Source organism: Macaca thibetana, chromosome 20 (assembly GCF_024542745.1).
Source record: "Macaca thibetana thibetana isolate TM-01 chromosome 20, ASM2454274v1, whole genome shotgun sequence".
Taxonomy (NCBI): Eukaryota; Metazoa; Chordata; class Mammalia; order Primates; family Cercopithecidae; genus Macaca; species Macaca thibetana.
Genome location: NC_065597.1, coordinates 6,991,793 through 7,135,971, shown reverse-complemented (window position 1 = coordinate 7,135,971; position 144,179 = coordinate 6,991,793). Strand labels below are relative to the sequence as shown.

Genomic DNA, 144,179 nt, shown 5'->3' with positions numbered 1-144,179 from the left:
ATCATGGGAACTCTGTTCTTTCTGCTCAGTTTAGCAGTGAACCTAAACATTTCCTAAAAATAAAATTATTGGGGGAAAATAAAGACTGCCATTGTTGATTCCCAATTTCATATCCGGCAATATAAAGAAGCTCTTTCTACATATCATTTAATCTTCATATTTCTAAATATATCTATATATTATTGTTTTCATGTAAAAGATGAGATAACTGAGGAGTCATCTATCCATTTATTTACTCATAGTTTTATTCTTTCATTTTTTCCTATATGAATTGAACACCTACATTGTGAGTAGTAGCGGTAGCCATTGTAGACACAGCAAGAAAAAAAGAGAAAACGCTGACAAACTCACAAAACTAACAATTTTAAAAGATAAAATGGCATTAAATGAGAAATTCTTCATTGCATTATTTTGTTACAATTATAAAAATTTCGAGGAAAAAGATACGGATCTCATCAGATCGCAACCGGTGGGTGGGATCATGGATAAGTTGGCCCTTTCGTGATCAGGTAACTTTTGTCCTGAGATCTGAAAGATAAGCAAACTTTTTTCAGGTTTAGATGACAGAGTATGTGACATTCCATGCAAAAGAGTAATCCTTGCTGAAAACTGAAATGTTTCCTCCAGTACAGTGCATATTCTCTCAAAACTGGATATACCACCCCTAATTATCTACTTGATTTCCCCTAGCTTGAAATAAAACTCACTGTGTAAATGGGACTTTTCTTCACTCTATCATGCGCTTTCATTGTCGTTTCTAGATTGAAAGCACATGAGCATAATTATTTGGAAATTTAGGGGATTTTGTAAAAAGAATGAAATAACTGTTTTTCAAGGTTGTAGAGATGATTAAACATCATTATGTGTCTGCAAACCTTTATTTCATTATCTAACACATAATAGGTATCTGATATATATCAGTGGTCATTTCTTTGTCGTTCATTATGGTTTAGATAATATAACTGCAAAATAAATGCAAGAAAAAAGATATCTGTGTTTCATCAGCTGGAAAGGTTTATTCTCCATTCTCTGATTGGCTTTTGTTTGAGAAGACATTTGGGGTGAGGACAGTAAAGAATGGCAAGCATACCATTACAAAGGTAGAGGAATATTTCAGAAACTTTACCTTAGTAAGGACTGAGTCACAACTACATGATAAAAAATATCAAGTGGAGTTCTAATCAGTCTTCTTTAGGCATGTCAAAGAGTTTTCATGGCTGGACTTTAATTTCTCTAGCATCCAAGATAGACATCCTTCAAAGAGCAAGGAACTCAACACTGCACCAGTGTTAAGGGCACTGCAAAAGACTACTCAGTTTTAAATTTTTTGTTTTTTAGAGATGCAGTCTTGCTATGTTGCCAGGTTGATCTCAAACTCCTATGCTCCAGCAATCTTTCCGCTTTGGCTTCCCAAAGTTCTGAGATGACAGGTGTGAGCCACCACACCTGGTCCCAGAATACTCTTTCACAGCTGTCCCTGGGAGATACTGTCAGTCCCCTACAGGTGACATAGTGGGTTGTTATTCTGTCTTCAAAACTAGCTTAGTCTTTGAATGAGGACATTGAGGAGGTGACCATATAACCACCCTGGGCAGTGAGTCAGTGGCCATGATGACATTTACGTCAAAAGAAAGAGCAGGAGCAGGTGGTAAATACTCTGTGAATTCTGTGAAATTGATTCTGTGAAAATGAACACCAAGACAACCAAAAGTAAACCTCTGCAGAGTCAGTCTATGATGGTTCTGCAGGGGAGACGTACACTCAGTAGTAAATAAAAGGTTTTGTTTTCTGAGGTTTCCTAAGAACAGACAGATTACATTATGTACATGACAGACAAGAAAATGCATACATTATTCTTCAGGATATAAGGAAACAGTATTAAAAACATAAAAGGATGCATGAGGAGATAAATACATTTTAAAACGCTATGTTCAATAAAATTAACTTTTTTTTTTCTAAACTAGTCCTCAGGATTTTTCAGATATGTTAATCTCTTGATGATGATAGCTGTTTTTCAAAGATGGTCTGAAAACAGTAACATCACTGCAATATATTTGATTAGAAAATAGATTAGCCTTAGATTTTTTGTGTAAATGTTGTCCCATGGAATACAGTTTATCAAATGCACATATAAAACATTCTTATTAAATAATCTCAACCTTACCATTTTTTAATTAAAAGAAAATGTAACTATGAAGCAATCAGAGATAGATAAATGGTATCTAGATGATACTTAGACAGATAAAAATTAAAAGAGGCCAAAAAACAAGCCTTGGCAGATAGACTTACAACAGGTAAATGATTAGGAAGATGCATTGGTACTTGAGAAATTTAGAGATTGACATCATTCATGCTGAGACTGCAAGACCGTTCTTTTATGCTTCTCTGAGCTAAAGGTGAGGCTGGAAGTTTTGAACATGGATAGATTTGCAAGGAGATCTGCCAAGCCAGACATCTTCTAAGTAAAAAAACAGAAAATAATTCACCATTGATCTGTGGCTATAAGGATAATTTCCTTCCAATATCTGTGTTTTTGCTTTCTTATCTGTAAACTGAAAAGACAAAGTCCCTTTTCTTATAGGGCAATTGTGACAAGAATATGATGTTTGAAACTACTGAATGCAGATCTTTGCACATAGTAGTACTCAATTTATATTAGTCGTTGTAGCAATCTGTTTAGTTTGTCAATTCCTCAACTACTCCCCTGGCATGAAACCTATGAGCAAGTCACGGCCCAGAAGGTATGATATTTGATATAAAGAGCTTGGATTTTGACTCAAAATCAAAGCTTCTATTTTTAGCTTTTAATGGCAAAATATCTTTGAGCAGAGTACTTATTTGATTATCAATATCCATGCAATGTTAACTGTTGTCCTGATGACTCCCAGGGTTGCTGTGTTGATGTGAGTTGTTTGAATCCTCCGTGAGTAGTACAGTCATGTTTTTCCAGAGATTAATATAAGCATGATCAATGTCATATCATCATGCATGCAAAAATGCTTTGATAAATGCCAAGTACCCCTTGGGCATAGGGATTATTGTCAATAGAAGTAATTCGGCAAGCGGAAATTAAGCTATGCAAATGATTACAAAACTTTTTGAGATCTGTCTGTAGGAAATAAGTAATATTTAAGACATGTTGACGTATGTATTTAATTTTAGGCTGAGATAAACCCATCAACAATTTTATTCAAGCACTGATATTTTGAAGCAAGAGGAAATTTATAGAAAGTGTAGAAATGTGAGCATTTCTCACTGTCTGGGGCTACTAGTACACTATAGGATGTTAGGCTTCCTTTCTGTGCTTGATTTAGAAATATATACTTGGCTCAATAGTCTATGGAATTGTATCTTTATTTAGTTACTTGGTTCACTGAGACATGCCATTAAACTACACTTGTCTGAGTCCATCAGTAAATGGGGAACACCATTTGGCTAAGAATCCTAAACTGTCCCTAGTTAAGCAATAAATAAACTCTCTCCACTCCAGTTTCTTCCTTTTTCCTTTGCCTCACACCCCCAGGATACACCTACACTCTCCGCTGAGTGTTCTCCCCCAGGCCCAACTTCAGCATAGTGAGAAATATTCCCAGCCATTCCTTCTTTACCACCTTAGAAGACAAATATAGGAGTTCTTTCCATCTGAATCACTTTTTTGTTGATCACTAAGGGGAGCCCATCAGGGAAGATACAAGTCAAAAGAAACGTAGGGCATGTACAAAGTTGAGAATTTTGTTGCAGTCCTGCTCCCAGGTGTCCGGTCCCTCACTGCTCCCTAGTAGGATAAATAAAACCCAAATACGCCTTTTGCTACACGAAAGCTCAGTAGTGTGCCTGACTGTTCTTTTCAGTAAAGGATTTTTGGTACTGGTTCCCCAAAATTACTGTGAATTACAATCACAGGGGGAGCTTGTAGAAAGTACAAATTGGTTCAATTAAAAGCATTAAGTGTTTCTGTGCTTTTCCTCCAGTGTCACATGAAAAAAAGTTTATTAGCATTAAGTATTGTCCCCATCCCTTCAAGAAGTGTATTAGTATTAACCTCCTACTGAGATCATCAAATAGGTTCTTAAAATCTGAGATATACAAATAATGTGAAAAGGCTCGGCTAATTTTGTAATTTGCAAAGAACATTCATAGAATATTACTGTATATCTCTTCAGGATGAGTATTTAAATGAAGAATAAAGCTTTTTAAATTTTCTTCCTTTTGTTACTACAGTCGCATTCCACTCTGACCTCATCTAAAGGAAAAGAAAAAAAAAACTATTTGGTAAGATGAGAAACATAGAAATAAGCAGAAATAGAAGTTTTGCTTTGTCTTTAGGAGCTGATAGGGGTAGCAGTGACAAACAGATCAGATAAGTAGAAAGAGCCCCATTGTGACCAGAAACTAAAGGGAAGATGATTCCTGGATCTCCACGCAAGATATATTAACTAATGAATGTTAGATAACTAGATAGAAACATTAAATATTTTATACCATTCCTTACATGTGAGTCTTTCTGGTAGTAGACCCTCTCTATATCACGCCCTAATTACTGTGGGTCTAAGTCAGAAATTACGTGAAAATAAGAATGCTTTTAATAAAACAGGTAACATTCTGGGGGATAAAAAAGTCAATGAGGCTGGGAACGGTGGCTAACGCCTGTAATCCCAACACTTTGGGAGGCCGAGTGGTTGGATCACAAAGTCAGGAAATCAAGCCCATCCTGGCCAACGTGGGGAACCTCGTCTCTACTAAAATACACACAAAAAATTAGCTGGGCATGGTGGCACATACATGTAGTCCCAGCTACTCAGGAGGCTGAGGCAGGGGAATCACTTGAACCAGGAGACAGGTTTCAGTGAGCCAAGATCGCACCACTGCACTCCAGCCTGGTGACAGAGCAAGATTCCATCTCAAAAAAAACCCAAACAAAACAACAACAACAAAAAAAAACAGTCAAAATGCAGCGGCCTTTGGCGATTGATTGGTGAAGAGTAAAAAAGCAAGAGAAGAAAATTTAGCATCCTACAAAACAAAATACAGCCATAAAATTGGAGGAACTACTACTTTTCCTCCCACCAGCAAAAATCCACTAATGTATCTAGGCTTTGCAATACAGACAGAAGAGGGTAATATTTAGCAATTTTATAAAACCCTAAAATGCCACATATATGAACGAGAGGAATTAATAAGTCCACGCAGAAGTCTTGCCAAAAGAAGCAAAAAGAAAGACTATCAATATAAGAAAATTCCTGGTGGGGGGGTGGGGGGGACGGGGAAGAAGAATTAAAAGTGTCATCAAGCAAACATTTGAGAAGATTAAAAAGAAAAATTCTGAAATTAAAATACTAAGAACATTAATGGATTTTTAAAAGCAGAGAAAAATGAAGAGAACTGACTGAACTTAGACACAAATAAAAGAAAAGCAAAATTATCTCAGAAATGAGGTACGTTGTATTATAAGTTTGAATAGACTCAAATAAAAATTTAGTAAGAATGGAAAACTGAAAGTACAACTAAGTGAGTAGAAATGAATTCAACAAAATAGGTCAAAGGCTCACCAAAAATATACTGGAAAATATATTTCTACTGGAAATGGAAGACACACAAGTAGGGACAATGTCTATGGTCTTATAGTCTCTGCAAAAGAAGAATAAAACAATCTAATAGCACTAAAACTTAAAATTGTATTCAAAGAAAAGATTACAAAAGAAGAACACTTCAATCTCTAAAGTGTTCATAGGATACCTTAGATAAAAGGCTTTGAGGCGATATTAGGAAGGGATGAAGGTAGTCCTTCAATAATAGTTTGCTTTGAATCCTATGTCCTTAGATACTCAGATGTCAACTATATTATACTGGACAACTTAATTGCTAAGTGAAAATTCACTTTTATTTTCTATCTTTTTTACATTTTTAAAAATCTATTAAAGACAACTGAGTGATAACTTCTGTTCTCATTTACTGAGGCCTCATCAATTATTGGTGATAATTATCTAAGGCGATGCCAGAAATGAATTAACTTGAAAGCATGGAAAAACTAATTATGAATGAACTTAACCAAAGAGGTATAAAACCTCCAAATGAAAAAAGTGCAAAACATGGCTGAGAAAAACTAAGACCATTAAATATATGGAGACATATACCATGTGAATGGATGGGAGTTTTGCTATTTTTAAGATGATATTCTCCGGAAATTGATCTTTAAAACCAAAATAATTCCAGTTAAAATCGCAGCATGTAGTTTGTGAAAATTAACAAGCTAATTCTAAATTTTATATGAACTTTTTTAAAAACCTAAAATAGCCGATGTATTTTTGGAAAGGAAGAACAATTTCAGTTGTTTATGCTACTTGGTTGCAGAACTTAGTATAAAGATACAATATATAATGCAGTGCATTATCATTGTAAAAACAGGAATGTAGAGAGCCCAGAATAGACTGACACATTTATAGTCAATTGATTTTTGAGAAAAGAGCCAATATAATTCCAACAGAGAAAGGATAGCTAGATTTAATCTGTAAATATTTATATTGGATCTCACAAAAATATGATTTGTAAATTTTTTGAAATGTACCCTAAAATGATCATAGTAAAGTCTTTTGTAATGTGAAATTATACTGGAAAAAATATTGAATTCAATACACATTTAAATGAATTCATAGAAAAAATTACTAAAAAAGTAAAAACATTCTTATAGCTCGTGGATCTATCAAAAAATAAAACTGATTTTATATTGTTAACAAATGGTATTCTCTTTTTTTTTTTTTTAAATTTATTATTATTATACTTTAAATTGTAGGGTACATGTGCATAACGTGCAGGTTTGTTACATATGTATACTTGTGCCATGTTGGTGTGCTGCACCCATCAACTTGTCATTTACATCAGGTATAACTCCCAATGCAATCCCTCCCCCCTCCCCCCTCCCCATGACAGGCCCCTGTGTGTGATGTTCCCCTTCCTGAGTCCAAGTGATCTCATTGTTCACTTCCCACCTATGAGTGAGAACATGCGGTGTTTGGTTTTCTGTTCTTGTGATAGATTGCTAACAATGATGGTTTCCAGCTGCATCCATGTCCCTACAAAGGACTCAAACTCATCCTTTTTGATGGCTGCATAGTATTCCATGGTGTATATGTGCCACATTTTCTTAATCCAATCTGTCACTGATGGACATTTGGGTTGATTCCAAGTCTTTGCTATTGTGAATAGTGCTGCAATAAACATACGTGTGCATGTGTCTTTATAGCAGCATAATTTATAATCCTTTGGGTATATACCCAGTAATGGGATGGCTGGGTCATATGGTACATCTAGTTCTAGATCCTTGAGGAATCGCCATACTGTTTTCCATAATGGTTGAACTAGTTTACAATCCCACCAACAGTGTAAAAGTGTTCCTATTTCTCCACAGCCTCTCCAGCACCTGTTGTTTCCTGACTTTTTAATGATCGCCATTCTAACTGGTGTGAGATGGTATCTCATTGTGGTTTTGATTTGCATTTCTCTGATGGCCAGTGATGATGAGCATTTTTTCATGTGTCTGTTGGCTGTATGAATGTCTTCTTTTGAGAAATGTCTGTTCATATCCTTTGCCCACTTTTTGATGGGGTTGTTTGTTTTTTTCTTGTGAATTTGTTTGAGTTCTTTGTAGGTTCTGGATATTAGCCCTTTGTCAGATGAGTAGATTGCAAAAATTTTCTCCCATTCTGTAGGTTGCCTGTTCACTCTGATGGTAGTTTCTTTTGCTGTGCAGAAGCTCTTTAGTTTAATGAGATCCCATTTGTCAATTTTGGCTTTTGCTGCCGTTGCTTTTGGTGTTTTAGACATGAAGTCTTTGCCCATGCCTATGTCCTGAATGGTACTACCTAGGTTTTCCTCTAGGATTTTTATGGTATTAAGTCTAACATTTAAGTCTCTAATCCATCTTGAATTAATTTTCGTATAAGGAGTAAGGAAAGGATCCAGTTTCAGCTTTATACTTATGGCTAGCCAATTTTCCCAGCACCATTTATTAAATAGGGAATCCTTTCCCCATTTCTTGTTTCTCTCAGGTTTGTCAAAGATCAGATGGCTGTAGATGTGTGGTATTATTTCTGAGGACTCTGTTCTGTTCCATTGGTCTATATCTCTGTTTTGGTACCAGTACCATGCTGTTTTGGTTACTGTAGCCTTGTAGTATAGTTTGAAGTCAGGTAGCGTGATGCCTCCAGCTTTGTTCTTTTGACTTAGGATTGATACCAAAGCCTGGCAGAGACACAACAAAAAAAGAGAATTTTAGACCAATATCCCTGATGAACATCGATGCAAAAATCCTCAATAAAATACTGGCAAACCGGATTCAGCAACACATCAAAAAGCTTATCCACCATGATCAAGTGGGCTTCATCCCTGGGATGCAAGGCTGGTTCAACATTTGCAAATCAATAAACATAATCCAGCATATAAACAGAACCAAAGACAAGAACCACATGATTATCTCGATAGATGCAGAAAAGGCTTTTGACAAAATTCAACAGCCCTTCATGCTAAAAACGCTCAATAAATTCGGTATTGATGGAACGTACCTCAAAATAATAACAGCTATTTATGACAAACCCACAGCCAATATCATACTGAATGGGCAGAAAATGAAAAAATTCCCTTTGAAAACTGGCACAAGACAGGGATGCCCTCTCTCACCACTCCTATTCAACATAGTGTTGGAAGTTCTGGCTAGGGCAATTAGGCAAGAGAAAGAAATCAAGGGTATTCAGTTAGGAAAAGAAGAAGTCAAACTGTCCCTGTTTGCAGATGACATGATTGTATATTTAGAAAACCCCATTGTCTCAGCCCAAAATCTCCTTAAGCTGATAAGCAACTTCAGCAAAGTCTCAGGATACAAAATTAATGTGCAAAAATCACAAGCATTCTTATACACCAGTAACAGACAAACAGAGAGCCAAATCAGGAATGAACTTCCATTCACAATTGCTTCAAAGAGAATCAAATACCTAGGAATCCAACTTACAAGGGATGTAAAGGACCTCTTCAAGGAGAACTACAAACCACTGCTCAGTGAAATCAAAGAGGACACAAACAAATGGAAGAACATACCATGCTCATGGATAGGAAGAATCAATATCGTGAAAATGGCCATACTGCCCAAGGTAATTTATAGATTCAATGCCATCCCCATCAAGCTACCAATGAGTTTCTTCACAGAATTGGAAAAAACTGCTTTAAAGTTCATATGGAACCAAAAAAGAGCCCGCATCTCCAAAACAAATGGTATTCTCTTCACTATATGTCAAAAATAAGATATGCAGTCTACAAGGAATTTATAAAATTTTAACATTTAAATGATAGTAAGACAATAAGAATAAAAACAGATTACTTACAAATTATGCTCTAAAACATAGTAGACAGTAGTCTTATTAATGGAAAACAAAAGCAGCAGAAAATAAGGACAGTACAACCAAAAACATATGGTAGTGTAAAAGAAACACAGACATTGGAAATAGCAAAATTGTTGCTCTTCAAGGAAATAATCATCAATAAAGTAGAAAAGTTTCTAGTAAATACATCAGGAAAAGTATACACAAAAATAAGGTGCAGAAATACAGATACAGGAAGGCATTTTAAAACTATAACCAACCACTATATAATTGCTTAAAGGATTACATCTCTAAATCATTCTTCATGTTTAGAAAAATGTAAAACATCCAGCCTGTATCTGGAAAATTTAAACAGAAAAAGACTTGGAAAAAAGAAAACAAGAACATAGTTAACAAACTGTCTCCACCCACCAACCCACATCCACCCACCATACATACTCCGAGAAAGAATATTACCTACCTACTTGTATGCCTGCTTACCTATATCAATCATCTGGTGCAGAGATTTTAGCAGGAATTCTTTCAAGAAATAAATAAGTCAGATGATCTGCTCATAACACTTCTCTACATAAAACCTTGCAATGGGCTTCCATTGTAGCTAGAATAAAAACATAACATCTTACAGTAAATTGCAAGCCCTTGAATCCTATTTAATATCTTCAGGATTCTTCTCTATCCTTATCCCAAGTCAGTCTTCCTTTCTCACCAAACTCTAGCCACACTGGTTTCTTTATTAGGTACAGTTGTCACACTCAAATTTTTAACACAGGATCTTCATTTCTTTCTTAAGTCTTAACGTTACTGGTTTATTACTTTGGGTTCTCGTTGTATAATGGAAATGACCGTATATAGTACAGAGACTGGAATATACCAAGCTATTAGAAACTCTAGATATGGAGATTAGAAATGTCTTTTGTTTCCTCATTCTAGTTCTTGCTCCATCCAGCTCTGTGCCCTAGAAATCAGGGCCTCAGAAAGCGTATCAGTGGACTTTCCATCCTCTGGCTTCAGGTTACATGGGCAGAAAACAGTAGGTGGCAGGGATGGCATAGGGGAATAATTCCATTGACTCCCTTCATACAATGTCACTGTCGGTTGACTGCATCTTTCTAGTAAGGGTCACACTTCTTGTCAAGCAGTCCTGGCCATGTAGCTACCCTATTTAACCCTTTTTGCTTACCCTTCCAGCCAAGAGATAGTAAATGTTATCCACTATCACTAGTCCCATGGTACAACATTGCCATTTTCTGGTTTCCTTAAACCTGACTACAATTTATAGTTTGTTTATTAAACTCTGCTTTACTATCCAATTTGAGTCTATACTTGTACAATGAATGAGTAAAATATAGGTATCACATTCAAGAGTAGTTTAACATAATGACACCATTTAATCCATCAAAACAGTGGGTCAATAAAAATAAGTCACTTGAAGAGAGACATTAAAGACATTTTTAAAATTCAAAATCCATACTTACTATAAAATGTTAGTAAAGTAGTAATCTTCCTTAACGCAATAAAAATGAACTTTAGAAAAAGAGAAGTTGAAAAAACAAGCATTAATAATATTATAATAAAACATTAGATTAAAAGCATTCTTTAATGCAAATAATCAAGATGAAAATGACTGATATCATCATTATTACTGATCTACATTCTATACATAATCTTCAATTAAACCAGAAAAGGACAAAATCACAGGTTGGTTGGTTGGTTTTTTTTGGAGTACAGTTTTTCCTGTTTTTGAATTACATGATTTTTCACCTGGGAAACCCAACAAAAGTAGCTGAAATAAAACAGGCAAAAATAATCCAAAAACCCAGTAATGGAATTGATAGCAAAATTAACATAAAATTAACAACTTTCCTATTTACACTCAAATAACTGGTTAAGAAATGTTATGTAATCCCATTTATGATAGCCATGATCAAAACAGTGCCATACAGTTCTGGGTATAAAATCTTAAATATCTACCAATGAAAGATTGAAAGAAAATGCATTAGAATATTTGAGACTGTGGAGTAAAGATGGGGGGGAAGCTCCAATACCAGTTGATAAAAATTTAAAAGTTGGAGGTGGAGTGACTTTGTCAACAATAAAACACTTTAATGATTTGCTCCACAAAGTTATCTCTATAAGACCATGAGACTTGGCAATCAGAGGCTACTTTTTGCATTATGTGTTCCCACAATCTAGCATCTAATATAACGTAGAAGCTAAATGTATGTTTGTTGAATTAGTGATATATGTGAATTAGTAATTGACTAAATGCATGCATGTATACTGAAAGAGTGGCTACCATGGTAGATGTTCAATTTCCAGTTCAGTCTACCTTTCCCCAAAAACAGAAATTGTATACAAAATAATTACTGCATAAATATTTGAGATTGTACAGCTCTACCAAAAATAAAAAAGGACTTAACAATGGTTGGGTACTACCTCCAAATGCTCATACTTATCACTAGATTGAAATCAGGATATCCCCAGAAATGTAACATGCAAACTTCATATTTAGTAAGACTCAGAAAACTCATTCAAACTCAGTAGTGTTCATTTCTGATTTCCCTTCAGAGTCCTTTTGGGAGACCAGATGCAGCTGGAAGGCACTGTAGATGTCAGAGTGAGACAGTCCCTTGAACTAAATGAGGCTAAAAATAAAGCAAATGGTGCTTCCACGTGAAGGATTAGCCATAAAGGACTCAGGCTTCCCTAAGAATTACTGTTATCTCTAAAACTGTTTGCACTGATACTATAAGTGGGAAGAAATTCTGACAACATATCATAAGGGATTTTCATAGAGAGATTAACTGTATTGGTTCATGAAACTCAGATATTTCCACTGGGTATAGGAAAGGTTAGTGATTTTAGGTTTTATTGAAAAGAAAACTTGTTCAAAAATTAGACCCAGGTGTGTCAAAAGGTGAGCGATTTAGGAATGAGTAATTTATTAAGTCTTAGAGTAGGGTGAAGTTTAATATATACCATGGTAATCATAATGTTTTGGAACTAAAAGACCAAGTACAAAGTCCTGCCTCCCCCACTGAGCTATGTGGCCTCTGTTAATTCACTTAACTATCCCAAGTTTTGCTTTTCTTATCTGATAGAGTAATAATGCTACATCAGTTATCTTAGGACAGATTGTTCAGAGAATTGTAAAAGAATAAACAGATTAAACATTCTTTCTAGAAAAGGATGTCCCTGCATTCCATTACATCGAACATGATGGGCTTAGAAAGAATTATAGATACCAGCCCCTGCCTGCCGGGGTCTTAACCCTAGTTTGGAAAAGCACATTCCCATTTCATAGACCACCCTACCTCCTTTCTCCGTCCTTCTTTCCCCCTCCATTTTCCTGCTTGCTTTCTCTACTCATGAAAACATTTATTGAACACCTGCTGGATCCTGAGCAGGGTGAACAAGGCACGCCCACATTCACATCCAAAGCCTCTCATTCATTCCCACCAAACAGTGTGGGAACCTAGTTCATCACAGTGTAATTCCAGCATTTTCTTAAGCCATTGATAGTAACTCCTAAAGTTCCCCCATCACCCTCTTTTACATTTCTATCTCATGTTCTATATCCTTACAATGTATGTGTATACCTCATGCATATTTCTGAATATATAGTACATGTGTGCTAAAAAATGAATATGGAAATTTCCTAATAATTTGGCATCAAGGATAGTATTGTGTCTTCACATACAAGCATCTCATTTTTGTTTGAATAGTTGGAGAGGCAGTAGAGTTTGATGCTTTATAAGGTAGACTTGCATCAAATGATCTGTCTCTGAATCCCAATGATATCATTAGCAGCTGTGCGACCTGGAGCAAATTATTGAGCTCCTCTCTCTCAGGTCGCTTAACAGAAAATAACTAGGCACAGTAACAGTACCTAAACCAAAGAACTGTTATTAAAGTTAATGGATTAATATCGCTAAAGAGCAAAGAATAGTGTTTGGCAAATAATAAAAACAGGGATTAATTATATATACTTATTAGTTATATATTAAATCTGAAGTATCTGTGTTTACAGTATATATGCATATGTACTTTTCCCTGTATAAATAGAAAAAAAGGGAGAAAGCAAACAACTATATAAGGTAATGAACATCATTTTCCAATAGAAGAAACCTTCATTTATGTATTACAGAATTATTTACTGAGTGTATACTGGGTGCAAGCTATGTATCTAGTGCTAGGGATACAGGTATAGACAAATAAGATGTAATAAGCATGCAACTGTGACAATGAAGGATTAAATTCTGAGAGCCAAACAAGGAAATCAAGCATGCATAATTAAGGCTGTTAACTAATTCCTACATTTTATTTGCACTTTAACTGTTGTTTTTGTACAATGGAGAAGCACTAAGATTAAGTACGAAGATCTACTGTGAATCAGCAAAATGCAGGGAACACCATTATATGAAGAAGCATTTTCAGCCATCTTTCCCATTTTAGAAGACATCACTTTACTACTTAATGAGCAGTTTTAAAGGATACATGAGATTATATACTAATGTTTTAGCTCCCTAAAAAAATCATTATCAATGCTAAATCCACATAAATTACTTTAGAAGAAACAGAAGAGAAATGAGGCTAGTGGTTACCAAAGTTAATCTGGGTATAGAATTTGGCATCTATAAAAATGTATATAATGAGTCCTAAAACTCTACCCTTCTCCCCAAATTGCCATAACAGACATCAAACTTTTTCAGTAAAGTCCATTAGCTAGATCTGTAAAACCCTCTTAGGAGAAATACTGATTTTCAGTACATTTCTCAAATTGGGTAATTTAAAGGGTAATTTAAGAGTTTTGAATCATTAAGACTACTTAATCCAATTATATAGTGTCTGCTTCACAATTACTACTTTAAATTTTCTTTTGCCTATTATAAAATGTAGCTTTTATCTATATTATTTATACGTGTAAATAAAAGCAAATTAACAATTTTTTTCTTCTTTCGGGGCCTTGCTTTACATAAGTAAAAACATGCTTATTTATTGATCACCCCATTTGCAATTTGTAGAAAATAAAAAGGAATACTTTTCGTAAGATACATATTCGTAAAATAGAGATCTGGTACTACAACTTGACTAAATTTTTGAATCTATTCTCTGCTTCTAAGTATCTATAGAAAATCAGGTACTGTTTTCTTTATAAGATTGTTTTCTTTGATTATGGCCCTATATTTTATCCTGTGGTCAAGTTGTTTTCTTAGATTTTCTTGTCTGCTTTCATTTATCTAATACCCTGCTGTTTGCTTCACTCTCATTAAATGATGCTGGTTCCTAAAATGCTGTGTTTACTTCACTTTGGTTTATCATGGTCCTAAGCTAGCTTTTTTCTTTCTTTCTTTCTTTTCTTGGTTTTTCTCTTTTTCTCTTTTTATATACTGAATTTCTATTTGCTGAAGAACAAAATTAGAGAGCATTTCCAAAAATGCTCCCTGCTACTCTATCAAGACATCTAAGTTAATGTCCAGTTAATTTGATGAAAAAAGTCAAATAATTTTGCAAATGCGACGTGTAATGCAAGCTCCACTCCCCCAGCCTTTTGATTCTTTTTGTGGTGAGAGTTTAGGGAATATGGAGGGAAATTTAGGTTACTGCAAAAAGAAAATTTTGGCAACAGATACATAGAGACTCAAATTCCTGAAATGCATTGACACTTCTTATTAAGATGTAAACAGTCATAAGTGCCCATTGCTTCCAGCCTAATCACAGGGACAAGTCTGTTATGTTACAAAACCATGGTTAAAAGAAATCACAGCTTGGAGACCTAAACCTAAGTGATGAACACTTCTTGGAAAAGAAGAGATCCATAGGTGTTTTCTTGTCTGGTAGAGTGGTAACAGGTAGAGAAACGTGCTATAGAAAGTGATTGGAAGAAGAACGCCAAGCTTTGATCAAACCTTCATGGCAACATGTGAGCTGACACGCATCCCTAGGAACCTCAGCTGAGGAGCAAGCCTGTAAATATCCACTGATTCTTTCCCATGTTTCTTCACTGAATCCAGGGGGGTAGTATGCAAAGTATGGCAGGGGGAAAGAAACTGAGAAAGATTCCCACCTGAGGCATAAGGAACCTTCACAAAGCGGGAAGGCGATAGGCACCTGAATATTGGGAGGAAAGTGAGAGAGCCCAAAGAAATTCTTCTGAAAGCTACCAACGCTTTGTCCCTTAAAAGGCCCCTTAAAGTCTGGATAATAGATCAGCAAGAGGTCCATGGATGTAGAAATGCAAGACGTAGAAACGGATGTAGAAACGGAAATGGATGTAGAAATGGAGAAAAGGAAGAATTCACCAACATTACAAAAATACGACATCTGGTCTATAAAGCAGAAAGAGATTTCCCGTTTTGGAAACCCAGTAGTTGTGAGGTAACACGTAAAGACATACCCAAAGTTGTGCCAGTGCTCAGATCTCATGCCCAGCTAAGGAAAAGCACTGTCTTCAAACTATTTTAGCCAGTAGTAAGCTGAATGTAACTAAAGCTGCCAAAAACTCTACATGCATCTCTAATATAGATTAGATTGAGTCAGCCTACATAATAGCAGCCTGAAAGAAAACAGAACTACAATAGCTCCTACCCCTCAATGGGGTTAAATCATAAATACTTCAGTCTTTACTGTTTTCTTAACACATTCTCTCTGACATATAAAAAAGAATGTCTGACAGAAAACAAATAGTCAGCAGAATTTGACTCAAAGTCAAGAGAGTTTACACAGTAAATAAAAGTAGACTTAGAAATAGCCAGATAAGAGAATTATCACAGTGGAATTTCAAAATGAAAAATATATTAAATGATCCAGGAGATGGTAGACCACATGTATGAACAGATAAGAAAATTTCAGATGGGGACACAAAACAGAATGTTATAAATTAGGATATAAGATGTTAACTAAAAGGTATGTAAGGCAGGTCTCAATTGAGAAATTTATTTAGCGAACGTTGAGGATGCTCCTGGAAAAAAGTGTGTCACAAGAACATCTGTGACCTTTCCAAATGGAGTTTTGGAAACTTTATTTTTTTATTTTTTGAGACAGGGTGTCACTCCGTCACTCAGGCTGATTGCAGTGGTGCAGTCATGGCTCACTGCACACTCGACCTCCTGGGCTCAAGTCATTCTCCCACATCAGTCTCCAAAGTAGTCGGGACTACAGGCATGAGCCACCACACCTGGCTAATTTTTTATTTTTTGTAGAGACAGAGTCTCACTAGGTTGCCCAGACTGGTCTCAAACTCCTGGACTCAAGTGATCCTCCTGCCTCAGCCTCCCAAAATGCTGCAATTGCAGGCATGAACCACCATGCCCAGCTATGGGTTTTCGTGGGTTGGTTTGTCTGTTTGTTTTGAGACAAAGTCTCACTCTTTTGCTCAGGCTGGTCCCGAGAGATCTTCAGTATTTAAAAGGGAAAGAACAAGGAGAGCCAAGAGGATTTAAAAAAAAAAAAAAAAAAAAAAGAGGGAGAGTAGGTATTGAGGCAGATGGTTACATTTGTATGAGACTGATAGGCCTAAGTAAACTGACATTTTACTTGTGAAATGAGAAAGCAGGAAAAAAGTCAATTATCCATTGTCTCACTCTGTAACTCTACATTTTACATAAGATAAAGCAGGCATGCTAAAAGAGGGAGTAGAGGGAAAAGCAAATCATGAATTTGTCTCAGGGTAGGTGGAAGAATGATTTCTAGTCTTATCCTTGTCTTATACCTATGAAAATTAACTGGTAATTGACATTGTCAGGGTGAGATTCAACAGAACATGGTTTTAGGGCTGGTTCCTAGGGGAGATGTGTATCCTGAAAGTTGCAGAGGCTTACCAAGGTACTTTCTGGTGAGAAGTTTGTGAGGGAGAGCATTTGGGGAGGTATGTGGCCTTCCATCACTGTGGAAACCTGGTTTATGGATGAGGCTATGACACAGGGTTGTAAAATTACAGCTCTCTGTTTGGGGACAAAAGGAAAGCGGTATTGTGAGACTCAGTTCTCAAGCTTAAACTTTATTTTTGTCATAATAGCTTAGGGTCCGAGATTCTATTTTCTTTCACGGAGGTATCAGAAATGAAAAACTCATTTGAGAGATTTAGCATCATATTGGATACAACAGAGAAAAGAGGCATTGTATTCATTTTCTATTGCCATGTAACACTTATTACAAATTTAGCTGCTTAAAATAACACACATCTATTATCCCACAGTTTCCATGAGTCAGTAATCTGAGAATGGCTTAGATGAATCCTCTGCTTAAGGGCTCACAATGCTGCTGTCAGAAGCTTGACTAAGAAAAAGATCTGCTTCCAAGCTTCTTCAGGTTGCTGGCATAATTCATTTTCTTGCAGTTATAGGACTCATGGCAGCTTGCTTCTTCAAAGCCCACAATTAGCAATGAATGGAGGGAAGGGAAGAAAGAGCGAGAAGGACACAGATGGAGGAAGAGAGACAGGAACTCCAGCACAGTGGATAATAGAATCTTATGTGATCACATTTATGTTGGTTAGAAGCCAGTCACACATTGTGTTAGTCAGTTTTGCATTGCCATAAAGGAATACCCGAGGCTGGGTAATTTATAAAGAAAAGAGATTTGGTTGTCTGATTGTTCTGCAGGCCATACAAGCGTGATTCCAGCATCTACTCCTGGTGAGGCCTCAGAAAGCTTACAATCAAAGCAGAAGGTGAATGGGAAGCAGTGTATCACATGTGAGTGAGGGAACCAGAGAGAGGAGGAGGCGCCAGGCTCCTTTCAACAGCCAGCTCTCCTGTGAACTCATTATCATGGGGAGGGCACCAAGCCATTCATGCCAGATCTACCCCCATAACACAAACACCTCCCACTAGTCCCCGCCTTCAACACTGGGGATCACATTTCAGCATGAGATTCAGAGGAGACAAACATCCAGACCATGGCACAGGTCCTAACCATACTCAAAAGCTCAAGGAAAGGGGTTTACACAAAGGTGCAGATACCAGAAAGAGGAGCTCCTGAGGACCATCTTCAAGTCTGTCAAAGCCGTCAGTGAGCTTCAAGAGGTCGATTTAAAAAAATCCAAATTGAAACAACAATATGAAACTCTTCAAGATCTGCAGAACAATGTTAAACTATATAGCAAATGTGAAAGTAAAACTCCCAAATTAGAAGAAACAAAGAAGAGAGCAGAAGAAATAATAAAAAGATAATATAGTTTCTAAAACCTGAATGATTTTTAAATGTCAATGTACAAATAAAAAAAAAAAAACTCATCAAATATCATTCAGGATAAACACAAAGATAAAGAAATCTAGTCATACCATCTGTAAGATGCTGAAAGCCAAAGATAAAGAGAACATTTTAAGTCAGCCAGAGGGTAAAAAATGAGCTATTTTAATCAGGGAAGCAATGATAAGAATGGCAGCTGACTTTTCATCAAAGACAAAATGTAGGACAGAAGATAATGGAAGAACATTTTTAAAGTACTGAAAGTAAATAAAAATGACCTCACAACCTGCAATTCCACAGGCAATAAAAATATACTTCAGAGCTGAAGGTGAAAAAAACATATTCAGAATCACCAAAACTAAGAGAATTTGTCTTAATTACAAAAAATAGAGAACTTCTTTATTCTTAAGGGATATAATATCAGAAGTAAGTCCCAGTCTGCAGAAATAAAGAGCATCAGAAAAGAGAAATAAGTAGTTTAAAAAACATTATTTTTTGTATCTTTAAACTTCATTAAATGACTGTTATCTGTTTAACAGAAAAAGCAATACCTATATCTTACAAGATTTATAATATATGTAGAAATAAAATGTATGCCAAAATGGAAAATTGAGAAGAGAAATTATAATTTGTAATATCTCAACATTGTTCATGAAGTAGCAAAATATTATCTGAAGATAGTGTGATATGTCAAAGATGCATATTGTAATCTCTAGAACAGCCACTAAAACAGAATAGTTTTAGCCAAAATGTCATAGCAGATCTAAAATACAAAGGGTGTATATGTATATCTTTAATTGATGTATATCTTTAATTGATTGACCCAAATGAAGGAAAGAGGGACCGAAAAATGAAGCAAAAATAAGGCATATAAAAACAAATTACGAGGTGGAAGAATTATGCACAAACATATCAATAATTACATTGAAGGATAATGGACTCACCACAAAAATTAGAAGGCAGAAATTACAGTCAGTATAAAGAGTAAAACTCTACTATATGCTGTGTACAAGATCTACAGTTTAAATATGAAGACACAAAGAGATCAAATGAAAAATATGACATTCAATAAACTAATCATAAGAAACCTGGAATGGCTGTGTTAATATCAGATAATATAAACTTCAACACAAAGATTAGTACAAGAGAAAAAGGAAATTTTATAATGATAAAAGAGAAAGGTGGCTGGGTGCAGTGGCTCACGCCTGTAATCCTAGCACTTTGGGAAGCGAAGGTGGGTGGATCAGCTGAGGTCAGGAGCTCGATACCAGCCTGGCCAACATGGTGAAACCATGTATTTACTAAAAATACAAAAAAAATTAGCCAAGTGTGGTAGTGGGTGCCTGTAATACCAGCCAGTCAGGAGGCTGAGAGAGAAGAATCGTTTGAACACAGGAAGCAGAGGTTACAGTAAGCTAGGATCGCACCACTGCATTCTAGCCTGGGCGACAGAGCGAGAGTCTGCCTCAAAAAAAAAAAGAAAAAAAAAAGGTATAAAAGGGCATAGCAATCGTAACTGTGCATCTTAGTTATGGCTGTTATAACAAGAATACCATAGGTGGCCTAAACCAGGGGTCCTCAACCTTTGGGCCACAGACCAGTCCCCATCTGTAGCCTGTTAAAAACCAGGCTCCACAGCAGGAGGTGAGTGGTAGGTGAGCCAGCAAAGCTTCATCTGTATTTATAGCCACTCCCCATGGCTCACATTACCGCCTGAGCTCTCTCTCCTGTCAGATCAGCAGTGGCATTAGATTCTCATAGGAGCACGAACCCTATTTTGAACTGCTCATGCGAGGGATCTAGGTTGTGTGCTCCTTATGAGAATCTAATGCCTGATGATCTGATGATCTGTCTCCCATCACCCCTAGATGGGACTGTCTAGTTGCAGGAAAGCAAGCTCAGGGCTCCCCACTAATTCTACATTATGGTGAGTTGTATGATTATTTCATTATATATTACAATGTAGTAATAATAGAAATGAAGTGCACAATAAATGTAATACACTGGAGTCATCCCAAAACCATCCCCCAACTCTGGTCTGTGGAAAAATTGTCTTCCAGGAAACCAAAAAAGTTGGGGATCACTGGCCTAAACAACAGAAATTGATTTCTCACAGTTCTGGAGGGCAGGAAGTTCAAGATCAAAGTGCCGGCCCATTCACTTCCTGGTGAGGGCCCCCTTCTTGGTTTGAAATGGATGCCTTCTTGTTCTTTCCTCACATGGCAGAGAGAAAGGTCATCTCCCTGGTTTCTCTTCTTATGAAAGTATGAATCCCATGAAGAATATACCCTTATGACCTAATTACCTCCTAAAGGCCCCACCTCCAAAAACCATCACATTAGGGATTAGAGTTTCAACATAGGAACTTTGGAGAGGCACAAAGATTCGGGACATAGCACAGTGTAAGTAACGAATACCATTGATTAAAAATAGAGAACTAAAATTGGTAGATATAAATACACAAATCAACCATGACAGTTGGAGATTATAATAATCTTTGTCTTTCAGTAATTGATAGAGAGGTAAAAGAAACACCAATAAAGATACAGAAGAGTTGAACAACACTATTTTAAACTTATGTGATATTTATAGATATCATACCCAACAGCTGCTGAATACACAATTTTTTCATGTGGAAATAACAAAAAGCTGAAATACACTTCGTAATGATTCTTCAAACAAGTTTCAAACATTTCGAATAATTAAAACCACAGAATATATTCTCTGACCATTCCACTATTAAAGTACAGATACAAAAGTAATAAGATAGTTAGAAAGTCCCCAAATACTTGAATATTAAGCAATACACTTAAGTAATCTATGTATTGAGGAATAAAAATAGAAATTTGAAAATATTTCAAATATTTCAACCTGAATAATACTGGAAACTCACCGTATCAAAATTTGAGAAAAAGTGGTAAAAGAAATACTTTGAGAAATTTTTTAAGAATGTAAATGTTTGTATTTGAAAAGAAGGGTCTAAAACCAGTAACTTAAGCTTTTACCTGGAGAAGATTTTTTAAAAAGCCAATTAAAATCAAAGTAGAAAAAGGAAACATTAAAATCGTTCTATCTGTGCCAAACATGAATTCATACCATCTCCAGCTGTAAGCCAGTAACAAGCATTCATTCTAACCTTCTCCCCTGACTTATTCGTAACTTCTCTTCTTCCTCAATGAGAAACCAGGTTCCACCCCCACTATTCATTTACTTATATTGTCAACCCTAGTGCACATGTAACATAGCTCAGAATTGTTGACCGATAGTTCCATGAGAAATAAATCTGCCAACTAGAGTACAATGTTTATACAGTTTATTTTTTCTTAAGTCCTACACAAAATCTTGTATACAATCCAACATTCAAAGAAAAACCTATCTGCTTGGGAACAGAAGGAAAATAACTTAGGAATTTAGGAATCCCCTAAGTTCCCTAACTCTGGAAGCAATCAAAATGTCCTTCAAAGGGTGAATTGCTAACCAAACTGTTGTATCCTTACAATAGAATACTATTGAGTAATACAGAAGAATAAACTGCATGGATAAACCCAAACATGGAAAGACCCAAAATACATTTTATTAAGTGAAAAAACCAAACCCCAAAGTAAATACATTGTATGAGTTTACTATCATGACACTCTAGAAAAGGGAAACATAAAACAGATTTAGTTGCCAGATGTTTCCAGTGGAGGAGTTGTTGACAACAAAGGGAATGGACAGGGAACTTTTTTGGGTAATGGAACTGCTCTGTATGGTGCTGTGGTGGTGGATACATGACTCTGCACTTGACAAAATTCGTAGAATCACAAAGAGTGAACTTTAATTTATGTAAATTTAATAAACAATCAACCAGGATGTCTGGGGGTTCTAAGGCTGAATAAAGACTTAGACCACCCCACCCAAAAACATTCAGCTATATTACAAATTATATTAGTCGGCTTGGGCTGCCATAAAAAATACCACATTCTACCTGGCTTAAATAACGGAAATTTATTTATAATAAGTAAATTTGGAGGCTAAGAAGTAAAAAAATAAGGTGTCCGACAGTTGGGTTTCTCGTGAGGCCTCTCTTCCTGGCTTACAGATAACCATCTTCTTCTCTCTGTGTCCTTACATTGCCTTTCCTTAGCAGTGTGGAGAGAGACAGAGAAGTGTGTGTGGGGGTGGGGGTGGGTGGAGGTGGGGAGACAGAGAGAGAGAGAGAGAAAGAATGTCTCTTTTTCTTCTTACAAGGCCACCAATCCACATCCTTTGACTCCATTAAACCTTGATTACCTCCTAAAAGCCCTACCTTCAAATATATTCACATTGGAGTTAAGGCTGCAGCATAAGAATTTTGGGGGTAGGGGGGACACAGTTTAGTCCAAAGTACAAATGTATGACCAACCCTCATTGAAGGAATTGGGGAATCAAGAGCTGACCTAAGTAACTTTGGAAAATGATGTTTGTGCTCTTTGACTGGAAACAATAAGTTCAAAATTAAAAATAATTTAGTAATTGATACATAAATTTAACATGTTCCTTCATTTTCTGCCTTCTCTCCAATTGTGATTAATTTGATGGTGCATCTTAAAATTTATGGCATTTAATGTCTTACAGAGATTAATTTTATAACATCTTTAAAGCTTCTAGTACATCCTCTAACACAGAATTACCACTTAATTAATAGTAGCTGTTTACACTTCTTAAACCTTTAATGTAGTTAAAATCATAGTGTGTATACAATTCTGTACTCTGCTATTTGCTATATTTGAATGTCTCTTTGTTTTGATGGTGATAATAGTAATAATAAATGTTATGTTATAGGTTTCCATAGAGTTGATGCACCATTATTTATTTACCTCTTCCCCTATTTTCAGACATTCAAATTACATCCAGTTTTATGATTTATGGCAATTTCCTTGTGGATATATAAAACTTTTTCTGAGTACCTAAGCTTAAATGGAACTGAAGCATCAAAAACATGCAATAAATAAATAAATTTATTTTTAAATTTATCTTAGAAGTTAATTTTGAAAATAATGACAGATGTGGATAATTATACTTGTTACTTCACTAGGAAATAATTCTCCTGGTCTTTTAAATGAAATTCTTAATATTTATCCTATTTTGCCATAGTTTAATCAATCTCTATCTCACCTCATTAACCACTTATCATAAAATTGTTATTCTTTGTTTTCTTCTAAAAACAGCTTCATTGAGATACAATTCATGTATCATACAATTATTCCCATTTAAAGTGCGCAGTTCACTTAGTGTGATGGCTTATGCCTGTAATCCCAGCACTTTGAAAGGCCAAGGTTGGGGAGGATCACTTGAGGCCAGGAGTTGGAGAACAGCCTGGGTAACATAGCAAGACCCCATCTCTTTAAAATAAATAAATAAATAAATAAATAAATTTAACCGACTGTGGTAGCACATGCCTGGAGTCTTAGCTACTCAGCTACTCAGGAGGCTGAGGTAGGAGGATTGCTTGATCCCAAGAATTTTAGAGGAGTTCTAGGTTGCAGTGAGCTGTAATCACATCACTGCACTCCCAGCCTGGGTGACAAAGGGAGACCCTGTATGGAAAAAAAAGAAAAGTGAACAATGCAATAGATTTTAGAATATTTGCTGATATATTGTAACCATTACCATAGTAAGAGTTATTTAAGTATTATGAATACATGTCTTATCAGATATATAATTTGCAAATATTTTCTCCCATTTCATGGGTTGTCTTTTCATTTTCTTGATGGTGTCCTTTGACTCACAATAGTGTTTACTTTTAATAAAGTTTAATTATCTATTTTTTTTGTTCCTCATGATTTGGATGTCATATCAGTAAATCCTTTGCCAAATTCAAGAAGATTTTCCTGTTTTCTTCTAAGAGATGTATATGTTTAGCTCTACTATTTAGATATATCTATTTCGAGTTATTTTTTCTACATGGTGTGAGATAAAGGTGCAACTTCATTATTTTACATGTGGCTACACAATTGTCTTAACACCATTTGCTAAAAAGATATTTTTACCCACTGGATGCTGTTAGCACCTTGTCATAAATTGATTAACCACAGATGTGTGGGTTTATTTCTGGAACCTCAATTTTTTTTTTAAACTTTTAAGTTCTAGGGTACATGTGCATCTCAATTCCGTTCCATTGATACATACGTCTACTCTTGAACTAGCGCTGTCTTGATTATCATTGGTTTGTAGCAAGTTGTGAAATAGGGAAATAGGACTTCTGTTTTATTAATCTTTCTCCAGGATTGTTTTGGCTATTCTGGATTCCTTACCATTACATATGCATGTTAGCATCATCTTGTAAATTTCTACAAATAATTCTACAAATCTTTATCAGTTTGGAGGAATAGTGCTAGTTTAGGTATGAATATGAATACTGAAGACTTACGTCTTCAAATTCTTGAATAAGAGATGTTTTCCCAATTATTCAGAACTTCTTTTATTAAACAATATTTTGTAGTTTTCAAAGTTCGTTTTGCATTATTTTGGTAATTTACTAAATATTCTTTTTGATGCAATTATAAATTGAATTTTCTTCATTTTTTGAATTTTCAAGTGTATAGAATATGATTAATTTATACGCATTGATTTTGTACCGTGAACATTTGCTAAATGTGTTTATTCTAATAGTGCTTTGTAAATCCTTTGGAGTTTCTAGATACAAGATCGTGTCATCTTTGAATAGAGGTTGTTTATTTTTATTTCTTTCAGTTTGGATGATTTTTTTTTTACCTGATTTTCTTGGCTATAATCTCCAGTACAATGTTGAATATAAATGGCAAGAGTGGATTTTTCTGTCTTACTTTTGATCTTAGGAGGAGAGTACCTCGTCTTTCACCATTAAGTATGATGTTAGTTGTGGAATTGTTATAGATGTCCTTTAGCAGGTTGGTGAAGTTCCTTGTTTTCTATTCCTAATTTGTTGAGTAAATGTTTATCATGAAAGAATGACTGTGTGATGTTTTGCTTTATTCCATTAATATAATGTATTAACTGATTTTCAAATGTTGAACCAACATTGTGTCCCTGGGATAAAGCCCACTTACTCATGGCGTATAATGTGATTTATATGTTGCTGGATAGAATTTGCTAACATTTTGTTGAAGATTTTGTGTTTATATGCACAAGATTTATTGGTTTGCAATCTTCTTTTATTGTGATGATGTGAGAGGAGAGAGAGAGAAATCAAGTAGGCAGATAGTTAGGGCAAGGGTTCTTGATAGAATTTTCTTCTAACAAAAAGCAGCCTCTCTTCTCACAAAAAGCAGCCCAAGAGGTCACTTTTCCCTCAGCAAAGAGCAGCCTGAAAGATAAGGCTGCAAACACAAGGAAGGCAAGTTCTAACACAGAAAGGGGCCTCCTGTGTGACAGACAGACAGTGGGCCCCAGTAAGCACAGTCCCCTCTTTTCTTGGAAATACTCAGACAAGGAGGCTTGTGCGGGGAGAGAGCCTGCAGCAGCACCCATAAGAAGAGTTACCCTGAACCAGGCACATCCACCTCAAAGTGTTCTGCTCCAACGGTACCTTTTGTTCATTTTTTACACATGAGCAGCAGGAAGAGAGAAACAACACAGACTAAGAAGCCCACATGCGCACTAGAAAAGGTGGAGGTGGAAACGCAGAAATTCGCACCTTATACAAATAAAACACCCCTCCCCTCCAGCTTTTCTATAAAAACCCTTGCACTTCACTGTAAAACGGCCACCCATCTTTCTGGAAAGCCTCTTGGCTCCAAAGAGCTTTCTTCCTTTCACTTATTAAACTTCTGTTCTAACCTCACCTTTAAGGCATCCGCGTCCTTAATTTCCTTGGTCATAAAACCAAGAACTTCGGGTGACACCTCAGACAAGGAGGCCAGTTTCGGTGGCTTTGTCTGCTTTTGGTATCGGGCTAATACTGGCTTCATAAATGAATTTGGGAGTGTTCCCTCCTCCTCTATCTTTTGGAAGAGTTTATGAGGAATTGGATTTGATTCGTCTTTAAATGTCTGGAAGAATTCAGTCATGAAGCCATCTAACCCTGGCATTTTTTTGTTAGTAGGTGGTTCATTTGTTTTTTTGTTTGTTTAAATTTTATTTTGTAATAGATACTGTGGGTAGATTTTTTTTTTATTAGCGCTTCAATTTCTTTGCTTGTTATATGTTTATTCAGATTTCTCCTTTAGTTTGTTTCTCCTTACATTAGTTTCAATAGTTTGTGTCTTTCTAGATATTTTGTCCATTTATCAAACGTGTTTCCATACAGCTGTGTATAGTATTCCTTCATTATCTATTTTTATTTTTGTAGTATCTAGAAATAAGTTCTTTCATTTCCAATTCTAGTAAAATGAGTCGTTTTTTTTTTCAATCAATCTTGTTAACGATTTTGCACTTTTATTGATCTTTAAAAACAGCTTTTGGTTTTATTGATTGTCTCTATTGTTTTCTACTATTTTATTGATTTCTCCACTAATGTTGATTATTTCCTTTATTTTCTTGCTGGAAATTTAGTTTACTGTCAATAAGTTATTGAGTTGAGATATTTCTTATTAATACAGATATTTATAGCTATAAAATTCCCTCTAAAAACTGCATTTACTGCATTTCACAAGTTTTGCTATTTTTTGTCTTTATTTTGACATCTCAAAATGTCTTCTGATTTTTTAAAATTTTTTTCTTAGTGAGTATTAATGCTTTAAGTTTAATTTATTTGTGAGTTACCCAGTTTTTTTCAGGCTTTTGATATTTAATTCATTCCATTGTGGTCAGAGAAATACTTTGCATGATTTCAATTATTTTAAATGTAGGATTCTTGTACGACCTATTATATCGTCTGTCCTAAAGATGTTTCAATGTACACTTGAGAAAAATACTCTTTTATTTGGGGATGGTGTTTTATAGGTGTCTGTGAGATCTAGTTCTCTAATAGTGTTGTATAAGTCTTTTGTTTCCTTATTGATTTTTTTTCTAGTTGTACTATCAATTATTTAAAGTGAGAATTGAATTCCCCAACTATCATTGTTGAATTGTCTATCTCTTCATTCATTTGTTTGTTTTCAGTTTATTTCAGTGCTCTGTTTTTAAGCTCATATGTTTATCATTGTTTCGTCTTTGTCACAGAGTGACCCCTTTATCATAATAACATTTCCCTGTTTATACTGAGTTTTTGGTTTTTTAAAGCCTAAGTTGTCAGGTATCAGTATAGCTACTCTTGCTTTTTTGTGGTCCTGTTTTCTTTTTTTTTAATTTTTATTTTTTTGAGATGGAGTTTCACTCTGTCACCCAGGCTGGAGTACAGTGGGATGATCTCGGCTCACTGCAACCTCTGCCTCCCAGGTTCAAGCGATTCTCCCACCGCAGTTTCCTGAATTGCTGGGATTACAGGTACACACCACCATGCCCAGATCATTTTTGTATTTTTAGTAGAGACAGGGGTTTCACCACATTGACTAGGCTGGTCTCAAACTCCTGACCTCAAGTGATCCACCTGCCTCAGCATCCCAAAGTTCTAGGATTATAGGCATGAGCCACCGTGCCAGACCAGATTGTTTTTATGTGGGAAAATTAGCTACTGTGGTTATTTTTGAATTGTTTTTCTGCCTCTTTCTCTCTTTCCTCTCCTCCTTGTGCGTCCATGGTATGTAAGTTGATGTAATTAATGATGTCTCACATATCTGTGAGACTGTCTTCATTTTTGCTTTTCATTCATTTTTCTCTTTGTTCTTCAACTCACATCATCTCTGTTGATTGATCTTCTGGTTTGCTTATTCTTTCTTCTGCCAGTTCAAATCTCCTGTTGTGTCCCCCTAGAGAACTTTCCATTTCAGTTATTTAATTTTCAACTCTATTTCAATTTGAACTCTACTTCAGTTTTCAAATTGAACTCTATTTCAATTTTCATAATTTTTTAAATATAATTTTTATCTTTTTATTGATGTTTTCTAGTTCATGCAACAGTGTCATCATACCTTCCCTTCTTTCACTTTAGTTTTCTTAACTGAACATATATCTATATAATGGCTCATGTGGAGTACTTTTCTGTTCATTCTGATATAGTTTCCCTCACAGGCAATTTTTGTTGCCTGTGTGAACACTGAAAATTTGAGCCAGGTCTCAGTTAATTTAGAAAGTTTGTTTTGCCAAGGTTAAGGACATGTCCCCGTGCCACAGCCTCAGGAGGTCCTGATACAGCCTCAGGAGGTCCTGGCTATGTGTGCCCAAGGTGGTCAGAGCCAGTTTGGTTTTATACATTTTAAGGAGACATGAGACATCAATCACCATATGTAAGATGAACATTGGTTCTGTCTGGAAAGGCGGGACAACTCAAAGCAGGGAGGGGCTTCCAGGTCATAGGTAGATAAGAGACAAATGGTTGCATTCTTTTGAGTTTCTGTTTAGCCTCTCCAAAGGAATCAATCAAATATGCATTTATCTCAGTGGGCAAAGGGGTGACTCAATAGAATGGGAGGCAGCTTTGCTCTAAGCAGTTCCCAGCTTGACTTTTTCCTTTAGTTTAGTGATTTTAAGGGCCCAAGATATTTTCCATTTATACCTGTTTTTTTGTTTTGTTTTGTTCTGTGCTGGTGTATGGGTAGTACTTTTATATTTAGTTAGATGCCTCACATTTTTGTTGTTGTTGTTAGAAACTGGATGTTTTAAGTAATACATTGTAAAAGTTCTGGATATTGCCTCTCTCCCATGGCTTGTTATTGTTTCTGTCTGTTTACTTGTTTAGTGACTGAATGGGTTATTTTGTTAAAATCTATTCCCCCCACCCCCACATACCCACTGTATTCAACTTTGTATACTCCTCCGAAAGGCCCAGCTCTGTGTGTGCCCACATCACCCTAGAAAGACAGTGGGTTTGAAAGCGCTGTCTTCTCTTGCTCAGCTGTTTTACTCTGTTAACTGTGGGCTAATTGCTCTATTGTTATCAACAATGCCCTGTGGCATACATTGCTGTACAAACAAATCCAATCCAAATCTGGCACTTTTAAAGAAATAATGTCTTTTTTTATTTAATTTATTTTGAGACACAATTTCACTCCGTCAGGCAGGCTGGAGTACAGTGGTGTAATCTTAGCTCATGGTACCCTCAAACTCCTTGGATAAAGTGATCCTCCCACTTTAACCTCCCTGAGTAGCTAGGACTACAGGCTTGCACCACGATGCCCATTTATTTTATTTTTTGTAAGGGGGGTGTGTCTCGTTTTGTTGTCCAGGCTTGGCTCAAACTCCCAGTCTCAAGTGATCTTCCGACATTGGTCTCCCCAAATCCTGGGACCACAGGCATGTGTAAAACACCAAGTTAATTTTTTAATTTTCTGCAGAAAAAGGATCTCACTGTGTTGCCCAGGATGGTCCTGAACTCCAAGCCTCAAAAGATCCTCCTGCCTTGGACCCCCAAAATGCTGGGATTACAGGAATGAGCCTCGGTGCCCAGCCCTGAAGGAATAATTTCTAAGCGCAATGTTTGATTTTTGTTCTAACCCCATGAAGTCTCATCTGAACTGTCTTGTTACCTGATTTTTCTCTGCAAACTATCAGACCTACAGTTTGGCTTGTATCTTGAATCTGGTCCCAGTTGCCTTTCACCACAACCTCCACTGTTTTTGAGAGCACCTTTAGGCTCGAAGTTCTTCACTCTCTGTTGCAAATTAAATCAGGTCCTTTGGGAACAGAATAGAAGCTAATCTTTCTATAGACTCATTCTTCAGGAAAAATCTCTGGAGTTCAGAGTGGGAAGAATAACAAGCTTCTCTTTAAGTCAAATTCTTACTCTATAGCTGAGTACTGCACGGGGAGAAACTGGAAGCCTGAGTCTCTCTCAGCTTGTCTCTTGTGGCACGGGATCACTACTTCATGAGCTGGGTAAAGAGTAAGTGAAGACCAGTGTTATCAGCACATTCCATCTAATATGGAAACTTTTGTTTTCACAAGTTGTGTCTGGAAAGAAGAAGGCAGCCCCCAATGCTCAACTATATTCCCCTGGGACTTAGCTTCTACAACATGTAGTGGGGATAGAATAAGAAACACGGACATTCTGCTTCTTCCAGGAATTAATACCTTGTTCTGATTGTTGCGGGGAACGAGAAACCAGTGTAGTCTTAATTCAAATACTACAGACTCCTGCATTTTTTGCCTATTTTCATGTATGTTCCTGAACAGATATTTCTTCATTTGCTGTTCACCTTTAGGGCCACTTTCAAAAATAGTTCTCACCTGTTGCACTGGGGAGTGTAGCTCTTCAGGCTGCCGTTCCAGAACGCTTGCCCAAATTTCTGTTCTTGAACAGTATGTTAAAGGGATTCCCCCCCCCCACCTCCCTCTGATAATAACGTGTATCCCTTTTCTGTTTCCTAACATAGACCAACTATCATCTGGGTCCTGTCAAATTCCAACTTTACGATTTAATAGCTACTTCTTTTTAATTGAATGATACTTCTGTCCTTCATTTTCGTCATCTGTAAAATGGAGAACCACTGCAAAAGAGAACACTAAGGAATCCTATTGATGAGACTGAAAGTACATTCATAAATAATATTGAAATCAGGGCAAAGAAAATAAAGCAGGCTCAGAGATCTGTGCCTGTGGACCTTTCTGATCTGTTAAAAGCTGTTTTGATTTACTTTGGCTGAGCACTAAAGTGTCTTGTGTTTTGAAGTAGATTTGTTGCTTTTCAACTCCGTAATACTGGGAATTGACCAAAAAAAAAAAAAAAAAAAAAAAAAAAATTGGTCCAATTACTATAACAAAGACCTAAATTCTTTTTATTTTGGTATGATTTATTGGAAATATATAAAAATCAAGCAGGTGGATACTAATTCTCTTATATTGGAGTTTTAAACTCCACATAATTTATCCCAATGTCACTCAAGAAATCTAAATCTTGGCTGAGTGCAGTGGCTCACACCTGTAATCCCAGCACTTTGGGAGATTGAGGCGGGAGGATTGCTTGAGGTCAGGAACTTGAGACTATCCTGGACAACATAAAGAGACCCTGTCTCTACTAAAAATCAAAAACATTAGCCAGGAGTGGTGGTACGCAGCTGTAGTCCCAGCTACTCAAGAAGCTGAGGCAGAAGGATCAGTTGAGCCCAGGATGTTGAGGGTACAGTGATCTGTGATTGTACCACTGCGCTCCAGCCTGGGCATGGAGTAAGGCCATCTCTAAAGAAATTAAAATGTAAAAAATGTCTTGTTTTTCTTATTAAAGTCAAGGTATATGGAATTCTCTTCCACTTTTTTTGAATACGAAATAAAGACATTTCTGTCACAAGGTATTTCATGTATTTTAAGAATACATAGCTGCTAATTTAAATGAGAACACATTAAAATGAGAGATTGCAAAATGTAAATTATTATGGTCAAATGAAGTATTTGTGATCGCACAGAACACTGGATGGGCACATACTCTTCTTTGTTTGCTAGAGCTTCAGTAGTTGTTTCTACTCATGTGTTAAAAATGTTTGTGTATATGTCTAGTTGCAGCTTCTTTTCCATGCAGTACTCCAGACATCACACAAAATAAGATTACTAGTGAGTACTCACTGTTGAACTACAGAGTGCATTGTAAACCAGATTCACATTTTCTCCCATGCCATTCCTTCTGCAGGTTTTTCTAGATTCCTTGTTGGATACTTGTATCTTGTGTTTATTTTCCTCTCCTGCCTGGGACATGATACCTGGTGCTTACTTTTTAATTTTTTTATTTCTTACCAGAAAGCACTGAGCTCAACTTAAACAGTGATTTTAAATAAGCAGTGTTCATGGTTTTGTTGGTTTGTGTGTCTTTCATAGTTTCTTGCCCATTATTGAACTCCTTTCCTGGTTTTACTATGAACTTTAAGTTTGATGGGAGAAGGATCAAAGAAGACAAAAACAAAACATATTCCAGTTAATTCAAACAGTATTTTCGTGAGCACATCATGAACCTAGTCAATGTGATGATCATCAAAAACACATCTTCAAATAATGCACAACTAGTCCTTTGCCCTGCCCTCAAAGTGCTAAGATCTGACAAGATGCTGTGTTGCAGGCAGCGGGAATCTAGAGTTCAGAACAGAGGTCTAGACACAGTGGGAGTTGACATGAAAAAGGTGAAAGTAGATATTATAAAGACAGAATAGGAAGATAAAAAGCCAGAGAAACCTGGGAGCCAAAGGCACATGAAGCTACCATGGTTGAACTGTGCACAGGAAGGGAAAATGCTAAACAATTGTTACATTAGCATATTCAGAGCTTCAGGGAAATAGGCACCTTACAATCTCTCATAATAGTCGTGAATTTACATGTAATACTCTAGTTGGGGACTGAAGGCTTTCTTGGCTTCTATATAAACATACACATTGTCAACTCCCCCTCTCCTCCAATTAATGTCATCTCTTAAGAAAGGAAAGCACACAGGTCAAACTTTGGATGTCTTTGCTCACTTGTTCCCTGGGGCTAAGTAACTATATATATAGTTTTTACAATAAATATACTATATATGTGCACGCACACACACACACACACATTGTTTTTCCAGTAAATCTCTGGAGCATCTCTGATGGGCCATGCCCTATGCAAAGTACTAAGTATATTAAAACGAACAAGATGTTGCGGCCGAGCACGGTGGCTCACGCCTATAATCCCAGCACTTTGCGAGGCCGAGGAGGGTGGATCACCTGAGGTCAGGAGTTCAAGACCAACCTGGCCAATAAGGTGAAACCCAATCTCTACTAAAAATACAAAAATTAACTGGGCATGGTGGTGGGCACCTATAATCTCAGCTACTTGGGAGGCCGAAGCAGGAAAATCGCTTGAACCTGGCAGGCAGAGGTTGCAGTTAGCTGAGATCTCACCATTGCACTCCAGCCTGGGCAACAAGAGCAAAACTCCATCTCAATAAAAAAAAAAAAAAAAAGATGTTTCTTGCCATCACAAAGCTCACAGAGCTGTCCAAAGAAGTACACGTGATTGAATTGTGCTTTATTTCTGCTCTCCAATATGGTAACCACATGCCACATGTAACTATGAGCATTTAACATGTAGCCAGTGCAACAAAAATTATGTTTTTTTAAAAAGAAAAATTGGTTAATTTAAATGTAAATAGCCACATGTGACTAATGACCACCATATTGAAAAGTAGAACTACAAATTTGTTTAAGATACCTGCGGCTATACCATAATCTAGAGTATGGGCCCTTCAGTTGGATTGCTTAGAGCCCTGATGTTTAACCTCTATTAAAGTCCAATATAGGAGATAAAGGAAATTCATGGCACAGGACTCCAATCCATTGCTGCTTCAAGAGGAACATGCCTTCTTTTTGTTTACATTTATAGTAGTTATATTTCATTGAATAAAATAACTTTAAAAAGATTTACTAGCTAATGAGCTTGAAGTAATCAACCGTGGTCTAAATTGGACCTCGATGTCCTGATCTTTAGTGCTATTTAATGAAGTGAGTGTTGTGATTCTCAAGTCAACCTAGCCCTAAGAATCCACTTAAAATCTATTTATTGGAAATGTAGTAGTTAACAGTGGTGAGTAGGTATAAAGCGTACTATACCTAGAATTTACGTATGTGCTACTTCTCACCCTATAGATTTTCAAGCATTGAAACCCATAATTTAGTATGATTTATATAAATTCAAAATGTGTTTTTTATTTAATTACGCAATTTTCCATCCTTGTTGTGTGTATAAATGCATCACTGTATAAAAATCATGTCATTACATGAGTTTCTGGCAACAGAATCACTGATCCAAAAAATAAGACAAGCTGATTTATGTCTTCCTAAAGTGTCCATGGGCATGATACAATAATAGTCATTTAGAAATAACTTTATGGTTGTAAAATACCATTAAGGTTAATCTTCAACTTTTCTTCAAAATAATTGTTTGAAAAACTAAAACATTTTCTGGAAAAAAAAAAAAATACAGGGACTTGGATGGTATTCAGGGGATTCCTGGTAGCTGCTGCTATTTTAATCAATTAATTGAGAAAAGTAGGTAATGCTTAACTATAGAAATGGCTCACACAAGTATTATTTCAATGATGTACTAGCCTTGCATAGAGCAAATATATATTGCTGGGAATTATTTTTAAAATAAGACAACTGTCAGGAAACCAGACTAGAAATCTGTCTTTTTCACTTTTATTTAAAATGATGTTGTAAATTAGGCTTACTCTGATAATGGAAGCATATACTCAATTCTATTAACATGTACAGAAAAACGGTATTATCTTCATGATAATGTTTAACCCATTATATGGGGTAATGCAGAGTCCAAAAATTGAGTTCAGAAAATGCTACAAACCAACTTGGTTATTTCAGACCAAAAACTTAAATTATCTCTATTTGTTCATGCCATTATCTTTCAAGTAGGCAGTTTTATTTCCTTGAGAATGGAGAGCTTAAGAATAGAAGTGATGCTCACTATATATATATATAGTCCTTCCTCTTATGTGATCTTCCTACCTTTTCTAATCATACTCAACTGTGCTGTTCATGCCTCACAAGTATGTTGAACCACTTCCTTACAGTGGTTTCATATCAGCATTGATAATACTGAGTTTCTAGAACTCAACTTCATGTTTTATCCATAAGTCTCTGGATTGAAAGAGAACAGAAAAGGGGGAGAGAGGAGATGGGTGAAAGAAGAGAGAGAAGAAGAAGAAGAGAGGAGAAGAGTGGAGAGGAGAGGAGAAGGGAAGGTGGGGGAAGAAGAGGAGGAGGAGAAAAATAAAAAGGAATAAAAGATGGAGAAGGAAAAGAAGGAAGGAAGGAAGAGAGAAAGAAAAGGAAAGAAGGAAGGAAGGAGAAAAAGAACAGAAAAGAAAAGAGAGAAAAAGGAGGGGAAGGGAGAAGAGGGGAAGGAAAAGGGAGCGAAAGGAGGAGGCGGTGGAGGGAAGGAGGCAACAAGGAAGAAATTCTGTAGAGTCAAGAAACCAGAATTGGAAATAAGCAAAAGTACACAGCTATGGCATACTATAAGAGCACTGTGGCTTTCGGTGAATTTCTTCTCTGGGAATATGTTGCATGCTGAGATGAAGGCACTGTTGTGTAGTGGCTAGGAAAGTTTACACTAGACACAATTTCTTCTTGAAAGATATGTACCACATCTTAGTTCTTAACACATTAAAAGAGAACAGAAAAAGGAGAGGGGAGCGAGAGATGTACACAAGGCTATGATCGTAGTGAGGGCAGGATGTCTGTCTAAATTTTTGACCACTGTATTCCCAGTTTTTAGCACAGATACTGCTTCATACTTAACAAATATGTGTTAAATGGTGACTGTTGACTAAATATTTCTTCCGAAATAGGTGCAGAGATCAGTACAGTGGAGCAAGAAATATTAAGGAGATTTGTTTTGTTTTGTTTTGTTTTTTTCTTTTTTGTTGGTTGGTTGGTTTTGAGGTGGAGTCTTGCTGTTTTCCGCCCAGGCTGGAGTGCAATGGTGCAATCTCGGCTCACTGCAACCTCTGCCTCCCAGGTTTCAGCAATTCTCCTGCCTCAGCCTCCTGAGTAGATAGGATTACAGGCACTCGCCATCACACCCGGCTAATTTTTGTATTTTTAGTAGACACCATTTTGGCCAGTCTTGTCTCAAACTCCTAAGCTCAGGTGATCCACCTGCCTTGGCCTCCCAAAGTTCAGGGATTACAGGCATGAGCCACGGTACCCTGCCAATGAGAAGTTTTTGAATGGACTATATCCAACTACATGAGGTTAATTAGCTATGTAAAATATCATGATGGCATTTATATTTGGATCTAGTTTTATGACTGCAAAGCAGTGAAACAGAAATGCAATTCAAATCAACGAGCTTTAAAACACTCTCTCCTTAATCCTACTTCTCTCCATCTTCTTGAATATTTGTTATCTTGATACCTCACCTTTAAACTCCCATTTTTTTTTTCCAGGTCTTGATTTAGACAAAAATCCCATCATCCAAAGGCCATTCAATTCAATCATATTATCTTGAGACTGGTTTCTGAATATTACCTGGAATAATATTAATAAAGAAATTAATACAATATTGAAAATGTATTAAGGAGAATAAAAGTTTGTTTAATGAAGTATTACTATATACAATAATATTGTCAAATCATTGTCATTAAATATTAACTTTATATATACATGTAAGCCATTATTAATGTAATTTGGAAAAAACTATAATAAATTTCAAATTGTTACTATTATTAAATACTAGAAAAATTGTGACGTTGCTATTATTAAATATACAGAGATAGGTAATTTGGAACACTGTCTTAGCCATTCTCCCGAATACTGTCTGCTAAAACCTGATAGATATTATTGTACTTATCTATATAACCAATACCCTTAATTTTTATAAACACTATATTAACTATACAATGAGACTATTCATGACCACTTGAACTAATTTTTAAAAATTTGTTCTAGGGAAGTCACTGTCCCTGGACTGGAGTGGTAAATTTGACTGTGATTTTGTTCATTTTGTTCATTGCTCTAAAGTATTTGAGCTCTGCATTGCATATGACTCTTCCAACTCTTCACTGTGAGTGTTTACGTGACTTCACTTTTCGTAGAACAAGGCCACCAACTCCGTCCATTATATTCCAACTTTCAAGTACCAAACGTATTTGCAGAAATATTTAGTTGCCTATAAAATATTCCAGCTTTTAATATTGACTGGTGGACATGCTTGAACATACTAGAATATGAGCATTGAATGGGTAGACAGTGATGAAATTTTTAAATCTATTTAAGAGAGTTACCTTTTTCTGCAAGCTTTATGATTGTTGCCTGTTTATAAAAGATCATCTGTCAACAATACAGGCTGGAAGAAAAATACTCTTGTGAGAGTTATATCTCAAATTCATTAGATGCATTTTCATGATTAAAATTATTTCCTATTTAATGGTCAAACTTTTATTTATTAAACTATCTTAGATTTTGAGTCTGTGTTACCAGCTCTGTGTTAAATCATGCATTGAAAACTATTTTTAGACAATGCATAAAGCAACTGCAAATGATTTTCTGAGAACTGGCTAACATCCTTGTCTGAGTACAGTCTCCCTTTGCAACACATCAATCAGATAGAAAATACAAATTTCAACTTCTTGAGCTGAAAGTCATAATTAGTATTTTTAAAATCCTAATCATTCAGAGAGAAAGTCTTTAGATTGAATCATGCTTATAAGTTCACAATTATAAATACACATATATACACTGACGTATGTAATACGTACAATATAATTGTAATTATGATATACAATATCATATACATATATCTTCATATACTATAAATTTAGAAAAATCTACATATTCTTATAATTAGGAACTTATTAAGTTCCTACTGTGTGCCAAATTGTAAGGACAGTTGATATCATTTAGTGGAACAAGCACTGTTGGGAGCCAGATGATCTGATTTTGTCTGTTTTACTGTTCACTATATTTTAGTTCTTGGAGAAGTTCCTTTAGGTGTTTGTACCACACTTTAGTTTCCCTCTCATGTGAAATGGGGCTAATAAGCCCTACCTCAAGGGTGTTTTCATAAGGATTAAATGAAATGGTATCTTGTTAACGTTTTGCAGAGTAAATGGCACATTGTAAGAACTCAACAAATGTAAGCTTACTCCACTCAAGAGTTACAGGGCAATCAATACTATATACAAGACATGGCTTCTGGCTCAAAGAAATATACTGACTACTGATAACAAAAGTCAAGGGAGAATCATAGAAGAAAATGAAAAGCCACTCAGAAGGGAAAAAAAAATCTTATGCCATTGTCAACTTAGGAGTAAAAGCTTCCTTCTGTATTAGGAATTAAGGGGAGGAAGAAATGGTTTTCTAGAATAGCTTGGGGTGGCTCACTGGTGGAAGAATTTAGTAAATGGGTAAGATTTGGGTAGGTAAAAATAAGCAACAACTGAAGTCACACATAGGAAAATTAGGCCTCTATTTTTGTTTATAGTCATAATCGTCTAGTAACTTTTACCTATTGAGAAGTAAAAGTTAAAAAATTTTTGCAAAATAAGTTGGAAGAAGCTGTTTCTTTTGAAAACGTAATACTGGAGAAGTCCTTGGCAAATATTACATTCATAGCCACATTCAATAAGGAAGAAAGAGAGCAAGTAGGAAAAAGTCAGTGGAGATTGTTTGCTGATAACATAATTCTGTGGATAACTCCTGATTAGACCTGGTATCCTCCCTTAGCCACACGTTATCTAATAACAATGATAATGAGCTTTCTCCATCTGTAAGGTACAGATTCAATCATCTGTAGAATGATGTGGTTGCAATTCAGAATATTTGAATCCCTTGCAGTTCCAGTACACTTTCAGAACAAGCCCAACTCTTATTGCCAGAAACTCTTGGCTATCCAGTGAGTTGTGGAAAGGAAACCTATTAGAAACTAGAACACAGGAGAGAGGGTGAGATAATTAGATGAGCAAGTATAACAGGGAAGAGTTAATAAGAAACACTGTGCGTCAGAAAGCTGGAATTTAAAACCATGAAATCAGTTCCGAATTAGATAGATAGATAGCCTTTAAAACAGGAAGTAAAAAGATGTGTCTGTTTCTAAGTTTACCATTAAAATAAAGACTCACTACCTCTTTTCAGGATTCTTTTTTTCTTTTCTAGGACACTTTCTCTTAGTTAATAGATTGGCATGATTAGATTTGGCCTCTGGAGAATGACTTAGAGGTTGCTATCACTGCGAGGGAAAGGAGGACTCCCCCATCTCTTCCCCATTTCTCACCCTCTTAGGAACAACCTTGAGACTATTTTCAAAACCACACAAACTACTAACATTCTAGGGAAGTCTACTTAATAACCACAGTTAACTATCCCCCATATAATAAGAATTTATGTTTTATGGGCTATTCAAATGCTTTCACTTAACTCTTCTCCTTCAACTGTCCTGTAAAACTTACAAATTGCATTTATCTTGGTCACACTGTAGATACAATTAAGTGAAAAGAAAATGGTAAAACTCACTTAATGACGATTATTCTAAATAAGGTTTCAGTGGCAGCATGGTGGTTCTGAATGTCATTAGACAAGCTTATAGCTCAGGTCATTATATTCTCTTTTTAATATTCTTAGATTTTAATATTCATAAGTATTGATGTTTCATATCAAGACAAAGACAATGCTCCTATATATGGTTTTCGTCATGGTAGAAATGGTTTTACTGGTCTTTCATTTTGTTATCCCCCTCAATTTGGGAGGATTTAGTAGGAAAAAGTTTTGCGTTCTGATTCCATTAATTGGAAGATGTCTATTTGACATTTTGTTTTGGGTTTCAGTTAATGTGAAAATACTGAACTTACTATGCTTCATCTTCACGTGAGCTACTATAAAGGTTCTTGCTGGATTTGTTCTCCACTTGGTTTGTTTCGGAGTAGGGTGAGCCTCAAAACAGCAGCTTGAAGAACAAGGGGTTATTTATGTTTTTCTCATGTACTTGGACAGTTGAACAGGCCAGGTCAGTGGCTTAATTGCAATCCTCACAATCATTCAAGGACCCAGGCTCCTTTTAGTTATTGATAAACCACACATAGTTCCAATAGGATTATTGACGTATTTGAAGCAGAGTCATTACCATGTCCAATTTTCAGCAGCTGAGAAAAGGAAATCATGGGGAAAATGGTGCAGTGGTTCATGCCTATAATCACAGCAATTTGGAAGGCCAAGGCAGTAGGATTGCTTTGGCCCAGTAGTTCAAGACAAACCTGGGCAACACAGCAAGACCCATCTCTCCAAAAAATAAAAACCTTAGCCAGGCAGGGTGGTGCACAACTGTAGTCTCAGCTACTTAAGAGGCTAAGATGGAAGAATGGCTTGAGTCCAGGAGTTTGAGGCTGCAGTGAGCTGTGATTGTGCCACTGCACACTGTACTCCTGCCTGGGTGACAGAGTAAGACCCTGTCTCAACCAAAAAAAAAAAAAAGGAAGGAAAGAGAGAAATGAAGAAGGAAAGAGAGAAAGAAGGAAAGAGAGAAGGAAGGAAGGAAGGAAAAGAAAAAATGGAATGGAACAGAAAAAAAAGAACAGAAAGGAGAAAGAAAGAGAAAGAAAAATCAAATCATGGGAAATTTAGTCTCATTGTCATAAAGTAGAAGTTTAAAACTGGCACACGTTACTTCACACCAAATCCCATTGTGAAAGATCACCACCTGTGATCATATGAAGATCCCTGGACTGGGACTATTGAATGTTGAGAGACCACATGGACACAGGCAACAGAGAAAGTTGCTCTGACAATTGCAAATACCGACAGCCAGACCTATTACTAAGGTCAACTTGGATCTTGTGGCCACAGGAAAACCTCCAGAAAATTTCATCCACATCACTGATCTCAGATGATACCAGCAGACATCAACCTAAATTTCAGAAAGGAGATTGGGGAATAATGCTGATGGATCTAGCTAAAATTCTCTGTGAAAGATGTGGATTTTTATAGATGATTAATAGTCTCTACCTCACATTCCATAACCGGGTAAGTTGGTAGTAAAAGTGGTTCTGGCTTTAGGCTGCAAGGGAAGGGATTGGGGAATATTTTCTGATTTACTAAGCTGATGAGCTCTCTCTTGTAAATCCTAGTTTCCAGAGAATGTTACATTCCATTTGATCTACTAGACAAGACTTAGCATTGAATCTATGCATTAAAAAGCAAAGTAGGAAAAATTTGGCATAAATTGGCTAATATGACCACAGAGGGAATTTGTATGAAAATAGAAAGGATATACACAGAATTCAGTCTTTAGGAAACTAGTTGGCTCCTGGGTGGGATGATCATGGCCAAAAATTATCTGTCATAGGACTATGGGTCAGGGTTTGAGCATATCTGGTAGGAAAATGCAAAACACACAAGCAAAAGTGGGGCTGATATGTTCTTGGACAGAAACTCAAAATATGCATCACTTGTGAGTAAAGAGTGGAGATGACATATGATAAGAGAGGAGGGATTTAGGGTCAATAATGAGTGTTGAAATTGTCCTGTTGGAAACTTTGTGGATATTATTGGTCCGTGTTGGTACCAGAACACAACATCCTTGGCTAAAGTGTGGGTGTGTACATCTATGTATTATGTGAGTGGCCTGTGGATCTGTTGAAGTGTATGTATCCTTTCTTATGTGGACAGAGAGAAAGGAAAGGGCAAATGGACCTTCCATTTTTATTAACTACTACTCTGGCCTTAGCACCATGCTCAATTATTTTTATAGAAATCTCATTTAATTCATACAAATGAAAAAGTAGTATACATTTCTTTATTTCCCAAATGAAGTTATGTGGCCGAGGTCACTCAGAAGTCAATAATGGCCCTCTGATGCCAAAGCTTATGCTTCTTCAGTTCTAGGACACAGGCCCATGCTTGTATCGTTCAGTCCAATAATTTAGCCTGAAGAAGAGATGTCTAGAGATGCTAATATACAAATAGCATGGACACTAGAATTAAGGACAACAAAATAGAGTGCAGAGAACAAAAGCAGAAGAGCCATATTTGAAAACAAAAACGAAAAATATTACTAAGGATTTAAGAAAGCTGGCTGGATGCAGTGGCTCATGTCTGTAATTCCAACACTTTGGGAAGCTAAGGCAGGAGGATCACTTGAAACCAGGAGTTCAAGATGAGTCTGGACAACAAAGCAAGACCCCATTTCTACAAAAAAATTAAATTTTAATTTGAGCCCAGAGATCGAGGGCACCACTGCACTCCAGCATGGATGACGCAGAGAGACCTTGTCTCTACAAAAAATAAAAATAAAAATTAGCTGAGCATGGTAGCTTGTGCCTGTAGTCTCAGCTGCCCAGGAAGCTGATGGGGGAGGATTGCTTGAGCCCAGGATGTCTAGCTGCAGTAAATAATAATTGTGCCACTTCACTTCAGCTTGAGTGACAAAGTGAGACTGTCTCTTAAAAAAAAAAAAAAAAAAAAAAAAAAAAAAAAAAAAAAAAAAAAAGAAAGCATCCTATTTGAGATAGCATTTTAACCAGTCTCTTACGATTGATATCTGCATTTGACGGATCTAACCCCTTGTTCCATGTTCCATGTTCCTTGCCCAAGGCCATACTTGACTGAACACCGAGGCAAAGATTCAAGTACTAACACCCGAAGTAGCTGACTCAAAAACTTCTTTGTCAGTAAGCCGTATGATCTAAATCGGATGAAAATATGCTTTATACTTCAAGCACAGGAGCCTCTTGAAAGAGTTAATTTACCGTAGTGCCAAGAAGGAAGCAGGGCTTCCAAGCCAACCTTTATAGGAGACATATGTGAGGTGAAGTCTGACCTGACTTTGGGGCAAGTTTAATTGATCTGGGCATTTGTCTTTTAATTGAGAAAATGGGGATGATAGCACCTTATATAAATGCCTGTGAGGATTGTCAAACATATATACGCTGGCTTTAAAAACTGCAAATATATAGAAGGCATGAAAAATAGTATAATTCATATCCATTTGATTAATGTTGCTATTTCAAGTACAAAATCAGCTCAACTTAGCGTTTTCTAGAATCTCTCTAATAGTCAGGAATAATGAGTAATGTGAACTCTTGATTCAAATTAGCTGACTTCAAATACTGACTCTTCCCTATCTCTCTGACATAGGGCAAGAAGGCACTTTGTCTCCCATGCTTCACTTTACTAGGCATAAAATGGGGATAATCAATATTTATCATATCATGTGGCTATGAGAAGGGTAAAGTTCATAGCATCATGTTTATCACATAGTAAGATCTATAACATTGGTATACTATGCCATTTCTTTCCAGTGTTAGTTTAACTAAAGGTTCAAGGTCACCATCCAGGCTGCACATTTAATCATCTGGAATGTCTTCTTCTGATGCCCAGGTATCACTTCCAGAGCAGGGCTATCTAATAAAAATATAATGCAGGTCGCATATGTAACTAAACTTTCTAATAACTACCTTAGGAAAAAAGTAAAAAGAAACAGGTGATTAATAATACGTTTTATTTAATCCAGTATATTCCAAATATCATATAAAAATATTGATATTTTAAAATATTCTTTCATATTGTTAGAGAAATTCTTCACTGGAAACTTGTTAAAAAGAGAAAGATATTATTCAAAAATATTGCAATAAAGAAGGAAATGAGCTCAACTCTGAATACAACCTAGACAGCTGATGCGTTATAGCCAATGAGCAGAAATCGAGGGGTCAGTAGATAAAAAATGTTGAAGAGGCGAAGTCAAGTATAGAGGGATTCTTGCTAAACTGGTTCAACAGGATCCTTTCTAAAGACAGGCCAAAGAAATTAAGGGTAGAAGGTGAGAAACTTGATCAGAAATCAAGGGTGATTAGCTACCGTCGTCGGAGAGATTCTTGCTAAATTAAATTAGTAGGATTTTTGTTAAAACTGGGCCTGGCAGATTGATTAAGGATAGGGCTCAAGAACAAGACCCAGTTGAAAAGATTGCTCAGAAGAGCCTGTGTAAAGGTTGGTGAAAGTCTTTATCAGTATAGAGTCTCTGTTAGTATATCGGTTGGTTTCAGAGTAAATATTTGAAATCTAATGTGAATTTTACACTTACAGTGCATCTTAATTCAGGCTAGTTACCTTTCACCTGTTCAGCAGTTGTCATGGGCTAGTGGCAACTGTATGGAACAATGCAGTCCCAGAGAATCCAATTCATGTTTATGTAAAGTAGGTCCCAGACATTCTTATTCATTTATTTTTTATTTATGTATATTTTTAAATTATTGAAGTGATACATTATGCAGACATATTGAAGAAGAAGGATTTGCTCCAGGTTGCATTCTTCACTGTTGCTTTTATGAACTTTTGGGTTTTGCTAGACCCAAAACATCACCAAGAATTTCGTAACCCAGTTTGGCACTCCGTCCTGTTTAAAACCTTCCTGGCCTGTTTAATGACAGGTGAATTACATAGGAAAGTTCTATTATAAATGCAGTACACAGGTTATTTCAGGAAATCAGCATGTCCTGAACTTTTTGAGCTCTGGCAATGAATCCTGTTGATATTTAAAACCAAGCCTGTGTTCTCAGAAAATAAACTAAAACTGCAGCTTTGAGAAAGCTGATAACTTCGAGTAAATCCACTGTTATTTATCAAAGATAAAACTCATCACTACATTTTACATATCTAAAATACCCTTTTAAATGAATCTCGATAGTGTTAAATTGAGTTTAGCCTAAAGTTGCCTCTTTACATATTTTATGTTCAGCCTAAAGGTTTCTCTTTACCTAGTGTACTGTAACCAAACTGGATGTGTCAACAGATTGTAACCTACCCCTCTTTTTTTCTTTTTTTCCAGAGATAGAGTCTTCCTCTGTTGCCCAAGCTGCTGCAGAGCAGTGAGCAGGTCATAGTTCATTGCAGCCCCAACTTCCTGAGTGATCCTCACACCTCAAATTGTAACAAGTAGCTTAGTTTCAGCCAATCACAGCAGCCGATTTTTGGTTAATCACAGGGTTCCACTGTTCAAACCATATTCAAATAAGGCAAACTCCAAGCCATAACCAATCCAGCCGTTTCTGCTCCTCACTTCCCTTTTCGGTGTGTAGCTTTCCTTTTCCTATCCATAAATGTTATTCAGCCATGTAGCGGCTCCTGAGTTGTTCTGAACCTATTCTGGTTCTGGGGGCTGCCTGATTCACGAATCATTCTTTGCTCAATTAAACTATTACATTTAATTTGTCTAAAAGTTTTTCTTCTAACAATAGAAACCTGAGTTTCAACCCAAGTCATGTGCTGCATGACCCATGAATGAGAGTTTCAGTATGTACTACTTTTCAGACTTTCTAAGTTTCTGTTAATTATTCTGGTGTAAATTGGGCTATGTCATAACCACCCCTGGAAAGCTCCCTTTTTCTCCCAGAGCTGGAGTTGCGTTTCTCAATCACAAGCCCAAAGGCTGATTTATACACAGGCTACTCCTCAACTATTGTGTAACTGTACACAAAAGCCATTAGTATTCCAGAGGGAGGATTTGTGTTTTGTGTTCGACGAAGCTCACATTAGACTCAAGGTCTTACTACTCGTTTGAGGCATCTGAGGCCCCCATGGTGACTCCTGAAAAGGCTTTTATTTCTTCAACATATGTAAATTGCAAAGGGTGAAGTCAATGTGATTTAAAGCTGACATCTCCTTAAGAGTTCAGAGGAGACAAAGGCTTTATGAAATGAAATAGTAGAGAAAATTGAAGTTCCAACATTTCAATATAATGTGATCATGAAGATGGAAAATAATATTTAGTGAAATTAAAAGTTCAAGCTCAGAATGCACATCGCTCTTAATCTACATCTGTTCCTTCCATTTAATTTATCTGACATGCTTCGATTCTTTCAAGAGAATTCTCAAACAAGATATATTGGATAAAGGGATATTAGTGAGATGACCTTGGGGGTCATATTGCAATTTATGCAACACTTTTTAAAGAATGTTTGTCAGGCTTAGATGAGAGCATATTTTAAAGGTTTATTAAATAAAGGTTTATTTAACACACTTAAACCTTGACCAAAGCTTTGCATTGTCATTTGGCGTAATATCATTTATAGTGATAATCCTCACTTTGTTATTTTAAATTTCCTCAAATAGAAGAATCGCTTTTCTTCTTAAAGATTTAGGTGGCAGATAGATAGATAGATAGATAGATAGATAGATAGATAGATAGATGGATAAATATATCATAGCTGTGAACTACTCTCATTTGAGAAAGTAATTGTGCTTAACATTCAGTGAGAAAACAGCAAAATGTGTTTTCTTTAGGTTAAAATGTGTTTTCTTTAGGCTTAATGAGATGCTAGTGTTGATGTATCATCTGTACTTAGGCACTGTGTCACAGGTCTGCATTGCACTGTATTCTTAAATAGAAATCCAAAACTAGCAGCAGTGTGTTTGCATTGCTGTGTTGTGTGTTAAAGAGGAATGCAAGCCCTTTCCTTTGTTCCGATTGTATAAAAACAAAGCAAACAAGGAAAAAAATGGATCTGCTTATATAGAAATGCCCTTCTCACTCAAATGGCCTACAAATAAAAAGACAAACTGTATAGAGCACCCTCAACATAACTAGCTCATCTTAGAAAAACACTCCATTTTATATTTCATAGGGCATTTTGCCAACAAGAATAAGACTTTCTGCATAATAAAAAAGATTGCATCCAACCAGATAAGGCCACAAACAAGCACACTCTTATCACCAGTTCTCTGAGAGGACTCCGTGACTGTAAAAGAGCCAGGTCTTCAGCAGCTAAAAATGGTCATCTTAACTGACACCATCTTGTAGTCACTTGTGATAAGTGTGTGGCATCTGCCACCAAAGGCTCTGCCACCTCAAACACTCTTCCCTGAAGACCAACGGATCCCCTGGCCCAGACCAGGACTCCTTTTGTCTTCTTAGCTTCCCCTGGACTGGTTTATTAACCCTTTCTCCTATCTCCTTTTCTCTTGACTTTAAATGTTGCCTTGCTTATTGTGGAATGTCTATAATATTTATACATGAGTTAAGTATACTCTTACGTGTGGTTTGCAATATTGACTAACTTTTGGAGTGTCTTGGACGTTCCTGTGGCTCTGACTCCTGAATGAATGGGAAGTACTAAGGAGAATTTTGCCTTCTTGGAAATTCCATGTTGCTCATGGCTTTTGTGATTGGAGTAGCGTTAATAAGAGCCTGACATTGTGGCAAGTGGCAAACAGGCATACACCTGGTTATCTCTAACTTTGCACCTCTCGTGACACAAACACTTCCAAAAAGTGGGGAGGGGTGCACAATAGAATCAGTGATGTGTTTAGAAAACTAGAAGTTTTATAAACATACCTGACTAAATTCAATACTGTAATTTTTAACCCACATTTACTACATATGAAGATGTTACACTGGTTCCAGTATGATTTATTTACTTATTCTTTCATTCTTCTAAGAAATATTTCATGTATACCTACTATGGGTCAGACCCAGGACCAAGTTCCAGAGATTGAATTAAATGCCCACCAGAATAAAGAAAATGTGGCACCTAAACACCATGGAATACTATGCACCCATCAAAAAGAATGAGTCCATGTCCTTTGTAAGGATATGGATGCAGCTGGAAACCATCATTCTCAGCAAACTAGCACAGGAACAGAAAACCAAACATCTCGTGTTCTCGCTCATAAGTGGGAGTTGAACAGTGAGAACATATGGACACAGGGAAGGGAATATCTATCACACATTGAGTCCTATTGGAGGGTTGGGGGAAAGGGGAGGGGGAGAGCATTAAGACATATACCTAATGCATGCAGGGCTTAAAACCTAAACCTAAATGATGGGTTGATAGGTGCAGCAAACCACCATGGCACATGTATACCTATGTGACAAACCTGCACATTCTGCACATGTATTCCATAACTTAAAGTAAAATTTAAAAAATTGTAAGTCCACCGGACAAAATCCCTGTCTTCATGGAGCTTAAAGCCTAAAGCCGGAAAGAGCCATAAGAAATATGTAATTTAAAAAATAATAAATAAGACTGGGTGTGGTGGCTCATGCCTGTAATCCCAGCACTTTGAGAGGCTGAGGTGGGCAGATCACCTGAGGTTGGGAGTTTGAGACCAGCCTTGTCAACATGGTAAAACCTTATCTCTACTAAAAATACAAAAATTATCTGGGTATGGTGGCATGCACCTGTAATCCCAGTAACTCTGGAGGCTGAGGCATGCGAATCGCTTGAACCTGGGAGGCAGAGGTTGCACTGAGCCAAGATTGCACCACTGCACTCCAGCCTGGGCAACAGAGTGAGACTCTGCCTCAAAAAAAGAAAAAATAAATATAAGCACCTGAGACTACAGGTATAAAAGGTATAGGCTACAAGTATAAAAGGGCTTAGCTTACCCTGGGGAAATCAGACAAGTCTTCCTTGAGGTAGTGTCTTCTAAAGTAAGTGCAAAAACTTGAGTAGGAGCTTTCAAACAGCTACTTATGAAGAGATATTTTTCAAGGCCCAAGGTTCAAGGCTGATGTTAACAAAAAAAGCCAAACTGTAAAATATTTAGAGGTTTGTTCTGAGCCAATGAGTGACCATAACCCAGGGAATAATCTCCAGAGGTCCTGAGAAAGTGTCTCTTAGAGAGTCAGGTTCCAGTTAGGTTTAATACATTTCAGTGTGAGAGAAGATATAGGCAGACACATAAATCAATACATGTAAGATATGCATTGGTTTGACTTGAAAAGGTGGACATCTTGAAGAAGGGGCTTACAGGTCATAGATGAATGCAAAGATTCTCTGGCAATTGTTGAAAGAGTTAAGCTTTGTCTAAAGAGTTAAGGTAAATGTTTGAATGAAGGTAAGGGGGTTTGTGGAAGCCAAGGTTCTTGTTATGTAGATGAAACCACCAGGTAGCAGTCTTAGAAAGAATATGGTAAATGTCTGTTTTCAGACCTTAAAGTGTCAAACTCTTCTTTAATCTCTCCTAGATCAATGAAAGACCTAGAAAGGGAAGAAGATTATAGATTCAAATTTATCATACAAAAGATGGCTTTGCAGGGTTATTTCAAATGTGTCAAGAAATATGCTTTGGGGTAAAATGTTTTTATTTCCTTTAGGGTTGGCTTTCTTTCCCGTGATGCCACACCAGAGTTAGATTGGAATTTGGTACCAAACTCATTGCTACAAAGAGTCTGTTTTTATCAATTTTATGACCCCTATGTCATAGTAATGCCTTAACATAGAGATCATAAGACTGATGAAACAGACTCTCTTAGGTTACTTGGGCCTAAGCCCAAAAAGGGAGAGGGTATAGTGAGGTGTGTCCACCTCCCTTCCCATCATAGTTGGGAATTCAATTTTTCAGATTTTACTTGGCCCAGACTGGGTCCATTCAGTCAGTTCAGGGATCTTAACATTTTATTTTTGGTTTACACTAAGACCTGAAATCTACATAAGAAACATACATGTGCACAAATAATTACACTGCAATAAAAGGAATATTATAATTTAGGCATGAAACAAAATGCAATAAAGATGATGACTTTTTTATTTAAAGACTAAAAAAATTTTAAAAACCCAGCATTTCTTACTGCTTTAAACACATGATGTTGAAAATCTTCCCTAAAGATATACTTTCATAGCTGTGTTAATTTGGGTATTTCTATCAGAGCCATCTAGTTGACATTGTGTCCCTTGCCCAGATTTCCCTATAATGCAAAATTATTTAATTTGTCCCATTTACATAGACCTCTCTTCCTCTTTACAAAGTCATTAATAACTTAACCAACTAGGACAATATCTCAAAGCTTGTGGAGGAAATTAAATGGTTCATAGAGGCATAGATATTATTTTAATATTACACACGCTAAATTTTCTTGAAGAAATCTTTAATAAAATGCTACTGCTTATTAGGGAGTTTTCTAAAGGATTGTTTGCACATATTCAATAAACTGATACACTAAACTTAAGATCCCTGAACCAAGTCTGCTAGATATTAGGTTTTAAAATCTTTATATGAAAGACTCATTCTTCAGCCTAAATGTGCAGTTCTAATAACATTGTCCATGATATGTCACTGCTATTAAGAAGGAAGATACAGAGTCCTGTGAAAAGTGAACACATGGTTTATTAAAGTTTAAAGTAACTTCTCTTTGGAAAAAATTGACATTTTAAATGTTTACAGAAATAATTTCATGATTTTCATTGGTGAGACATGAAAAAGATAGAGCACCGAGAGCTGTATATTTATTCAAATTTTATTCAAACAAAATGAAATTTATTTTCAAATGTGTTCAATGATTTAAAATAGAAAATATTTTAGAGATCATCTGTTATAAAGTCTAACTTCCTCATTTTGTACACAAGCGCTTGGCACAGATAGGTTTATGGCAGGTTTGAGATTATTCAGCTGATGAATAGTGGAATCAGGAAGAGAATTCTCTTTTTCTGTCAGTTTGATGCTCTTTCCACCTCACAGCACAACTGTCTTCTCTTTATTACTTGGTCCATATTTCTAGGAGAATAACAACTGCTTAGAAAGAGGAAGGGTAAATTATTGATCTATTTGTGCATATTCAACACAGTAAAATCAAGCAATAGTGTCTCTAAATAAAACAGAAAGTAAATGTTTGTGTCGCGTTAAAAAAGAAACTAAAGATTTGTGTACTTCTTTAAGAATCCTCTAAAATACTCAAAAGAATTGACAGTATTCTCTTCTTTTTAGTCTGTCGATCCTGTCAGGAAACTCAGACAATTTAGATAAACATTATGGTTCTAGAAGATTGCAAATCTGTATTGCAGGGCATTTTCGCAACAGGAGGTTTAGTGTTGCTCAGAATTTAACATGTAATTGGATGAATATGTTTAAACTGTCAAAGGCAGTCCTGTCTTCTTTACCAAAGAAGAGGATAAATGGAGCTATGTCAAGACTATGTTCAGGTAAAAGGCAGATCCAAACTAAAATCTCCTTCATTTGACCTAATCCTATATGACTCAGAGAAATAAGCATTTACTTTACTGACCATAACCCGGTGCCTCTCTAGCTCTCTTCCCTCCACTACCATTCAGATGTTGTCTGGTATTTTTTTGTTTGTTTTGTTTTTTTCATTTTTTACATTTTTTACATTTATAACATAAATCTTCACTCTGACCTCCATGTCCCCCTCTACCTTCAAATATGCACACGTGTATCTCCATGAACTTTACAACTTGGTCTTTTGCAGGCAGCCCCTGCCTCCCCGTGCATGGACAAGTACTTCCAGAAGTTGGCTCTCTTAGTGCTGCCTAACTCTCACTTTAATACCTTGTCCAGAGGACAGTCTAAGCCAGTGATGAAGTGTGAGATCTAGAGCTGGGCCATGCTGTTCTGAATGTCCACTCTACCTGCAGTGATGAGCTCCTCAGCAAGAGGGTTAAATAACAAAAAGCTAGGTTTACTCACCTGTGAAACGCACACTTGAAGTTCCGGGAATGGATGACAGGATGACCACTAATTGAATGAGATTACAGCAGCATAATACAATGACAGTAAATATCGGTTATTTGTTATAATCTTGATATAATCCCAATCATTTATCAACTCCTTTCTATGCATCACATTTTATAGAACTCAGATCTACCCAACCCTCTTCACACAAATCTAAATTTTGAATCTTGGACTTTATTATAAAGCTTCTTATTTAAGCACATATTTCACGCCCTCAATTGAGACCTACAATAGACCATAGTCTTTCTTTTATAGGTCTATGTAAAATATTTTAATGATGTTGGCTCGGGGAAAAAAATGCTTGTTGTGATTCAGACTTTCTCAGGTTGTGGTCAGATCCTTAAGGTGTAGTACCATTGAAGAGGACACTGGTTGGTATAGAGAAGCAAACATATTATTTCTCATTCATCCTAGATGTATGGCTGAGGCCCCTCTGGCAAAAGACATATTACCAAGAGAAAAGCATACACATTTATTTAGTATAGGTTTTGCATAGCACAGCAACCTTTGCCATGAAATGAATACTCAGAGAAATGGTAAACCTGTGTATTTTTTTTACATTTGGTTTTGTGAAAAAGTAGGTAGTCCTGTGATCACATAAAATAGTGTAACGTAACGGTAATAAACTGGGGTGAGGAATTTGGCAAGGCTTGTTTGTTCAAATTCTTCTTTGTGTCGCTGTATCTTCAGATACATAAATGTGCTTTTCCTATGGGTATGGGGAGGGCACCATTCACATGAGGGTCTTACGATATCCTTCACAGGAAGGTAAGAAAATTGCTCCTAGGTTTCATGACTGCTTCATGAGACACACGTGGAAAAAGGCCAAAGAATGACCCTCTGGCTGGCTTCAGCTGCTTTCTCAAATGTCAAGGTGTCACATTTTGGGGGTAGTAGTATTTTGGTGCATGAGTAATTGAGGTTTTGCCATTACTTTTAACTGCAATTACCAACCTAGTATGTTTCGAACCAACCTAATATGTTTTGGACCCCATCATTAGAGACCATCCTACGTCAGAAGTGATAACCTGATGTCACTTAAATGTAAAGAAAGGAGTGGATATGTGATTCCATAAAAGGAAGTTTTGTTTTGCCTTTTTAGAATACAAGGCCACCCCTGAGCACAATAAATAGGAGGGATCAATAGTGGAGTCAAGCCTCTGAACTCAAACAGGAGGGCCAGTGGTATAAAAATATAAAATCTAATTATAAGATTTCTCAACCAGATTAGCTGTATGCATAAAGTGCTGTTTCATTTTCTTTGTGTTTTGTTTTTAATTTGTTGTTGTTGTTAGTGGTGGTTTTTTTTTTTTTTTTCTTTCTTTCTTTTTTTCTGGTTGCTAGCAACAGAAACTGACTGCGGCTAATTCAAAAGGGAACAAGAAAAGTAAACTAAAGAAAAGGAAAAGAGATGAAAGAAACAAACATAAAAAGAAAACAGTTCACCTAAGTTTATGGGAAAGTTCAGCAAGTCAAAGCAAAGCTAAAGAATCAGATCTGAGAAAGGACAGCAGTCAGGAGCTAGGACAGGTTGGGGATTTAGGGTGAGTACACCAGGGACAGCCTTCTTAGGGACCACCTGGGATGGAGCAGCTGCAACACACGTGGTCCTTAATACCACTGCTTAAGGTTTACATTTCTGGGAGAATGAATCAAATGTTCTAGTTATAAGTCACATTGCATAAGTTTGACCGAGGAAAGTCTAAGCATTTTGATTGCCTTTTTCACAAAGAAAGTCAAGCAAGTCAAGTCTTAAGCAAGTCAAGAAGAGAAGCAATTCTCCAATGGAGAATTGAGCTGCTGATATCAGAAGAGAATAAACATAATCTAAACCAGCCAAATCAACAAATTAACGCAATGACCTTTCACATAGGGATCTGTACATTCTGAGAAAATTCACATGAGATAATTCTGCTGGAAAAATCAGTGAAACATTACACTGGCAAAGCTGTAAAATTATTGTTGAAGGGTGGGACCACCATTAAAAATCACATTAAAGCAGATCAAACCATATAAAGACACTGTAGAAAACATTTATATCGCCTCATTATCTCAAAATTAATATGCTCCTTTAGGTTGTAGTTTTAACACACCCAATGAACACAAAACATCACGAACATCTCTTGAATATTTATGGGGTGCCAAACTTGTGATCTGCAGGGACTGTCACCACTGGCATGTCACAGTTATTGTCCAGGAGCCTGTACCAGCTACCTGCCTCTCTACACACACACACACACACACACACACACACACATTCTCTTTCAGATTAATATACATAAGATTTTCCTACTTTGATCATTTAAGCAATTTGAACAAAATGATTCAATTGTTGCACTGTCCTAGTGCTTAGACACTTCTGATGATGAGACTAAATTCATAATATTAATCTTCAGTTTGACATGCTTAATCCTGAATCATAAAATCACCCATATGTTATTTTTATGTGTTATTAAGGTGTGTGGGGCTGGATTACACACCATCTACATTATTTTATTTTTATTTGTCAATTTTTTTGTCATTTCCATTATTGAGTTTGTTTTATAATTTATGTATTTTATTATGGACTTTTATTTTCCTTGTATTCTCCAGAATAGTTACTGGAGTCTACAACGTGTGTAAAATTGGGGTGGAGGGAAATGTAATATTTGACAATTTTTTGTCATATTGCCATTACACTGGTAGAATAGTAAGAACCCACAAATAATTATGTAGGGACTCATAAGACTAGGAGATAGAATAGTGACTTTTGTTACACACATACACACACACACACACACACACAGAGTCTATGTTATTCGGGCAGATAGAACTCTCAGTTTGCATTTTAAGACACAAACTAGATCTGATATTCTAGCTATGCAAATTTAAACTTTATGATTGAGATGTTATTTTTCCTATGTGTAACATAATCATAAGTAAACATTTTCTAGCTACATGAGCTAACAACCGAGGATTCAACAATCTCACAAAAAGGGACATGTTTTTTGTAAAGTTCTGGTCACATATTAATTTTAGTACTACTGGACTTCTTTTGACATTTTGTAAATGAGTGCCAGACTAAGAAGATAGAATTTTACTTGAATACATTGTTCCGGTTTCAAATTCAAAGGTTTAATTTGGAAATGATTTTTCCCTATGTGCATAACACCTTTCCTTCCTCCAGTCTAATTCCTACTCAATTATTGAAGTTTCACTAAAATCCAACTTGTATACAGTCTTCTCTATTTCCTTCATGTTAAAGTGATGGCTCCATGAGCTTGCTTTGCACATATTGTTAGGGCTTTCAAGTGATAATTTTATGACAGGTAGTCTAAGGACTGAGGTAATCTGTGATTTCAATACTTTGAACAGACATAGAGCATGGAAAAATTCAGGACCCAACACAATGGAAATCTAAAAAAAATGATTTTATTTTGGAGACCGGACCAACTTCCATCATTCAGAGAGACATTGCCCAAAATTTAAATCTGGCTGGAGTATTATTGTTCAGGGAAATGTTGATGTCATGAGTTCTCATATAACAGCAGCCAGACAATCAGTATTTGCTTGGACAGTACCCATAGTTCCAGGAGACATGCCTTTATGGAAGGCAGATGGGTAGATTAGCAGAAACATGGATGCTAAATTGAGACACCACCAAGTTTAAATCCATTGACCATTCTTGAGAAGTTGTGGATGACTTGACCTCTCTTAGCATTATCAGTATTAGCTATAAAATTGGGATAATTCCTACTGAATATGCCTTAAAATTAATGGAATAATGTATAAATAGATAATACATTAAAAAATATTGATCCCATATCTTCTTTGTATACTGCAAAGACATAGAGATCTGGGTGATATCGAAGGATGCATCTCCAGGCGTAGAAGATGAAATGGAGAGTGCACCTGAAGAACCAGTGCCCCATATTAAGTGGGCTTTTTCTAGGGCTACTGTCAAATTGTTCCTTTATTTAGCGTTGCAATAATTTATGTCTTGTCTTCTCATGTAAACTCTAACACAGTCTAAAATGATCTTTCCCAGTAATCAACCTTCATTTTTTTATGAGTTGTTGTTTATATAGTAATTCTGTCTTCAGAATCTACCTACATTATGCCAACATTGTGTTCAATGTTATAGAAAATTTGAAGATAGTCTGTACTCTTTTATAAGCCACTTTTATTCTCACCGCAAAGTGAACAATGATGCATATCAACTAGCAGAAATATATTTAAATGTTAACTGTTTCTTTAATTTGGAAGAGATGAATTTTTAAATAAATTTTTAATATAAGCAAAGGTGGTATCCAAATAGGTAAACAAGTATCCTCAAGATGACGGGGTAAGTAGTTTGAGCTCTTGAAATATTGCGTGTAGATAAATATGTTCACTTAATGTTATTTGGACAATTAATATACATATAAACCCTTTTGGAAAGCATTGTGAAGGTCTAAAACATGAAAGATTGAAACATATTTTATATATTTTGATCGACGATAGATGCAAAAGACATGTATGTTCTTATTTAACATATAAAATTGATTAAAGTTATATATCTTTCAATCATATATTCACTGCTCAGAATACTATGCAGCTGCTAAAATGGTAATTGTAGGTTTGAAGCAACTAGGAAATAATGTACGATAAAAATTTGCATATTTTTTTCTTGAACTTGATGTTCTGTTTCTGCCTGTAATTAAATTGTGTGCTGTAGTAGTTTTTAAATAATTGCCAGACATTCTTTAGAAAACAATCAGAAAATAGATTTAAAAATTAAATAGATAGTGTCATTTTGTATCAAGGCTGTTTGTATTTAGCTTTATACTTAATATTATAAATGTGTTTTCTAGTTTATCTGCAGAGCACTTAAAGTATAGAGAGTTATATCAAGGATTATACAAATGATATTCTTTCATTAGCTCGGCATCAAATGGTAAAGAGGTGAGCTTCTTCTAAGATGTGTTATAACTAAAATTCAGAGAGAAATTAAATAGGTCTTATAAGGTTCACAGCAGAGCCCAACTTTTTGCCTATAATCAAACGCTTTGAATGCAGACACATCAACCAAAATTTGCTCTTCAAATTGCAGTTTTTTGCTAAGTCCCAGAATGCAGAAATTTGTGGCAGAAAATGCGGGTTTTCATGTAAGATAAACCTTGCAAATCGTGAAAGGCAGCAATGAAATCATTAGTCGATTTGCATTCTAAGGCATTAGACATTTTCCTATGAAGATAACTTACACAATGTTGTGATATAGGAGTTGAAGTGTTTATTAATAATGATGAAATGAATAATCCCTTACATTAATACAGCACTTTACAGATTACAAGGCACTCTCATATTTTGTCTTTCATTTAATTCTCTTAAACACCTTATAAAGGAGGCAGGATGAATTTTTATTATCCCTGTTTCATCTGGGTACAAATTCAGGGTCAGTGAGGTTAAGCTGATGCCAAAGCTTTCAGAGAAACTGGAGGGGTTGGCACTTACTCTTGACCTTTGAGTTTAAGAACAGTAACTCTTCTTCCTACTACAATAATATTTCTCAAACTGGGAATGTTTCTAAGAGCAAAAATAAAATAATGATCTATAATTGTTTCTATATTATTAAAATATATTCTCACTTAAACTACTTTAAACATCTTAGGCTTTAGCCTAAATAAAATTATGTATAAAATACTAAAACAATTAAAAGATTCTCACACGTCCAGTGTACCCCAAAGTATATATATATAAAAAAAGGGTCATAATTTACTGGAATTAAATTATTACCTGGAATGCAAAACTAACACCAACTGCTAACAATTAAGTTTCTTTGAATTGCATAGCATGTATTATTATGGGTGTCACATAAAGATTTATTTCTTCCTGATATTGTCTCTTTGGAAATGTTGAGAAAACTTCTTTGGTTGAATTCATTCTGTTCTGGTTCTGGCTTGACTGCATATGATTGTCACACCTTTGCATTAAGTTTACTTCAGCTTTTTGTGCATTAACAAAATAGTACTATTTGATATAAATACTTTCACAAATCCAAATGCAAATTTACGCACTGAATTCTGAGGACAATATTCAGTTATATGGTGGGTGATTCATAGAATTAGGATATGTTTGTATAGTTTATCTGATTACAATTAAAGTGAGTAAAACAAAATCAATTTACAGTGAATATTTATACTTTGAAAAACATTTGTGGAAATCTTCTGAAATTAATATATGTTTTTAGGAATGTTTTATATGCAGTATCTCCTTAGGGTAGAACAAATATTCACTAGCTACAGTGAATTTTCCCACCAGCTATCGTAACTTGTGTCTGAGTTCTCACACCCCTTAGTGGAATAAATATTATCTGAATCTTACCAGTAGATGGAATGAGATTGAGAAAAGATAAAGCACATGCTGAAACCAGGGTGTTAAGCTAGATTTATGTGTGCCCCAACTACTTTCCTTCATCCATGTGCCTCTAAGTCTGGGAATGATCTCTGTTTAATTGACCAAGAACAGTATTGATTTTAGCCAACATCCAACAAAACATTCTTAACATACAGCAAAGAATATCAAATATTGATTCCTTACTATTAGATACTACTTCAGTAAATTATAGTGCATATAGACCTCAAGGCAGCTTTCAGCATGAGATATAGTTTTTAAGTAAAGTCAAGGTCAGTACTTATTAATGCTTTGGGACTATGTTTCTTTGAAACACAAGTAATATGTCTTGATGTTGCTTGCTGAAATGTTCGTTTCTATATTGAAGGAGAATATGACGCTCTCAAAATGTTAAAAAGCGTGCCCTGTAGGTTTGCCAGAAATCTATGGATGTTAACAACATAAAACTTCGAAATTCAAGGTAATAAATATTCCAATACAGTAACACACAAGATAGGACAATGCCCCCATCGGGGACTTATAATTTTTGGTTAGAATTTTAAAATCACATGGGATGTCTATATTAAAAGGATACAAGATTACTTACGAAAATATTTATATCTAATATTTATGCTAAATGAACATAAGAAACTTGGGCTACTAAAATCTAGCTTTTTTGTGCATAAATCGTCATTAAGTCAGTCTTTCAGATAATTAATTTTCATTTAAAGTCCCTTTATTTAAAGCCCCTTCATTAGTATAAACTTCAATTATAAAATTATATATATAATATCCTTTTGTGTATATATACAATATATATTGCATATGTTATATAATTATAAAATTGCATATATGTATGATTGTGTATATATATACATATATATATTTGCCTGTCTTCTTTATTTCACATACAGATTACAAGGCATTTGGTGTTTGTTTTTTTTTTTTTCTTTTTGTTCTGGTCTAGTCCTATTTCCATATGGCTGATTTCTTACTGATTTTATAACTCATAACACTGATTCTTACTAAGCAGGTCTTGGCATGACCCTAGAGACACAGGAAAATGTGATACCCACTCTTACTATAGATTAAGAGAGTTTTTTTTTTTTATCCTTTCTCCAGCAATCAAATATTTTAGCCCTGCTTATCTCATTCCTGGATAACTTTTCATAAGCACATGCCGTTAACATTGTTTACATACATTTTAGCTTTTTCTCCTCAAAATTCATTTGATTTTTTCTCAAATCACATTGCCAGTGTGTTTACTCTAAATCTGTTATACTGTATACTCAGTTTTCCAGTTCTCAATTTCAACTTCTCTTTTGCTAATTATTCCAAGTAATTGGTGTGCCATTTTCTCTTAATAACATCAAAAGTCTATTCATACAAATGGGAATTTGGATTTGATGCTACTGAATATTGGAAAGTTGTTTTTCTTATAGATAGGAAGATATTCAGTTGGACTGCAGATTTTACGTCCCACTGGTGCTGATTCGTTAATGGGCATTTTGTCTCACTTTATTGTGAAATTAACAGAAGCAGGTACTATGCCTATAGTGTTGGAGGCACAATATTGAGTCATACTCAGTATTCTGTAAAAACTATTTTTATATAAACAAATGACTGCTATTTATTAACCTATTCATTTGTTCAAGCTATTAATCAAAGCTTCATTTATGTTGTTAATGTCTTTCAAATGATAATTCAGTCTAGCTTAGGTTCTTCGTTTTGAAACTCTGTGAAGTTTGTTCTATTCTGGAGTAACTCTGGCAATAAGAGTCTTGTTTTTTCTTTGCCAAAATCTGGCATGCAGTTTCTGCTGATTAATAGTATTTCTAAAATTAAATAATATTTCTAACATCATATAATGTTGAAGACTTATTAGAGCTTAGAAATTTCTAAGGTGAAGAAATGTTCAATTTCCAACTTTTTTCCAGGGTGAAGATTTTTGGGATTTTGATTTCTAATTCATTTATAATTATCATAATTTTAATCTGATCAGGTTCTAAATTAATTACATATCTCTTGAAAAGTCCAAAAAGTAGCCTCCCTCTTCCAGCAAAAGTCTGTTTGATTGTCATATAGAAGACTGGACTCTCACCTCCAGCATTCTGGACTTTATATTATTTTAATCTAATATTTGTTCTACTTTCTATTCTATAACAATAGTCATGTTTATCCCTTATAGGGTCATCAATTAATGTTCCTCAACCAGATGCACATACCAGTAATTTTGTAATTTTTAGTATATTATGTTAAAACTTAATACAGAAACTAATTCTTCCATTTACTCCATTATCCTCTATGACATGCTATCCCAGTCATACAGAAAATGAAGAATAGTTTAGAAATTAATCCTGAAAGATTTTTGAAAACATTTTAAAAAATGATAAATTAAGTTGTCATAGACAACACCAAAGAAAAACATAGTTACCAGATAATGTCTAAGTATTAATTTCTTTATTTTTATTTTACCGTATGTGCTCCTATAGGATTCTTTAATTTTGATGTTTGCTTTCATTCATTCCATTTTGTATTCTGGTTAAATCTGGCTCTGCCTAAAACATGAAAATTGTGTTTTAAAGATAAAAATTATGGTATCATTTTACATTCTTTACTCAAATTGCAACTTTAGTACTTTCTAGTTATACATATATGTCTGATATTTTATCAAGCCTCAGTGTAACATTTCCAAATGACATTGGAAAATGTTATACATCAGAAAGCATCAGAATCACATTGTGCCACAAATGGATCCTTCATATTAAATGTCCAACTATGAATCTAGAATATGATAAGGGATTTAATACCATTATTTAATGGTAATTCTTCCAATGTTCACTGAGTTACAAAGAAGAAAATCAGAATAGAGAAAATCAATGATGAGTCAACATTTTACTGACATGGTCATGTCTATGTTGATATTTAGTGATATGTGTATTTACTTATCTATGTTCAAGAGGACAAAAAAAGAGCTGGAGTAAAATCTAGAGAGAGACATGTGTAGAGAGAGGGATTGAGATTTTTGTCCCATATACATTTTTCTCTTAAGTTTGGCCTGTTGTAGAGTAGCAACATTACAGCCTTGGAGTCGGAGAAATTTGAGTGTTAGTCTCACCTTTGTGTGACTACTTCCTTTACAATTGCATGGCTTGTGTAGGCTTTATAAATAATTTATCCGAGATCCTCTCTGCCCATAATTAAATTTTAAAAAGAGGACGGTGAAGGCTAATACTGTGAGAAGTATTAATTATATATATTTCCTATCTACATATTTCATAATGTATCCTGAATATAGTGTCTGAAACGTTGTAGATACTCTCTTTGCTTCATCAAGTGCTACTCTGTTTTGTGCACATCAGGCAGTGGTGTTTTTTCTGAATGTTCATCGCCTATGATGTTTCCTGAGCCAAAGAGGATATGAAGTATGTGATATTTACATCATCTAATGTGTTTAGACTTAAGTTAACTTCCTAATTCAGGTATAAAGTTAGCTCACTATGAATCAGTGGAGAATTACATTCATGATCTCGGATGTCCCTTGGAAATCTCTTGAGGATTATCCTGTTTCCATACTTTCTCCTCCTCCTCTTCAGCATCAAGTAGAACTGGTTCACTGAACGTAGCTCTCACCTCAATTGATGATTCTAAAGTCTGAGTTGTAGAAACATTGAAACCACTATTGCAACATCAATCTATGACTTACAAATTTTGTCTCCCATAGACCCTCATATTATTTATATTTGTTTTGGTTGTGATCATACTGTAGACCATCTTATTACAGATGGAGTCACAAGTGGGATTTCTGGGTTTATATAGTTTGGTTCAATTGTCTTGACTCAATCTCTGGATCCTCTTAATATTGTAAATGGATATAGAAGACATTCGTCTTTGTATTAATTTTCTCTCAATTCTGACTACATCTCAAGTTAGGTTTCATTGTGCTTTCCAAAATTATTTAGACTATGCCTCACATGCTAAGTGGAATGTGAGAATACAATGAAAAGCAGGTCCCTGCAGTCTTAGCAGTTAATATTCTAATGTATAAGTATACAAATCAGTCCATAGTCACTAAGATTAACATGGTGAAGTAAAAGCATTTTTCAGTGAGACTGTATAACAAAAGGATCTGATACAGATGGGGGCCTGAGGAAAGTTCTCTTGAGACAGCTATGTTTTATCTGTTGTTCAAAAGACGAGAAGGTAACTAGGCAAAGATGGGTGGTGCAATGGAAAGAAGCATATTAAAGGTAAGATATTGTATAAAGCTTCCAAGGCAGGTGAGTGATCCTATGCATGTTACAAGAAGTAAAAGAAAGGGATGTACGGGTGGGTAGAACTGATGTTCTAGGAATACTCAATGGATAATGGGAGGATTAATTAAGCCATGTTAAAACGTTGAGATTTTATCTAAAGACCAATGGAAAGACATTGAATGATTTTGTGCATGGAAGTGGAATACAGGGATCTGCATGTTGAATAGATATTCGATAGGGAAAGGGAAATGTGGTCCAGAAATTGATATTCAGGGAGGCAAGTGAGATAGAGGATGTGTATATCTAGGAGATAATTAATCTTATTTTGGACTAAGATGATGACAAGAAAAATGGGAAAAACATCACAAGTAAATATACACTTTAAATCATTATATGTATTTTAAAGTATTGGGAACATCTCTTTGGAGTAATGATTCCACCCGTGAACAGAACACTAGTGATACCATACTCAAATTTTGCAGCCTGGTGACTACTACAAATAATATTTTTTTGTTTTTTTCTGGAATGGCCCTAGACCTTGAAAACCTCTAGAAAGCTTGAACAGCATCTCAGAATGTGCAGAATCTTGAAAATGAAAATTTTGCACTGTGCACGTCATAAATAAATTAAATACTGTCTGTAGTTGATGAATCAGGCATGCCACATGTCAGGTTCTGTCAACAGCAAAGAAGACTATCACTTCCTCCCTCACTGCTTAAATAAGTTTAACTTGAATGGAATTTTAAAAGCACTAAGATGAGGTACATTGACTGGAAACTGTAATTGAATCATTCCCATAAATGATTAAGGCAATGGGAAACAAAAGGGAAAGGACTGAAGATTTTATAACCATTTTTGGATGAAATGGAAGCAGCTACGCCTGCCCCCAACCGTCTGTGTTAGTCAGGGTTCTCTAGAGGGACGGAACTAATAGGATAGGTGTATATATGAAGGGGGGTTTATTAAAGACTATTGACTCACAATCACAAGGTGAAGTCCCACAATAGCCTGTCTGCAAGCTGAGAAGCAACTAAGCCAGTGTGAGCCCCAAAACCTCAAAATAAGACCACAGTGCAGCCTTCAATCTGTAGCCAAAGGCCCGAGAGTCCCTAGCAAATCACTGGTGTAAGTTCATAGTCCAAAAGCTGAAAAACTTGGAATCTAGTGTTTGAGGACAGGAAGCATCCAGCACAGGAGAAAGATGAAAGCCAGAAGACTCAGGATGTCTCTATTCAAATTATCCTGCCTGCTTTATTCTGGCTGCACTGGCAGCTGATTAGATGGTACTCAACCAGATTGAGGGTGGATCTGCCTCTCCCAGTCCACGGACTCAAACATTAATCTCCTCTGGCAATGCCATCCTGACACAACTAGGAACAATACTTTGCATCCCTCAATCCAATAAAGCTGACACTCAGTATTAACCATCACACCCCTACAGATAGTACCTTATAGCCTCATCCCCAAATAATAATAATTGTTGACATAAAACAATTGTTTACTCTGCGTCAGGCACTGGGGTAATCTCTTTACATGGATGATCTTAATCTAATGCTCACAAAAATCCAGTGAAGTAATTTTTAAAGCTACTTTTTTTAGATGAAGAAAGAAGTCAAATGGCTTGCCTAAGGTCATAAAGTTTGTAAGCGATAGAGCCATGAAGGCTCATTTTTCACACTTAAGCAATACTGCTTTGCGTTATGTGGTTCAGGAGTTCTGATGTCTTGCCATGGAAGTGAGCAGTCTCCATGAGGGAATGTATAGTGTGTATTTGTGGCATCTGCTCATTCAACAGTAACTGAGTAAGCACCTACCATATGCCAAATACTGTGTTCATGTCTGCTCATGTAGTGAGCATGACAAGTGTAAAGTCTGCCATCCTACCACTTGTAGACAAGCAGGAAAGGCAGAAAATTGAATGAGGATTAATTTTTAAATATAATAAAGGCTATCAAAATGAAATAACAGAATACCCTAGAGATTTATAGCAGGACCGAGTATCCTACCCATTTGGAGAGAAATTTTGAAAAAGGAAATTGTAGACAGACACTGGAATGGTAACCAAAAGTCGGGCAAGAGACAAATAAGAGAGTATTTGTGAAAGTTTTCAGGTGAGCAAGAACAGGGCATGTTTTGGGAGTAAATGAGTACATTGTGGCTAGGGAAGAATCAGTGAGAGAGAGCATTAAGTGGTTTGATAGGTAAACCAATTCAAGACCATAGAAGAAAATGTAAGTTATATTAAGAAGGTTAAATTTTATCCTAAGGACAGAGGGAAGCCACTGAAGAAGAAATAATAGGCATAGAAGTTTAAGACTTTGGCTGGGTATATTGTGTCCAATGGATGAGACTGAGGGGAGCCTAGATAACCAGTTATTCGGGTATGCAGTAGTTACAGGATGAAGGTGGCAGATTACAGTTATCTTGGACAAGAAACTGCTAGTTAGGCTGGAAAGAAACAAAATTTGAAATCAGCAAGTCAGAATAATAGTTTTATGGTATAGAATGTGTGGGCTAAGGGAAAGGAAAGGCTCAAAAAAGACGTAAAGCTCTCTGTATTGGGTAAATTACTAGATGGTGGAGCTATGCTCTGAGATGAGAAACAAAAAGTATAGGGGAAGTGATGACTAATTTCTTTTTCGATCACCTTTGTTTAAAGTACCATGCCAAATGGGGGTATATCTCCAATGGGCATTAAATAATAAGTCTGGACGTCAAGAATGAGGCTCTTTCTTACCAGAATTGAGAGATGCCTAATGGATCAGGTTGCAAGCTAAGATTGTGACTAGGACTATAGCTAAATGTTTTAGAACTAGGCACAGTTAGGGTTCTGATTTTCCATAAAGAAAACAGATGGTACAGATGTTAGCCTTTTGGAAAAGGTAGAGTACAGACTTCAGTTACATAAGGGAGTCTTAGAAGGTAGAAAGGGAAATAATAATAAATGTGGCAGAAATTAAGACCTGTGGGTTGCTCCAACTGTGGAAAGAAAAAGGAAAAACACATTAGGGGATTAAATGGTTAATTTTTGGGAACGTAAGGTAGTTTGACCTCAAAGAAGGCTTGGGTAACAATTTGATAGGGATATGAATAATACTTACTCCCACTACATTTCAAATATAGGAGAGAACCGTATTAACCCTTGGGTATGGAGCACACTAAGCCTTTGAATTTGAGTATTGGTATACATACTACTACTATGCATGAGTTGCAATTCTAGTTTTGAGTTTGGGCACTCAGTGAGCTTAGATTAGAGAAGGCTGGATATGGCAGAGGGAAGGTTGTTATCCGGGAATCTGGCTATATCTGGTCATTATGTACTAGTAACTATGATTGTCTCATGTAATATTCACACATAAGACAATTAGCCCTGAGAAATGAAGGAATTTGACCTAAGTTAAAGTGTTTATGAATGACAGAGCAAGATTTTGGCCTGGGTGGGGACTGGGAACCAAGACTGGCAATATTTAAAGCCCGATCTCTAGGACAGATCAGAAGCTGTTTTTCTTGGAAAGTTCCTCCTCACCCAAACAAGTGGGCTTCCTTGAAAACTTAGGTGATATTCCTTAAAGCTAACATCTCTCCATATTAAAGGCAAATTGCCAAAAACCTGATACATATATAAGTCATTTCTTTCCAAATCATGTTTTAAGCCTCATTCTATGGTGTTTTGTCAATGATTGCCCTCTGGCATCTTTTTTCTAGGTTGGAATATTAAAAATAATAAACAAGAGCCAAGTCATACCCTAGATAAAAAGGGTAGAACGTCTAACTAAAATCACCAATATTAATATTTATGGAGAGCTTTCTATCAAAACACTAGCTGATTGACAGGACTTATATTTTATTATGTGACAGATGAAGATACTGAAGTTCAGACACTTAATTGATTATATATATTTTTATAAGTAAAATAAAGTGGATTTTTCATCATTTGCACACATCATAGAAAAAGAAAAAAATTCAAACAATTTTACCCATTTAGAGATTATGTTTGGCATGTCTCACCCAATATGTGACAAACTGGCAGAGCCAAATTTCACTTTGGCAACTGTGGCTGGGGGAGATTTTGTAACTACTGGATGGGAATTTTATACTTACTTATAGCACGCCAGCTATCCCTGAGTATTTTCCAGCTTCCCATGCAGTTGGGTTAGAGCCATGCAACCAGCTCTGATTCATGCAATGTAACCAGAAATAATTCAAGTCACACTGGGACAAAGACTATTTAGAGAAAACTTGTCCTCTCCATCTCTTTTCCTCCTCTGTCTCAGTAACCTTGGAAGCTCTGCATTACAGAAAATACTAATTACAAGATGGAGTCAGCCTAGATAATTGAATACACAGTTTGAGGAGAGTGACAGAAAAGCATATCTCTATTCTGAAAAAAATAAAAATAAAAAGATTAGTTGTTTAATTAAATGTTACACTCTTAAGCCACAGAGATTTGAGGATTCTTTGTGTTGCAGAGTAGGCTATCCTATGTTGATGCAAACTGTAGATACAAAGCAGCTTAACCTGAGAGACCTTAGGAAATCATAGCGAGTTTCAATGAAGAGAGCCATGCTGTGTATATTCAGACACCAATGGGCAGAGAACAATTATGCAAATGTTGCAAATAAGAGCCTTGTGTTCAAAGTCACAGAGTTACACGATAGTAATAGTAGATATTACACACTGAGTTCTTCAAGAAGTTGATTCTTAGATGGATATTTTAATGCAGTAAGTTTATTGAGTGTTTTCAGGATCAACATTGTTGAGGAAGTAATAAGGCATGATTGAACAAAGAGAAATGTAAACTGAAATGCAGTCATAGCATTTTCCTGAAATTTTTTACAGGGCTCTCGAGCTGAAATGGATTTCCAAAAATGTCTTGAATCAGGTTATGGGCACCAGGCCTTTAGACCCCACATAGACCAGTAAATTGTTGGAGGATGCTGTCAGAAAGAAGTCATGACTTTGTCAAGGCAGCTTAATTCAGCTGAGGTTGCATCCCCAAAAAAGGGGAATTAGCTGAGATTTGTCCACTGTCAACACTCGTCTCAGCAGCCCCAGGAGTCACTGTTGCAGTCTTGGAGGAGCACGTATGCAGGGAGGACCAGGGAATCCAATTCAGTAGGCATTGAAGTGAGGTCAGCAGGCTTCTTACGTGAGCATCCTATATAGCCAGGCAAGTTGAAATGCAAAGATGCCTAGTAAGTCTGTAGGGTTTTGTTTGTGTTTCTTTTGTAAATCTAGACAGAGTATTTCCATGCTGTAATGTGTCCACAACCTTGTAATGGCTCCATACTATGATTAGAGAATTCCTGGCCCAGTCAGCTCAGTCATTTGGAGACGATATTGACTTTTCATTTAATTCCACCACATAGTTAAACACAAGCCTGTGACTTTTTGGTGTACGAGAGAAAGGAGGCTCAGCATGTTTTCCTTAATGAACCATTCTCTTCAGTTCCTCATTCTAACCGTTGATGCAGATCACTGTCCCTCCCTTCTACCATCTCTTTAGGATAATAAATCTCTCTTTCTCTTTGAGAAAAGTATTAATATTTAATTGCAAAAACTCTTAAAATGTTGGGAAAATATTAAACTAAGCACTAAATAATGCCCAGGAGAGTAGGCAGCTTGATTTGTGCAGTGAAGTTTAGTTGTTCATTTGCATTTTTTTCTAATAACAGTGACCTACTAAGTGGATCTTTTTCATGTTCTTTTTCAGAAGTAAAGTTCTATTGAGTAAGAAAATAAGTAGCAAAAGGGAATGTCGGTTTACATTTCTGCTCCAAAGTGCCCTTTGAAACAGTGCTTATTTGAACACAATAAATTTGTTCCAAAAGTATTCGGGTCATGCATAATTAAATATGTAGCTTTTAGCAATTTTAGCTCTTCCAAAATATGTTGTATACTGCATAATTCGTACTTTTTACTAAGTATTATTGTTTCATCCTTCCAGATGTCTCTGTAATTTGCTATTCAAAGGTTAATTTTATGCAAGTAATGAAGGTCAAGATTTAGTGGAATTTTAAATGATAAAGTGTACGTGTTTCAACGCATACCATTGTAAAAAAGTTGGACACAAATATATTCAAGGGACGGCTCAAGATTAAAAAGGATTAGGGCCATTTTAACATACAAAATTTAATGTATTTTATTGATTATACTGAATTATTTATATCACCAAGGTTATGAGTGCAAAGAAAGAGCATAAGTTCTGGAGGTCACTCGATGTCCATGAACAGTAGATTTTTTTTCATATCCACACAAAGATTACTCCCACATTTCATCAGGAATTTTTGGTGTGTGGTGATGATTTATTTAACTTATACAAATCTCTGAATACGATATGCAATACCAAAAAAATCTCCCTATAATAGTAATAATAATAACAACAATGATAATTGTGCCTACTATGTTCATGTAGTATTTCTAGTATATCCACATATTTGTCTTCCTTTGATTCTCACCAAAAATAACAGGTTTGCTTCTTGTCCTAATTTTACAGATGAAAAGTCCCAGACAGAGAAAGGCTCCCTAAGTAGCCTGAGGTTACATGTCTAATAAGAGGCATAGTAGGGTTTTCTTTCCTCACTATTACAGACTAAAGATTGTGCTCTCTGCCCCAGATTCATATACTGAAATGCTAGCCTCCAATATAATGGTATTTGGAGGTTAGGCGTTTAGGAGGAAATTAAGTCATGAGGGTAAATCCTTCATGAATCATTGATGGGATTAGTGTTCTTATAAATGAGACTCCAGAGATCCCCCCCCCGACTTCTTCCATCATGTGAGGACCTAGCAAGAAGATGACAGTCTATACAACCCCAAAGCAAGCCCTTACCAGATACTGAATCTGCTCGTGTCCTGATCTCAGACTTCTCAGTGTCCAGGACTGTGTGAAAAAAGAAAACAAAAATGTTTGTTGTGTAAGCCATCCCCCAGTCTGTGGTACTTTTGTTCTAAGAGCCTGAGCAGATTATGACACTGACAAAGAATAACCTTAACTTTAGGACAACTCGCTGATTTGTATTTCCTTAACCCCTAAACCCAGAATAGCACTCACAATTTCTTTATTATTTTTCCTCTCCTTTACAGTCTTGATAGTCACTAGCAGCCCATAAGGGCGAGTGGAAGCACAGTAGATACTAGGAAGGAAGTGACACAATGTGAGGGACTCCAGAAAGATCATTCCATATAATATTGGTTATTTGCTACTTCAATTATTATGTTACCATAATAAAATTATTTTAAAAATTATCTCCCAAAACGAATAGAATCTTGATGTATGGTGTCACAATTAATGTTACTTTCTTGAAGTACTATGGTTAAAGGTTATTTTTTTTTAAATTTCTTTATATGGGACATCACAGAATGACACTGAGAGTTAATAAAGGAAAAAGATAAAGATGAGCCCAAGTCTGATCATATGGATTACGTTCATCTTTCTGCCACTGGCCTAATTATAAAGATCTACACCAATGTGGACTCCCATGAAATCAGGCGGTCGACGGCAGTGTAATTCATGATATTTTAAAATAAATATGATAATGCACAAGCACATATGTGCACATGCAAACACATGTATACACATTCTCCATATGTTCTTTGTAAAGTAGAAAATAATTCATTGTTTTCAAAGTAGAAAATAATTTATTGCATGTATTTCTGATCAAATAGGAAAGATCCACAAGCTTCCTCCAACATTGGAAGCAATACTGTTTCTTTCTGAAGGCGAAAAAAATCACAACATCTGTATAATCAAAATATATTTTCACCCTGAGGGAAATATGGATTTATTATAACAGAGTTCAAATGAAATTCCCAATATCCAATTAAGGCAAACCATGCCTCATTAACTATTAACTTTCACCCATTGATTGAAAATCAAATTGATCAACGATTAGAGTGACCTGTGATTTGGAACTTCTGATCACCAGCATATCACTTGTCAAAAACATGTATATTCAGTACCCAGCCCTTTAGGGTTGCTTGGATTAAAGTTATTCAATGCAATCTGTGTTCTCTGTAGTTGCTGCTTAACATGTTTCATGTGGCTGAAACATGCATGTGTTCCATACTTTGAAAATGAGTTTATCTATCACAATTAGACATATAACAATAATTATTTGGATTTTAAATTTCTTCTTTTAAACAATTAAAACAACAAATTTTTCTTTACAATTCTAACACAAATTGAACAACATACTAGCATCCTGTCATAATTCAGAACATGATTTTTAAAAAAATGTGCGAAGCTTGCTTGATCAGGAGGTAAATAGCTGAATGAGCACAACCTCTTTCTACCCTCCTTCCAGTTCTCTGCCTTTCCTCTGCCAGCCAAAAGACTCTAGAAACTCTTACATGTTTACATATATACACAAGTGGAAATGGGTCAAACAGCCAGTGACAGACAAAATTCCGGAAACAAGTTGATATGTATTTTCAGGAAGAGAACAGAAAATAATACATTTAGGAAATGAGGAGTAGGGTAATGGAAATCAAGAGCCAACACACACTAGGTTTTTACAGAGGTGTGTGAAAATTTGGCCAAAGCAGGTAGAGATGGAAATGTGAATGGTGGTGGTAAAAAGATTAAGGACAGCATTGTCCATGAATTGGACTTGTAGAGAGGGAGAAGAATTTTTAAACCATTGACTTTTCCCTGTAAAGGGAATTCCTTACTTGTTTTTCCTGAGGGATTACTTTGAATATTCAAACTCATTTTTAGCTTCTCTAAGATTGTCAGAAATGATGCATCAACTTGAGTTTATGAAGTTGCAAGTCAATCTTTATCTAATATTTACCTGGCTTATCATCTTTGGCCACTAGAGTCTTCAATGATATAGTCAGCTGGGATACATTAAATCTAGACATAACTTTTTAAATGTTTTTGTATCTATGCTCCTAAAAAGTATCCCAGAGGTTGTGTCTTCATTAATAAACATTATGTAGATAGAAAGGAGGAAGTATTAAGCTAAATAAAGTTAACTCCCAACAACTTTGCTTGATGTAAGGGTTCTCAGTAATTTTCATATATCCTTGGACATTGCAAATCTCTAAAAAGCTAAGAAAATATGCCTCATTTCTCAATGATAATTATCAATTATTGCAGCACTGTGTGTGTGTGTTCATGTGCATGTACATGTGTGACACATGGCATTAACATATGAAATATAGTTGGGATTGTCTAAATCAGCAAGCACTATTTTTTTTGAGAAAGACTCCAGTCGTATCCCAGACACTAACTATAATCGATTAATGAAATATAAGCTTGAACAGCTTATATATGTGTGCATGAACACATAAACACACATACACACAGGAACAATGCAAATACTATATCTAATACTGTTCTTGTATCAGTTTTCAACATCTAATAACTTGGTGAACTTCTTAGCATGCACCACTAATTGAAATATTTCTCCCATGGTCTGGATTACTTTCTTCGGTTCTTGCAATCAACACTATGCATCAATTTCTTGATGTGTTCCAAAGCCAATTTTGGAGGAACTGAACTTTGCTTAAACGTTTGTCTTCTTTTTTTACCTGAATCAGTTTTTGTCTCCAAATACGGAATAATCTTAGTCTATCTTCCCATTTCAAACTTTCAGACTTAAAAAGCAAAGGTTGTGTCTATTGTTTCATTAATTTTGTTTGCTTTTGTTTGAATTTACAACAGTCTTTGCGATGGTACTCCATCTAGTAAAAAGTGGAATATTTCTACTTTTTTTTCATCTAGAAACATCTCCCCTTTTCTGTTCTGTAAAACATAGGCTGCCGCTTTCATCTGAATGCTATAGGTTATAGTTAGTTTAACTCGAATTCAGATCATTTTAAAGGGTGGCATGTTTTTTCCAGATTTTGCCTGGAGTAACAGTAGTCTCCTGGCAAGAGAGCAGCCTGATAGAAACTACACTGGGCACTCACAGACTGCCTATCAGTGAGCATCATCTCTTTCCAGCTAATTCAGGCATTTCTTAAAACACACTTATGGGTTGACTCATTAAATATGTTCAATTAGACAATTATCAAATTTGGAGAATTCACATTTAATAGTTTCTAAAGTGGTGGTGGGTGGAAGCAGGGGTTATGATTGCAAAGCCTACATAAAATAAAGCATTAGTTTGAAGTACATTTAGGTACTTAAAATAAAATTGTGGTACAAATTAAAAGTTATCATAATTTAGGCACCAGAGATAGGTTAAAATTTGAAATCCAAAGAAACTAATCTCTTTTTCTCCCCCTCTTTTTTCCTCTCTCCCCCTCCCTTTTATTTTCTCTGTCCAAAGTCACATAAATTCTTATGCAGAAATCGTTATTTTATAATGTTTTACTGTTAATTTACTCTTATTATAGAGAAAATTTGGTTATCAGATATTTGAAGTCAAGAGGAAATGCACAGATACACTTTTGAACAGAGTTAAATAAGAACTCAAAAGGCCTATTCTAAAAGAAGACATTATCTTCAGCACAGAAATTCTGAATAAAGGAATGCATGAATAAATGAATCACTTGGAGGAAAGTTTATATAAGGACATGGTTCAGGAAAATATCAATAAGCCTAAATATGGAATAAATTAAAAATAGAAGATTAGAGAAATTTAAGGCATATACAACCTAACAAGGAAAAACTTCAGTAGTTTAAGCAGTTTATGAATCACTGATTCTTCATTGAGAAAATAACTTTAATTTGTGTGTGAGAAATCTGCACCTCTGAAGTGGCCAAGTAAGCTCCTACCAAACCACCATTCCTACATTTAGAGACTATAAACTCTGAATGAAAATAGAAAAAACAACTCAAACTACTGGAGAGCTAGATATTACTGACACATTGCAGAGAGCACTGAACACCTGAAACAGGAAATAATTGGGAGGAGTTTCCTCTTTTAAATAAGATTTAGCCTGGGGACAGGTCAAAATCAGTGGTGCTTGGAGGGGCTAAAATAGAACACCAAGTATCTTTCTGTTCTGGAAAACAAAAACAAAAACAAACGAGAATAGAGTTCTGGGTAACCATAACTACTGACCTACTGACAGCGAGGGAAGGGAATCCCAGGAAAGAGCAAGCCAGAGGCAAGGAACAAATTCTGATCTCTGAAACCTGCATTTGTGAGGTAGATTCCAAACAGCACAGTTAAGGATTAAAAAACTGACCTAATATTAAAATGATGTCCAAAAGGGTTTGCAGTTCTAATCCAACCAAATTAATTGCCTATTAATACAAATAAGCAGAACAAAACACACATTTTTTGGGGGGAGGGGGGTTATAACAGTATCCAAAGTTTCTATAACACAACATTCATAAATACAACCCTACACTGATCAATTTTTCATCAAGTGATTTTTATGCAAAAATTACCTCAAAAGTAATCAAGAATTTAAATGTATGAGTTAAAAGTATATGATATTTGATATGGTTTGGCTGTATCCCCACCCAAATCTCAACTTGAATTATGTCTCCCAGAATTCTCACATGTGTGGGAGGGACCCTAGGGGAGGTAATTGAATCATGGGAGCTGGTCTTTCCCATGCTATTCTCATGATAGTGAGTAAGTCTCACAAGATCTGATGGGTTTATCAGGGAATTCTGCTTTGCTTCTCTCTCTTTTTCCTCTTGCTGTCATCATGTAAGAAGTGTCTTTTGCCTCCTGCCATGATTCTGAGGCCTCCCCAGCCATGTGAACTACAAGTTCAGTTAAATCTCTCTTTCTTCCCAGTGTTGAGTATGTCTTTATCAGCAGCATGAAAATGGACCAATACAATTATTTAAATACATTAAAAAACTTTGGGAAAAAAACACCTGTTCATGAAGAAATAAGCAAAACCCTGAGCAAGTATAAGATGGAAGTGAACTTTCTTGATCTGTTACAAGGACATATACAATAACCTCAGGTGACTGAAGTTACTTAATAGTGAAATATGCAATGCTTTTCTGGCCAAATTTTAAAAAATGCGTGCTTACTACCCCACTTCTATTCAGATTTGTATAAGTTGGTCTTAATTATTAAAAAATAAGAGAATAAACTTAATGTCCTAAAGATGTGAAAAGAAAAAGTAATATCATCTCCATTTGCAACTGACATGATTACTTGTGTAGAACATGTTAAGAAATTCACAAAATCTTATGACTCACAATGAAATGTGTCACAGTCCTAAGTTACAAGTTAATGTATATAATTATTACATTTTTGTATTCTGGCAGCAGTCAGAAAATAAGATAAAAATTAAACATTTCTACCTAAAGTATCATAAATAATTCAGAAATAAATTTATCAAATATATGAATATCTTTAGACTCAAAAAACAAAATAAGTGAAAATGAATACCAAAGTGAACAAAGAGATATACCATGGTCATGGATTGAAAAACTTAATATTGTCAATATGTCGATTCTTCCATAATGCCAGCAGCCTTTTTCTTTAAATCAATTTAAAAGCTTATTTTAAAATGTATTGCGAGCACTAAGGGCATAAATATTTTTTTTTTAAAAAAAGAGAAGAGCAAAGTTAAGAGAAATTATGCAATTTCAAGATTTAATATGAAGAAAATGTAATTTCAGAACCACAATATTAGCATAAGAAAAAATAAATAATTGAGATATAATAAAAATGCATCCCCCCAAATAGTCACTTTATGTTACTATTTAAATTTTCACCAAGAGCACCAAAGTAATTCAAGGCGTAAAGATAGAGCCTTTCAACAAATCATGCTGGATGAAATAGATGTTCACAGGAAAAAAAAAAAAAAAATAATAGTCTTAATCTCACCCTCACATGATACATAAACTTAATTTAAAACAGAAGATAGATCTCAACATAACAGTTGCAATCATAAAGATTTTGAATAAAACATAGGCCAATGTATCCATGTTTTTGGGATGCTCGAAAGTTCCTTGAAAGGACAGGGAAAGTAATCACCATAAAAGAAAAAAGAAATAATTTAAGTGTCATAAAAACACTTCTGTCCATTAAAGCATAACATTAAGAACATAGGTAAGTCACAGGTTGTGAGAAATATTCACAGTCTATATTTTTGGAGAGAGACAAAGGACTGGTATTCAATCTATATAAAGAACTACAATTCCATAATAAAGACAATTGAATAACAAAAGAGCAGAGATTTGAACAGATACTTCAAAAACAGTTATGCAAATGGCCAATAGGCATATTTTAAACAGCATAATAGCATTTGTTATCAGGTAAGTACAAATTAAAATCATAATGAGATAGCACTATTTATCCACTTAAATAGGTAAAATTAAAAAGCCTGAGTTGCTACTCAAAGTCGGCAGGAATATAGTATGACTAGAACTCTCATAAATTGTTGGTGGAATATACAATGATGCAACCACTTTGCAAGACTGGAAATTTCTTTTCAATATTATGCACACATTTCTGTATGTAATAGCCATTCTTCTAGATATTCACCCAAGAGAAGGCAAAAAAAAAAAAAAAAAGACATTGGCTTAGAATTATAAAAAGGTGTATAATGCTTTATGCGTATTAGCCTTAAATGAAAAATTGCCCAGGTAGTCATCAATAAAAATAATTGACTAAAAAAACACATATTCATACAATAAAAAACTATCAGCAACACAAGGGAATATATTACTGATACACACAATGATATGAATAAATATTGTGGTAACTGAAAGCTGACTTACACATTAAGCACATAAAGTATGATTTTTTATATAAAATTCTCTATCAAATAGAAATCATGTTAGAAAAATTCAGAATGGTGGCTGTTGCTGAATCTTTAGGGCATGTGTTAAGAGAATTTTCTTGAGTGATGGTAATATTCTATAATTTGATATCCACGTATGCATTTGTCAATGCTGAGTAAATACTGACTTAAGTTTTAGTTTCATAAATTTATCTAAAAAGTAAAAATACTGTAAATAAATATCTTACACTGGGTAAAGATGTGAATCCTAAAGTATTTAGTGTACTAATGTAACAATTTACACTGAAATATGTCCAAAAAAAAAAAAAAAGCAGATGGATTCATGGATAGTTAAATTCATAAATTGATTAATATGGTGTTAATAAAAGTTATAGTAAAATTGTAATTGTAGAATCTGGCTGGTGGATATATATGTATTCACTATAAATTTATTTCAACTTTTTATGTATTTGAAAATGTATAATAAAAAATTGTGTGTATTTTAATGATACATTTTGGTTTTAAAAGGCATGTCAGCAGGAGTAATTTATTATATATCATTCATTTACACTGGAATTTTAAAACGTCTATCTTTTAGGGGAAAAGTAAAAAATCTGCATTAATTTCTGCTATCAGTTGCTACAGAAAACCAACTTTGTGAGAGACTACACATAAACCCAGCACACTATTCTCAACCTTCAGTTTGGGAAGAATCAACAAACTCTGGTTTTCAAGTCCTGAAACAAAATGCATCAAGTATCCTAAGTATCAAGTGTGAATCTTGCTTTTCCTGATGCCGTTTGAATGAAACTTCTCTAACAAACAAAATAGCATCAGAAAAGTACAGAATTTTATAAACAGAAATAACAGTAGAAATAGAAATGTATACCATTAAAATCAGATTCTCTTGTTGACTTGTGTTAAGGTTTGGGTAGGGACCCTCCATCTGGGCCCCTAACTCCTTCCCCCACTGTGGCTTCTAATGAAATCACAGTTAATTATCAAGAGTTCTCTACATCACACATAGAAATTACAGATCCAGTTTTATTCCCTTGTATTAAACAGAACACCAAGGCTCAGAGAAGTAAAGTGACTCACCAAGTTCACAAAATGTAGTTCTCTAATTGCCAGTTGAACTTTCAATTAAAATAATAATTCACACTAATATGGTAACATAGAACAGTTGCTTGTGGGATTCAATTTTCACTTCTTTCTTGCAATTATTGGTAGACTAGAAAACATACAGTAGCTTTTCTTCTATTTCCTGAATAACTTAATAATTTTGAATAAGTTTAGAATAAATTAAGAATAAAAGGTACTCTTTCCTTGTGTTGTACCTGTGAAACAGTTTCAGTGAATTTGCTTAGATGATGCCAATTCCTCTGTATTGCTTTTAATCATCTTTTTTTTTTTTTTTTTTTTTTTTTTTTTGAGATGGAGTCCTGCTCTATCACAATCACACAGGCTGGAGTGCAGTGGCACAACCTTGGCTTACTGCAACCTCTTCCTCCTAGGTTCAAACGATTCCCCTGCCTCAGCCTTCAGAGTAGCTGGGATTACAGGCGCTCACCATCACACCCAGCTAATTTTTGTATTTTTAGTAGACACAGGTTTCACCATGTTGGCCAGGCTGGTCTCGAGTTCCTGACCTCAAGTAATCTGGCCACCTCAGTCTTCCAAAGTGCTGGGATTACAGGTGTGAGCCACCACATCTGGCCTAATAATATTTTCAAATACGTTATTTCTTCATGCCTAATTAAGTCCTCATATATGTTATTCCCTCAAAAGTTGTTATCGTAAAAAGAAAATGGTCTCAAATATCTAAGGCTCAGCTCAGCTCTCGTCTTCTCAAACTGAATAACTGCTAACATATTAAAGGGCTACCTTTACTTCATCTAGTTGCTTCTTAATCATTATCAGTTACTTAATATGATAGGACAAGAGTACTGCCATCTTCACAACACCCCACCGTCTTAAGCTTTACGTGTCTATTTGGCCACCTGGCCAAAATGGCAAATGTTAGCCCTTTCCATAGCTTCAACAGAGCATAAGGGCCCTAATCCTCATAGAACAGCCAGCACTTTCCTAACCCCTGTCTAATAGAATCTTGCTTCAAAGCACACTTCTCCACTGGGCCCTTTAAAAAAACATCAGGCTGTAAGAGAAGCTTGCTCCTGACCTTGCTGGCCAGAAGCCCTTCTCAGGTTTACTCGCAATTAGCCTGTCTCAACTGTAGAGCCACCTTCTCGCCTCTTCTTCCCTCTTCTTTTCTTCCCTCTTCTTCCCTCTTCTTCCCTCTTCTTGTCTATCTCAACATAATATGCATAAAGACTTGAAATTTCAGCTATCAAATAGAAATGTAGGAACGTAAGGGTTAATTTGAAAACCTTGAGAACACACTGTACAGATACCAACACATTTCTACCTAAGCAACCGAGCTATCTGCCTTTATCTTTCTGTTAGGGAAAATGCTGGCAATTATATATGATGGAACAGCCTTTTGGTATTTCTACTCTTCTATTATAATTATTGAAGCTTCACCTTTGAAATCTGAAGGGAATGGTCTTAATTTCGAGCTTAGAAAAACACAGAACCAAGTCTTTGCTATTGTGAATAGTGCCGCAATAAACATACGTGTGCATGTGTCTTTATAGCAGCATGATTTATAATCCTTTGGGTATATACCCAGTAATGGGATGGCTGGGTCATATGGTACATCTAGTTCTAGATCCTTGAGGAATCGCCACACTGTTTTCCATAATGGTTGAACTAGTTTACAATCCCACCAACAGTGTAGAATTGTTCCTATTTCTCCACATCCTCTCCAGCACCTGTTGTTTCCTGACTTTTTAATGATCACCATTGTAACTGGTGTGAGATGGTATCTCATTGTGGTTTTGATTTGCATTTCTCTGATGGCCAGTGATGCTGAGCATTTTTTCATATGTCTGTTGGCTGTATGAATGTCGTCTTTTGAGAAATGTCTGTTCATATCCTTTGCCCCAAATGTCCATCAGTGACAGACTGGATTAAGAAAATGTGGCACATATACACCATGGAATACTATGCAGCCATAAAAAAGGATGAGTTCGTGTCCTTTGTAGGGACATGGATGCAGCTGGAAACCATCATTCTTAGCAAACTATCACAAGAACAGAAAACCAAACACCGCATGTTCTCACTCATAGGTGGGAACTGAACAATGAGATCACTTGGACTCGGGAAGGGGAACATCACACACCGGGGCCTATCATGGGGAGGGGGGAGGGGGGAGGGATTGCATTGGGAGTTATACCTGATGTAAATGATGAGTTGATGCGTGCTGATGAGTTGATGGGTGCAGCACAGCAACATGGCACAAGTATACATATGTAACAAACCTGCACGTTATGCACATGTACCCTAGAACTTAAAGTATAATAATAATAAAAAATTAAATAAATAAATAAATAAATAAAAAGAAAAACATAGAACCTCACTTTAGCATATATTCACCCTATTTTGAGAAATTGCCCAATAGATTAAAAAAGAGAATGAGTGGTTTTTTTTTGTTGTTGTTGTTTTGGTTTTTTTTTTTTTTTTTTTTTTTTTGAGATAGAGTCTCACTCTGTCACCAGGCTGGAGTTCAGTGGTGTGATCTCGGCTCACATCAACCTCCAATTCCCTGGTTCAAGTGGTTCTTCTGCCTCAGCCTCCCAAGTAGCTGGGATTATAGGCCTGTGCCACCACGCCCAGCAAATTTTTGTATTTTTTAGTAGAGACGGGGTTTCACTGTGTTTCCCAGGATGGTCTTGATCTCCTGACCTTCTGACCTTGTGATCCTCCCACCTTGGCCTCCCAAAGTGCTGAGATTACAGGCGTGAGCCACCACACCTGGCCATGAGTGTTCTAATGTACATGTTTCTATACAAGTATTCTGAAACTTTAGGTTCTATCTAAAACACCCAGAGGGTTTGATAAATCACAAATTCCTGGGTCCCAACCTTAGAACTTATTCAATAGTGCTGACTAAGAATTTAAGAGCAGGAATTTGCATTTCTACCAAGTTCCTCTGGGGAGGTCCCTGTGATCAATACACTTGAGAACTATTGCTTCATACTAATCACTCTGTGAGACAGATTTGAGTCATTAGATTCTCTTAAAGAGAATTCCAGAAGATTTAATGAAGTTCAAGGTTATAGAATTTTTTTTTTTCTGTTATGCTCCATGCTCAAGTTACATGAATAGAAAAAAAATAGAGCAAAATGTGTAGAATATATGAATTAAATGTCCATTTATAGAGATTCTATTTGATATTTGAATCCCAAAACATTTGATAACACTGAGATCTAATTATTTTCACTGATTTTTTTCCAATTTTTAAAACATTTTAAACAACGTACAATTTGGGTGTTTTTGGTTTTTATTTTCTTCCCTCTTTCCTTCCTATAAAATAATTAAATACATAGGTTTTTTTTTTTTATTTTTGTGTTTTGTTTTAATATTCAGACCAAAGCTGAATCCCATTTACAGGGGTGTAGCACAGGAATATAGCTTGTAGGTGCTGGAAGTTGGATATTATTACAATGTACATTCATATCCTCACTTGTGGGATTTAACACCTTCACAATGCCAATGGGAAAGCACTGAACAACTAATGAGTTACATACATATGGAAACATGCCACAGTACTAGTTGCCCTGAAATGGAATAAACACCATAAATGGGGCTTCAAATTAGATGTTTTGAAAAGCGTAATCTTATATAAAACCCTCCATGTCATTTCACTTTGCTTGTGACTTGGAAACAGGCGAGCACAGAAATGTGAGGAGGTGGGAAATGTAGAGATGAATTTCTCCCATCATCTTCCACCCCACACTGTAAGTCTATTTTAGTAAGTTTGCTTCCTTTGGAAATGTAAACGAAGAGCTGGTGAGGCTTGGCAAACAGTATAATTTTCCTTTGTTTCTTTCTTGCTAAAAGTTCACAAGAATAAATATATAGTTTAAGTCTTTTTTTCTTTTATGAGACGGAGTCTCACTCTGTTGCCCAAAGCTAGAGTGCAGTGGTATGATCTTGGCTCACTGCAACCTCCGCCTGCCAGGTTCAAGCAATTCTCCTGCCTCAGCCTCCCACACAGCTGAGATTACAGGCACCTGCCACCACGTCCAGTTAATTTTTGTATATTTAGTGGAGACAGGGTTTCACCATGTTGGACAGGATGGTCTTGAACTCCTGACCTCAGGTGATCCACCCACCTCGGCCTCCCAAAGTGCTGGGATTATAGGCGTGAGCCACCACACCTGGCCACTTAAATCTTTTTTCAAAAGAGCTGGGATAAAATATAAATAAATATATGTGCGTGTGTGTGTGTGCATGATGTACATGCATTATTTAATGTGTGTATATGTGTATATAAAATAATACCATCTTTGCAGTAACAAGTGTTTTCTTGTTGACCCTGAATATCAGTTTTCTCATCTGTAAAAAGGATATAGGAGTGGATTAAATAATTTCTATCTCTTGCATAAAATATTTTAAATTTTTTTAATACTTTCCTCTTAAAGCATGGCAAATAATGGTAAATAAGATACTGGGAACCCATTTAGTCAGTTTGTTGAGGACGGTACTGAACCCATCTGCACATATTTATATCAGGTACAGAGCAGTAGCTCCTCACATGTGTGGTTGTTATGCACCTTATTTCCATGATGGCTGTCTGGCAAATAAAGGCTTGTGATTTTTTTTTTCTTCCCCAGATGTGACTTACATATACATTTTTCCACTACATGTTTCTGGAAAAAAAAAAGTGCTATTCTTCACAATAATGTACAAGTGCCTGAAACAATGGAGAATGCTTCTCTATTCTGACACAGTGTGCTCTCATCTTTTGGCAAAAATCCTACATTCTTGGTACTACTCAATTCATTTTAGCCACGGCTGTACTGCTTTTATTTTTTTACTGATGATCCACAACCTTAAAAAAATGTAGAAGAATTGGAACTAAAATACTTGGCATGTTATGTGAAAACAACTGATGAATGTGACTTTGGTATTCAGTTAGAATTCTAAATTTTAATATATGTTCCTGAAATTTATTAGTTATATCCATAGCAGGATCAGATTCTTGCACGTTGTGGCATTATTTTACTTATTAATTTTTGCTCTTGAAAAATAAAGAATCACGTTTTTCAGCGTCCAACTTTACAAATCCCTGATGAGGTCAGTGCTTTCTAAAGTAGAAGGCAATTTTATACACTCTAAATGAACAATTAGCATAAATTCATCTTTCTTGCATAGGATGAATTCTCCATTTAGAGCACCATGGTTTATTTTAACATCTTCTGCACACTTCAATAGCTTGAAGAATTCTGCATGCTATTATCCCAAAATGATTTTTGGTTTTCAAATTGCTAAACTTAATAAGATGGGCTTTCTTCATCTCCTGTATTACCATATCACACCTAATGAAATAAGATTCAACCAATCAAATTCTTGTAGTACTGACCTTTATTAACTGTAATTCAGAAACATGATTTCAGAAAGCTCTATCTTATAATGAAAAAAAAAAATTACACAAGTAAGATTGCCTCTCATTGGCCAAGGAAATAAAAGGTCCTCTGGAGACCAGTCAAAATTAAGCTTCAAAATATGACAGAATGATAGAGAAACAATGTGTATCCTTCCATAAGATGACATTAATTCAGCTACTTTAATTATATGGCTTTATGTCTATTGTGTTTTCTTTATTATCCTTGGGTAATGTCAATGTATGCTTGAAAATCGTGATAAAGTGTTTATTATATTGACTCTATTCAGTCTTTTGCAAGGAAATACACTTTCTTCTAAAGATATTTCTTTCAAGACACAATACACGATGTCACCATTCTTTCATCAAGCATGTTTGAATTGTATTGTGTATAAGTTACTATATGGGTGTATAGGGAATGCATTCAAAGCTCTTTACCAGTCACCTTCTTTTTGTGAAGGACTAATATGAGCACTGGAGGTACAGAGAACCAGTCTGTACTCTCAAGAATATACAGTCCAGGTTGAGAAAGAAATTGCCATGTTGTGCTTTAAATGGTAAGACAGAATAAATCATTGTTTGTAAGCGGGCACATTCTCAGGTTGCAGTGTACTTTCTTCTCTTGTTCTGGCCCACCGTGACACTGCTGTACACCCTATTCTTCTTCCCCACTTGCATTCTGAGTGAGTAGTTTTTTTGTTTGTTTGTTTGGTTTTGCTTTTAAGCCAAAGATTCCCTAACATTAGCTAGTTAAAGATCGCAGACCTTTTTGGTTAGTTTTAGGGATTTTATTATAAATTGCTACACAGATAAAGATCAAACACAAAAATTTTAAATATGGAATATTGCTAATGTTTTGTGACTTTTAAATTATGTATAATCCTAGGTATTTATCAACGAATAGGAATGCAAATCTGGCACATATCCTGTCCCAAAAGTAAATTTTTAGGTGAGACAAAGTGTCAATATAAATAAATTAGGTGTATCAGTTAGGGATCTAGCAAGAAATGGATGATACACTCAGACTGAGTAATTGAAAAACAGTTTGTAAAAAGTTATTTATTTAAATAGGTGTACAGGGATGTCCCCTTCTAAGAAGATAGACTAGACATACATTTCCTTATTCTTTTCTCTAAGATAACTAATAACCTTGGGCATTAAACCTAAAACAAGCATAAGAAGCCTCGAGAAGGCAAAAAGAAGGCGGCTCACAAACTACAGAACTTGGGACTAAAGGAACAGCACAGTGGTGAGTTCCTTTGGTTTTCTCCTTGCCTCATATATTCCCATACTTAGAGGAGAAGAAGCCAGCAAATCAGAAATGCCAATCAGCACAGAAGAAAAAATACTATAATAAAAGCCTGCTCTTCTAGCCAAAGGACCAAGAAAAGAGTAGCTTAGCAAAACAATGTTTACATAATAACTGGTTTACTTTAGCCAAACACCAAAGGAAAAGCTGTGGCCCCACCCTTGTTCACACCAGAAAAGGCCCAGTGGAGAAACTAGACATCTGTCTTGTTAGGCTGTAGTGAGGTTTCATAGCCCTACTGCTGGAGTGGGCATCAGAAAAGCCATGTAGACAGCAGAGACTCCCATCCCCGTCTGACTGATGTTGAAACCCATACCCACACACCATGTGGGTATATCAGAGGAAGCCTAGTGATGAATGTGTGTGGGTTTCCTAAATACCAGTTGGGGGTGAAAGTCCTAGCTGCTTACATGCCTTTCTGACACTATCCTCGGTAGCAGAGTTAGATGCCTGTTTCAGTTTGGCATGGATAAAAGTCTAGGTTCCTGAGAACTTTCACTACTGCACAGTGCTAACAAGGCAGTGCTCTCCCACCTTACCACTGGTGTCAGTAGAGATTACATGGGTACGAGTAAATAAAGTACTTTTACCTTTTTCCAGCCAAAAAGTATCAATGGGAATCCAGATGGCATACCCCAACCCAATGGTAATGAGGAACAGCCTCTACAGTATCAATAGAGGCTGACTGGGAAACCTGGAATTCTACCCCACCTGATTGTATACGAGGAGACAACCACCCTTTCTTTGCTAGAGCTGTGTCAGGAGAAGCCAGTTAAAGTTTAAATAAAATCCAGAATCTCATAAGACCCCAAATTTTTAGATTTCAATTAAGCACCACGCTTCATACCAGGAATCAGAAGGCCTTTGAGAAAGAAAATCAATAGATGCCAACACTAAAGTAATAGAAATGTTAGAACTACCTAATAAAGATTTTAAAGTGGCATACTTAAAAGCAAAATGCTTCAAAAAGCAAGTGGCAAAGTACCTGAAAATTTTTTTTTAAAAAAGGTAATTGCAGCAAGCAAATGAAAGGTTTTGGCAAAGAAATAGAAATTATAAAAAAAAAAAGAAATTTTAAAACTGATTAATATGGTAACCAAAACAAAATAGTGAATGGGCACAGCATAAGAATGGAGAGGGCAAAAGAAGGAATCAATAAACCGAAAGAACAAAGAAATTAAACAATCTCAACAATAGAGAGACTAAAGACAACAAAAAAGACTAGAGCATTAAAGATCTGTGAGACTAATATGTAACATTTGTGTCAACAGAGTATTTAGATAGAAGACAAGAGTCTTTAGATAGGAGAAAGAGCTGAAAAGTACTACAAATTATAATATCTGGTACCTTTCTAAATTTGGTAGAAGACATAAACCTATAAATTCTGAAAACTGAGCAAATCCCAGTTATGATAAACTCAAATGTACTCCAAGGCACAACAGAATCAATCTCTGAAAATCAAAAGACAAAGAAAAACGGAAGAAAAGAGAAATAACACCTTATAGGGCAAAAATAATTAAATGGCAGAGGATTTATTACTAGCAATAATAAAGCCACAACAAGATAAAAGTGGCAAAATGATTTTCAAATGCTGAAAGAAGACTATAATCCAGAATCCCATATCCGGTAAAAATATCCTTCAGGAATGAAGAGAGAAAACAAGATATTTTCAAATCTAGAAAAACCAGGAGAATTTATTAGCAGCAAATCTATAACAATGGGTAAGTTCAGTTTTATAAAGAGAAGAAAATGACTGTATTAGCCTGTTCTCACACTGCTAATAAAGACATACCTGAGACTGAGTAATTTATAAAGGAAAGAGTTTTAATTAATTCACAGTTCCACATGACTGGGGAGGCCTCACAATCATGGCAGAAGGCAAATGAGGAGCAAAGTCACATCTTACATGGCAGCAGGCAAGAGCACTTGTGCAGGGAATTCCCATTTATAAAACCATCAGATCTTGTGAGACTGATTCACTACCATGAGAACAGTGTGGGGGAAATCACGTCCATATTCAATTATCTCCACCTGGCCCCACCCTTGACACATGGGGATTAATACAGTTCAAGGCGAGATTTTGGTGGGCACACAGCCAAACTATATCAATGACAAAAGGAGTAATTCCGAATATCAAGAAAGAATTAAGATCTTGATAAGCAAAATATGGACAATGCATTAATGCATTAGACTATTTTTCCTTAAAATTTCTATGTGTGATAATTGAACCAAATATTACAGTACTTTTGATGTGGTTTTAAAGGTATGCATAGAAAATACTTAAGGCAATTACATTATAAATGATGGAGAATAAAGGCACATAAATGTAGGTAATTTTTCTGTGTCAAGTGTCAAGATACAAAATCAAGGTACAAAAATCAGTAGCATTCCTATACACCAATGGTGTCCAAGCTCACAGCCAAATCAAGAATGCAATCTTATTTTCAAAAGCTACAAAAAGGATAAAATACCTAGGAATACAGTTTACCAAGGAAGTGAAAGATCTCTACAATGAGAATTACAAGAAACTGTTGAATCAGAGATGACACAAACAAATGGAAAAACATTCCATGCTCATGGATAGGAATCAGTATTGTTAAAATGGCCATACTGCCCAAAGCAACTTACAGATTCAATGCTATTCCTATGAAACTACTATTGTCATTTTACACATAATTAGAAAAAAAACTATTCTAACATTCATATGGAACCAAAAAAGAGCCCAAATTGTCAAAGCAATCCTAAGCCTAAAGAACAAGGCTGGGGGCATCAAAATACCCAACTTCAAACTACTATTAATACCAGGCTACAGTGACCAAACAGCATGGTAGTGTTACAAAAAGAGACACACAGACAAACAGAACAGGATAGAGAACCCAGAAGTAAATCCATGTACCTACAATCACCTGATCTTCAACAATAACAAGCAATAGGGTAAGAACTCCCTTTTCAATAAATGGTGCTGGAATAACTGGCTAGCCATATGCAGAAGAGTGAAACTGGACCCCTTCCTTTCACTATATACAAAAATTAACTCAAGATGGATTGAAGAACTGCATATAAGACCTATAACAATAAAAACCCTAGAAGAAAACCTAGTAAATAATAATCTAGACATTGGCTTTGGCAAGGAATTTATGACTAAGTCCCCAAAGGCAACTGTGACAAAAAACAAAAATTGACAAGTGGGACCCAGTCAAACTGGTGTCATGTTGGCAGTCAAAAAGTTTCAGATTCTGGAGCATTTCACATTTCAGATTTTCAAATTAGAAATGTTTAACCTGTACTGAATAATCTATGGCTCAAATAGAAAGTCTCAAAAAATTTTTAAAATACATGAAACAATAAAAATGAATGTGATATATCAAAATTTGTGGAACTGTATAAAGCAGTGCTGAGAGGAAAATGTGTAGACAAAATGTATACATTACAAATAAAAGTTTTAAATAATCTAAACTCCCACATCAAGAACCTAGAAGAAAATAAACCCTAGCAAACAGAAAGAATGAAATTAATAAAGAACAAAGACAATAAAATGGACAGCAAGAATGATAGAGAAAAATCAATGAAACAAACAGCTAGATCTTTAAAAGCTTAATAAAATTGAAAAATTTCTAACAAGAGTGATTTAAAAAAGAGTAGACACAGATAACTAGGAATGAAACAGAACACATTATTACAGACTTTGCAGACATTAAAAGAAGGAAACTACTATGAGTTTCATGACAGAGGTAAACTTGGCAATTTGAATAAGATGGGCTAATTTCTCAAACAAAACAAACAAAATATCATAAGCTACCACAATTCACTCAACGTGAAACAAATATTCTGAATAGTCCCCTATTAAAGAGATGTAATTCATAATTTTAAAACTTGATAAAAAACATTAAATAGTACAGCTAATATTTTTTTCAGTGGTGAGATTCTTAATGCTTTCCCACTAAAATTAGAAACAATGCAAGGATGTTTGCTATTGCTGTTTTAATTCAGCCCAGAGCTAAAAGCTATAAACAGGCCAATAAGGCAAGAAATAAAAGACATACAGAAATGAAATAAGGAAATAAATCTGTCTCTATCGCAGATCACATAGTTGTCTACATAGGTAGTTCCAAGAATTTAGGACTAATAAATGCACTCAGTAAGAGGCAATTTAAAAATAAAACTCCCAGAACTAATAAATGGGCTCAGCAAGGTCACAGGATATAAGAAAGCAAAAATCAATTGTATTCATATATACTAGTAATTAACATGGAAACACATATTTAAAAATATAGCATGATTCACATTATTTCAAAAAATAGGTATAAATTTAACAAGACATGTTCAGGACTTGTATGCTTCAAACAATAAAGCATAAAACTTTGGTGAAAGAAGTTTAAAGGTCTAAACAAATTAAAAAGTGTACAATATTTATGGATTGTAAGTCGCCATAATAGAGATGTCAATTGTTCCCAAACTGATGTGTAGATTTATGCAAATTCTCCTAAAATGCCAGCAAATTTGTTTGTTTATATAGGCAGGATTATTCTAAAATTATACAGAATTTGAAGGAACTAGAATAGGTTAAAAAAGCTGTGAAAAATAATAAAAAGGGATAAATTGTTCTACTAAATTTCAGACTTCTTATATAGCAACAGTAATCAAGACCATTTGATTTTCATGGGGGAATAATATGTATATCAGTGGAAGCCAGAAATAGACACACACAAAAGTGCCCATGTGATTGCAAAAGCAATAGAATGAAAAAATAGTCTTTGTAACCAATGGTGCTAGGCACACACACATACACACACACAATTCTCAACCTAACTCTCATACCTAATACATATATTAACTCAAAATAGATTATAGATTTAATGTAAAATATAAAACTGTAAAACTTTTGGAACACAAAAAATTGTGGAAGCAATCCATATGCCTAGCAATACATGAATATTTAAACAAACTCCGGTTTATCCCATGGACTACTACTGGGTAATAAAAAGGAACAAGCTATTGATACATATAACAACATGGATGAATCTCCAGATAATTATGATGAATAAAAAAGTCAATCCTGACAGATTAGGTACCATAAGCTTCCATTTATATAACATTCTTAAATCACTAAAATATACAGATGGGAACATAATATTAGTTGCCAGGGATTAAGGAAGGCATGAGGCAGGAAGGAAGTGGTTGCGGCTTTAAAAAGACAACATGAGGAATTCTTGTGGTGATGGAAATGTTCTTTGACTCGAATGTATCATTGTCAACAACCTGGTTATAATATTGTACTATAGAAAGATGTTATCGTTGGGTGAAGCTGGATAACATCACAAATCTTTGTACTATATTCTAAAACTACATGTGTATTTACAGTTCTCTCAAAGTGAAAATAATAGAAAATTAATTTATGATGAAAAAACAGAAAAAAAAATAAAAAATAATATCCTAGTGAATAACCCAAAACTAGTGAGAACAGAGAGCTTGCTATGTGTCCATTCTATGCCCCTAGGCTCAAAACAAAGAAGGAGTTATTCAAACCAAGGAAAGAACTGTATTAAAAAGTCTACACCATAATTAGTATGGCTCAATGAAAGAATATTTCAGGGAGGGAAATGGGAAAATACAGATTCCAGCTTCCCTTTGCTCCCATCCAGTGATATGTGGACAGAATATCCTAGTGGGTGCAACAAATTGAAATATAAAAGGAAAATGAGTCTATTGTACTAGACTGGGACAGAGAAGCAGGGGGTGTGTAAGCTCAAATAGACTTTGGAAAATCTTGATGCTTTCATTCCAGGAAAAATTTGTTCAGAGATAGGCTTTTTGAAATTGTTGTCCACAGGTCTTGGATATACTCATTATAATGTGTAGCTTTTAGGTGCACATAGCAAAACTCAATTCGTTACCTGAAAATGGGAAATATTCATTTCAGTCTCCAACATTGTAATGGATATTAGATGAGAAAATAAAAACTTTTAAAATATCACCTGGAGCAACAAAAATTACCTAATTTTTTTCTTTTATAACCTGTTCCCTTGAGTCTCTTCTCATCCTTTGTCTCTTGCTTACACATAAGTTAAGATAGTGAAAATTAATGTATTTTATTCTACCTTCATGTTTATTTTTGCATAGTCTCTTCTAGACCTTGTTTAAAGGCATCTATGGTGGTACATAGTGACGGGTATATTGTTTTCAGAGACTGGTGCCCATATAAATAACAACAGATATTCTGAAGAGAAGAGAGATTGACTGTTCAGACAGACTCTTGGTGGGTAGCAACTCAAGCATTATGGAGTTCAAGGCCTGGATTTAATTCTGCAAGGAAAACAAAATTCCACCCTACTGGTTACCCACTAAAGTGGAACCTCATATAAATGTAACAAGCAGAGAGTGAAAAAAATGGTCTATACATGAGAGGCAGAGGCCCCAAGACACTAAAGTGTCAAGAAATGAAAGGAAGAGTAATATTCAAGACGGAAAGCATAATTAACTGTCTGAGATTCAAAGGTTGGAGACCAAGAAAATGACCACTGAATGCACTGAAAAAAATATTGATGGCCTGGCTGGGTGTGGTGGCTCATGCCTGTAATCCCAGCACTTTGGGAGGCCAAGCCGCGGGGATGAGAAGGTCAGGAGATCAAGACCATCGTGGCTAACACGGTGAAACCCCGTCTTTACTAAAAAAATACAAAAAATTAACCGGGTGTGGTGGCGGGCGCCTGTAGTCCCAGCTACTTGGGAGGCTGAGGCAGGAGAATGGCTTGAAGTCGAGAAGTGGAGCTTGCAGTGAGCGGAGATTGCGCCACTACACTCCAGCCTGGGCACAGAGCAAGACTCCGTCTCAAAAAAAAAGAAAAAAAAAATATATATATACACACACACACACACACACACATATACATATATATTGATGGCCTGCCAGGAGGTAATTGAGTTAGAGGTTACGTGAGATTATATAAGAATCAATGAGATTTATATCTCTAAAGAAATAAACAGCTTAATGTGTATATTTGCTGTATCATTATTGATCATGATGATCATAATGACAATAATAATGATGTTTTATATATGAAAGTAAGTGTAGTACCGTTTGTTCATTCTTAGAGCCCATAACTTATCCTCTGATTTTTGGTTTATATTGTCACTTGTTACTATGATAACTTAGGGAATACCAGTTTTTAAGAACACACCCTGAGAATTGGGATTCTCCACACATAAATATGAAATTTTTCCAGTTTTTAAATATTTTCTCTTAAAAGCATTTCTTTCAATATTTCTGTCATGCTATATAAGCAAATTACAATTAGAGCTGTCCTCTAGACTCTTATTAGTCCAGTTCCACTTTGAGGAATTGTATTTATAGTTGGTGGAGGGGTTGGATATTTTCAAGAACTTTTAAAGCATGTATGTGAACATTTGGTGTACAAAGTTCTTTAATAAATTAAGCCTAAGAAAAAAAATCAAATGGAGTCACAATTATGTGGAAGTCTAGTGGATTTGGGATAAATGATCCATCTTACTACTTTTATACTTTTTATACATTTGTATATGGTACCAATGTATTCATTAACTTATTCAACTATTCACTAAATTGTCATCACTATGGGCAAGCGCTCCCTTGGGATTTAGGGGGAAGCTACTTAATTGAGCTTATACTTCTGAGAGAGAGAACATTACACATTTCTAATGTAGCGATAAATGCTATGAAGATGAAGTAAGGGAAAAGTCTACATAGAATAGTGCAAGCAATTTAAAGAGACTATTTTAGATTGGCTGCTGAGGAAGAGCCCCTTACAGGAACTGGCATTTCTCTGTATATATGAATGAATGGAGGGAGCATATAAAGCTATCTGAAGAGGGAAATATTCTAGGCAGAGGAAGTAGTGAGTACAAAGCCTCTGATAAAGACATGTGGTATTTCCAGAAGTAGAAATACAATGAGTATGGCTAGAGCTGAATAGGAGAGCAGGAGAGTTTCAAGTGATACAGTCGCAGTGATACAGTTAGAGGATTTATTATATTTGACTTAGTCAGCCACATAGGGAATTTTAGTTTTATTCTGAATGTGATGAGAAGACCCTGGAGTTTTTTGAAAAGGTAAGAAACATTGGATTCACATTTAATGGATTCACCCTGGCTGCTGAATGGAGAATACACTGTAGAATAGCAAGAGAAGAACCAGAGAAACCAATTAGGCTATTGAATAGTTCAGGTAGGAGGCTATAGTGGATTAGACCAGGATTCAGACTTGAAGGCTATGCGTAGATACTCTCTTCTGTACATGGTTTGAAGTATGAATCCACATGATTTTCTGACTGATTAGATGGTTGTACAAAGAAAAGAGACAAATCATAATAGGGTTTTTGGCCTGAACAATGGAAGGAAAGGCAATGCCAGTATTTAGCTATTACTTGAAATACATGGTTTTTGTTTTAGCATCACAGTGGGTGATAATCATCTCTGAAAATCAAAATCATGTTTTGATTCTGAAAGACTGGAATGTATATGTCAAAATTTCTACATTATACATATGGGCAAAAATCCATACATTATGAGAAATGAATTCAGTTTATCAATATGGAGTTTCACTTTTTGTTAACTTTTGAGTTTGGGTTGATGCCTAAAGTCATATGCTTAAAAGATCCTATTTTAGATTCAATAGTGCAAGAGTTCATGATAGTATTTTAAGATCTTTAAAAAAATAAAAAAAGAAATTCCAAAATCTATTATCTTTTTATACTGCTTAATAATTATGACTATGACTCACTCAAATCAACCTTTCAAGTAACTTGTCATAAAATAAAGGACAAGTCACAGGTACATTAATAAGAAGTTAGTAAAGAGAATAAATGCATTATCCTGTAGCTTTCACTTAAGTTTAGAACCCTCCAAACTAATCATTAAAGTTAATTTCTGATAACATGTCCTAAAATTGCTCTTTCAAATTAATTTTCACCTTATACTTCATATTAAATTCTAAAAATCCTTTTATGATGTGTATTAAATGGTTATAGCAATTCCATTCCAGGTTTTCATTCAAAAATCGGAAAGATGAGATGTGGTAATTTACATATGGCCATATAATTATCCTGGCACAGAGATTCAGAAAAGACAGATTCCAACTCAGTGTACAATGACACAGAAATGGAAAGAAATGACACACCACGTAGCTTTAATAATCACTTCATTATCAATTAGTGTCATGAATAAATTACCTTCTTAAGTGAGAAATTACAGACAGCCTTACATAGCCGAACAAATCTGGCAGTGGATGTCTTCTGCAAATAAAGTGGAAATACTGTATTTAGTTAGCTTCAATTTTAGGAGCTGTTATGAAAATAGGATTAAAAAAAAAGACAGTTGAGTATAAAAACATGTATCTGGCATGTATAACGACACACCTACCAAGGCACCTGGTGTTAGCCCCAGGGAAATACCTTAAACATTCCTTGATTACATTCCAAAGTCTTTCCAGAAAGCTTAATTTGAAGATTAAACTTGTTTGCCTGAAATGGTTGAACAGAAGGATGGAAGACTGGAAAATATAGAGCAGGTTTATCAGGCTCAGGTTGTATCTTGATGGCCCATTCTGATGATATATGAGTTTAAAAAAAAAAACTACAAAATGAAAATAATCACAGAAAGTAGCTACAAGTTTATTGTAAGGCATCTCTGAGTTAATACATATCACACATTTAGATATTAATTTTCCTAATTATAATGCCTTTATGCTGCATTCATAAACAAGCACAGTTTTGAATACCATAGCAGTGTATATCACTCAGCACAATTAATAGCTTAGAGTCCTCTGTAATGTTCCTGTTTTAGTTCATGCCTCTTTCTTCTAGGGAATATTCCGAGGTTGCTCTAGGAAGTAATGATCTTTACTCCTTCAGGACTAGTCCTTAATATGCAGAGCCATATAGTCTCCATGTCAAAAAGTGTTTTAATGGTTACACTGCATGGCCTCCCTTTAGTAATTTCCCCTCTGTGATGCCTCTGCAAGTAATCACTGGGTCTCTACCCTTCTAGAGCAAGAGAACAGGTTCCATCTGATGTGGTGGTGGAAAAAGAGCACTAATCTAGCAAGCAGAAGTGGCTCTTCTCTTACCAAGTGATATGGTTTGGCTGTGTCCCCACCCAAATCTCATCTTGAATTGTAGCTCCCACAATTCCCACATGTCACGGGAGGGACTAATTGGGAGGTAATTGAATCATGGGGGTGGGTTTTTTTTCCCATGTTGTTCTTATGATAGTGAATAAGTCTCATGAGATCTGATGGTTTTATCAAGGGGAGTTCCCCTGAGCAAGCTCTCCCTTGCCTGGTACAGTGTAAGGTGTTTCTTGCTCTTCTGCCATGATTGTGAGGCCTCCTCGGCCATGTGGAACTGTGAGTCAATTAAACCTCTTTCCTTTGTAAATTACCCCATCTCAGGTATGTCTTTATTAGCAGTGTGAGAACAGACTAATACACTAAGGTTCCTAAGGTAGATCTCTTTATTACTGTAAACCTCTTCTTCATAACATTTGAGGAGACTTCAAAAAGTTCACAGAAAAATGGAAATAAATGATAAAAATGAATAGTATAAACTTGATTTCTCAATGTAAGCTCCACCAAGGTCATGACACCTTTGTAAGCCACAACGTCAGCCATTTAGTTTAACCCTAAAGAACTGAGAGTTCTGGGAGTTTAACCATACCAATGAAGTCTTTTATAAATTATTAACTGAAAAAAAAATGGGTTATCTTTACATTGAAAAAAATATTTTACCTTTTATTTTGGATTCAGGGGTTATGTATTAGGTTTGTTACATGGGCATATTGTGTGATGCTGAGGTTTCTGGTACAGTTGGTCCCTTCACAAAGGTAGTGAGCAAGTACACAGTAAATAGTTTTTCAGCCCATGCCCTTTTCCCCTCTCCCCCCAGTAGTCCCCAGGGTCTATTGTTCCCATCTTTATGTCCATGTGAGCTCAATGTTTACTTCTATTTATAAGTGAAAACACGTGGTATTTGGTTTTCTGTTCCTGCATTAGATTGCTTAGGATAATGGCTTCCAACTGCATCCACGTTGCTGCAAAAACACATTTCATTCTTTTTTATAGCTGCATAGTGTTCCGTGGTATATATGTACCACACCTTCTTTATTCAATCCATAATTGATCGGCACCTAGGTCAATACCATGTCTTTGCTATTGTGAATAGCATTGTAATGAACATACAAGTTCACGTATGTTTTTGGTAGAATGATTTATTTTCCTTTGGGTATGTACCCAGTAATGGGATTCCTGAGTTGAATGGTAGTGCTATTTTAAGTTTTCTGAGAAAACTCCAAACCCATTTCCGCAGTAGTTGAACTAATTTGCGCTTCCACCAACAGTGTATAAGTGTTCCCTATTCTCTACAGGCTTACTATCATCCATTATTTTTTGATTTTTTAACAAATGGTGCTGGGATAACTGACTCGCCAGATGTAGAATATTGAAACTGGACCCTACCTTTCACCGTATACAAAAATTCGCTCCAAAATAATCAAAAATTTAAATGCGAGACCTCCAACTGTAAGAATCCTAGAAGAAAGCCTAGGAAATAACCTCGTCATCATCAGCTTTGGCAAATAATTTATTCTTAAGTTCCCAAAAGCAATTGCAACAAAACAAAAATTGACAAGTAGGACCTAATTAAACTAAAGAGCTTCTGCACAACAAAATAAATAATCAACACAGTAAAGAGACAGTCTAAAGAAAGGGGAGAAAATATTTGCACACTATGCATCCAACAAGTCTGATATCCAGAATCTACAAGAAAATGAAACAAATTAACAAACAAAAAATAAATAATCCAATTAATAATAGACAAAAGGCAGGAATGGACACTTTAAGAGACACAGTAGTGGCCAAGAAACATGAAAAAATGTTCAACATCACTAATCATTACAGAAATGCAAATGAAAACCACAATGAGATACCATCTTGCAGCAGTCAGACTGGCAGTTATCAAAACGTCAAAAAATAACAGATGCCTTTAAAGACTTGTTAAGCTTAGGAAGCAAGAAGTAGCCAGAAAGAGCCAAATCGAAATTGTAAGATGGATGCCTAATGATTCCTCATCAAAACTGTAAAAACATCACCTTTGTTTGATGAGAGGAATGAACAGGAGCATTGTTGTCGTAGTGAAGGACTCTCTGATGGAGCATTCCTGGGCACTTTTTTCTGGTAAATTTTTGCCTACATTTCTCAAAACACTCCCATTATAAGCAGATGCTTTCATTATTTGGCCCTCCAGAAAGTCATCAAGAAAAATGCCTTGAGCATCCCCAAATTCATTGCCATAACCTTTGCTGTTGACCGGTCCACTTTTGCTTTGACTGAACCACTTCCATCTCTTGATAGTCATTGCTTTGATTATGCTTTAACTTCAGGATTGTACTGGTAAAGCCATGGTTTATCTCCTGTTCTAATTCTTCCAGGAAATGCTTCAGGATCTTGACCCCACTTGTTTGAAATTTCTATTGAAAGCTCTGCTCTTACCTGTAGCTGATCTGGGCACAAGAGTTTTGGTACCCATCCAGTGAAAAGTTTGCTCTACTCTAATTTTTTGGTTAGAATTGTGTAAGCTGAAACAATTGAGATGTCTATGCTGTTGGCCATTGTTTGTACTGTTACTAGTCTTCTTCAATTAAGGCATGAACAAGAGGAATTCTTGTCTTCCAAATTGATGTAGATGGTCTGCTGCTGCAGGCTTCATCTTCAGTGTCATCTAATCCTTCTTAAAATGAGTTATCCATTTTAAACTGCTGATTTTTTGTGTCATTGTCCCCATAAACTTATGAAGCATCATTCCATTCACCATTTTCCACCCAGGCTTCCCCATAAATGTAAGTTCTCCAATTTTTTATTTTATTTTATTTTATTTTTGAGACTGAATCTCGCTCTGTAACCCAGGCTGGAGTGCAGTGGCACTATCTCGGCTCACTGCAAACTCTGCCTCCCGGGTTCATGCCATTCTTCTGCCTCAGCCTCTAGAGTAGCTGGGACTACAGGTGCCTGCCACCACACCTGGCTAATTTTTTTTTTTTTTTTTTGTATTTTTAGTAGAGATGGGATTTCACCACGTTAGCCAGGATGGTCTCGATCTCCTGACCTTGTGATCCACCCGCCTCAGCCTCTCAAAGTGCTGGCATTACAGGCGTGAGCCACCGCACCCAGCCCTGTTCTCCAATTTGAGTAAAATTTATGTTTCTCTGAAAGAGGCTCTTTTCAAACTAATATCTTATCCTTATTAGTGCCTCAAACTAGACCCTGTTCAGACATGTTATAACAAGTGTATACAACTTTATTTTGGTGCAAAAATTTTGAAACTTATGCATAGTTTTATTATAATATGCATTTTCCATGAACATTTTGAAGAACCCTTATATGCTTGTCTGTAGAAATGACCTCAAAATATTCCTTGAGCGCTATGATTCTGTTATCTTGAAGTATCTCATTTCATGTTTTATCCTCTGTTGTGTAGAGTTCTTTAAACATACACAATCAATAGTGGAAGAAATGACTTACTTTGATACAGCATTAGTGAGCTATTGTGCAATCAACAAAATGACCATACAAATACACATAACAATTTCAGAATAAAACGTTGAATTAGATTTTCAATGATATGTTACAAATATTTTTAAAAGACTTGTTATAGAAAAGATTATAAAAGATCATGCAAATATGAACATGCTTATAGAGTGAACAATTATAAGAACTTTCCAAATTTTAAATGTATTTATATAACTTACATATAGCCCTTAATAATGTAGTACAAGGAAATAGACATATTTTTATATTGAGCCAAAATAACCACCCTGCCACTTTCAATAGACTCCTCTTTTCCCTCTCACCCCCCCGAGAGAATCTAGTCTCTGTAACATCACCTTTCCAGTAATTTAAAGGTAAATTGCATACTGGTCTATGTTTTTTTTTTTTTTTTTTTTTTTTTTCCCCAAATGAAATCTCTGACTTCTTTGGTTATTTCTCTTAGGGCATTATGTTTAAACCAGCACCATTTTGTTTTATTTAATGTCCTTTTAAAAGTGAACAACAGTCTTCCTGTGGTCATCTGACAAACCCAGGGCTGTCATTATCCTAGTTCTAATGAGTATGCAATTTCTATCACTATAGCTGAAAATTAATTAGCGTTTGAAGTAACCACATCACATGGTTGACTAGATTTACTGTCATCCTTAGTCCTACATTTTTAAACATGCATTGCTTCTCTGCTTTTTTCCCATCTCATATTTTACTTTATCGAAGTAATTATTTTGTATATATTTTGTACATATTTTTTCTATTTCTTCTTCCCAGTGGAGTCAACAACTTGACTAACTTTATATCCCCTACAAATGCAATGCAAATGGAAAATAAAAAAATGTTAAGCCACCGAAACAGAGGTTATCAAAATTTTGAATGAAAATGCATCAAATAAGTAATCTTTTATGCAGATTTTTAGGCTCAAGTTTAAGAGATTCTTATCAGTCTGATACATGTGGAGCCCTAGGAATTGCTTTTGAAGGCATTGCCAGGATGTTTTGAAGCAGGTGACTTAGGGATCCACTATTGAAAACTGTTATCGAAAACAACTATTTTCTGAGCTGTTCTCAGGCACTAATTATACTAGTTATTTAAATAGTTTTTAGATTTCACCAAAGATCCTGCTAAATAGATATTGCAGAAGAGCCTCCAAGTCTTGGAATTTTAGGATGAAACTTGCTCACTTAGTTTCTACTGCATACCTGAGCACAGAGAGGTCTGAAATATTTGATTGCATCAAATACTAAGGCTTTTGGTACCTATCTCTGAGGATATATACATCTATCAGCATATCCATTTGTTCATTTGTCTAACATTTATTCATTGAGTGTGTATTATGTGCCAGGTACTATGCAAGTCTATGACATAAGATGAACTCTTCTTACTCATAAACAAAACTAAACAAACAAGCATACAAAGCCACAGCTAGTCACCAGCCATTCTTAGACTTTATCACATTAAAGGCATAGAAATGTCCACTCTCGTTGTTCTTTGGGTATTATTATACGTTCTAAGCTTATTTCTGCTCTCCCAGTTCTGTCCTATATATTGTTTCCTTGTTGGCTCTTTCATTTTCAACAATCTCTTTAATTCAATACTGCCTTCTCAGGGCTTTCTGTGTCATTTATTAGGGTTCTTCATGTATTCAAACAATGATCTATTTGGTCAGATACACCATGAATATCCGCATGCTACAGATCAGGACACATGGGTGAAGAGGAGGTAGATACCTTGACCAATGTAGCAAAGATACTAAGTAGAAGAAAAGTATTAGAACGATGCTCTTACTTTCAACCCAGTCTATTTCCATTTCCTCATGCTGCTTTCAAAACTGCATGGTGCCTGGCACATTTTCACTTGACAGATGCTCGTGAGAAAAAATGATGCAATTTGATATGCCCCTGACAATACTAGGCAGTTTAGTGCTAAGACTTATTCCAAGTGAATATTGATGGCTCGATTCAATGTATAAGGCATTGCATTTTGAAGTCCACACAATAAGATGCAGGTGATAAGAATCCAGAGAACTTGGAGTGAATGAGACAGAAATAAGCAAGCATATAATATCCCTACAGGACCTTTGCCTTACTCTCAATTGAGCCTAACCTTTCATGCTCATTAAGCTATAGCCACACTAGCTTCCCTTGTAGTCTAAGAACTTTGGCTATGCTCTTTTTCACCTCAACACTTGGAGGTACATTTGTTTCTACCTAAAATACTCTCAGCCCTCTTCATCGGATGGCTTCTTCTTGTCATTCAGGCCCCCAAACAAATTTCACCTTCTAATTGGCATCCTCTTTTGCCTATTGATTCCCTCTGTTGTTTCCTTTGTAGCACTTTAGAATGTCTGAAATACGCTTTATTTATTTGGTTATTATCTATCTCCCTCACTAGAATATGGATTAAGAAGTAGAAATTTTTGATTTATTTGCAAGTATAACTCTTTAAAAACAAAATCTGCTGAGCAATAAGCACTCAAATATATAGGTGAATGAATTAATGAATATGAAGCTGTTATATGCAAATAACTATGTGTGCTCAGAGACAGAATAAGGTGAAATGGAAGATCACTATATCCATTATCAGAAGTTGTATGTATGTTTCATTGAGATTGTTCTGAGTTATCGTAGGATGAGTAAGACTTGCATAGTAATTATTAAATCCCATAATGGCTATTTACTTAATCTTTGCTTAGAAAAATAAAATATACTTAAGGATACACTGTATTTCAAGAATATTCCTCCAAATAAGTAACTACTACATATTTCACATATATTACAATTTTTCATTGTTCAATCTGAAAACACTTTTATTCTCACCTCTAAAAAATATGTCCCTGAATGGCATTATCTGTCACTATTATTCCTTCTAACAGATCTTTGTCATTGTTTTTTCCACTGGTTTCAACCACCAGGAGCAACTAGAAATGATGAATGGTAGAAGAAAATCTGGCTGCATTCTCTTTAATTTCCTGAGTAGTAAAGTAAGGCACAATACTTTGTTTCTTTCTTCAACAAAATTGTTTCTTTCTTCTTTTTCAGTCCCTTTTCTTTTCTTTTCTTCTTTCTTTTCTCTTTTCTCTTCCTCCCTTGCTTTTTCCCTTTTTCCACTTTATATTGACTTAGGATACTTTAAGCTTTGGAATGAGATGCATTTACAGAGTACAATATTAAAAATTTGCTCATGATATTATGGCTTGCTTATTCAATAGGTTATTTATTTATTTATGCATCATCCTTGGGAAATACCTCTCTTGGAAACACTCACCTTCCAATAGTGAGAAACACCATTCCATTTGGCTTTTTCTGCATATGGTTCGATAGAAATCCCTTTCAAATTTAGAAAGTCAATGCATTATTTTTTGGGAAATTCTCTTTGGAACTCGGGGGATTTGTTAAAATTGATTGGATTAAGTGCCAAGAAAAGAGAATATGATTTTCTACACATATGGTTCCTTCCTGCTTAAAAATACAGAACGGAGTGGGGACAATACATGTCACATTCTACAATCCTGCTTTCAGCTTTGAACGTAATTACCCATTTGGTCATGATCTTGGGTTGTTTATTACTCTCTCTCAGCCACGGTTTCTCCACCTTATACTAGTGAAAACACCTCAAGCCTGCTATTGAAAGGATTAAAGGGAATAAATAAGCATTACATGTACTAAAAGCTTTTGTTTTTCCTTTTCAGAAAGGATCACATGGTTTGGAAATCATTAAAACACACACACACACACAGACACAGACACACACACACATAAGAACACCCCCCACAGGCTGGGTGCAGTGGCTCACGCCTGTAATCCCAGCACTTTGGGAGGCCGAGGCTGGCGGATCACAAGGTCAGGAGATTGAGACCATCCTGGCTAACACAGTGAAACCCTGTCTCTACTAAAAATACAAAAACAATTAGCTGGGTGTGGTGGCGGGTGCCTGTGGTCCCGACTACTCAGGAGGCTGAGGCAGGAGAATAGCATGAACCCAGGAAGTGGAGCTTGCAGCGAGCCAACATCATGCCACTGCACTCCTGCCTGGGCGTCAGAGTGAGACTCCGTCTCAAAAAAAAACAAAAAACAAAACACCTGCCACATACATACATGCACATAAATATACACACAAGAAATGCAATTTGTTTAACAGTAACTCTTTGAAAAAAAGTCTTCCAATTGGTTCCAATTTTATTGATTACGCTTGTCTCAGTCTTCTTACATTAAAGGATCAGGTGCTTCTATTTTTCAAGGAGATGTGGTTAGTATTACAGTATTATTTTATTCTCAGAGTAAAACATTTAAGTTGTATGTGGAAACTTATGAGAAGATACTGAACACCACTCTAAGTAGAGATAAGCCTTCTTCTGAAAGACCTCAGATGGAAGGAGACCCAGAAGTGGGTGTTTTAATTGAGGATTTTTAAGATGAAGAATGCCTCTTCAATGATTCAGAGAAACACAAGATGAATATAGTAATTTTATGACTTACGGGTCTTGGGGGTTACACAGCATGTTTGGAGGCCACATACATACTTGGTTCCAGGGCATTATCCAAACAGGTTTTCTGTGGGAAGGTTTAATAGATGGGTTTAAAGCAAGAAGGCATGAGTTTTAGGTGTTCACACTTTAACAGTCAGGTGGTCACAGATGTCTGTCTACACAGTCCATGTGGTCCGAGAGGGGCCAGTCAAGTAGGTTATATCTAGTTGTTTCATAGGCAAGTGACCACCAGGAGGAGGTTGTATTAGGCAGATACCTAGATTGACAACTCTGAGGAACTGGGAGGAAGTGTAGAACTAGCCACAGTGCAAAGGATGACTGACCCCTGCTTCTGGTCTGAGAAAGTTGAACTTACCTTTCCTTTTTTTTTTTTTTTTTGTTTTTTTGTTTTTTTGAGATGGAGTCTTGCTGTGTTGCCCAGGCTGGAGTTCAGTGGCGCGATCTCCGCTCACTGCAAGCTCCGCCTCCCAGGTTCACGCCATTCTCCTGCCTCAGCCTCACCAGTAGCTGGGACTACAGGCGCCCGCCACCACACCTGGTTAATTTTTTTTGGTATTTTTTTTAGTAGAGACGGGGTTTCACCATGTTAGCCAGGATGGTCTCGATCTCCTGATCTCGTGATCTGCCCGTCTCAGTCTCCCAGAGTGCTGGGATTACTGGCGTGAGCCACCGCGACCGGCCTGAACTTATCTTTAAAATGGATGTTGATGAGATGGGTGCAGCTACCAAAGCTAAGCAGATCAGGGAGCAACTTTAGTCAGAAGATGAGGGGGGTGAAGAGGATATCACAGCAATCTAAAATTATAAGAATTCCCTACAGTGAATTTCAAGTGGAAAGTTTCAAAGTCAAAGAAGAGTTGTTTGCTACCGGGTGCGGTGGCTCATGCCTGTAATCGCAGCACCGTGGGAGGCTGAGGCGGGTGGATCATGAGGTCAGGAGTTCGAGACCAGCCTGACCAATATGCTGAAACCCCATGTCTACTAAAAACAAACAAAAAAAAAAGTTAGCCGTGTGTGGTGGCATGCACCTGTAATTCTAGCTACTCAGGAAGCTGTGGCAGGAGAATCACTTTAACCTGGGAGGTGGAGGTAACGGTGAGATCAAGCCACTGCACTCCAGCCTGGGTGACAGAGGGAGACCCTGTCTTAAAAAAAAAGAAAAAAAGAGTTGTTTGCTCTAGTGAAAGACTATTGTTGCAAATAGAGACTAGAATAATCAAAGGCACATATATTTGACAGTTGTTTTGTTTATTATTATTATTATTAATTTAAATGAAGATAGGGTCTTGCCATAGGTTGCCCAGGCTGGTTCTGATTGCTGGCCTCAAGTAATTCTCCCACCTCAGCCTCTCAGGGTGCTGGTATTGCAGGCGTCAGCTACCACGCCTGGCCACATGTATTTGAATTTAAAAGAAAAAACAATGAAATTTAAATATCCTAAATAAAACAAATATTTGAATCAATACTTCTGGTCTGAGACTTGAGATGTCAGAGTCATGCAGAGTGAAACTCGTCAGCAGATGAAATTGTTTCAAATAGGTATTTCATAGTAATTGACATAGTTCTCTGAATGTAGTAAAAGTGAATGTCAACAAATAGATTCCCATGACAGTGGCCTGCCGGCATACGGATGCTGTCTTGTGAGGGAAAGTTTGAGTGGAGAGGAACATATTGTGATTCCATTTGGGAGCCAGCAGGAGACAGAGATCCTTTGAAATGCTAAGAATAAAATAGACATTCTCATTAGGAGAAAAGCGAGCTTTGACTTGGAAGTTTTCACTGTTCTCACCCAATTCAAGGAAGAGAGACAAGGATATAGAAGAAGAAAAATGTTTCGTCTGACTGAACTCAGATTGATATTTAGTCTCACTGGAAATCATAATGGAAAGTAACAAGTGACTTTGGGCTCCAGCTTCCTGAGGTATAAAGTTTAGCTCTTACACTAACCAGTTCCACAGATCTCTACATATATTTTCATTGGATTTCACACATCATTATAAATCTATTGTAACATAGCATAAGGTTTGTTATTTGAATAACATGTAATAGCCAGGCACAGTGGCTCATGCCTGTAATTCCAGCACTGTGGGAGGCCTAGGTAGGTAGATCCCTTGAGCTCAGGAGTTCAAAACCAGCCTGAGCAACATGGCGAAACCCTGTCTCTACCAAAAATAGAAAAAGTTAGCTGGGCACGGTGGTGCGCACCTGTGGTTCCTGGTACTCAGGAGGCTGAGGTGGAAGGATCGTTTGAGTCTGGGAGGTGGAGGTTGTGGTGAGCTGAAGTTGCACTGCTGTACACCAGCCTGGGTGACGGAGCCAGACCTCATCTCCAAAATAAAATAAGTAAATAACATATAATAAAATACACATTGATTTTATTTACCAGTAAATATTTTTATATAAATATTCCAATATTTTAAAAAAAATTGGTAGCATTTCTAGGCTCACACGTCATACTAAGGTGCTCAAAATTTGCAATATTAATCAAACAGGTGGAAAAGTAATGTTACGTAGCTGTAGAAAAGTCTTCATTGTAAAAGGTGATACTGACTTACAAGTTTCCCATTTGAGGAAGTCATCATGCAGACAGAATTCAAGCATTCTATGAGAAATTGACTTGGCCTTTTGGATCTTTCTCATGTCTAATACTTTGTGCATGTGAAATTACAAACATTTTGTTAAGAAATCGTAATCACATGTAATTATGGGGTACAGAGTGATGTTACGATGTATGTACACAGTGTGTAATGATTGAATCAAGCTAATTAACATATCCATTACCTTAAATACTAATATGTTCCTCCTGTCTAACTGCAATTGTGTACCCTTTGATCAAAATCTCCACATTCTCCCCACCTCTCAGCTGCTGATAACTACCACTCTACTTTTAGTCTGTATCTATGATTTCTACTGTGTTATTTTCCACACATAAGTGAGATCATGTGTATTTGTCTTTCTGTGTGTAGTTTATTTCACTTGGCCTAATATCCACTAGGTTCATCCATGTTGTCTTTTGTGTATTTTTTATTTAACTTTTATTTAAAGTTCAAGGGTACATGCCTGGGTTTCTTTTTTTTTTTTTTTTTTTTTTTGAGACGGAGTCTCGCTCTGTCACCCAGCCTGGAGTGCAGTGGCCGGATCTCAGCTCACTGCAAGCTCCGCCTCCCGGGTTTACGCCATTCTCCTGCCTCAGCCTCCCGAGTAGCTGGGACTACAGGTGCCCGCCACCTCGCCCGGCTAGTTTTTTTTTATTTTTTAGTAGAGATGGGGTTTCACTGTGTTAGCCAGGATGGTCTCGATCTCCTGACCTCGTGATCCGCCCGTCTCGGCCTCCCAAAGTGCTGGGATTACAGGCTTGAGCCACCATGCCCGGCCCATGCCTGGGTTTCTTATACAGGTAAACTCATGTCACGGGGTGTATGGTGTACATCTTACTTCATTACCCAGGTATTCAGCACAGTACCTGAGAGGTATTTTTTTTCTGATCCTCTCCGTCCTCCCATTCTCCACCACCAAGTAGGTCCTAGTGTCCATTGTTTTCTTGTTTGTATCCATATGTTCTTACTGTTCATCTCTCACTTGTAAATGAGAACATGGGATGTTTGGTTTTCTGTTCCTGCGTTAGTTTGCTGAGAATAATGGCCTTTAGCTCCATTCATGTTGCTGCAGAGGACATAATCTAATACTTTTTTATGGCTGCAAAGTATTCCCTGGTGTATATGCACCACATTTTCTTTATCAGGTCAACCATTGATGGGCATTTAGATTGACTCCGTGTCTTTGCTATTATGAATAGCACTGCAATGAATGGACATGTGCATGTATCTTTACGGTAGATTCCTGTGGATATATACCCAACAATGGGATTTCTTAGTCAAAAGGCAATTCTGTTTTAAGTTCTTTGAGGAACTGCCACACTGCTTTCCACAATGACTGAACTAATTTATACTTCCATCAGCAGTGTATATAAGATGTCCTGGTAGTCTTGATTCTACTTTCATTCATTCAATATATATTGTTGTAATCCATACCCTCATGAAGTTTATAATCTAGAAGAGAATATGGTTAAAAGTACATTAAAAAATATAATGAACTAATTTCAACTTTGGCAAGTGCAGAAGAGTACAAGTGATGTTATAACATAACTCAGGCAGGCAATTTTGTTTAACCTAGGAAGGGCATACAAGATTAACTGTAAAGTATAAATAGGTATTGGTGTAGAACCGTGTGTGCAAGGAAGGATAGAGGAAAATAAGTTCAGTCATGAAGGACAGATGTTTAAAAATTTTAAACTGAGAAAAATAAAACTTTCTGCAGCAAGGTAAAAGATAACTACCTGTTGCACAGAAAATAAAAAGACAGAAAATATCTCTAAAGGTCTCCTAAGTCATAGTGAGGGGTTTGGAATTTATTTTAAGTTCAGTGGAAAGCAATTAAGTAATATTAAGAAAGAGAATGATATAACCAGGACTGAATTCAATACATTCTATTAATGATTAATTGACAGTCATTTCTCCTCTCTTTTTCCATTTCCTCACCTGTAAAATGAGAACATATGGTCATTTTTAATAGTTGCATTTTTTATAGTCTATTATGCCGTAGATTCTTTTCTGGACACACACACAATAAATCAACCTATCCAGACACTGGGCATTTTATGAGTCATGGAAGAGATGTGACATTTAAATTTCATTCAGACCTGCCCATTAGCAAATGTAGTAAGAGGGAATAGTAGCTTCCCACTCACTGGCTATATGGGGGCCTGGGAAGTTTCTCAACTGCTCAATGTGCAATTGCCCTATTTTTATATTTTTGTTTCATTTGTTAAGTGGAAGGATAGTAATATTTTACTGGTAAATTTCTGCATACACCAAGTGATTTTTTTAGTGGCTTATCTCGTTCCCTTCTCTGAGACACTTGAAAAATGTGATTCAGTCTCAATTGGAATTATTTCCCCCTTTCATCCTGCCTCCTGCCAATGTCTACCATTTATTTTTTGTCAAACCAAAGACACTTTCAAGCCTTCTAAGAATAAAAATGGTGTCACATACTCACATGAAGCCTAGATGTTTAAAAATCTTAAGCTGAGAAAAATAAAACTGTCTATAGCAGGATAAATAAAAAAGAATTTGACTACCTGTTGCACAGAAAAAGCAGAAAAGAATCTCAAAAGGTGTCCTGATTCATGGTGAGGAGTTTTGCCTGTGAATATGATGGAATTTGGTGTCATTCATACTTTTGGTGAAGTAAAGCATAGGGGAATTCCAAATATTTATTTAGGTTTTAAAAATGCAAAATGAAAAAAAAAAGAAAGGTGAAGTTAGTCATTGCCTAACTTAATAGTCTCAACCTTGAACTGTGCCAAGGCACTACTATTTTTTACTATATCAGTGCTTGTGTGTGGAGCCTGAGGATATCTGCACATTTCTGTGCAGTTTGACACTGATTCTCTCTGATCTGAGCTACCATGAAACCCACAGGGCCATCTATGTGTCCTGTTGACATGCTGGAATAAAAGCCTCGGCCCAGGTTAGGCACCAGCTCTTTTTACTCCTGTTCAAATAGGTTTACAATGGCGATTCCTGGTCTTTTACCATTGCCATTTGTTTTCATAAAAAGTCAGAGGCTAAAAGAGATTTCTTCCACAGCTGACATGATGTAATTATTTTCCCCTAGTGTTTCATGGTGAGAGTTTGTCTTCCATTTACTGACTTACAGCTCTGGTGGTTTGCCTGGTTTCACTTAAAGATGCACCTCAGTTTTGTTTTCAGGGTAAAGAATAAAATACCAGACACAGTGAAACATTAATCACTTGCCCCAAGTGGAAATGCGAAGGACATTTTGGGATCATAACACTAAATAATGTTTGTTATATTTTTTGTGTGTGATAGTAATAAAGCTCATGATACATACATAAAAATTTAAATAATTCATTTTCTTCTCAAACATCCTCAGAGAGAAAGAACATCAAAAGCTGACATCTCCTGAACCATAGCATATTTATAAAATGTACTAATAATTAATAAACATCACTGAGATATGTTTTCAACAGTTAGGAGGTCAGCCCTTTATGTTTGTGCATGGCTTTGTGCCTGTATACATTCCCTAGGAAGGCTAAAAATATTATTTGCAAAAACTGCTTCCCCTCTTCCTGATATATTATTTTCGAGAGAGAGTCAGATAAAGTAGACTTTAGAATGGGTTAAGAAAAGAAAGACATAAATTTAAGGGTTAAGAATGAAAATATATACATTTGAGGGCCAGATGTGTTGTAAACCCTTTGGAAGGACAGTCTCTTGCTCAATCTGGGCCTCACTGGTGTCATTGGTGACTGTAGAGGATTCAGCACATGCTCTAAAAGATCCTTTCTCAATTTGAATATTTACTATTTTTTTTTTCTTGTTTAATCTGTGAAAACCTCAAAAAAAAAAAAAAACACACAACCAGAGTAAAATATAAGAAACTTAATTTACAAGAACGTTCTGATGAATTTTATTTGTAATTTGTTCTAGACCAGTGTTAATTTTGAAGCATTTAAATGTTTAACTCTCATAATGTTTTACAGAAAAGTATTAAGGTTGCTGAAACAACCATTGTCAGAAATAGTAAGTTTTCCATGATTTCATCATGTTTTCTAAGAAGCTTATTGAGATTTGAGAAGAAAGATACCTCAGCCCACAAAATATATAGAATAAAATATAAACCTCATTCTACAGTATTATGTATTCTACGGGCTAGTATTAAAAATCCAATAAAAATAAAAGGTGAAATAGAAAATAAGTCATGAATAAATTCAAAGGGCATCAATGTGTTTACTTGTGAACTACCACAATAGTCTCTGAAGATGCTGGCCCTTAAAAAAAAAATATATATATATATGTGTATATACATATATATATTTTTTTATATATATGCACACATATATATGTACATATATATAGAGAGAGCATATATATCTATATATCTATATCTAGAGAGAGTATATAATATATAATATGCTGATAATGATATGGGCAGTGAAATTCAGGCTTATACAGTCTCAGATGGAGATGAGGAACCTGTTGGGGAACTGAAGTAAAGGTGACTCTTGTTAACATTGTAGCAAAGAGACTGGCTGCATTTTGCCCCATTCTAGAGGTTTGTGGAACTCTGAACTTCAGAGAGATGATTTAGTGTATCTGGGGGAAGAGATTCGTAAGCAGCAAAGCATTCAATAAGTGACTTAGGTGCTATTAAAGGCATTCAGTTTTATATGGAAAGCAGAGCATAAAAGTTTGGAAAATTTGCAGTCTTACAATGTGATAAAAAGGAAAATCCCATTTTCTGAGGAGAAATTCAAGCCAACTGCAGAAATATGCATAACTAATGCGGAGCTGAATGTTAATCCCCAAGACAATGGGGAAAATGTCTCTGGGGCATGTCAGAGACCTTCACAGCAGCCTCTGCCATCATAGGCCCAGAGGCCTAGGAGGAAAAAGTGGTTTTGAGGGCTGGGCCCAGGGTCCCCATGCTGTGTGCAGCCTAGGGAGTTGGTGCCCTGCATTGCAGCTGCTCTAGCCATGGCTGAAAGGGGCTAATGTAGAGCTCAGGCCATGGCTTAAGAGGGTGCAAGCCCCAATCCTTGGCAGCTTGCATGTGGTGTTGAGCCTGCAAGTGCACAGAAGTTGAGAATTGGGGTTTGAGAACCTTTGCCTAGATTTCAGAGGATGTATGGAAATGCTTGGATGCCCAGGCAGAAGTTTGCTGCAGGGGCGGGGCCCTTATGGAGAACCTTTGCTAGGGCAATGCAGAAGGAAAATATGGGGCTGAAGGTCCCACACAAAGTCCCTACTTTGGGCACTGCCTAGTGGAGTTGTGAGAAGAGGGCTACCATCCTCCAGACCCCAGAATGGTAGATCCACTGACAGCTTGCAGCTTGCTACTGGAAAAGCTGCAGACATTCAATGTCAGCCCATAAAAGCAGCCTGGAGGGAGGCTGTACCCTGCAGAGCCACAGGACAGAGTTTCCCAAGACCATGGGAACCCACCTCTTGCATCAGCATGACCTGGATATGAGACATGAAATAAAAGGAGATCATTTTGGAACCTAAAGATTTGACTGCCCCACTGGATTTCAGACTTGCATGGGGATTGTAGCCCCTTTGTTTTGGCCAGTTTCTCCCATAGGGAATGGTTCTATTTACCCAATGCATGTACTCCTACTGTATCTAGGAAGTAACTAAGTTGCTTTTGGTTTTACAGGCTCATAGGTGGAAGGCGCTTGTCTCAGATGAGACTTTGGACTGTGGGCTTTTGAGTTAATGCTGGAATGAGTTAAGACTTTTGGGGACTGTTGGGAAGGCATGATTGCTTTTGAAATGTGAGGACATGAGATTTGGCAGGGGTCGGGGCAGAATGATATGGTTTGGCTCTGTGTCTGCATCCAAATCTCATCTTGAATTCCTATGTGTTGTGGGAGGGACCCAGTGGGAGGTAATTGAATCATGGGGGCAAGTCTTTCCCATGCTGTTCTCATGAAAGTGAATAAGTCTCACGAGATCTGATGATTTTATGAAGAGGAGTTCCCCTGCACAAACTCTCTTTCTTTGCCTGTTGCCATCCACGTAAGACATGATTTGCCCTCCCTTGCCTTCCAACATGATTGTGAGACTTCCCTAGCCCTGTGGAACTGAAATTCCATGAAACCTCTTTCTTTTGTAAATTGCTGAGTCTCAGGCATGTCTATCAGCAGGATGAAAATGGACTAATACAGCTTTTCTTTTTAAACCTCCCTTATAATATAGGGGTAATTACTCTCTTCTCATGCTTTCACCTTCAAGTTACTTTATTTTGGCTTATCATTGTATGTTTAAATGTATTTGTTTCTACACCAGCTCCATATTTTGTCTGTGTTACATGTTAAGTTAAATTTTAATGTATTTAAAACTTAAAATAGGTGAGATGAGAACCTAAGAGTTGTTCATATTTACTTAACCCTTACTGTGAACTGCAGACTATGTTAGACACTATCCACTATTAACCCATGACATATGGAGTGACCCAAATTTGTGTCCTGTGTTATTAGGAACACAACGATTAAACACACACACACACACACACACACACACGAGGAAAAGAACATTTTTGTTATTTACTTAGCCTTTCCTCTGATAACTAAGCTATCTTTATGAGATGTATATCCAATTATAGGGGCTGGAGTTAGTGAAAGTTTTTAGGGCATCCAAATAAATGAATAACAACAACTTAAAATTATTAAAATAAAAGGATTGAAAACCTCACATAGAATATAACATAAATTACATTCATATAAATTTTACATCGTCCCACAAATACACCTAAATGCTAATGGTAACACTTACTTTACTTTGTGTGTAAATGTCATGGGATCAGGAATTATATTTTCTCTACTCTTCTAAAATTTTTAGCATAGTTATATTACTTTTACTATTGAAAAGTAATTATTTTAAAATAACTTAAAATTCCCACATGGTTAAATGATTTCCTTGGTTCAGGAAAAATGTTTCTATTTATCAGTGTGGTTAGCAATTTTTCTAACTGTGTTTATCCATTCAATTTTAGGTCTGTAGCTGTTCTTTTTTTCAAACTAAACTCTTTCTCAAGAATGGCCCCAGTTTAGGTCAAATCAAACCATCTGAGAAAAAGGTTTACACTACATTATAGTAGGCCAGTTACAAAACTCCCTGGGTTTTTCCTTGTGGCTTCTATTGTAGTTTACTCCCTATGGTAAACCAATCACTCCACACAGCCCAGCACATCAAAGAGACCTACACAATCTTCTTCTGCACAGTCAGGCTTCTCAGGTAGAAGAACATGCCTGTTGGCCGGGCGTGGTGGCTCACGTAATTCCAGCACTTTGTGAGGCCGAGGCAGGCGGATCATGAGGTCAGGAGATCGAGACCATCCTGGCTAACACGGTGAAACCACATCTCTGCTAAAAATACAAAAAATTAGCCGGGCGTGTGTTGGGCGCCTGTAATCCCAGCTGCTCGGGAGACTGAGGCAGGAGAATGGCATGAACCTGGGACGGGGAGCTTGCAGTGAGCTGAGATCGTGCCACTGCACTCCAGCCTGGGCGACAGAGCAAGACTCCGTCTCAAAAAAAATAAAAAATAAAAAAGAACATGCCTGTTGAGCAATAACCTCTGCAGATATTCCAGAACGTCATAGAGACCTTCCCCATCTCTTGCTGCAAGAGGCAGATTAGAAAACCTACCTGTGAACATTGTCAAATTCAATTGTTTTTAATAAGCACGTGTGTGCTTTCATGTTAACACCTTATTTAAAAAAAAAAAAAGTGTTATTGGTGGAAACCAATTTAAAATTAAAGTCACAATTATGGGAAAATTCCACCTGCCTGAAAATACATAAACACTCCACCAGGCTATCTGCATTTTCCATGTACAGACAACAGCATGCAGAGTTGACAAACCATGGACTTTGGAATTAGAAGAAGCTAGATTTGAGAGACATGGCATCATTTAGCAACTGGTTATCTTACGTTAAAGGTGCCTCAAAAACAAGACTCTGGAATCAGTATGAGAAAGAATAGGTAAATTTATTTGGAAATGACTAACAGGACACATCAGATGGGAGTTGAAAAATGACAAACAAGAGGAAGAAAATAAGTTCAGGAGCACAGAGAGGCACAGATGAGTATTAAAGGCAACTGGGGCTCTATTCCATTGGAAAATTCAGGGAAGCATTAGAGAATATGTTTTTAGAGCTACCCCTTCAAAAAAGCAAGAAAGTGCATTACACTTATTCCTATCACTAATTGGTGAAGATAAATAGGGAAGCTATTGAGAAGGTGCTTAGTGCATGTGAATGCTTCCTGGCATATAGTTTGTGATATGCAGAGGCAGGTGTTTTTTTTGTTTGTTTTTTTTTCTTCCATTTCAAGGTGTTGACTCTGGACATTGTTCAGAGAAATATCTCCTTTCCCTTATCTTAACTGCTCATCTTTGTCTAATTTCTAACTGAAAAGCTTTGAAACTGATTGAAGAAGGCATGTCAAGTGTTTCCTAAGTAGTACATACATCGAGTGTGAGTTCAGGACAAGCCAAAGCTGCTCATGAATGGCAAAGATTGCTCAAAACCAGTTTGGTGGGTCAGAGTCAGTCATGGCCAATCAAAATCAGTCAGAGCCAGTCAAGGCTGATCATAACGAGCCATAACTGATCTAGACTGGTCAAAGTTGGTCATAACCGGTCAAGACTAGTCAAAGCCAGTCATAACAGGTCTGGATTTCTCAGAAACACTCATAGCCATTGAAAGCAAGTCGTAACTGGTATAGATCAGTGAAAGATTATCATAACCAGTTGTCAATTAACTGGACCAACCAGAGTCAGACATAATAGGTCAAAGCTGATCATCAACAACCTAGACTGATCAAAGTCATTCATAACTGGTCATTACCAGTCAGAGATGGCCATAGCTATTTATAACTGGTGTAGAGCAGTCAAAACCAATTATATTTATGTGTAGCTGGTCTAGACCAGCCAGAGTCAACCATAACTGAGCAAAACCAGTCATAATCAGTCTAGACTAATCAGTCTGTCATAAATCATTCATGGCCTGTCAAAGCCAATCATGTCCTGTCTAGACCCATCAGAGATGGTCCCAGCTGGTCAAGTTCAATCAAAGCCAGGCATAACTGGTCAAGACTGGTCTGCGCTGTTCAAAGTCAGCCAAGATGGATCATAACCTCTCATAGTCATTCAGATCCCTAAGATATAATAATCCAGAAATCTGTTATTTTCTGTTATTTTCAATCTGTGAATATTAAAATTTGACAAATACTTTGCATAAATAAAGTTTTATGTGAAGTGGAACTGTATAAGGTCAATAAAATAGAGATTGTCTACTTTAGGCAGGGGTGCAGCGGTGCAGAGACATAAATCAACACACACATGTTCCCCATTACCCTACACATGGACCCTTCAGGTACATTTGAGAAACTCTGGAACCCTGGAAATTCATTAAAGTAGGCCTAATCAGCTGGGCTAGTCCATGGCTTCCTGAAGGTGAGGACAGGGATGGAAGCAGGCATATGCATTTCTGAATGGCATTCTTCCTGGTACACAGTGCAGTACATCTAATTATGGCTGACACAACTCTCCGGTGAAGGAGGGTCCTATAAATCTCCTTGTGGGCTTTCTTAACACAAATCATTTTGGGTTAAAATTGTTCCAGTAGGATTTAGAGGCAAGAAAAAAGCACATTTCCAACATGACTGTGAAGATGAATTGTTCCAAGCAGAGGGATGTGGTCTCAGATATGCAAAATCATAGTATACAGCCTCCAAACAAAGTATACTACAAAGACAGACCACCAAAAAGCAAACAGAATAGGGGGAGGAATTGTTTTATCTGGAAAGCAGAGAATGTGATGCTAAATAAATAAATAAATAATGTGAAATATGGTAAAAGGAGAAGAGGCCATTACTATATTATGGTAACTATTATCAATGCCAAAGTTGTAAAAAGGGAAGAAACCAGTATTTCAGATAACACAGCTGCTACTTCTGAATTCAACATTTATAGAGTTCTAGATTGTACTCTATAACTCAGAAAAGGCAGTACAACCAATTTTTTGTGCCCTGAAGTTTTTGAAAGGGGATTTACATAACAGATAAAATAGCACCATGAAGACAGTATAAAGTAGTTCTGCATTATTTTTTCTTCCAAATGGCAACATCACCTATATTTTAATAAAAACCCAACATTCAGTGTTTTCTCAACAAAAGCCCAATCACTTTTGAGTCTGATATAGGTTCTCAAGATTCAATACTTTATTGTTGTCAGTGGGTTGATACCTTTCAATTTCTCATTAGTTTTGTGAAATTTAGTTCTGCGTAATTACACAAAAAAAAGTTTTGATTTTTCACATTTCGAAATCTAAAGGTCTGTATTAATTACCAATGGCCAATACACCTCAGCGTTACCAATAGTTTTGAAATCTGTTTAAAGTTTCAAACTAACTTGTTTGCCTTCATTTGACATATTTATCATTGATTTGTATGATTTGCATGTAGAGAAATGATTGTTCAGATTATCATGTATTAAATTTCTTTCTTGTATCAATTATCCAACTTATTCATTTAATTACTTATTCCATTATTTAAATATGTGTTTTCCTAATAAATACTTATTGAGCCTCAATTACATGTCAGGCACTGAAATACAGCGATAACTAAGGTAGGAAAGATAGTTATATTAATGGACATCACATTTAATTGATTCAAGATTTAATTTTGGTTTGTGGGTGCTATTACTAATTTTGTTTCATAGGGAGACTAAATTGTGTCTAATTATCTTGACATCCTTGCAAGGTGGCATTTTCATATCTATTTTATTGGACTGGAAACCACAGGCTAAGATAAGTTCAATGATGTGTATACGTTAAACTGCCAATTTAGTGACTAAGCAATATATGGAACCAAACTCTTTTTGGATGGCTGAAAAAAAAAAATGCACTATCATATCACACTAATCTTAGAATTTTCCAAGGGTGAAAAATGATGACTGAAAGTCTCACAGACTGTAGTATGTAATTATAGCTTAGCTTGGGAACAGAAATACTTGTAGTTCGCTATTGTAGTTTAAAGCTATGACATGGTATTAATAAAGTAATCACTCCATGTTTTATTTAATAAATGATAGCTTTACAAAGTAAAAAAAACCTGACTCTTTTGTGGACACCTCTGAGATTTGTTTTGTCTTTTCCTTCATTCACATGTGAATGTGATGTAACTTTACCACCGCATAATACGTTTGATTTTATTGGTCTAGAATTGAACTCCTGGCCACAGGCCTTTTAAAACTTTCTTTTTTAACACGAGAGCTGAGAAAGCTTTGCTTGAATTGTCCTCTCATAGTTGAAAGTATACAACAGAAAACTTAAAAAATTTTTAGTGATCATACTTCCTAGTATGTGACGCAGTATCTGCAGAGAAAAAAATGTGACTTTAAGAGACAGAAATTAATTTAGTGCCATTCAAGACCTTTATTCCAGCTGTTTTTTGGATGACATTTTCTTGGATTTTGTGAAACCTATATGTAGCATATGTTTTTGATACATCTTATGTGACTTAGCTTTACTTTCACTTGAATCTAAGACAATTCTCACTAATAATAAAGCTGTGTATTAACACACCGAAGTATTATTCTCAGACCTGTCACTTTCTATTTGAGTGAGATTATCCAAGTGATGTCATACTGTCGGTATCTCTTTTTCAATCTGCAAAATCCTTTGTTATAGCTACTACATAGTGATATGATAATTCAATTGGATATTCTACATAAAAGCACTTGATAACCATCCATCATTTGCTTAGGCACATGTAGATAATAGTAAGAAATTAAGCAGTCAAGTATGTGAACACCTTGAATGGCCTCCTATGGTATCATTCATGAGGTGCTTTGAGAGAGTGCATTGCCTTGCCTCTTCAGTTTTTTCTCCTCCCAATCTGTACTTCAGTCATAATAAATTTCTCATAATTCCCTAAACACTTCCTTTTGCCTTTGCACATACTTTTTATTCTTCCCGAAATGTCACTACCTCTCAATCCCATGCTGATTTCAAGATAAAATTTGTGCCCTCTCTGTAAAGCCTTGTGTGGCTTCCTTCCTAAAACCAAGAAGAGATAGTACATTTTCCATACTCTTTGGAAATTACTGTTTTATAGAACACTTTTGTAGAACATAATGCTAATCAATAGTTTACTTCCAACTTTTGTGCCCTTGGTTGGGATCTTTGGAGGTAGGCACCATCTCTTCTCAATCTTTAATTATAAACACACACACACACACGAAGAGAGAAAGAGGCATTAAATGTAGATTCAAAGTGGATTTTGTTTCTTGAATCTTCCTTTTTTTCTTCCCCCAGAACACTCCCTATAATGTTGTGATACTACTGTATTTGTTTTAATTCCCTGGAATATGTTCTTCAGTAAGCGCATTAATATCTCATGAGAATCTATAGCTTTGTTTAACTTTAAAATAACTACGTTCCTGCTGTGGACTGAATCATAATGGGACACTAAAGGACACGCATGCCTCTACTTATCTTTAGGAGATAATTGCTTTCATTTAACTTTGTTACATTTTAGGAATCTCAATTCAGTTTGGTTTATGTACCACGTGAGATCAAAAGGGATTTGTTCCACATTTTTCTCAATAAATGATTATTACTTCTCAGTGAGTAAATAAACTAATCATCATCTGAAATAACTGTGACCACACCCTAATACTACTCACTTTTCCAATAGAAAGGCTTTACTATATCTAGAATCCATGCTAAATAATTTATGAAACAGGAAGATACTGGTATATAATTAATTCCGTAATTTATTGTATTTCATCCTCATACTGTGAGAATTGTATTAATCTAACAGATTAATAATTAGAGCCTTTGTCATGATTGAAATCACATGGCTTTTTCCTTCAAGAAAAAATGAGTGCTGGGTTGGAACATTGGCATTAATTTTCAACAATTCAAAAGAAGAAAAATCCTTTCACTATTCATTAGTTTTTATAGACTCTTAATATCCTCATGTGTCCCTTTCTGACTTACTAGCTTCTACCTGTCTCATGGGTCTAGCGTAACTTCCTTGGCCATTGGTCTAGGTGTGGTACTCTTTGATTCAGCTCCTATGTCCACTTATCTTATAAAAAATAAAACAAAAATTATGCTATAAATATTTTATATGATGGTCTGATTCTAGTCTGTTGAGCTACTACAAACTAGGAATGAATCCTTACATACTTTGTATTCTTACTACTTGGTACAACACATAACATGTTGATTGCATTCAATAAATATTTTTCAGTGAATGAAATAATGTATCTTTAATTTCCAAAGTTACATTCTCAGCCTTGCAATACTTAATCCTACTGCCTTACATGATCCTGTTACAAGGTGTGACCAGAAACATCTCCAGATAAAAAGTGGTTGATTATTTGCTTTACCTAATATCTAGTACCTAGTATCTAGTACCTCATTTCTAGTATCTAATCCTTCAGAGTGGCCCCTATTCTTTCATTCTAATGCCTGGGCCAAAACCAGGCCCATTTAAACACACATGAACTATTTTTCCCCATTAAATCTATCCCAAGTTATTAGCTTTCCTGGTCAGAGCTTATCTAAAGAAGATAGAAATAATCTAACTTCATATTTGTTGAGTTATATGAAAATAAACCAAGACATTACTGTCTTGTCCCTTGTATTTAAAATTCCAATGAGTGTATCTCATCACATTCTGTAACCAAAAACAAATGGAGAAGCATCAAAAAGTACGTCCCTTTTTCAGACCAGCATGGGATGGTTAAGATATAGGGTTTATATAAAAATTACTAGGATTGTTTAAACCTCTGCTATGTGGCAGGTGTTCTGTGCCTTACCATAGAGAATTCTTATAATAGACACATGAGGTAGACAGTATTATCCCACGTTAAATATAAAACCAAAATGGGAATCACTGAAGATAAGTATGTACTCCAAAAGACAAAAAATAACTCTAGAATTTAATCTCTGTTCTTTGTCCCCAAAGCTCAAATCTAGACACTTTGACTAGATTTTATCCACATGGCAACAGCCAAGATAGTTGAATAAAACTGACCAGGGTGATTATTCAAATTACAGGTTCCTGGGTTCCAACTTACTGAATCAATGCCTGAGAGGCCTTAGGAATGTATATTTCTAAGAATTCTTTTCTTGATGATTTTATTGTGTATGCAGGTTTGGTGAATTGAACTGTATTACCGATGTTCTCTAAAATAAAATTACCTTTAGGTTGTCCAAGTCAATGTAATTAATTTAAATTGTTCAACAGGCATTAATGGATAGCAAATATGTGCCATGAATTTGCTCAAGACTTAACAACAAAGTGACTAAAACACAAAAGCCTCTCAAGTTTTCTGTTTCTACTGCTGCTCCCGAGTTTGACCTCTCACAGTGTTCTTTTTCACGTCACTGGCAATTATGCAGTCTTCTTTTTCTTTTCTTAAATACTCTAGAGTCAACCCAACATAGATAGTAATTATAAAAGAACATATGTTTTTCCCTACTTTCTTGAGGTATAACTGACAATTATAAGTTGTACATAGTTAAGACGTATAAATTCACACATCTATCGTCAACTGACTGTTGACAAGAGTGCTAAAAATACTCAACGAAGAAAGGATGGTCACCTCAATAAATGGTGATAGAAAAACGAGATACCCACATGCAGAATAATAAAATTGGAACTTATATCATATGTTTAAAAATCAACTCAAAGACTTAAATGTGAGACCTGAAATCATGTTTACTAGAAAAAAAAAACATAGAAAAATAAAAGCTTCTTGAAATTAGTCTTGAAAATGATCTTTGGATAGGACATTAAAAATATAGGAACATACGTTTTGGAGTCTAATGAGCTCAGCCATAGTTGTCTCCTGTTTTGTCCCAGTGTTTTGAGATGGAGAAGTAGCTTCACCACTTACATCCTCAGTTTTTTCTTCTATAAAATGGGAATCATAATACCTAATTATCAAAGATCTGTCTGGATTCATAATGACATACCCCAAATGCCTAGCAGAGTGCCTCATAAAGCAAGTGTTTCTTAAATAATAAATATTCCTACGAATGGGATCTTCTGTTCTTTTGAGGTAGAGCTGCTGCCTAAACAAGTATACATGCATTGATCTTAATACTTCCAATATGAATTTAAAGATTTGTCTCATTTTGGGAAGAGAGGATTGCAGGCTGTACTGCAGCTCTACAGACCAAGCCTAGGACCCTTGCTTTTGAGGATACAGAGTGGCTTTGTCAGTGTCGTCACTGAAGAGAAAAGAAAATGAACATGCTAGAAATATAAGAACTATCAAAAACAACACATTTTGGAAACTTTCTAGAGCAAGACAGGGCAAAGTATTCTATTTAGTCCTGTATATTAATTATTATGAAAATATCTTAATATAACCCATTGATTAATACCACTGAGACTTAAAACTCTGGGAAATAGTATTTTTCCTGTCTGATTTTAACTTACTCTTCTATAATCCTTATATGAAATTGGGTGAATTACAGCAGCTGAAAAGATAAAGTGGCTGTAAGTTTCTGTAAGGAAAATTGATGACAAAAATTGCCCTGGACGAAAATACCAGTTATAATTACCAACCAACTGGTAAGGAGGAGGAAGTGCTATTCATCTCTAATTCCAACTGTTAATTACCTAAAAATATATGTATTTCTTACTTATATTTTTGGCATATTATGATTTAATCAAAACATGGCCTGTCATGAGTTTAAGAAAAGCACATTCAATTCATGGGGTATTTTTAATAGTGTAATACTTCTGATGGCTAAGTAGCAGGAGCAGGAGACATACAAGAATAATAGAGGAACAGACGATATTTAGTATTGTAAAAATACTAATATCCCAAATTAGGTGCCAGATGACAGAATGCTATACTTACTTCTAACTTATTTTACAATTTACATGATAAAATCTGAGCTGCCTCTTGGCGGGGTAACAAAAGCATTCTGTATGGTTGGGCAGAGTAATTAGAGGTGTGTGGAAGTAATATCTAGCATCCTCAGGTAGAAAATAAACTCCATGCAGGATTGGTCACAAAGGATAGATGTAGGTAAAAAATACTTACAGTGTTGTCTCTACTAAAAAATACAAAAACGTAGCCGGACATGGTGGCGGGCACCTGTAGTCCCAGCTACTCAGGAGGCTGAGGCAGGAGAATGGCGTGAACCTAGGAGGCGGAGCTTGCAGTGAGCGGAGATGGGGCCACTGCATTCCAACCTGGGCAACAGAGAAAGACTCCGTCTCAAAAAAAAAAAAAAAAATATATATATATATATATATATGTAAATATATATATACACACACATATATATTTACATATATATATTTACACATATATATATTTACACAGTGTTAAGACATCTATTACAGCACCCATCCATTGTTATGTGTATAATGTTGGGAGAGATGGCTTTCATCTCTATGTCTCATTTCCTTGTCTGTGAAATGGAGTAATACAAATATGATAATACATTTCAAATAATATTCTCACAGTGTATTATTTATTACTGAGAGTGTATATTGTGTATACTTATTTCATACATAAATCACTGAGTATTCTCAAATTATGTTCATCTGTAGAAGAGGATACAAAAATACAGAGATTAAGGGGCTTGTTCAACCTCATGTAGCCCTCAGTGGTAAAATCTGAATGTGAACCCAGGAAAACAGATACTGATTCCTGCCTTCTTAACTATTACTTCATAGAATCTCATATAGAGTGAATATAAGTAAGAGCAAGTGGCAATTGTAACTACAGTGATTATTACCTAGGAAAGAGGATGAATATTGTTACTGGAGTTAGTAACTGTTTATCATACAAATACAGATTTCACTAAGACATGTAAAACCCATAAACACACAAACACGCACACACTCACATATATATGTATGTGTAATATACACATATACTTCTTTCAGTTAGAAGAGGCATTTGAGTTGAACCATGAATAATATGCACAATTGGAAGTGAAAAAAAAAAGTGTGGTTGTTGGAGGAGAAAAGTAGGTGGGAAAGACGGTTTCCAATCAGTGGGAACATTTGTCAGAAAAAGGTACAGAGTCAGAAAAAGACAGATGAAACTAAAAGAAGGTTGTAAAACGTAGTCTGGCAGATTCTGAAACATTATTATGTTAGGAAGTGTAAGAGATTAGACTTTGCCAGTATTTGACACTGGATACTAAAGTACCAATCAAAACCACTGGAGCTTTATCATTCTATAATTCAACAGTCAACCAAATTTTTAAGTAGTAAAATCATGATGTGATTTAAAATGAAATTTTAAGAAAATAATGATGTAAAAATATAAATAATTTTTTTTCTTTAGCATTACTTGTCTTTCATAATGCTGAATGTCAACTGGAAGGCAAAAAATCCTTTAGTAAGGGAAATCAACTGGTGATTTGATTTCTTCCATTTGTCTCTTATCAAATCATAGAGCTTCATTTTCCATCAGTGACTATCTCTATTGCTCTTAAGTTTTCTCAGTGACAGCACTTCTTCTAGATTTTCCCAGCTTTTTACAGTTTTGAAAAAACATTCCGAATACTGAGTTCTGTGCTCATTGTAACTGTTGAAAATGATCCTATTTTGACCTAATGTGTGGGCAGCTATAAAAAGACAACTTTAAATCTAGCATAGGAAGATGTTCTAGTCGAATGAGTTGTACAGTACTGGGGCTTGGTATTCTGGAGTCAGTCACTCCCTGTGAGCGTAGGCAAGGTCAGATGGGAGCACTTAGATTTCAAACTCCAGTGTGCATTAAGGATCACTTCGGGAAACCTTCTTAAAATTCTTCTGATTCCTTATCCAGTTCCAGAAATGTAGTAAGTGTGCACGAATCCTATAAATATTTAAATTGAACAGGACTCTTAGATGCTTCTGATTCAGATCAGCTTCTACCCTATTGTTAAGAAACAACATCTTTGTTATTCTCTTTATTCTTTTAACACTTAAACTCAGTCACCAAAATGAGCCCTTTGGATCCTGGGCCACATATTCAGAACAAAATGCCACTAGGGTGGGGGAACTGTGTAGTGTGATGGGGGTGATGGTGGTGGTATCTAATTTGAACTACACTGTGCTTTCTTCCTTGCATAGAATTATTTTAAGGTTTAGTCTAATAAGTGTGACCCAGGGCCCCATTATGAAATTTTAAAGGGGCTCTTTCTCCCCAAAACAAGAACTCCTTAAAAAGAATCACTTATGTTAACATGACTCTGAGAGCATGAAAAATTGATTAGACTTTTAGGAAGTTGATCTTTGCTTTACACTCAGAATATATGAAAGATGACAGAGATCTCAGTGGTGCAGTTGAGTGTTGACCAAAAAAAAAAAAAAAGGCCCCAGTCTTGTGCCAGGTTCCCATCCTGCCTCTAGGAGGTTTGTGGAATCAATAATATTCTTCAGTATTGTTCCTTTCAAATTAACAGAAAAGATTATGACAAAGATTATAGGCACTCTGACAGGGATGTGGGCAAGCATTTTGGAAATAATAACAGGACAATGATAAACATTGCTGGTGAAGTGGGCAACAGTTTATTTAAAGTGATTGAAACCAGACAACCTTAGAATCACTATATACCTACCTTTGTCTATTGACACTTACTCTTCATTTGCCTTTGAAAGTGTGCCATTACTTGCCAGTGTAGTATGGTTCTTTTAGTTTTCAAACCCAATCTGGCTAACAATCACACCTAGAAAGCCTTCTCTGCATCAGCCAGAGTAAGACGGTAGAAATTATGTGTTATTTTCTAGCAAGTAGAAGTGTGTTTGGATTTCAGTTGAGTCACAGTGACGTATAATATGGAACATGACATTGTGAGAATTACCTCAATCCTCTAATATTCAGATTCTTTGTCTGTAAAATAGGAGTAATAAAACTATTCTTGTAATATATGCTTATTTTCTTAAAATATCATCCAATATTTGGGAACCTGATTTTTTTTTTCTTTTCCTTCTTTTTTTCTGTGTGTGTGTGTGTGTGTGTGTGTGTGTGTGTGTGTTTCAGAGATGGGATCCTGTTCTGTTGCCTAGGCTGGAGTGCAGTTGTGCAGTTATAGCTCATTGTAATCTCAAAGTCCTGGGCCCAACAGACTCTCCCACCTCAACTTTCCAAGTTGCTGGGACTACAGGCAATGCACTACCATGCCCAGCTAACCTTTCTTTTTTCTTTTTTTGTAGAGATAGGATCTTGCTATGTTGACCAGGCTGGGGAAACAAGTTTTTAAAAATACATCTTCTGTAAGTGCAACCATACAAGAAGTTGTATAAATAAAACATACTATTTCTCCTCCAATACTTAATTGATACCTAACATTCATTCTTTAGTCAGTTTAATAAACATTTATTGAGTACTTTTTATATTTCAGGCATACTGCTAGACTGAGATTCACTTTTAAAGAAACGCATAATATCTTTCCTCTCTCAGAAACATACTTTTAGTAGAAGACAGTGACAACAAACGGGAAAACACCTGAGTAAGATTTTGGAGGAATCTATTATTGTTACCTGTTGATTCACTGGCTTCTGAGAGTAATGCCAGCAAGATGGTGGTGGAACAGGACTTTCCAGAACTTGTCCCTTCACAGACACATCAGTTTGAAAAACTGTTCATGCACATAATACATTCGCGAGAGCAAAGGAATCTGTATGAGACATTACAGCAGCTGGGTTTAACACAGAACTAAGAGAAGACCTAATAAAGTAAGTACAAAGGAGTGTTTTAAATTACCGACATCACCCCTTCTCAAATGTGGGCAGCACAACCTAGAGAAAAATATCCTCTGTTTGGGGGAAAGAGAAGAAAATGAGCATTAAAGTTTGCTGAGAATTCCAGCATCATGCCTGCCCCCGTGAAACTTGATGCCATTTCAGTGTCCATGGCCCCAAGCTACAGTTTGGTCCCCACAGACTCAGGCTCCAGGCTGGCTACAATTCCAGGTCAGTCCTGTAACCCAGGACTCCATGCTGGCACCCATAAATCTAACCTCCAGCCTGCCCCTAGCAGGCCCCCACAGACTCAGGACCCAGGACCCAGGACCTTCCACGGCTCTAGACCAGCTCCAGTGCCAGGTTAGCCCCAGCAACCCCAGGCTTCAAGTCTGCCCCAGTGCCAGGACAGCCCCCTTCAGTACTAAGCTCTAGACCTGGGTTCCAAATTCACAAATCTCCAGGCTGGCCCTAGTGGCCCCAGCTGCCCCTGGCTGCAGAATGGTCACCTGCGTCAGACTCCAGGCTGGCCCTCAGGGATCCAGCCTCTAAGTTGGTAACACTGTCAGACCAGCTTTAGTAACCCTAGGCTCCAGGTCTGCCCTAAGCCCAGATCATCCCAGAACTTCCAGCATATCTGGGATCCAGGTCAGTTCCAGTAGAGATACTGGCACTAGCCTGGCCCCAAAAGACCCAGTCTCCAGGCCAGTCACTGTGGACGCTGAACAAAGATCCACACCCATGGATCCAGCCTCTTGACCCCAAAACACCGACTTACACCCATGAATCCAGCCACTGGGGCTTCAGAACACAGACCTATACTCTTGTATCCAGACTGGCCCTGTGGCTCCATGGTCCAAGCCAGAGTGCAGGACCTAGTGTCTAGTCCAGAACCCACTGATCCAGCCTTCAGACCAGTTTCCAAAGACAAAGGTTTCAGTAGAATCAGGATCCAAAGCCACTCTAGTTTCCAGGTAAGTCTCTGCAGCCCCAAGCTCCAGGCCAGCCCCTGTGGGCCTGGGCCCCATACCAGCTCCTGTGGACTCATGCTTCAGTACCACCCTGTGGACCCAGTCAACAGGCTGACCCAAGTAGATCCCAGTGCCAGGCCAGCCCCCAATGGACCCAAACACAAGGCTAGCCACTGTGGTCACAGGTGCCAAGCCCGCCCACCTGCACCCACCAGGTACCAGATCAGCCAGCCTGAAGACTATCAGTAAGCCTACAGGCAATCTCTCTGATGGTCCATCTATAATCCCTAGATAGGCTGAATGATGATGGGCTTTTCCTGCCAACGCCAGTCTGTAAAGACTGATATAAATGCCTACTTCTCCAAATGTATAGATGCAAATGCATATTCAGAAGGATCATGAATAACCAGAAAACAGAACATCACCAAAGGAACAAAAGAAAGCAGTAGTAATCCTAAAGAAATTAAACTACAGACTGCCTGACAAATAATTTAAAATAACCATTTTAAAGAAACTCAGTAAGCTACAAGAGAATACAGATAGACAACTAAACAATATCAGAAAATAATACACAAACAAAAATTAGAAGTTCAACTAAGAGATAGATGTCATAAAAAGAACCAGATAGAAATTCTGCAGCTGAAGAACATAATTATTGCACTAAAAATTACCTAATCACCCGTCTCTACTAAAAATACAAAAAAAAAAAAAAAAAAAAAAAAAGCCCGACTTGGTGGTGGGTGCCTGTAGTCCCAGCTACTCGGGAGGCTGAGGCAGGAGAATGGCGTGAACCCAGGAGGCAGAGCTTGCAGTGAGCTGAGATCACGCCACTGCACTCCAGCCTGGGCGACAGAGTGAGACGCCGTCTCAAAAAAAAAAAAAAAAAAAAAAATGAAAACAGTGAAGAAAGCCTAGATGACTTATGGGAAACCATCAAGCAAACCAAAATATGCATTATAGAAATATCCGAAATAGCAGAGAAAAAAAAGAAATAAAACAAATATCAAAAGATAATTTTTAAAAAATGAAAGAAACTGCAAATCCGGAGAGGAAAATGAACATCCAAATCTAGGAAGCACAAACAACTCCAAAGATATTTAATTAAAAATATACAAATAAAACTAAAGACTATCTGGTTTCTTTTTTTAAAAATTTAGGCCGGGCACAGTGGCTCACGCCTGTAGTTCCAACACTTTGGGAGGTTGTGGCAGGCGAATCACAAGGTCAGGAAATTGAGACCATCCTAGCCAACATGGCGAAACCCAGTCTTTACTAAAAATACAAAAATTAACCAGGTGTGGTGGTATGTGCCTGTAATCCAAGCTACTCAGGAGGCTGAGCAGGAGAATCACTTGAACCAGGGAGTTGGAGATTGCAGTGAGCCGAGATCAAGCCACTGCACTCCAGCCTGAACAATAGAGCAAGACTCTGTCTCAAAACAAAAAAACAAAACAAAACAAAAATAAACACAAAACAGAAAAGACCAGGCACGGTGGCTCACGCCTCTAATCCCAGCACTTTGGGAGGCCGAGGTGGGTGGATCACAAGGTCAGGAGTTTGAGACCAGCCTGGCCAACATGGTGTAACCCCGTCTCTACTAAAAATACAAAAAATTAGCCAGGCATCGTGGTGCATGCCTGTAATCCCAGCTACTCAGGAGGCTGAGGCAGGAGAATCGCTTGAACCCAGGAGGTGGAGGTTGCAGTGAGCAGAGCCAAGATTGCACTACTGCCTACTGCACTCCGGCCTGGGTGACAGAGCAAGACTCCGTTTCAAAAAAAAAAAAAAAAAAATTAAAAGGACTGTGTTGAAGTAAAAATACTGTTTTAGCTGTATGCTTGTGATCCTCTCATCCACACCTATTCACTTTGCAAACAAAATCCCAAGATGGACTGTGGTCCTGCTATTTAAGGGCTTTAAAGATTCTCCTCGGTCTTTTGTAAGTAACAGACCACTTCTTTGGAATAGCTGACTAGCTATTGATAGAGAAAGGAGATACCATACCAAATCATGAGTTAGGAGACAATCATATTCTTGTTTTAACAGATAGCTGCTGTGCAGTTCCAAAGAACTTAAAGGCACATGCACACACATATTTGTATATGTATATTCATATATGTATATTCATATTCACAATTATGTTTCTATGATTACAAACCAAAGCACTGTTTAATCAAGGATTATCTTCAAAAATGACCTTTAAGAATGAAGTATAGAGAAGAGACTGTAACAACTACTTCTGAAACAGGCCGCCTCTCTTCTAGCCACACTTAGCTCAATATATATAATGGTCTCATGTCGATTATCTCCTGTTTGCCTTTCGTGTGCAATTTTTTCATTCTCTATACTGCTCTCTGTAACAAAGGCTTGACCTGTATAAAGTCCATCAATGAGCTTTCATGTTTCTGTGTTAGGGCCATGTTAGGACAATAGGAAGCCCTGGCAGGAGATTGGGAAGAGAAAAGAAACAGAAGTTGATGTATTTGGGTCTCTAATTTCCTTCTTGCTTTTCATTATGGGCTTGCTGTGCTCTCCACCAAAGGCTATTATTGTTTTTCTCTTTTTTCAAAGTGTATTTTTTTTTTAACATAACACTATTTAAATTACCATTTGCTACCCTTTTGTAACACAGGACAAGAAGTAGTAACAGCTCTTTTAGCATTAGCCCAATGTTTATGCATCATTCACAATGCAATGCAATAGTAAATTACCCTACTATTCACTCTTCAAAACATTGTCCCTGTTTAAGTAAACTTTCCTCAAAGTATCCTAATGTGAGTATATCTTGGATCCATTAAGTGAGGCAGAATGTGTGTAAGAGAAAGTGTGTTGAAATTAGAAATTTAGGATTTGAATCATGGCTTTTAGTGTGTGTGAACTAAGGCAAAGTACCTGGACTCTGAGTTTTAAATCTCCTATGCAAAACAAGGATATTAATGTTTCAACTGCAGCATCAAAATATGAGCCAAAGTTATTGTATGTGCAAACAACTTACGTGGGGCCTGAAAACCAGTCAACATACACAGTAGTGTTAGTATGTATAGCAATATTTGTAGTCCTTATATGGCATATATCCCTGATTTCACACATTTTATAACATTAAACCAGTGACTGTTCTCAATTTACCTTTTACCCTTGTAATTCTAATGTGGGGTATGTTGACAATTCTATAAATAAGGGGGTATGTAAACACCTAACACCCTAGAGCAACTGATTATGAAGATCTACTATTTATCAGAAACATTTTTACAGCTTTTTTTCAAAATGTAAATTAATTAACACTTCAAACATATTTAAATGCCTCTTAAGCTGAAAAAGAAATACTAAAGTCTTCAATTGAAGACTGACTAATTGCCCTGGGAAGACAACTGTCACCAGTAGGGAAGCATCTGTCTATCTTGTAAAATATTAAAAAGCCAAGACTTCCTGTTAAAAATGTAATTAGTTTCAATATTGCAAGCTTTAAACTTTGTTAATACAAAACGTTGAAGTTTTTTCTTACAGATAATGTATTGATAAATCAGAGTAACACAATTATTCGGGTATGGCAATTCTGTGGCCTAGTTTACCAGCACGAGCAGTTTCTAATTATATCAAAAGGAAGGAGCCCAGTAAAGGAATTTGTTCAACTCCCAAAGAAATTCAGACCAATGTTCTCATTCTTCTCCAACTAGTAGATCCATATATAATAAGATTATATTTTTTCTAAATTTAGGTGATTTTAGGTCGTTTTGTGTCATGAAAATGTGGATATAAATTGTTGCAAAATCATTTAGAGTGCAACTATTGATAAAAATAGTACTTCTTGAGTGCCTCCTCTGTGTCTGGAGCTAGAATGAGCTGCTTTACATGGATGACCTAATTGAATACTTGAAACTGTTTGAGAGAGTATTAATTCTAAATAAGAATTCTAACTCAAGCATCAATTCTAAATGAGGATTCTAACTCAGGCAATTTTACACCAGACCAGTGGTCTTAACCATAAAGCTAGAAAGGTATACCTACTTTTGTTAATTATATTCCCATCTTGTGCCAAGATAAGATAGTTGACTTTCTATTTTCAAATGAATTGTATGACCTGGTTTCATTTTGTTTTTCACACTTAGCTTCCAGAAATATCAGCTATCTGTATTTTTCAACATCCAATGAAATACTTCCTCAATCTAATGCCCCTCACTATTAAGGCTCCCTATCACTTCGGTTGCATTGCGTGATGTTCTTAATGCTTGCCTGGTTCTGGCTAAATGAAGATGCTTATGGCATTCAGTCCTGATTGTTTTTGTGATTACCTTCTATCTTTCTGCATAAAATGCATCCATTCAATACTGATGATTTTTGGACAACTATCTGCCTACCACTCCTTCAACATTTGAGCTGTGTTATATATACTGCCCAGAATGCTTTTGGCTAACACAGTCAGTCTCAGAGAGTATTAGTCACTGCTTCCGTGGCCACCATCCTCATTGCCCAACACCTCACAGTCTTCCATGCAATTCCCCACTCTTCCCATCTTTGTCAGTGCTTGTTATTTTGTCCAGGACTCCCACCATTCATGGAAATGCCACAAACCCAACCCATTCCCTTTCTCTGGAACGTCATCTCTTATCAAGGTTGAGCAACTCTCACTTTAAATGAAAAGTCAGAATTTATTAATATATTTTCAGTGGAGAAACATCCGTTTAAATTATTTTCTGAGCTAGCCTTGAATTATAAAGCCCTTGGGGTGTCCTCTTTAAGCTGATTCCTGAAATGCAAAAAAGTCGCTAAGTCTCCAAGGGTGGGGTGGTCTGTATAATAAAGAGAGCTCAGATCTCAAATCACAGAAGTAGTAGAGGAAAAATAAAAGGGGAGAGTGGCGAAGAAAGTAGGGTAGGATTGATGTGGAGTTTAAACACTAATTCTTTAAATAATGTATGGCTTTGAAAGGATGATTTATTCCTTCCCCTAACAATTGATTCACTCTCCTGAGTGAAAAAGGCATGAATTTGTAGCTGACTTTAATCAAGTCTTGATATAACTGAGAGATTTTACATCAGAGACGTGCAAACAACTTACATTTGAATATTAGGGCTCTAATTCAAAAAAACTCAATTACTTATTCCACTATACTGCTTAAGTCTTCTCTTTCTCTGTCTCTCTATCAATAATTTCTATCACATCTTATGTCCTCCTTTTGCTTTGTAGTAAAAATTACCTTCACGTTCCCTATTCATCTCTGTTTACCTTTGTATACACAGACATTGATTATTGTGCTTTATTAAAAAACAGAAACTTTATTCTAGGTCTACCAAATGAAGACACAAATCTAGGTACAGAACATTTAGAAACAGCTTGATAATCGCATACGTCTTCTTCCTCCTTTCTTGGCTGGTGTCTCATAATGAGAAAAAAAATTTCATCATTATAATGAATTATATTATTTAGGCTTTATAATACAAAAATAAGAAATTTTAAATTTAAGTTTCTTTTCCAACTACCCTTAACATCATTTTCATATAACTACAGGTTAGATATTGTTATCCAAATATTACAAACATGAAAAAGAGAGATTGATTTGCTCAAATCTTACATCTAATAATGTTCAGAAGCTGGGGTTGGAACCCAGACAGTTCCATTTCTATCTATTTTTACTATATGACATGTTTCCAATCCACAAAAATAATATTCAACATGAACGATGCAGAAAAAAGTAATTTTCAGAAGCATCTTAAAACTGGTAAATATTGGTATTAGTTTCTAGCATGTCATGCAGAATGAAGTTGGAAATGGTCAGAGGTAATTTGCGCACAGATATTACTCTTTCCCTAACTGCATTAGAGTTTCTGAATCATGATCAGAAAATATTTTAGAAGTTCTTGAACTTTGGAATGATACTAGTATTCAAATTATGTCTCAAATTGTATGAGGTTTATAATTTTGAGCAAATAACTTCTTAGAGAGCTCCAGTTTCTCCCTCTAATAGATACAGATAACACCTGTCCTATAGTACTTTTAAATTTAATTTTTTTTAGCTGAAACCTATTCATTCTGCCATGAGGAAACCACAGTAGTTCTTCAACAACCTTCTTCATATCCCCCACCTCTCCTCTAAACATCCCCCACTTTTTTTTTTTTTTTTTTTTTTTTTTTTTGACTCTTGCCTTTAGTCCTCGCCCACATCCTTCATACTACTGGACAAAGAGATGAGGGAGTCTTCTCAGTACCCTTTACAACTGCTTCCTAGCAATTACCCTGCCTTCTCTCTCAAAGCTCCCAGAATTAAATGCTATATTATTATGCCAAGATGCACTCTAACGCTTTTGTGGTAGCCGAGTTCAGATTATCAGACATTCCTCTTTATTGCTTAATGGCATTAATGACTTACTTTCTCTCTCTCAAACACAGCTACTTTCAAAACTCTTAATGATTGTAACGTCTGTGTAGATAATCCCTTCAAGACTCTAGCCTCTCAGTTTCTCTAATTCTCTTCCATTAATCTTGTCTTCTGCCTTACGTCAGTCCCTCTACACTCCTAGCTCAGGTTTGATATTATTAAACGTTGCATCCTCTCCTTAACAGAAATGTTAAGCAGTTCAACCTCCTACCATTCTAGTTCACTTCTCAAATATGCCAACTTTAAATATTCTTCAAACCACCTAGACTTTTAATACTTTGGCACTATTACCCTTTAGTTATTTCTCATTACCCCTCATATTCCCTCTTCACTTCTTTCTGACCTTAGATTCCATGGCCAAACATTATACCATCAACTCCTTTCTTTCTTTCTCCCCTTTTAATATTCCTCTGCCAAGCTCCAATATTGGGTAACATCATCTTTATTCTTGCTGCTTAATAAAAATATAGGGAGTGAGGAGGCAAACAAAACTGCCTAGTGGTCTCACTTTAAAATTTACCATGCTAACGACAAGACAGACGTCAGTTTCACCAGACAGTCCTATTCTATTTTCTAGTTCATTGTTTTCTTCTATTTCCTACTAAACGCCCATTTTGCCTTTCTTGAACTTGAGTATGTCCTATCTCATCTTACTCTAAGCTCATGCTCTTGTCTTCTAGTTCACTAAGAAAAAAGGAAGCAGTCAGGAAATGATGTCTATAAGCTTCAATTACTTTATCTCTCTAGAAACCACGTCCATACCACTATACTCAATCTTCCCTGCTATCACTTTGGATGAATTATCTGGACTCTTAGCTGATGCCATTTTCTCTACCTTTGTACTGCTCTCCATAACCTGCAGCCTACTCAACGCATCTCTTTAGGAATGTCTCATCTCTTTACCCTGTTATAAAATTTTCCCTACAAAACTTTATAGCTGTCAGCATAGAAACATGGTGTTATTTCTTGCATCTAAATCCATATTAAATATATCACCCACCAATGATCACTTTATCCCTATATTCTACTTTATAGCAGCAATATGCTCTGGCACTCGCTTCATTAAAACTCTTGTATTCACCTTCATCTCAATCCATCAACACTGCTTTTGGCAAAGTCTCCAACAGTCTCAGAATGGCCTAACACAATGATCAACTCTTAATTCTCATTTTGCTCGACCTATCAGATTTATTTGACATAGTTCATCAGATCTTCTCCAATTATCCTCTAGGACATGGGCTCTCTCAGGTCTCCTCTTCCCTCACTGGCTTCTCCCTTCACCATCTCCTCTGCTGTTTCTTTCATCTAATCAAAGTAGAAATAACAGCTTTTATTCTCTCCTTACACACACTCCACAGGGCCTAGGGTCCGATCTCATCAACTATGTTAGCTTTAAATACTATCTGCATTGAGTATCTGTCTAGTTCCCTGTTTGAATGTGGTCCCTGATCATAAAATATATATAGATATATATATACACACACACACAACTGCTTACCTCTGTGGAAAGCTGAATATCTGACTTCTCATCCTCTCAAATCCCATTCCTTCCTAGATCTATTTCAGTAAATAACAATTTCACTCTCAATTTCTTTGCCATAAATGGTGACCACATTTTCTCATAATACACTCTGTCTTCTAAATGTTTTTCCGTTCTCCTGTTTTTGCTCAGTATTACCCAGTCTATTTTTACCCTAAAGCAAGAATTATCTTTTAGAAACATAAATCAGTTAATTTCTCTGCACAAAGTCTTCCAGTGGCTTCCTGTCTTACTTAGGTTGGATGATTGGTTATGATTGCCTGCAAGAGTCTAATCTCCACCTACATTTTGACCTTATTTTCTAGAACTCTCTTCTTTGTTCATTTACTCTAGTCACACTGGATTCTTGCTATTTCCCCAAAACAGAAGCATTTAATCCTACGGGGTATTCTCTAGATTTATTTGTTTATTCGAATATAATCTATGTCCCTGTTTATAACTAGACTATAAGCTTTACAAGGGGTAAGGTAAAAACTGCGATGTTCTCTGCTGCATCTCTAGAACCTTAGAAAAATGTCTACTTCATTGGTCCAATGAGGAAAAATGTGAATAAATTATTCAATTCTAAAATTAAATATAATATACATGCAATTTTCAGTAAACCTCCTTTTTTTTTTTTTTTTTTTTTTTTTGGCTTCCAAGGAAAAGTATCCAGCTACCTTCTGGACATAGAAAACCTGAGAATGCTAGCTTAAATAATTCTTCAGAAAAGTTATATTCACTTTCTCTAGTTCATATTAACAGTATTTCTTTCTATATATATGTATATATACATATATTTAAAATTTTTACACACAGACACTTCTACCATGTAATGTATCTCTCCATATATATAACTTATAAAAACACAGATTATCTATCTATGCAGAATATAATTTTCTAGACCTCTCAAAAAATTAAACAGATATTTGAAATGTGTTAAACTAGTTGTTCTCATAAATTTGTTTTGTGGGAAATTGTGCTATGCCCTTGGTCCAATTCAGAACTTTTTAGGTTATCTGACAAGGATATCTCATTGTTTCTTAATTTAACCCATTCATTTTTACTTCTCATCGAATTCTTCTAAGTTCTTTCCACATTCACTTTCTAGGCTATCCCAACCAACTTATAGAAATCAGCAGTTATCTGTCATCTTATTGACATATGAAGGACATTTCTACACCTACTTTCTAGTTATTGCTGCTCTGCAAAGGCAAGGGTGGATGTAGGTCTTGCCATGGGGAGGTGAAATGACAAATTGTTTTCCTATAGAGAGTGGTAGGAGTGGAAATGTCATATGGAAGGGGAAGATGTGTTCTAGAGGAGCTTCCACTCTAGGCTGCAGCTATTTATTTTCTAGAATACATAAAATTGTATTTTGCCAAAATAAGAAATAAATTTTCACAAACCTCTAGTTAGTTTATACGAGAAATTCATGTAGTTTCTAATGGCACTAAATTTCATAGAAAGCAATCGTTTTTAACCCTGCCCTTATTACACTAAGAGAAGCATCCTTGTCCTCCACATCCTTTGCCCCCTGAAATTACTGCACAAAGTGTTTTTCATTAACTGGTCATAAATGGTATCCTGTCTAGATGATTCCTTTGGGGACTCGAGAGAAAACAGAAGTCCTCCCAGATATTATCATCATTCTTCTCTTCACACAATTATTAAGAAAATATTTATCCTTTGCTTTCTTTTGCTATCAGAGTATATTAAGTAAATTATTTTAGATCCAAGGAAATAACTCACAGTGGTAAAACAATATGAAATGTTGTTCATAAGACTGCTGCCTGCCTAACAATTTCAACATCTCTGAGATAGAAGGAATGAATGTACATTTGTCAAGAAAACATTGAGACCAAGTTAAAAAGACAAGAAAGGCTTTATTCGAGGCTTCTGCAAAAGGAAAGAGACACGGAAATCTGCAGAAACAAAAGGCAGGAGTGTTCTTAAGCACTGGGTGATACAATGGAAAAGTGCCGGAAGACTGTCAGAGGGGAGCTTGGTCAGTGTCACTAGGCCATGATCCGTGTTTGCTAATTGGCACTTACGGAAGTTGGACTTCTACCCTGTCACAGAGCCTGGGAGATAGGAGTGCTATCTTCCACAGTGATTACATTTTTAAAACATGGCTCCCAAATTCTTGAGAAAGACATTTCTGGGTTGTAAAATGGACAAAAGACTAGAATAAAATTTACACCTCAAAGGAACAGATAAAGACTACAATAGTGCTTTTTCTAGAGTAAAGTCTCCAGGAAAAATAATATCATAAGCCAATGGCTAGGATGAAAAATATCTAAAGTTTGGTCAAACTGAGGAAAACGTTATAACCATCACATAAAACTACATTCCTGGAAAGCAGGGAATATAATACACACACACACATACATGTGTCATATATGTATATATAATTATACATACTACATATAATACTATATATATTATGTTATATATGTATATGTATAATATACATACTACAGTCCTAAAAAGTAGAGAATATAATATATATTCCCTATTTTATTTTATATATTACTGGTTATATTATATAATATATATCTCTACTTATTATATATTCTTTATTATATTTTATATAGATATATTTCTACTTATTGGATTACATATATTACTTATATATTACATATTATATATTCTCTACCTACATATCATATTAATATGTATATCCCCTACTTTCCTGGAATATAGTATGCATATTATATATGCATATACATATATAAAATATAATGCATATATTATTATGTGTGGTACATATATAAAAGGGTTAAAAACACTCCAAGTGTAAAGTGGCCAGCCTAATAGAGAAAACTGGTGAGAGAAAGTTTCTCTCAATTGGCGTAAGGGAGCATGGTCTCCCTAGTCATCCTGGCCCATGTAATCTTCTCTCAGAATTGCATAAAGTGCCTGCGGAAGCCACACGGAACTCCTAGGATTGCCTTCTCAGTTAGCGAGACCGCAACATCCACAGCACTTTCTGCTGAACAAAAATGTTTTCCAACTCTCCCCAGTTCCACCCCACTCACCCCAGGCCTCTTTTCCCTAAGGTCGGGCCCACCCTGAACTTACTTCCCATTTGGGAAAGATGGAGGCTCTCCTTCCAGCTCCAGGTGGCCTGCGTCATGCGTCCTTCTTAAATAGCAGCTCACTTCAGACCTGGCTGAGTGCTTTTTAAGTGACTATCAAGGAAATCACTCTGGGGAAAATGTTTTAGGGGCAGGAAAAAGAAAACAAAGCTACCTGTGACAAGACCTTTTGGCTGGTGGAAGTAAGATCAGGGAAGACAAAACTCAGTTCTTTAAGGAAATATATTTCTCCCACAACCACCTCTAATTCTAGCTCCACCAGATTTTTAGTCTTGAATACTGGGAAAAGTCCACATGTTAGGAAGATTTCCTCTACCCTCAAAATTATTTTACAATGTAACCATAATAGGCTTATTGCCCAAAATACACAGCAAGTCAGTATGACAAGACATCAGGCTACAACAGAGAAAGGTTTAATCATAGGGTCACCCAGTGAGGAAATGGGGGGAAACCTCGATTCCATCTCCCCAAAGAATTTGGAATTAGAGAGTTTCAGAGTGGGCTGAAGTATGATGATTATTGATTGGTTGAAGAGTGCAAGGTGAAGTCATGGGACAGGGAGAGGAAGAAGTTATATTTGCCTGCTGATCTCATTCTTCTGTGAGGGTCTTCAAACTGGTTGCTGGAATTTGGGGTCTGAAAATCATCTTAAGTGATTCTTAAACAAAAGCCTTATGATTTTAATGTCAGAAATCCTATCTGTAGAGACAACGGGGATGCAAGTCATCAATATCTAATGCTACCTGACATTTAACAACAAGGAAGTGGGCCAGAATGCAGGTCTATTGATGCTTAGTTATAGCCATATTTCTGTCCAGAACCTGGCACGCAATTCTTGTGAATCCTGTTGGGACAGTTTCAATAATTTCTATTTCCAAACGAATGCTAGAATAAATTACTTTATTGGTTAATTAATACCCTTGTTATGATAAGCCGTGGTTGTTTGCTAAGTCAAAGATGTAATTGAATATATGTATATACACACATAATATATATATGAAATATATAAAATATATTATACACATAATATATGTACTGCCTGAGGTTGTAGAGTGGGAAGTAAGCCAATCTGTGGTGAATCTGACTGCACAGCATATGATTCCATGTGATTTAGGTCACAGCCCTGTGTTTATTTCTTAAGAAGACATATTTGAACCTGGACATGACATATAATTGTGATTGCATAGGATTGTATAAACTTGGCTTTTCTGAGAGTTAACAGAAGAATTCAACGAATATTTATCGAACGCCTATTTCTTTACCTCTCCAATCCTTCCTCCATATTCTCAACTACAGTAATCTTTTTAAATAAAAAACAGATGGTGTCACTCTTATGAAGTCCCAATGGCAGGGTGTTTTTTAGCTGTTTCTTTGACTAGACACAGATACTAGATATATAAAGTGGTCTTCCACGGTATGCAATAGCATAAGATGAGCACGGAATTGACTCTCCTAAATAGTAGGACACTATATAACTTTCATAATAAAGCTAACTAATAATGGTTAAATGCAATATTCGCACAGATGTTTGAACGGAAGTACCATATTTTAAAAAACAAAAGAGCTTATTGCTGGCTGTTGAGGCTGTATCTGAAGTCCTCTGAGGAATGCATTCTAGCTATTGTCTATCAAGAATATTTAAATGGAAAAATTTGAGAACCATTGCCTTGGGTGAAATCCAAATTCTTCAGAAATTCACACTAGTCTCTGCATTATTTAATATTGGCTATTTTGGCACTATCACCGTTTTACATTTCTGCATCCTGTTTTATTCTCTACCAGTTCCCAACAACTTCCAGTAGCCAGAGTACAAGAGTTTGCTTTTGTGCAAACTGTGTTACTCACCTACCATGACTCCCCTGGTCCTTGCTCTTCCAACATATTTCTATGTGTGCATCCAAACCTTGCTCAGAACTCTGCTTCTCTCTTGAGCCTTGTCTATAAACCCGAAAGGTAATGAATTCACTATCACCACTTTGAAAACGCAGTTACTACCATATAGTCTACATATTTTCCTTATTGCCATTTTATATTCTTACACAAGTTTTATACTTTTGATTCTCAAGAACCTGAAGTGTAGCAAGGAGAGAGAGACCCCTTTCTCTCTCAGTAATCCTCATTTCCTCTAATGCTTTCAAGGTAAGCATCAAATTCTTGACCAGCTCCCAAGGCCCTAGCCGTCTCTCTGCTCTCGCCTGGAAATTCTCTCTCCATTCCTCTCTGTGTTCAAACCCTAGAGGCTTTCACTCACTTTCTTAACTAGACCGTCTTCCTTTGCCTCATGGATTTTATACATGACGGTTCCTGGATCTCCACCTGGATGCCTAGAACACTGGCCAAATTCCACCCATGCCCAGTACACTTTCCAGTTAACTTATACGTAGCTTTTGAATCCCAGTGCTGCTATTGTTTCCTTGAAATAGTTCTTCCTAATATCTGCAGTTATATGCTGCCAATACTTTTTACATTACTGATTCATAGTTACCTATTGATATGAATATTTCAATAATGTGCATTTTCTTTTCTGTAATCCACCACTGGGAAAAGAGAGACCATACTTATTTTGCTCAGCACTGAATAATAAGGCATTCAATAGGCAGGACTTGTGGATACCTGGGATATGAGGTGTGAAGCGGGGAGCAGATTAAAAGAAAGTTATGTTATTGGCAAAATCAGTGATTTTGATCACTTCTATTGGGTGGAAGAGATTGGGAGAAAATAGATTCCGAATGGGTTGGAGAATTATGGGTAATAACCATTTGTACATGCTGTCTTCTTTTATCTACACATTTAAAGAGGTCAAATAATAAATGGGATATATAACTCTGTATTAAATAAGTGAGTGACTTCTTGAAAACTTAGACAAAAGCTAAATAGATAAATTGATGTTAAAGTTAAATTCATATAAATAGAATTCTACAAATGTCATACATTTTAAGTATCTCTCAATATTAGGCCATTCCAGTTCTCTCCCAATCACAGTTAAAGCACAGTTATTTTAACTAGCAACACCAATATAGAGATTGAATTTATAGTTGCTTTGCTCTTAATTATTTTTTCTTCTGATCCCCTGTCTTTATTTATGTGTGTTTCATGCCAAAATAAGAAAGTCCCAGTTTCCAGGAGAATCACAAGAAGCAACCCTGGCATGGACCCTTATGCAGTATGGTCGTGGTAACTGGAAAAAGCTTAACCTCATCTTTAACCTTGTCTTTCTCCTGTGAATTGTAGGTATGTTTGGGTGTGGACACTGGTAATGAGCTTGGAAGCTCTTGTTTGATAAGAATGTTTGTGGAATTTTGGCACTGTTGTACTTCCCAGTGCACAGCATGAGTCATCTACACTGAGGTTGCCAAGATTACACAGAACCTAGATAACAATTGGCTGCAAAATGAAGTTGCAAATTTAACTATATCCTAATTACAAGGATGATTATACAATATCTTTGTGATAACAGAAAGGCCTGCAAGATGGTACAAAGCACAAAGCAGCTTTAAGTATGAACTGAGGAAATGCTGAGAAAAAATAAAGAAGCATCATGCTTGGGAGAACACTGCAGAGAGAAAACCACAACACATTTACCACAATCACCTCAAAAGAACAGTAACAAAAACAGTAATAGAAAAAAGAATACTAGCAGAGAGACAGGCTGAAGACATTAATTGGAAAAGTTATTGCTTTTGGTCAATGTCTGGGAGGTAAGGTTTCCTCCAGTTTCTTTATTATCCATTTTTAAATTTTATTTTTAAGATTTCTGAGCAAATTTTAATTCTTTCCTCATATCCATCATTTTTCTTTCATAAAGCCACTTCTCTCTTTAGTAGAACCTTATGTCTTCTATATTTGAATCAAACAAAATTCCTGCATTTGCACTCTAAACTTCAGACAAGAATGAAATAGTTCACAAGATAATGATTTACAAAACAAAGTAGGCATCAAATCATTGTGATGTAGTAGCAATCCTTCAGTCATTAGCATTTCTTGTAAACATATAACACGTATTTATCATAGGATGTACCTGCTGTTACCAGGTACTCTAACTTTTTTCATGCCATGCATGTAGTATAGCAATGAAAATAAAAATTACCCAAATAATAGTATAATTGATTTTATAAATAGGGATATACGGGGTGTTATAGAAGCTTGATCTTTGGCATAAATATTCATGACATTGGGTCTTTGAATGTAAAAGTCCAGATGATTTCTTACTGTCAGAGTTAATGGTTACCTCAAATAGAAAAAATTTTGAAAAAGAAGAGGAAAGTTGAAGCACTGACATTTCCTTATTTTAAAACTTACTACAAAGCTACAGTAATCTAAACAGTATGGTACTAGCATAAAGTCAGGCATATAGATTAGTGGAGTAAAATAAAGTTTCCAGAAATAAATCCTTGCTATAAAATCCAGTGATTATTGACAAGAAGAATAAGATCATTCAATAGGAAAAAGACAGTCTTTTCAGCAAAAGTTGAACATAATCAAAGAAATACAGAACTATGTCACGAGGCTTTACCCATTAGACAATTAAACCCAGAAGGACAGTTTGCCTGGAATTAAATGTAGCATGGTAAAGAAATGCAGGTTCTAACATAATTTAGGATATTGGTGTAGAATTGTGTCTTTCTTTTTTTGGCATTGGTGTCATTTTTGCCATCTTTCTTGATACCCTTATAACGATAATTTGAGAGCTTTCAGAGAATTCCTGGGTAAGCTCTTTAGAAATTTTGTGAAGGTGTTATTTATCTTAGTTTCCTAGATCCTATTGGGAATTGAGCAAGTATTTTTTAAGGAGCCACCAAGAAATTATCAAGTTTTAAAGAACTAACCTTGCAGTGAACACAGATGACATAGAGAACAGGATATTGAAATCCACTTTTTTTTTTTTTTTTTTTTTTTTTTTTGAGACGGAGTCTTGCTCTGCCGCCCAGGCTAGAGTGCAGTGGTGGGATCTCCGCTTAGTGCAAGCTCAGCCTCCCAGGTTCACACCATTCTCCTGCCTCAGCCTCCCGAGTAGCTGGGACTACAGGCACCTGCCACCACGCCCGGCTAATTTTTTTGTATTTTTAGTAGAGACAGGGTTTCACCATGTTAGCCAACATGGTCTCCATCTCCTGACGTCGTGATCCACCCACCTCGGCCTCCCAAAGTGTTGGGATTACAGGCGTGAGCCACCACGCCTGGCCAAGATATTTAAATCCTTAATGGTATACCTAGGCCTAGCGTGGCATCTACATACCTATATCTATCTCTTTATATCTAAAATGGTATTATTCATGCCAATAGGATTTTAAAAGAATGAGTGGTCATATTTATTATACTCTCTGAATCTTAGTTTATTTTCCTGTAAAAGAGGGAAATATCAAAAACATCCCAATAGGTTATCATATATAACCTATTGGGCATATTATTCATATCCACATAACAAATAGCAGCCCCTATTATTATCGTATGATCATGTTTCTACATTTCTGTCTCTTTTATTTGGGGACTTTTGGAATCAGAAACATTGTTTTGTTCAACTCTCTGTTTCCTATGTCTATCATAATCCCTGATGGCCTTTAAATATGCCTTGTACATGACATTTCTAACAAATGTAAGGAAAAATCTTAAGGTGTGTTTCTTATAAAGTTTCTTTATTGATTCAAGTGGCTTGACAGATGATTGGCATATGGCAAGTGCTCAATAAATATGATTTAAAATTATTATCTTCTATTCTTTCCCTCTAGCAGGTCAATTTTCTTATATCATTAAAATGGAGAGTTGGTAGTGGATGCTTATTTGATTGTCCATTCTCACCACTAAAAGGGTTTGAGGACAGGTCTGTAGTTTGAGTGAATGATAGTGTCCCAGTAAACCTGTCACATATGCTTAAAACACCCAGAGGAAAGTTATTTTAGAAAAAGGAAAACAAAGAGTTTTAACTACAGCTGGGAGCATAGATGCATTGAAATGTAATTATCCTGGCATTGGCTTTTAGCCATATAACTTGGAACTAATGATAAAGTGAGTTTATGTAAACCTCTCCTTTATCTCTCTCCTCCTACTCTTCTTCTCTACTTTTCTGGTCAGCCTCTCTCAGAGGAGATCTTAGAGGGACTGGGTTGGAAAGGAAGAAATTTATATCTAGACTGGGTACAAGACACTTCACATACATGATTTCATTTAAATGTCAAAGTACTTTATGTCTTATTCACTTAATTCCTATACTTAATAGTGCAGGAATGCAGTAGTTGAGGTTCAGAGAAACTAAGTAATTGGCCCAGACTAGAGTGGCCTGATCATGATTGGAACCTTGGTCTTTCTGTTTTTGAAGTCCTTGCTCTCTCTACATTACCACTCTTCCCCTGAGTTTGCCATCTGTCTCCATAACATCTGCCCAGGTACTGCTAAGTGACAGTTGCCCACACAATGCAAAGAATGTGAGGACAAGAGGTCCTGAATTACTTTGTTAATTATGTTTCCCGTGTCTCCTGTGTATCCAGCCAAAGGCCATTACACATCCAGGTGGTGACCTCGGAGAAGCACAGTCTTTAGTGTTCCAGCTTCTGAGGAATGTGGATGACTCAGGAGAAGCCAGTGGCTTCACCAGGTTCTGCCATGGGGACTGCTGGACTATATCACTTAGTCTGAAACTTATAATAAAATGAGCTAATTACAGCATTTCATTTAGCTATTGTGTACATTACATATTTCTTGCTTGTGTTCTTTATTATAAAACGGAAGGAAAAAATCATGTCATCCTTTTCTTTATTTGCCAAGACATATTTTGGCAAAAACAAATTCTGAAAGAGATAATATGAATGTATTTGTTAAGACTTTGGCTGTAAAATAGATAATAAAAGCAGGAGCTTACATGAAAAGGGATGGTTCTTGAGCAGGACACTGAAATAATATCACAAAATCACCAAGCCACCTGAGGGAGGGTGGGCTCAGCCACCAGGGCAGCAGTTACAGAGGCACAAGCCTTTTTGGAGCTCTCAGTTTTGTGCTGTGGTGTCTAAGTTCAGGGCATTTGCATAAATCTTACCTTCCATGCAAGACAGTTTTTTTGTGTGTGTGTATTTTTTTGGTGGTCTTGTTAACATGATGGAAAACACAGTCCCTGACAATTCTGAGTAGTATAAATTCAGCTTTTGTTTTTTCCATCTCCAGTCAGCCCAGGGAAGAAATGATTGGCCCAGACAATGCCCAGGTCTATAGCAAGGTGGTCAGTGGGAGTCAGAATACTATGGTTGGCCCAGTTTGGGTCAAGTGATCATCTGTACATCAGTGAACTAAAGAGCAGGGTCAGATAAGTTCCTTACTCATCGCCTGACAGTTATACAACAAGGCACGGTGCGATCACTAAAGTGGTGTCTGACAGTAGGAGCAAGGGAGCCATGGCAGTGTGGAGTCCACTGGAATATAAGGACGAGATGCCCTGGACTTCAGTCATTTGTCTTCTGCACATCTTATTTTTCACTAACAAGGATTCTGGCTCATTCAGCAAGATGGCTAACTTTTAGGACTCTGGCTGCTTAGCTTTGTTCAGCAGGGTTTTTCAAGCTGCTGGTGGGCAAGTAAGATGCAGTGATGAGCTCAAACGCGTGGGGTATCACAGCCCAAGCGTGCATTCTGTGTTCTTTTATCCACACCAGAGATTACAAGCAGGGGATAATTTGAAGGACTCTAGGAAATTGCCTGTGTCTAGAGATGTCCTTCTCGGGATCCTGAAATTTTATCAGAGAATTACAAAACTGTTGGATATCAGGGTGGAAAGGAAAATAACCATTTCAGATCTTCTTCCTCAGCTGGCTTTTAACATTTCACATAACCTAATAAAGATCACAAACTTGCTGGTTGTGGGCCACCAAACCCAAATATAGTCTTGTAGTATCCTAAAATTATTGTTTATGCATAAACAATTTGTAAGTGCCTACCTAATACGATATAAAAATGAACCTTTATACCATGTATATTCTCCACAATCGGTCAGTCATCACTAATCTGAATTCATATTTGTGAACTTCATGAACTGTCTAGACCCTGACCATTTGAATTCGAACACCCAAGAAACCTTTCTTTTTTTTTTTTTTTTTTTTTTTTGAGATGGAGTCTCACTCTATCGCCCAGGCTGGAGTATAGTGGCGCGATCTCGGCTCACTGCAACCTCCACCTCCTGGGTTCAAGTGACTCTCCTGCCTCAGCCTCCTGAGTAGCTGGGATTACAGGCATGTGCCACCACACCCAGCTGATTTTTTCATATTTTTAGTAGAGACAAGGTTTCTCCATGTTGGTCAGGCTGTTCTTGAACTCCTGACTTCAGGTGATCTGCCT

The 144,179-nt window shown here is 36.2% G+C and overlaps 1 long non-coding RNA gene across 1 annotated transcript; it reads right to left on the bottom strand.

Moving 5' to 3' along the window:
• Positions 1–50,473: 50,473 nt before the first annotated feature.
• Positions 50,474–132,786, bottom strand: LOC126944970 (uncharacterized). Its single transcript, XR_007722249.1, has 5 exons — positions 132,742–132,786; positions 92,741–92,803; positions 68,897–68,947; positions 51,413–51,460; positions 50,474–50,485 (listed from the first exon to the last, which is right to left on the bottom strand). It is a non-coding gene; the product is annotated as an uncharacterized LOC126944970 (long non-coding RNA).
• Positions 132,787–144,179: the final 11,393 nt, after the last annotated feature.